Here is a 144,179-nt window from a genome sequence, read left to right as displayed (position 1 = left end):
AAACATAAAGAGACCAATAGGTACTCAATGAACTGATTTATTTTTTCTTGAAATGTAAGGAGGTTAATTTGAAGTGTTGCATTTTTTATTGATAGTTGGGATACTAATGACTTTGTTGAGCCCTCAATAGATTTACCTTCACAGGAGAGTCTTGGTAGAGGTTTATTTCTAAGCATTTCTTATGATTATCTAATGTAATTCTCTCCACTTCTTTTGAAATTATTATTTTTTCTTTTACTTCTATAAGGGACCCACCGACCACCATACATCCCATCGTGTGCCCCTTGCATACTCTCCTCCACATGCAAGTCACAATTGTGATCCTACTCTCTATTCATTTGGGGTCAATGATTATATATCTATGGGTAAGGATTTTGCATTTTCTATTAGAAACAAGGAACTTGGCAAGATTCTTAGATTCTTTTCAAGCATAGATAAGCTTGGCATTGAGTATAACAAGAGGAGAAGTGTGACGGCTTAGGCCGCTAACTTCATTCTCTTAGATCTTCCTATGGATGCATTATTAGACAAAGATGGTATTCCAACGTGGAATAAAGTGACTGAGGACTGCATCCATCATGGACTTAGGGTTGCTTCAACATGTTTGGTAGACTCAAGATGGGTCACTTGTCTTGCATCTATCTTAGATGGGGTTTTGGGAGGTTTGGAATGCTTGCATTACGTTCTGTTATTAGTTAGTACTCACCTTGTTATTTTGTACTAATTGTCATGGGTCTTCCTATTATGTGCATCCAAGGATCTTCACCTTCATGGATAGAAAGGCATGCAACCCACTCAAATATGGAGACTGTGCGTAGATTCATAGTGTAGGACATTGTTCACATAGGGATGATGGTGGTTGATGGCATATCCATTTAGATGATTTTCACATGTTTGATTTCTTTCTCAATTCATAATTTTCCCTTGCACTAGTATTGATGTTATTATTTTTGTATTGATGTGTAAAAAAAAATGGATGCATTCTTCCTATACATGCTTTGACATCAGGAGGTTTGGCTTCTCTTACATCTCTAGGCATTGGCACATAGGCAGGCTAAATAATTCACTTGGCATGTACTCTAGCACTACTTGCTAGATATGAGGAGAGTAGTGGAGGCCAGAGAGGAATGTCACCTTAGAGCTGGTGTGCAATGCAATGTTGGCTTCATGCAAAGTCTTTATGATGAATTGTGTCCTCCTTGGTACAGCTCCATTGATGCATGCATGCATGGCTCCTGGGCATCCATGTTACTCATTTGATAGTGACCTTGATATCACTGACCACACATGGCCTTTGGTGGAGAGACCTCTTGCACCTCTTAGGGTTGATAGTGAGAATGATCCTATGGAGAGAGACCAAGAGGATAAGCCTTATGGGTGCCCTTTTGATTACTATGTCCCTACTCTTTATAGTGCTTAACTTGCTAATACAATATTTTATGCCTTGTGCTAGGACTTCAATGCATACAATAGATGTCTCATATATGAATTATTTCTATTGCTTGACTTGCATAATTTTGTATATGTATGGAAATGCATAATCATGGTTACTACATTTACAACAATCAATTTTCTTGCAACTCTTCAAAAGGTTTATAGCTTTTGCATTGCCAATATCCCTGTAGTGCATTGCATCATTATGCGGAGACAATGATGACTATCATGAGCATGGATACACGTTATGATGTAGTGCAATCAAGGGCTAGAAGCCAACCAATTTGGGATGGCTAATGCAAAAGAAAAAGCAAGGTCAATAAAACCAAAACATGGAAGACAAATAAGCCCTTGAACATTTTTCCAAAGACGAGCCACCGATGTTGATTACAAAAAATGCAAGAAAATTAGTTAGTTTGTAGAGTGTTAGAAGTCACAAAATGTATCATACTAGTACTATGGAATGTATATGGCTACATAAAATGTATTAAAACCCCTCCCCCATTCTTTTACTTTTTCAATTGGAGGGGGGAGTTAATGAGGACCTACCCCTAATGTATATGCTTCTGTACTTTCTAGAAAAAACCCCTTCCCTGCACTTATGTGATTCCCTACATTGACTACGATGACCCCTCGATTGAGATGTAAGGTATCAAGAGAAAGTTGACTACTCCTTAGAACCTTGCTAAGAATAGGTTTGCAAAAAAGATCAATAGGTCCATACAAGAAAGGTTTAGTAGTAGTGAGCTATCTAATGCATGTGTTACTCATGGATATTTGAATGAAGATATTAAGATAGTTGTTTGCTTGATCAATTAATCACCTAACAAGACATTTGATTTAAAAAATCTTGAGGAGGTGTGTTTTGGCAAGAAAACCTCTTATGATCACTTATATTGTGATATTCTATTAAGGGAAATGCCACCAAGTATACAAACATAGTGAGAAGTATGTAAAATGGTGCAAGTATTGTCTATACATAGAATCATAAAAAAGAAAGTGAATCTATTGTAGCTCAAGGAGAAGATGAGAACATCACAAATTTATTATCCACAACTCATTAGACACATTGTATATGGGTATGTCTACTCTTACAAGTCATTTTTAAAAGAATTTGACATAGACCACGCCATACGTGTCTCTTAAAGGGGTGGACATGACACTCAGGATTGAAAATACAAATATAGTCTTGCATGTACCTCTTCATATTCATAACCCAAGGTCCACATATTTAAAAAATTAATATCATTTTAGTATAGAGAAAATCAATCAAGGACACACATGGAATCCATGAGCATCTACTCAAGGGAGACCCACCAAGACCACACATAGAATCCACAAGCATCTACTTATCAAAGGACACAATCAAGGGGGAATCCATAGACTACACTCCTACAATTACCATTAAGCCTTCTAAACTTATATTCTACTTGCAAGTAGAGTCTTTAATCTTTGAATACATACTTTAACTCTTGGACAACAACACCTTGTCCTCTTGATCACTAGGAACTCTTCTTCTTCTCATCACTGAGAATTGGCTTTGTGTACTTTGGTGTTGATTAGCTCACATAACCTTGCAATAGGTATGTCAGTGTCTTATTTTTTTCCTCTTCACATTATCATCTCCCTTTCTTTCTCCTCTTAGCTGTCAAAATGGCTCTTTATTGGTGCCAAGATAACACCTTCACAAGGCTACTCTCTCCCCCCATATCTCCTCTATATCTTCCCCACCAACTATCATCTAATCCTCCTAATAAATGAGATATTCTCACTAGTGGTCAAGATGACCACTCTTGTATGGTGCTTGCATTTGATGACATCTTCTCACGAGTACTCAAGATGAGGACATGGAGATTGTCCAAATGGACATTGTTAAGACAACTATGTTATATGGAGATTTTCATAAGGATATTTATATGCAATAATCAAAGAGTTTTGTTGTCTAAGGCAAGGATCAATTATGCTTATTTTTGGGAAGTCGCAATGGGATATGGTGCATTGAAGGAAATGTCGTATGAAATGTATGACATCAAGGACTTGGGTAACTAAATTATATTCTTGACATGCAAACTATAAGAAATAAATATGAGGTGTTTCTCTATCTATCTCAAAATGAGTACATGGGGAAGATAACTGAACATTTCAATGTGGAAAGAGGGAAGGCTATTAGTATTTGGCTGCCTCCATATTTGTAACCTAGCCAAGAGGATAGCCCAAAGTTAGATTAACACAAGACTAATATGGCCAAGTTACCCTATACATCGACGGTTGGTAGCTTGATGTACACTATGGTAACTATACCTCTAGACATTGCTTATGTAGTGGAATTTGTTAACAAGTTTATGGCAAATCCTAGCAACAAGAGCCATTGGAAAGTAGTGAAGAATATCATGAGATACTTGAATTGAAATAGAACTATGTGCATTTTCTTTGGAAGGAGGATTCTTCTTTCCTTTACAATGTAGATATTGATGTTGTAGTAAATGTAGACATTAGGAAGTCTATGATAGGCTTTGTCTTCACATTCATAGGAGGTGCAATTTCAAGGTCTCTTCATTGCAGCCATATACGGCTTCATCTTCCACTAAGTTCAAATGTATTATAGCCATTGAGACATGCAAGGAAGCTATGTGGACCATTCATCTAGTGCGAGATCGAGACATTACTAGAGAGGCATCCATCTTGCATTATGGTAATCAAAGTATCATTTAGTTGGTATGAAATCCTATCTTTCATGTAGAGACAAAGCATATTGAGGTGAAGTATCAATTCATCATAGAGGTGGTTGAGGATAAACGGATTAAGCTTGTCAAGATTCACAAAGATGTCAATCTTATATGTTCTTCTACAAGGAGTTTTCCTTTCAAGCACTTTGTGCATTGCAAAAATCATTAATGGGCATTAGATAATATCTTCACGATTTATTCTCCCTTAAAGGTATATTGACCTTTGAGTGCTGTAATGGATATAGACAAAATAAAAAATTACCTTATACTACTGCATTATACTCGACCCAAGATAAAGAAGATCAAAACATAATGAACAAATTGTTATATCATACATCTAACTTAATGAACAGAAAGCATTGGAAGTAGGAACAAGAATAGTGAACATCATTGCTATTGAGAACATTCGGTATATTGCCAATTAGGAATCACATATATATCAAAGAATACATATTGACAGTTAAAATTGCATTGCCTATCTAATGTGACTACAAGACATGATTGTTCATTGTGACCATGGCATTCTTTTGCATGGTGGCTTCGAACATAGTGGCACATTGGGCATTATCCACGTAACATGAATAATTGAGCTCATAAGCTATCTTAAATTTTTGAATATGCACTCAAACAAAGGATGAAAACAATTGATGGGAAAGAATTAACAATGCAGAAGGAGTGATTAGCTATTTTGGAACTGCCCCACAAATGGGAGGTTGTGAGCATAGACAAAGGGGCTACAACTTCCCAAAAGTTGGGGCATCAAACCTTGAGATCATGTACACATGCATACCCACACGTGAGGGAAATATTGTTATGGTTATCAAGTGTAAATAGTTATAAATGGAACCAAAAATCGTTTTATAGTACTACATCATACCTGACATAGGGTAAAGAAGATCGGATATAACAAACAAACTATTATATCACATACCTAACTTAATGAACAAAAAGAATTGGAAATGTGAATACAAAATAGTGAGCAACAATTCTATTGAGAATATTAAATATGTTACTATTGAAAACATTGTTATTGAGAATATTCAATATATTTCCCATCAAGAATGATCAATATATCAAAGAATAAATCTTGACAATTAGAGACACATTGCCGATTAGCAAATCCATAAAGACATGCCTATTCATTTTGTAACCTTTTCTCAGACCATCAAACCATCCAAGTATCCAACAAGTGGGATGTTGTTGGGATAAAGGACAATGGTGAAAGGTAAGGGAGTACCACTTATACTTTTACACAATCTATAGTCATATGTAAGTGAAGATAATAGAGAATAAAGATATCTTAGTATCCATAAAACTTCTAACGTGCTTTGTTCACACACACACACACATCTTGCTCTTTGAATCCATTGACTCTACATTCCACTACCACTCTCTCATATTTTAGATATGAGATGTTGTGTGTGTGTGTGTGTGTGTGCGTGTGTGTGCGCGCGCGCGCATGCGCACGCATGTGCGTACGTGCGTGCGTCCGTGCATGCGCACGTGCGTGCGTGCGTGTGTGCATGCGCACATGCGTGCGTGCGTGTGTGCACGCGCACGCACACGCGTACGTGCGCACATGTACTGTGCACACATGCATGTACACCATCTTGTGCATTTGTGTATACATGCATGCATGCACATGTATGCATGCTAGTAAGCTCAAAAACTTTAATGTTTGTGAAGTGATATATTTATGCAAAGATAGCTTGTATGCATGACCGATGTCACATAACATATTTCGAGCATCAACAGGTGAATCCTCAAGTGAACTAATTTTCTCTCATATTTTTAACGAAAGTAACCAGTAGAAAATGTTAAGGTTTTAAGATTGTTCTTATGACATGATTATAATTGTTATCTTCTTGAACACTAATATGAGCGATAATTACCTATAAACATGATTTTTCATATGGGAATAAGAACGTAAAATTAAACACTAGAACTGTCCAAATCCACCCAACCAAGAGGGACGACAAACTAGTCCTTTGCTTTTTGTTTCTTTTCCATGTGTCATAATCTCATCTTCAATCCAATTTAGGCTCTCAAGAAAAAGCCTCATAATGTAGCTAGAGGATACACGCTCTATAATCTCAAATCTAGCAAAGTGGTGATGAGCTGAGATATTGCCTTTCATGAGGTCCCTACATCTTCTTCAAAAAAAACACACATCCCGCTCCCCTTCACACTCCCACTCCCCCCACCCCAACAATGGTACATGGACATGTGGATCCTTTAGCAATTTCCCTCCCCCCCATCCTCAATACCACCCCTTCCTTTAGGGTATCTCTTAGCACCCCTTTCCCACATCTCCATCCCTTCTCCCCTTTGCCTCTTTGAATTCTTTTGCCCTTTAATCTTCTTCAAAGGCCACTAAGCCTATAGAGGCAAGTTTCATTTCCATGATTAGGAGGAGTCAATTTCAAATTCAAGTAATCAAGGATATTGTGTACTTTATCACACATTAGTAACTTCAAGAGTGACAATGTTTGGAAGTATTAAATGCCTTACTTTTATTGAATTTTTTGAAATAAATATTGGTAGGAAGCCATGATGGAAAAGCATGGAGACTAAATTTTAGCTTTTTAAAAATTTCTCAAACACATAAGGTAAAGTGATAAAATATAGAGCTCATCGTGATGATCGCAAACTACTGAAACAAATTCAAATTCTAAGTTCTCGATCAAAAGTTATTGCTGTTTTAAGTTTTATCCACCGTATAAAAGAATTTTTTCACACAAGTTGTATGTGAGTATGAAAAGGCCACATTTTTTGTTTTTTGAACTCTTAACTTTGTAAAAATGTGGGCACCCACTAATTTGAGCTAAACTATTAAAAATAGCTTACTTCAAGCTTAAGAAAACCCACTCTCTCTATATATATAAAACTCAAGGGTAGTCTAAGGGGGAGAAAACCTTTTTGGAGGAGGCACCACTCTATGGGCATACGTGAAGCTAGAGAGAAACTCATTCTCTTAGTTTTCCCCCTCTTTTCTATACATGCATGAAGCTTTGCTAAAATTCATCAAGGTTTTTCTTACTTCTTCTCAATTGAGTAGAAGCTATTCTGATATCCAACAATCTTTTCCTCTCTTCTCCTCAATCACACAAAAGCTCTACTAAAATCCACTAAGCTTTTCCTATTTTATCTACACATGCACAAAAGCTCTATCAAAATCCATCAAGCTTCTCCACATGTGTGGAAGCTCTACCAAAATTTAACGAGCTTATCTCCTCTTCTTCTCATGTGTGCTGAAGCTCTATTGAAGTCCACTAAGCTTTTTCTCTCTTCTCCTTCATTGTATGGAAGCTCTACCAAAATCTACTAAGCTTTTTCTCTCTTCTCTAAAATCACATAGAAACTCTACTGAAATTCACCTAGCTTTTTTTTCTATTTTTTCACAAATGTGTGTGAAATCTTTATCAAATTTACTCTAAACAATGGCCCCTAAGAGGCATCCTGAAGGAAAGGAGAGAAGGCACTTCTCAAGAACTCAAGGAAGATGCTCAAGTGAAAAACTTAGAAGATGGCATGGACAATGTAGACCATATCATATTGAGTCGCAATAATTGGGTTTGAGTTATTTATTTCATATTTACTTAACTTTTTAAAGCTATAAGTGTTTCTCTAGTTCATCTTGTTTACTAATTGAAAAAGATTTGATTCCTTTCTTCTATAAATCTATTTTATGATTATGCTTATGAATTAATAAGAAGATTTAAGAGAATATATTATTGTTGTATCTATAAATCAATAGGAAGAGAATATGTGGATGTTGGATGCATAGGACCAATGAAGCCATTGGAGTTATTTATTTCATATTTGCTTATTCTTTTTTTGAGTCGAAAGTGTTTCTTTAGTTCATCTTGTTTACTGATTGAAAAATATTTTATTCATTTCTTCTATAAATCTATTTTATGATTTTTCTTGTGAATTAATTACAAGATTTAAGAGAATATATGATTGTTGTATCTATTAAATCAATAGGAAGAGGATATGTGGATGTTGGATCCATAGGACCAATGAAGCCATTGGCACTTGGACTCACCCCAAGGTCTAATGGGAATGTCGAAGAGACTAAGATAAACCTAGAAGGGCACTTCCTGGTATCCAAGGTTGGGAGCTAAGCAATGAAAAAGTCCAAGCATTTTATTGCTATATCACCTTAAGTAGAGGATCTTGGAGGGGCATTGAGCTAGTAGATCCCTCGGTGACCTACAATAGGGATGTAGAGCTTCATGATCCCCATTACAGGTTAGAGATAGGTTATCTCAAATATTAGTTAAGAGGTGGAACAACCTTGAATGTTCAAGAGTCCTTGCAAGGACATGGATAGCTTTGTAGAAGTCAAGTTCATTGTGAGGATCATAATGAAGGAATTGAACCCTAATTAAAAGGAACTACTTTTCTTATTGATTTCTATTGTACCTCCCCATCCCTTGCCTACTCCTCTCTCTTTGACTTGTTTTTTAATACCTCAATCTTCTTCAAGGGCCACTAAGCCTATAGAAGGGGGGTTTCATTCCCATAATAAGGAGGAGCCGATTTCAAATTCAAATGCACGTCAGGTATTAGAGACATTGAACCTACAGTCTTCTTTAAGGGAAATTTAGCCTACAGAGGGGGGGTTTCTTACCATGATTAGCAAGAGCCAATTTCAAATTCAAGTGCATCTCAAGTATTAAAGACCCTCAACCTCCCCTACAAGATGCATAACAACATGTTATCCCGTGTTGGTTTTTAGCATTTAATGGAGAAGTATAGGGTTATTTCTTTACTAGAGACATCACAGAGACCCCACAGATAATGTAGGATATAATAAAGGGGTGGGAATTCACTATGAGTGAACTATGTTGAGAAATGACAAATGATGTATGCTCTAGGAAGAGATGTCCTAAATCCCATATGCACAGTGAAGAGAGTGGAACAACCCAACTACTATAAAGCATTGTACTTGCAAGATGAGTAACGCAATATGATGGTACTTTTGTTCTTTCAATTGAGAGTCTGTGAGTCATTGTCCAACCAAACAAGACTGTGTTTATGAGTCCAAGTCTCAATCTTGGAACCTAATTCACTTATGTGACATTCTACCTTCAACTCTATGTCTTCATGAGTTCACTCTATCTCTTTAAACCACCATAGCCATGCTCTAGATCCACTCTTTTGACATAGTATTAGAGCTCAGTTGAGCATGGTCCAGATTAATCTATCTCTTCTCTCTACTCTCTCAAGCCTTCTCAACTTCATTTCACCAACTCAATGCTAGCTTATGACCTCATTTTTCATCTCTATCTTCAATGGAGAAGGCTTTCATGCACGGAAGGAGAAGACCATGTACCACCTTATGCAAAAGGACTTGTGGAACCTATTTGAGGATGATGCAGATAGCAAGAAGAAAGCTAATGAAGACGGATTTGTTGAAGAAGACCACAGCTCAAGACAAAGGAGTGGAAAAAGATGAATGATAAGGCTCTATGCATCATTGCCTGGGGACTAAGTGATGATGTGCTACATCATATCTCTAATATCAGAGATGCTGCAACTTCTTGGGAGGAACTTGACAAGATGTTTGGTACCCAGCTTAAAAGCCTAAAAACCCAGCTTGCAACCCTTAAGAAGAATATTGATGAAGATGAAGTAATAGTCATACTGCTTGCAAGTGTAAATAAAGATCCATATGAGAATCTTGTGTCAACCCTAAGTAGTGTTCCAAGTCTCTCACTTAAAGATATTGAGCACTCTCTTCTTGATGAAGAGAATAAACAGAAGAACAAAAATGCAAAAGATAGTGTTCCATCATCTAGGAAAAATCTCTTATACACCAAAGGAGCTACTGGAGCAAAAGGCCAAGACCGAGGATTCAACACCGACAACAAAGATTAGATGGCATGTCATTATTGTGGTAAGATTGGCCATATAGCCAGTGAATGTTTTCACTGTAAAAGAGCACAGTAGATGCAGAATGGTAACCACCAGAATCATTTCATGAATGAAAGAGAAGAAGAACAAGAAGATACTTTTGCAATCAACAACTCTGACAGCTTATTTTGAAGAAATTATCTCTCCCATAGTGGATTTTTTGTTTCCCTTAGTGAATTTGCTTTGTAAAAAAAAACCCTTACCAAAGATGTATAGTTTCAAGATTTAACTTGACTAGGTTGCCTATGAGTTGGTCTCCTGAACCATGTTATCGTGTAGGGGGAGCAAAAGCTAGCAAGTGTAGGAACTCATCATTTGAAGGGGGTGTTGAGAAATGACAAATGATGTATGCTCTAGGAAGAGATGTCTTGAATCCCATATGCACAGTAAGGAGAGTGGAACAACCCAACTTCTATAAAGCATTGTACTTGTAAGATGAGTAATGCAATATGATGGTACTTTTGTTCTTTCAGTTGAGAATCCGAGTCATTGTCCAACCACACAAGACTCTGTTTATGAGTCCAAGTCTCAATCTTGGAACCTAATTCACTTGTGTGACATTCTATCTTCAACTCTATGTCTTCATGAGTTCACTCTATCTCTTCAAACCACCATAGCCATACTCTAGATCCAATTTCTTGACAAACTATACCCTTACCAAGATAATGTAGGATATAGCAAAGGGCTAGGCATTCGATGTGAGTGAACTATGCCCTTGCCATAGATAATGTAGGATATAACAAAGGGTTGGGCATTTAGTGTGAATGAGCTATGCCCCTACTAAGATAATGAAGAACCATGAGCCTAACACTCTTGAGAAGGATTTGCATAGAAGGCCTAGCATCATGCTATTCAAGAAGAGCTTAATGCTATCAGGAAAATGAGACATGGGAGTCACTACAACAAAATCAAAGTAGAGAAGCATAAGTTAGATATGTCATTACAAATGCATTTATTTAACTATGTACTAGAGCATGTAAAGGTGCAAAATTTTAGAATACTAAAATGTTCATATAAATGCATAGTTAAATGCTCACTAAGAATGGATCTTTCATGAATATAAATGCACTTTACATGCACAACTATTATCAAATTGCACCAATGCTATTTTCAGCTTTTTGAACCTACTAAAAGAAAATATGTAAGATAACTAAAGAGAGGCACACACACACACACACACACACACACACACTTCTGTAACCCCTTCAATAGAAGCACTTAGAGAAGAAGAAGGAACCAATTGCTTCAAGCATAGACCTATGTAGCTTCTTATTTTCTCTAGTATCGATTTCTATTTATTTTTGTCTTTGAATGTTGGAAATGGCTTCTTTGTCACTTGAGTTCACGGGGGCAAGTACAAAGCAAACACAATTGCGCTCGTGTAGGTTAATGCACTAGTAAACATGAATTTTCCCATGATTGTAAATGTAGCTCATCTAGCACGTTTTTCCATGTTGTTGAAAAGCTTCTAGGCACATGATTTCACATGCTAGTACACGTGCTAAGTCTTTGATTTTGCCTACACATATATATTGCCTATGTATATCCTTATATATATATATATATATATATATATATATATATATATATATATATATATATATATGTATGTATGTATGTATGTATGTATGTATGTATGTATGTATGTATGTATGTATGTATGTATGTATATATATATGTATATATATATATATATATATATATATATGTATGTATATATATATATGTATACATATATATATATATATATCTATATATGTATGTATATATATATATATGTATATATATATATGTATATATATATATATGTATATGTATATATATATATACGTGGGTAATCTATGTGGATTCAGCTGTGTACGCTATACATATATGTGTGCTTGTGTTTCTATGCATATACATAGCCTATAGATATGTGTATGTGTGTGCATACTTGATGCATATGCTTAACCCATGCACATGTGTGTACAAAGCATGTTCATATGTGTGTATGTATGCATATGTGTATACATGTGCACATAGGCTACCCACACATATATGCATACACATGGGCTATACATACACATGTACCTATACATGTTTACACGATATGCATATGCATGTGCATAAACTATATGTATATATATGCATATGCGTAGCCAATGCATGTACATATGTGTGTGCTTGTATGTATGCATGTGCATAGCTTATGCATGTGTGTAGGCTATGCATATACATAACCTATGTGTATGTGTGTGTAGCATATGCATACATGTGTGCCCATAGACTTTCCATGCGGATACAGGCACACATAAGCATAGGCTATGTGTACACCTATATGTATATGTGTGTGTAGTCTCTTCATATATGTAAGTATATGTGGATACATATACCTATGCATGCATATATGTATGCCTATATGTATATGTGTATGTATAAATATATGTATTTGTACATATATATATGCCCATACATACACTTAAACTTATGGATATACATATGCATATGCATATCATGTGCATAAGCTTATGCATATGAACACATCATGTCATGCCATTGATCCTATTATATTGTGTTTTTCTCGATATACATGTTCATCTTAATGCAAATATTGATGTGGTGGTGGTCATCATCTCAAAATCCCAACACCAAGAATGAAAGGGATAAGATCATGGTCGAGCAGCCAATTGCTTTAATACCATAAAGCCCAACAGTACTAGCATTGCATGTTTAAGGTGAAACAACTACATCATCTTCATTGTCGGGTCCCCCCAAGAGAGTATTAATAGTAATAGCCATGGATATAAGGATAAGGGGAGAGGTCAAGGTGGATTATGTATGGAAAGTTGTTTTGCTTGTGACTAGAGCCCCTCTCCATAGCTAGCCCAACAACATGAAGATAGACTAGCTAGCCACATATTTACTACCAAATTAATGCTATAAGTAAGATCCTTCAAAACAATGAGGCAAAGGAGGTCTTCAGCCAAATGTGTGGTGCAGTGAATGCAAACTATAGAGATTACTTAAAATTCTTTGAAGATCAAGATCCAAGTACACTCTAGGAAACCATAGCTACAATGCATGAGAAGTTTCCAAATCCCATGTATTTGAGGTTCACATACCACTAGGCACACAAGAGGATTAGAAATATAATTGTTAACAAGAGGTCGGTGGTTAAATTGAGAGTAGTAGAAGGTGAGAGGAGATTAACACAAGCCTTAGATCCTAAGCCAATTCTACTTACTAAACATGGGACAGAGTGGGCTGAAGCTCAAATCAAGGTGGAGCATGGTGCCTTCAATCCACAATAGAGGGACATATACCAAATCCAAATGGAGCAATAATTGTCCCATTTTGATTCAAAAGCCCCAATAGATGGAAGATTGATTTTGTAAGTAACTAAAACTTTTATTAAGTCTTTATTTGCAACTATTTGTGATTGATTGTATCTTATACATGTGTCATACATGTGATGTCTTCATTGTGGAATTGAGCATTGTGGGCCAAATGCCCACTAGGCAAGAGATGACTTTTAAGCATTTTCATAACAAGTTTGATACATGGACACACTTACACCACCATGAGGGCTTCATCACAACGTAGCACTAGTGTGAAATCATTTGCAAGAAGAATTTGTTAAGTCATTTCTTTTGTCAAATGCATTGGAAGTTCTTAGTCGTTCTAGTTCTAAAATTTCCACATCTATAGGGGCCGTTTCACAATGAGGTGGCCAAAGATGGAGGGAGAGAAATGAGACGACTGAAGGGTGTGCATGGTGATATGGAGGGCGATGATGATAAGGATGATGAAGAGATTGATTAGAAGGGAATGATGATGATAGCTCTTTGAAAAGGAGATATGATTAGTTATGTATATAGTATACTACATAGCATGTTAGGCACTACAAGCACAACATGCGACTTCAAAGTCCTGTAAATATCTTTCTTATACTTTTTATATATTTCTAGTAATACAAACTACACTTGGTTATTCTTGTTTCGAACATTTTGTTGTCTCAAACTATGTTATTGTTGTATTTTTTTAATAGTATGTGGATTTGATTCATAAAAATAATCCCCAATGAGCACACAAGAAGGCATTTAAAAAACTAGGGAACTATTGGTTGTAAAATTGTTCCTAAAGGCATAGTTCTATGGGTTTTTTAAAATGAATAGAGTACATTAATAATTGCATGAAATGGCATGTAAAAGTTGTAGATGGAATGCTTGTGGAATAGCATTTAAGGCACAATGAAAATCATCAATATTACATGTTTAGAAGCCCATTAAAACACACTTGGCTTTTGAGAACATGCAAGATTATTTGTAGGTCAATTGGCACAAGACTAAGCTCGACTACATATGTACTTGTAAGTTTCTTTCTCAAATTACAAAATGTGTCGATCTACAACCTAATTCCTTATAGTGCTAGTGCAAAGACTATGATTGGAGTAGAGGTTTGAGATCTTATATCATAACAATCGAAGTAGAGATATCATTATAGAGCTATATATAGTAGCATGGAAGACCAAAATCATGCCTATTTGGTATTAGTGTTCCTCTTCATTGTGGAATCATATGAATCCTCTTCTATTTGATAGAAAAGGGTATATGTATTTGGACCCATATGAGGGATGTAATTATGCCCACGTGATCCATGTATGAGGCATCAGTTTGACCAATGCAAGCATGATATCATTGATGATATAAATAAAAGAACTTATATATGGTGATATAAGAGGCACCTTTCTCACAATGTAACAATCTTATAAAGAAGAAGATGAATCTCTTTTGAGTCTATTTTGTGTCCATCTTACTCTCTCTCTCTCTCTCTCTCTCTCTCTCTCTCTCTCTCTCTCTCTCTCTCTCTCTCTCTCTCTCTCTCTCTCTCTGTGTGTGTGTGTGTGTGTGTGTGTGTGTGTGTGTGTGTGTGTGTGTGTGTTAACCCCAACATGAAGAAAGCAAAATGAAATAAAAAAGACGCAAGGCAAATGCGGAAAAAAGGTAGCCCGACTGAAGAAAGAAGAGGAGAAAAGGCCAAAAGCGAACGTGCAACCTTAAAAAGTCCAGGGCAAACGCAAAAGGGGAAAGGTGCATTTTAAAATACAAAGGCACACCCTGGAATCTTGTAAAAGAGTGCCAGGCAGTGGAAAATCCGGAAAGCTAAAACAGAAGACAAGGACAAAGGCCAAGGCAAAGAGAAACGGAAGACAAAGGCGCACAAGGAAAAGCGCAAGTCAAAACTTTTGTAAAAGAGCGCAAGTGCATCATGGTTTAAGTCAAGGAGCGCCGGCTCTCACCTATGCAATTTGTAAATGTAGACGGGTAGTGGAAAGGAAGCTAGGAAGATAGAAGGACAATGGGAAAAAGGGCCTAGGCTACGGCTGACCATGTAAAAAAGGGAAAAAGGGGATAACCGCCCAAAAGGGATTTAGGGTTTTGTATATAAAGTTGAAAAGTGAATGAGAAGCTCATTCTTGTGTGTGGCAAAAAGTGGCTCTCTTCTTCTTCTTCTTCTTCTTATTCTTGCTTGCTTGAGCTTATGCTTGTGAGAGGGAGTGTGAGAGTGTGAGGGAGTGTGTGTGTGAAAGTGAGGGACCGTGGGGTGGAGAAGCACTCCATCTTTTCCTCTCTTCTTCTCTTCTTTTCCCTTCTCTTCTCTTGCTCGCGGTGATGGAGCTTGAGGATGGAGCTTGCTTGAAGCTTACAGTTGGATCGTGGAGCTACCGGAGTACGTGGGAGAGGAGGTAACTCGAACGGCATGGAGATAAGCTCACTATACCCATAGATATGGATGGCGCGTCGGCTATGTGAGAGCTAGCCATTAGTGCTCGGCTTGGAACGCTTGAAACAATAAGCGGTCCGTGGGTCTTGGCGGTTGAGCGAAAGCTCCCACATTTTGGTTCCATTGCCGAGACCTACGGATTCAAGCCTTGCGCGCTTGCACACTTCGAATCGAGCATCGAAGTAAGGGCTTTCCCCGAACCGGTGCTTGAGATAGGTAGGAAGTGAGGGGGGTTGAAGATGGTATTCGATCTCCTTGGCAAGTAGGTTTTTTGCTTTTTTGAGATTTATGTTGTGAGATAGAGTGGTGTATGTATTTTTCTTATAATTTTTTCTGCATTTAGGAAGGATAGAAGCAAAACTTGGAGCAAACAATAGGGTTTTCAGTTGCTATATAACTGGCTGAAACAGGGAAAAGAAGAGCAAAAAATGAAATTTTGGGTTAAATGTTAGTGAGGGAGGCAATGTTGAGGTGAGTGCAGGCCTGGACGGGGTGATAAGGGGCCAAGAGTGGCAAGAAAGGCCATATTGTGCATTGCAAGGTTTCAGGAGAGTAGGAGAGAAGAAGAAAGCTTCATGAGTGGATCTGCTTCAATCTTGTCATCCGAGAGATATTTGCCCAGCCCAGCTAATTCTACACCTTCCCCTACATGAGTAGGTTGGATCTGGAGTTGCTTGACAAGGGGAAAGGCCTCCAACGCTCGGCACGGTGAATTTTGTAACGTCCGACGAAAAAACGCGCCCCGCTCGGCATCTCCAAGTGACGGCGATTCTGGGCCGAGTCCCAGAATCGGCCCTCGGTTCACTCGACTTGGCCCTTGACCACTTGGTCCTTAGACCATTCGGCCCACTACCGCTCGAACACCCACCGCTCGGCCCGTCCGAATTGAGCATTCAAACTAACTTTGGAATTCGTTCCTCGGACTACTCGACTCGGCCCTCGAACATCTAGGTTCGAACTGGCCGAATTTGACATTCAGACCAGTTACATACGGCCCCTTCTACTCGGCCCTCGAACGGTCCAAATCGGCCATTCGACCCCTGTAATTCGGACCTGTGGGCCGAACTTAGATTTCCTCAAATTTTAACCTGAAGACAGTGAGATTGACCAAGAGACCACATGGAGCCGAAACCATATCAGAGATCAAGCACTGGGTTGAATCTGAGAGCAAGTACTCCAAAATTTGGCTGCAAACGGTCTCTCAAATCACGTATGACATTTACCGTAACAGCCTTGCGGGCCAGGGAGGGGACTGCCCCCGGACCCGCACCTTCCCCAGGTAGGTTGGAGAGAAAACACGCACCGTGACAGGTCCTCCAAATTAGACCCTAATGTAGTAATGGCCCTACACGAATATGGATTATCACTAACAAAAGGGCGACCAAAAGCCCTTGACAGAACCAAGAGAAACAGAGACCCTAGAACCTCAATGGGCCAAACCAACCAACAAGGGCAAGAAGGCCACACTGCAAAAACACATACGTGTTGCATTCGAACTGCATCTAGTCAAAGCGGAAAGCAACAACATCAAGCTACAATGGCGAGAGTGACTAGATATGACAGTCCTGACAATAGATGCTCCTTGAGCAGCCTTGCACAGACGGCCCAAGACCTCAGTAGAGAATCCACATCTGACTGTGCAGTTAGAGACTCAAGGGCATTTGTCAGAAGGCTTAAATTTACAAGCCAAGACCCGGAAGGTGAAAACATGGTACCACTTGCTTATCTTAGGGTCAAGCTCACCGCGAAAAGAGAGCATACTATCGATGCTTTAATTGATGAAGGAGCAGATTTTAATGTCTTGACCTATGAGGCATGGACCCTACTAGACCAACCAGAGCTGACACCGACTAATGCAACTCTTAGCCCTTATGGGGGGGACCTCCACAAGCACTCATAGGGAAGTGCAATATCCTTACAACAATTGAAACTGAAAGCTTTCCCATCTTATTTCATGTTACTCCGAATAGTGCTAAATACGGTAAGGAAACCCTCCTGGGAAGACCCTTCAAAAGGGCGACCAAATGTGAGGCTGACTATGTAGCACATAGGATACACCTAACACTACTAGGTGTGAGGATAGTCACAGCCTTTAGCAAGGGTGACCTCATCAAACCTCGAAGGAAAGGGCAAGGAGCATTCTGACATACCAAGCAAGCCTAGTAATGAGAGCAAGGAGTTGTTGAAAGAGTTGATACAAGCACAGGATGAATAGAGAGAACCAGTGAGTGAGGCCATACTTGAAACAAAAAGGTTAGGAGATAAGGCCAAGGATAGAGTTTAGACTTACAAATATCATAGAAAACCACGAAAGAAGCCCAAGCCTTATAGACGAAGGCATCAATGAAAAGCTAGCACAATGCCACGATGGATATCCAAGGCATTGCTTCGTGCTCAAGGGTATTATGCAGGCAACCGATGGATTTGGATACCAAAACCCCCTGCTAAACCACCTCTACCAGAAGCCCAAATTATGTCAAAAGCAAAGAGGTGTAAGAGGAAACCTAACCGAAAATCCAAGTCTCGAACCGAAAATATTGGATCGATTGAGCCCCTCACGATTGAAATCAAGAAACCAAACATGACCTATCAAAAATTAGATCCTCAGCCTAGCGTGCTTAGCAAGCAGATATCAGAGGCAACTGTCGAGAGTGCACAAGGTCCACTAGTGCCCAAGGAGCCTTTGACTTCCCAAGAGGATGATGAGCACCACAGGCACAACATCGCTCATGATAAGGCTGATTGCTCAACAAAGCTAATGACAGAATCGTCTAACAATCACAAGTAAATTCTCCTGTCAGTGCCAAGCCCACGTAGGAGTCCCAAATCTCCTACATCCTCTTCACCTAAATGGACACGTGAAGCACGGCAGCAGTAGCCTCGTGCCATTGCTCAACCTGCACAAGTGAATGTGCAAAGAGCAACAAAAGACACGACCACTTTTGATCTGCCTAGAGACCTGACACAGTAATCCACCGAGAGTAGCTAGCCCACTGGACTAGCCGCTACTACTTCCAATCAGGGATCACAGCAATCACAGCCCTTGGCTATGACAATGCCCCTTATGGAACGTGTCCTTAGCAGTTTACCTGTGAAGGAGGTGACACAACCAACCTTCCTGACAACTCCAACACTTCCAAAGTGCCTAAAGCCTAGGCTGGAGGAGTTAAACATGTGGGAATTGGCTGAAGAGCTAGACTCTCCCAAAAGAGAGACAGTTGTACCCTCACAACTTGGAGAGGCTAATCAACAAGCCACGGCTATGTCCCATGTGAACACACTAGAGAAAGAAAATGCTAAGGCCCAACCAAGCACAACAACGGTTGACCTAGTCCAGGGTCTTGAGTCGTTGAGAGATGCACCTTCACTGACCAAGAAAAAGAGGAGAAAACAACGAAAATAACAACAGTTGCAAGTGGTTGTGGATCCCAAGAACATTGAGACAAAGAGTGTTGGAGAGCTGATGAATAAAGCATCGAGTCCACCCACCAATGAACCCATTGATGCCTCTCCTAATAGCAGTGAAACCTCAGACACATCTGTGTGCTCTGAGAAATCAAAGCAGTCGTTACCATCAATGACTGCTTGCAACGCTCAATCCACCGACAATGGAACTTACATTGACCAATCAAGAGTGGACATAATGCTGTCACAACAGGGTGACAAGCCTATACCAGTCACACCCAAGGAGAACCATGACGCAATAACGAAGCCTCAGGGGACACATGGAGACCCCAAGAGCATGAGAAATCCTAGCATTGGCCAAACTCGCGCATCTAGGCCGGAGCCCCCAGCTACGCTAAAACCCGGGCAGACTCCTAGAACCTTGCATGAGATCGCAACCGAGCAAGCCCTCGTTGAACATAGAAGTGTCATCGAATGCTTAACTGAGTTGGATGCTAAGCTCAAAGTGTTCGCACGTGCCTATCTCCTGGCAGACATGCGCGCATTCCCTAAAGAGCAGCTCGAAGAATACTTGCCATTTGCCTTATCTTGGGAAGAGCAAGAACATCTCGACGAGCACTATAACAGGCTCCTGTATGAACGCATGCGACTCATCTCTGGCAAGGAAGCCGACGAACTGCACCTAACTATTGCATTCAATGATACGCTCTGCCAACCAAATCTCTTAGAGTTGGAGCAATTAAAGCAACTAACAGAGGACCAAAGTCAATTTGAACAGCGTTGATGTGAGAACCGCGTTGCAATGGCCGAACTAGGAGCCCAGATCATGACAGTCTCAAAGGACCGATTGGCCAAATGGCGGTCTCAAAGAGACCCAACCTATGTGGCACCAACTTCCCTTCGAGTGTTGACTGCCATTCGGGGTACGGACTAAGCTGAACCTAGCCATGAGAACTTGTTGTTTGATAAGGTTCTCAATCACTAAAGAGGAGTTACATGTCGCCAGTAGACTCGGACAAGGTTCCATGCTACTCAATGTTGCAAAATATCTATTAGTATTGAGTAAGCTGCCACGAGTACTGGATGTGTGTGCCACACTCTAGTACAATCCGAAGTTCTATAGTTGGTTTTTATCCTCATGAAGTGACATGGATTCATGGATATGTATATAAATAAACAATGACTTTTGTGACCCTGTATAGACACTATCAACACACACAAGCAATAATAGTCAAGCGCAGACAGAAGAGTTGGGATCAACAGGCTAGGCTCGTCCGATCCCCCTCTCACCGCATATTTAGAAGTGGCATGACCATTTCTACCTCCGGGTGGAGGGTATGCACCCCTCATTGCCACCATGGGGAGCCCTGACCAACATCTCTAATGATGTAGGCAGGGTGCAGTCCCTTTCTATACAGCTTTCCCTTTCCGGTCTATCCTTCCGAGGATGAGCCCTACCCAAATCCATGACCACCGGCCGACGTAACTCGGCGTGAGCCAAGATCTGCTAATGGCTGGAGGCTAAATGAACATCATCACGGGGGCCATCCCTCTACAACAAGCACTGCACGTCCCACCCCTCCTCTTCTAGTCATATGCGTTTGATAACCCACACTATAATCCCTCCCATGCGAACGGTCTTATTCCGTATCAAGGCCTAACCCTTGGTTTGCATCTTACAGGTCTCTCTATGAGAAAAACATGGAGACCCTAGGGCAGCTGGCTTGCAGAGATGCTCTCCACGGACGAGGGGAACATGCAGCACACGCCCCTCCGCTAGTGCGCTACGTGCCCACTCTCAAAAGGTATGCAAAGAAACGAGGTCCTAAGCGACACTGCCCCGAACAAAGGTCGAAGAATCCTCAGGCCAGGAAAGTAGAAGTTCAAAGAAGCACGCAAGATGTGGCAACACCAGTTGCACAAACCCCCAACGTACGCTCGGGTACCAAGTGCTCAAGGGCAGAAAGGGCAGCTTGGGACAAGGAAGAATTTAATGAATTGTTCAAAGGCATTTTGGAAATGGTGGCGGCCCGAGACTACACCATTCATGTCCCGGTCGACATGTTCCGTGCCGAACCTCATGCGAGCCATGCACCAGGAGAGCCCCAGTCGCCTGACCACTCGGACTTACCCCGCCTTGTGCAAATCAACTAAGCCCCTATGATGCACAAGCATCTTGACAACGTCATCATGCCATAACTTTTTGTCTCTTGATGATTAAAGGGGCAAACTCCCCACTTGTACACACTTCCCTTACCTATCGTTAATGTATGCCACGTCTTTAACAAGCAATGGAATAGGCATTGTAATTAGCATCATAGCATTTTGAAAAGTTATGTCTTAACATGATTGCATTTGTTCGATGTACTTGACGCAAGCAAGCGTATACTCTCATGAAGCGACAAGTAGATGCAGGATGACACAGGTCTTCGTGCAAACGTGTTCAACACCTAGGTCATCGCAAACCACCAACCGCACAAAGAACCGCAACAAAGCCACGCTGTCGAACGCGAAAAATCACCCTTGTGAGTGCCCACATCGCATGAACCAAAGCATAGTCATGGGCTAGACTCTCTTCTTGGGTCAAGCTCTATAGTGAGCTCACGATGGTTGTTACCTCAATCGTACCAACATCGCAACCACGGCTTCTCTAACAACGGGGCTAGGGCACAATCATCACTGTCATGTCCATTTCCTGAGCCCTCGAAGCTTGGCATTTCCCATAACCTCAACATATTGCAATCGTTGTACTCAGGCAAAAAAAAAAAGGGAAAAGAAAAGAAAAGAGAGAAAAGAAAAGAACGAAAAGATAAGAGGCACCCACGATCACATCACCGCACCTAGGGGTCCTCAAATTATTCTCATCGCCAACATCTAGATCCAACCATTGAGGCTTCATTATGGGCAGCAATAGCCCATTTTTGCATTGATTTGGGTAGCCATTAGTGATGAAGCAAAACAAGTTTTCTTTGGATACTTAGGGAGATCTTAGTATATGGTTTTAATGTATGCAAGGACAAGACTTGCTTAAGCAGGGGAGCAGCTTGTGATTTGGAAGTAGGGGCTCTACATATTGTTAGGAACATAGGGCTTAAGCAAGGGGTTTGAGCACAAGGCATGCTTGTGAACCCAATAGGGGTTCTACTTACATTGGTTAGGAACACAGAAGACAAGAAATTGATTTTTCTATGATCTATGTCTTAATCAACAAAGCTTGTGGACTTTCAAAATGAAGTCACCTAATGTCTAATGTCTTTTTGGAGAGAAACAACCTCGATAAAGATTGTTGCCATTTTTTGACACCTTGTGGGCTTCCATAAGCTCCAAAAGGTCCCCCCTATACCCCTTGTCCTCTACTTCTAAGCAGTTGTGTTATTCATTCACACTTGGTGACTTCACTATCACTTTTGGCTCTTGGTTGCATATACTTTTTAAAATCCATCAATTTGGAGGAATTTTCATAAGTATATTATACTAATATGTTGGCTAGGTTGGATTTGTAAAGGTAGCTATATGCATTTGGTCTCTGTTGGCTATTTTATGCTCAAAAAATAATCGAAACACTTGGGAAAGATTGTAGAAAATTCATATGCCTTTGGGAGTGCTGAAACATCGATTTTACATTAGTTTTATGCTGGTTTGATATTTAGATAGCCATTATTTGGCTTTGAGGGCACTCATATTGTAATTGATTGGTCTCTTTTGAGCTTGGAGTTGGGCATATGTTACTATCTTTGGTGTGCATGATAGATTATTATCATTATGGCTTCTTCATCGAGTTTAGTGAATAAATTGTTCAAATTTAAGAAGCTTGATTAAATGAGATTTTCATACTGGCAAGTGCAAATTTACAATGTATTGGCCCAAAAGAAGCAAGTGAAGCTAATCAAATATATTGGTCTCGAATACATTTACAATGTATTGGTTGAAGCAAGTAAAGCCAATCAAATGTAGTGAGATTAAGCTTGAGATTATGGATCAAGATGTATAAGAGGAATTGGATGAGCTCGCATGCTCTACTATCATATTGACACTTTCAGAGTCCTTGTATTTTAATGTGAAAGACACACGAAAGGTAAATATGGTGTATGGAAAAAACCTATTAACCTATAAGAGAGAGAAAGTATAGCCTCATAGGTTTATTGATGAAAATTTTTTATGATCTCTCCATGGAGGAGGGGGCTTTGATGTCTAACTGTGGAGCACTATTTCAAGAGGATGGAAAACCAACACATAAGCATAATGTATAGCCTATTCCAATAATCTAGGGCTTCGATAGCTAGCAAATGAAAAGTTGGGAGTTTTATGTAGGTCATTAAGGGTTTCTAGACTACCAGATAGATACATTCATATGTAAACTATATCACATTTATGGATCGCAATGGACCTTCTTGTTATATTGATGCTATGTGTAGGGATAATAGTCATAAGCGGAAGAGGGCTATACAATCGAAGATGTATTATTTGAAAAAGAATGTTACCTCAGAGTTAGTTCCTTTACCTAAGGGCAAACATGCACTGCCATCATGTAACTAGGTCTACAAGCTAAAGATATATCTATCTAATGCATTGTCTATGTACAAGGCACGATTAGTAGCCAAAGGATTTACATGAAGATATGGAATTGGTTCAAATGGATGTAAAGAACACTCTCTTACATGGGACTTACATGTGGATATTTACATGTACTAGCTTGAGGGCTTTGTTGTGGAAGGCAAGGAGCCATTGGTGTGTAAGCTACATAAAGAGCTTATGAGGTTTGAAACATGCTCCTAGGAAATGGTAACATATAAGGTCAATGCCTTTATTAGTCTTAGGGCTACACTAGGAGTGAGACTAATTATTGCCTATATACTAGGAAGGCTAGAGATGATAGCCTTATAGCTTGATTTTTTATGTGGATGATATGTCAATTTAATGGGAAGTCCATTATGGATGTGGATCCTTTAAGAAAAGGTTGCATGAAACCTTTGGCATGGATGACTTGGGGAATGCTATTCACATTGTTAGTATAAGCATAGTGCAAGATCAAGACAAAAAGATGCTCCATTTGTCTCACAAGGACTAAATTGGAAGGTGTTGGAGCATTTCAATATGGAGAGGGGGAAGACTATTAGTATTCCATTCCCTCCACACTTGAAACTTAGTCATTAAGATAGAAGTAGGATGAGAAGAAAGCTAAAATGGCCAAGGTTCCTCATGCATTTGTAGTTGGTAGCTTGATATATTCCATGGTCACTATATGTCCAAACATTTTCTATGTAGTGAAAGTAGTTAGCACGTGTATGGCAAACTCCTAGCAACAAGCATTGGGAGACGCTAAAGAGTATCATGTGCTACTTAAGTGACAATAGATCTATGTGCATGTGCTTCAAAAGGAATGATGCATCTATTCTTGGATATGTAGATGTTGATACTGGAAGGAGTGTTTACACAACCTAGTTGTGCATATTCAACTCACAAGACAAAACAAAAATATTTGCAACAAGGATTGTAGACTCTATGAGATCTAGTACAAGTTTTGTCTTCACTTTCATAGGTGGTGTAGTCTCTTCGGTCAATTTCCATATATGGCTCTATCTACCATTGAGATAGAGTACAGTGCAGCCATTAAGGCCTACACGAAAGCAATATATCTTACTTGATTAGTGAGACTTGGGCATTGTAGAACACGTGTCTACATTACATTGTTATAGTCAATGTGCCATCTAATTCATTGAGAACCTTCTCTTTCATGCAAAGACAAATAATATTCAGATGAAGTATTAGTTTCTCAAGGAGGTGTTTGAGGACAAGTACACTAAACTTGTTAAGGCCCATATGAATTATAACCATGTAAATGTTATAATTCATATGGAAGAGTTTGCCTTCTGAGCTTTTTGCACACTACAGAGTGCGGGTGGGCATCATATAATATATTCACTTTTTTCTTATAATCCAATAAAAGTGCATTATCCTTTAAGCAAGAAAAGAATAAAGGTACCATTCATTAGATCCACAAAACTCTCTTGTGTGCTTCTCTTTCTCAATCCTCTTACACTCCATAGCTTCTAATTTGTACCCTACCATTGCTTCCCTTTGACTACATTCTCACACACATATACACATCATGAGCACCTTGAGGTATCATCCTCCATAGCCAAGCTTTGAGCTCATGTGTCATGTTGGGAAAAAATTGAATATGGTATCATAGCGAGCTACATCCTTGCATCTAGATCTTATATAATTAGCATAACATTATGGTGATATTAGGTATTAATCACTCTTTTAGTGCAAAGTTAGTATTATTCCACTATTCATAGCATTTAATCTTATCCTTATCTCATCTTGTCTTCTTCACCTATTGACACATCATAATTAGCAAGCTTTTCTTTTCACCTAAGTGTCATCTATTTTTAACATCTCCATCTACCTCCCTTGTAGCTTCCCAATTTCCTATTTTTCTCTTCTTTCTTACCTACCAATAATCCATTACTCCATTGATATTCAACAAATAGGTGGGTTGTAAAGAAACAAATACGCAAGTTGTTCTTGTCATTTGCTATCCCCATACCATACAATTATCAACTATAGATTAGTGCACTTCACAATAAGCAACTTGTTTCGGGTCTCTATGCACCTCCACATAAGTAGTAGATCAAGCAACCATATCAAAGGTGGAATCCTTGACACCATGCCATAATTCACACTTTTGAATGTTGCACATCAACATTCACACAAAGAGTCAATAGCAATGAGCTCCATGTCATCATCCATACAATTCGTCAATGTGTAAGTGGCACCATTATTATCAACCATACAATATGGCATCTCAACAAATATCAATGTTCCATGACTACAAGAAGATAATATTCTTAAAATGGGCTTGTATAGTAACTTTAAGATTATTACCCTTATTATTATGAAGCCATTTTTCACTCTAAGGTCCAAAGCCTAGTTCACTAACAACCAGTGGGTCAAGTCTTTGATGATGTGGCAAGATGATGATGTGGTAGCATGGTGCTAACTCAAGCCAAAATCATGTATATGGATGGGGTGGTGAAAAAGCATCTATGTGCCTTGCTCTTCAAGGTAAGAAAGCAAAGTTGATGATACAAATCCTAACAATGATGGTAGTAATATCAACAATGCAAAAAGTAGTGATGGAAGTGTGAATACTAACTATGCTTGGCGATGCTAGATTTGGTAGAGAAAAAACAAAGGATATAATAGGCCATGACTAGATGACGTGCTATTTTGATAAGGTTGTGATAGTCTTATGATTTTAAAAGAACTGAAAAGAAGATTTACAAGCTTTAACATGGAGAAGGAAATGCACTTTTATGCCACCTCGAAGGTATTTAAAGAAGGTAGAGTGTGGTTATAAAGGGAGGAGTGTAGGGAGTGCAATAATGAGAGGACAATGCTTCAATCATATCAAAGTAGCATTAGTGTGTATGTGAGAAATGTGAATATAGTTGTGAAGGTGCTAAGTATAATGGCTACCCAAGCTTGGGAAAGAAGCCTATGGAGTTAAAGTTGAGATGGTTGTGAAGGTGCTAAGTATAATAGCTAGCCAAGCATCACAACTTTTGTTGCCCCTACCCAAGGATCTCTCTACAAGATTCAAGCAATAAGATAGCTACAAAGTTCAAGACATTTGGGAATAAGGAAGAGGATGTTTTGTAGTTTGTGGGATTTTGAGTGGTGGATGGGATAAGGAGTAATGGTTGAATATCTTTAGCAACAAGATCCCTAGAGCATCTAGAGAATGGCTAGCCATGGAGCAGCTAGAGAATGACTAGCCATGTATATTGGCTTAAGAAGTTTCCCAAACATCACCACTTGAGGTGGATTGTGTGGCTATACTAGGATGGCTTTGATTCAAAGAGTTTCCAAGATATAGGATGCAAGTGTGGTATGGAGGGACATATTGCTCTATGACTTTACTCGAGGATGCAAAGCTCTACGGAACTAATGGATGAAGAATTTGGAGAAATAGCATCCCCCTTCTACTAAAGAATGATTCATTCATATTAAGCAATTTGAGGGATCCACTTCATCTCAAAGTAGTGTTGAAGAATCAGGAGATATAAATGGAAGCTATAAAGATTGCCATTGAGAAAGAATGGAAGATGGTAAGATTACAATAGCTCAATGTGGAACAACACCCTAGGATAGAGAGAACTAAAAGGAGAAGAGCAAGATAGAGACCATGGGATCATACTGGATATGGTGAGGATATGAGGCAAGAAAGAATAAGAGGAGAACAAAGATTATGCTACAACTAAAATGAAGTGGGTCCAACCATCCATAGTTTCCTAGAAGAAAAGACATGTGCCTGTGGTCCCTAAATCTTCCAAATCAAAGGGATGGTTATACTATAACCACTAATCATAAAGAAAATCCTAGTGGAGTAAAGCCAAAATATAAACACAAGAGTTCAGTCAATTGAATAGGTATGGAGGAGGTTACAACAGCACTAGTGAAGAGAGATAAGATGGAGAAAAAAGAGGAAGAGGAGAATTTTCAAAATTATTAGGACAAAAATATCCTACTCTATGCTAAGTCAAGCATCACAGAAGGATAGGTGTCTCATTAGAGGAGATTAAGGACATTGCCTTGTAGGAAGTGGTTGCCCCACTTGAACAATATGAACAACCAGTGTGAATGCACTGAGTTGGATAAGTGGAAGCGCTAATGTAAACACAAAATTTGACTGAAAAAGGAATACACTAAAAACGCATGCTCTAGAAAGAGTTGTACCCTCTATCAAAACACATGAAATGACAAATGAAAAAAACGTCAAAGCTCCTAATGTCCCCATTTGAATCAAACTAATGCTCACAAGAATGAGATGACTTTGCATGACACAAATGACCGTGAACACCCCCTCTCACATCTTGGATGTGGTTGAAGTCCAAAGATGACAAAGTGGGTCTGAAGGTAGCAACAATGCCCCATTCCTTAGTGAAGAAACTCTTCATGATCTTGGGAAATCCCCTATGAAATACAAGGGGCTAGGGAATCCACAACCACATGACCAATATCATCCCCCTATGAAAGGGATAGGTTAGCAAGGAAACCACCAAAAGAGATGGTTGGGGATGGGATGGAACCTATGGGATTGGTGTGCACAAACAGGAATAGTTGTGACAGAAGAGGAATGGACCCTCCTACCAACCTCTCACAAGAATGGCTCCTATAAAAGAATCATCAAAAGGATCCTCCATCTCATGCATGTGAAGGAACACGGAGTCATAAGTAATAGTTAGGGTAGAGATAGAGGAAGGCTCAAATGATGGATGGGTGCCCTTCCTACACTATGGACATTGAGGTTTCCCCCTGAATATGTGTCAAAGCTCGAAGAAGTTTCAGAGTGCTTAATCTTCTCTCTCTTCTTGTCCTTGGTCTTATTGTTATCCTTCTTGTTTCCCCCTCCCAAACATGCAGTAAAAGATGTAGTAGAGCCGCATCTGTTGGTTCCAATCTCCTTGAGTAGCTCTTTGTGGTCCAAAACAAGTCGAGCTAAATCCTACCACAAAATGGTGCCCTCAACTATGGAGATGAGGAGGCTAATGTAGAAGATATTAAACTTTGGAGATGGGAGATCACTATTGAGAATCATTGCCCTATATTTGGATGATATTGTCCTACAAAGGGATGCAAGTTCATCCCATAACTCCTCCATCTTGTTGATGTGATCCTTCATGGAAGGAGAATCAGCAATTCAAACATTCTTTTCAATAGTAATTCAACATGTAAAGGTCTTATGTTGATAGAAAGAAGATAGATTTGTCCAAAACTCCCCTACAATGGAAGTTCTACACATATGCACAAGGACAAAATCTTACAAACTCATAAAGAGAAAAGATCATGCTCTAGAGTTGAGTCGATACCAAAGAGAAGTTTGATCCATAGTAGAACCAATATGGGAATCCTCCACTGGACAAGGACTTGGGGTAGTAACAAATGCCCATATATCAAAGATATCTAATATGCACTCCACTTTCAAGCGAAAAGGGAGTGGTTGGTGCTATCAAGTTAATCTTCATTGGGTGATGATGGACGAATAGGCACCTCTATTTGTGCAAGAATGGGCATGCATGGCCCTATAGTTGGTCCCTCTTAGAAACACATTAACAAGTCAAGGGGAACAAGACTGTCCAATCTTCTAAACATGTTACAGTGACAATCTCTAGATGATCGCAGCTCTAATCATCAATCTTCACATCACCCTTTGCAACATTCTAACTAGCGGGATTGTCTATATCTTCAAAAGAATGGATTGACTCTTCATAAGTGTCATCAAACCAATGAATTGATACTCCATAACTCTTCAAGAAAAGTAGCAAACATACATTGTGTTTCCATGTTGAGCTACCCAAATATAAGGACTATGGCTTAAATCAAGTGGAACCTATGCTTGTAAGCTAACGGCCTAGATGAGCACTCATGCACAAATAACTTTCGTTGTGGATTATAAGTATTAATTTACCCAATACAAGTTGAATTCTTGCATCCATGCACTAGACCTCCCCGCTAGGTTACCACTTTGGATTGCTAGGACTATTAGTGAGCGAAAGAGGTCTCTAGATAGGAATTTGTATGCTAGGAGGTGCCAAGGAGGAAGGGGGTATATGCCAGTGATGTAGGAGTAGCTATTACATGTCCAACATGAATAATACAAGGTGGGTATCAATCCTTATGCAAACAATTAGTGTGGAGCAACTAAGAATGAGACATCAGTCAAATGGGTGTTCGATCTCGCTCCTTCCACTTTTTGAGTTGTGCAGATTCTATGGCCATGCATGTAATACACATTTGGACCACATAAGAAGTTCGGAAGAGATTGGCATTTGTCTACCAAGCCAAGACATTAGGCATCACATATTCCTCGAGCACTTTGATAACTATTTATTGTAGATTCCCTTATAATAAACAATCACATAAATAAGATGGAGGAGATTGAGATGAGCTTGTATCGCATGGTAAGATCATTTCTTCAAAGGAATTAGATGTGAAACTTCTCTCACATCTTCTGCCATTGAAGTATGATGTGTTCTACATTGGTCTTTTCATGTCTCGTACGAGGGACACTATCACTTCGGATGAGCTAGTTCTGTTGGTGCTTGAGCAAGATGTACATCACACGGAGATAGATTCTAGAAAAGCAAGTGCACATAGTCATGCTTGTAAGGCATCCTCTATAGGTAAAGGAAAAGCCAAGCAAAAGAAAGGGAAGAATAATAAATCTAAGAAATTTGAGTGATCTTTAGACTTTGATATAGATTTAGATGTGAAGCATAAATGCTACCCCAAGTATCCTCACTATGCAAAGACCTCACACCTTCAGGAGGAGTGCTAGAAGAAATACCCTCACCTTCAATTCAAGACTCAAGGATGGAGCTACATCAATGGAGCCGCCCTCTACATCTAGTTCTCAATCTACACCTACCATTACATATGAGTCAATGTTCCTTCACACCATGAGATGGAAGAGCCTTCTTCAACTATCTTGTCTTTTGCAAGGCCTTGGCTCATTGACAATGGTCCTTCAAGTCATATGACCCCTTGTGAAGATTGTTCCAAGATCTCCATTCATCTGAGGGTATAGTCATTGTTGGTCACATTCATTTAGTGCCTATTTGTGGTGTTGGCACCTTGCCTTTACTGCTAGAATTAGCAGTCCTTTGTGTCATGCATAGTCATCTCTTGCTTGTGGGACTCAATTTGAGTTAGGTAGGGACATTAGAAACTCTAGTGATTTGTTTGTATGTCATCTCATGTGTTTTAACTACGGAGGAAGCTCTTTTAGAGCATGCATTTTCAATGCTTTCTTTAGTTCTAGTCTTTTCATATTGGCCATTCAAGTTATCCACATCACTACATTTCCTTCTTAGTGGCTAGAGGCCATGTTCATGCCCTTCAAGTCAATGACTAGTTCCTACACGGCAATCAATATGTCCTCATGCTATTTTTTGCTAGGATTAGGTTGGTCAACAATTTGGGCCCCATCTGCAAATTTTTGCACACACTGACTTTTGACGGCATTTCTCCATCATATGGTACTTCCTTCTATCATTAACTTGATTCAATGCCCTCGTTGATGCTTTGGGCTATGTGTAGGGATTGATAGATCCACATTATATTCACCATTCTCTTGGATTTTGATATAGATTTCCCTCTTGCATTCTCTTCTTTCATTAAAATCTTTATCGTCCCGTGTGTGTGTGTGTGTGTGTGTGTGTGTGTGTGTGTGTGTGTGGAGACACATACACATGGTCTTGTTCTTCTTGTGTTGCGCACTCACATGGTCACCAAAAGAATGGACTCTAAGGTTCTCTAAAGATGAGACCACTCTGGTTGTTTGGTAAACATATGTTGCAAAGAACATAGATCTTCTACATTTGTTTGAGCCTTCTATGAAGTGCGTGGGATGTGGGTGCGTGGAAGTGGGAAGGGGGGTTGGGGGGAGGGAGGGTGTGCGGTTGGGGGGAAACTATAGCTTCCTTTTATAATCACCCCAATCATGCTTGTGCCATAGATATCCCTTAAGAAAACCTACAAAAAAACACAAGAGACGGCAAGTGATCTAGATGTTCCATGTCTATTTGGGGTACATTAATATATTGGGTAGCACATTATTTATCTGCGAGCAGTATAAGGGGAGTATTTGACGCGAAAAGGGTGACGTAAGGCTGGTGTACAAGGGTACTAGACTAAAAATGCAAGCTAAACAAGGGCTACCAACATAGGATTTGATGATATCAATGCATGCAAACTGCTACCCAATTGAATATGGTGATTATTTGGGTTGCAACATCAACCCACCAAATATGAAACACAATAGTGGGAAGTGTGAGATGCACAAAATGCAACCTATAAATGATTATTAAGCTCCAAACATACACAAAGAGAGGTAGAAACAAGCTACCCTACCCAAGTGGAAAGAACGTACAAGGATTGCGACACCTATAAATGGCACTTGGTTGGTCAACACCTGAACACCAACTCACCATGTAAGAGTGTAGAGCATAAAGGACAATGAACATGGAGAGAATAGAGGAGATTGAATGAAGCACAAGGGGAAAGAAGAAACAAACTCACCGATGGCTAAAAGATACAAGGCTATAACCCCACAAAACATTGAGTGGTAGTGTGGGTGCCACACGAGATGAGAGAAAATTTGAGGGGTGCCTGATTACCTAGATAAATAGTGGATGAATGAATGAGGGGCAAGCTACCTGTAAATAGGAAAAATTAGATCACAACTGATTAAAAAGTGACTAGGTCGAATATGTCCAATTGATCAAAATGGACAAAGTGTCTAAAACAAAATGCACTCATATACCCTCCATCTAAACTATCATAAACACATAAAGTGAGACTATCAAAATATCAAAGCTCCTAATATCCTTGCATTCGACTCAATCTAAGGCTCACATATAAGAAATGATTATACATGACATGCATTAGACACCAACAACTTTATGGATTTTTGTAAAGCATTTGATGCACGGTCATGAGCAAGTCTCATGAAAAGATTACAAGAGTTGGGTATCCTTGCTAAGGTGCATGGGGTATTTGACATTGAGTCAATTATTGAACAAGTCTAAGCTCCATAAGGAATGTCAAAGAAGATCACCAATATCACGTTATACATCACTATAATATTATTGATAGATTGGAATGGACTTGATTAGTCTAGGATTCAACCCAATCACTGTCAAATATTGATACCTACATTGTTGCATGTAATTGATATTGTTATCTCAAATATCCCAAAGGGGTTGTAGCCCCACCTAAAAGAATCACGAAGGCTATGTGGCACAAGGAGTAATGGAGAACCAATGCATGTACATATAATCCCAAGAACCTTGGATGGAACTCTAATTCTCTAATACATTGGTTACACCAAAAACTCTTTTATGGAGCTTCTATTTGGAGATTGAGCCTCGACCATAAAAGAAATCTACAACATAGCACTCACTATTAGAAGAGAGGAGGCTTCAGATGGATAGCAATAGATAGAGGCATCTAGTGATGATGAACTCTAAGATGATCAAGAGTACATCTTTAGTGCTCACAAGATAATCGCAACAAAGATAAAGCACTACCTACAATGGTTGGAGCCCTTTTCTAGATAGTAATTTTTATGCATAAGTTTTGGAGCATTCCAAGACAACAATTCTCTAGGCATGCTCTACAAATAGCTAGCATTGTAGAGTGGCGCAACACAGGTATGCTTAGTTGACCACATGGCTAGAACTACATGGGCTACATATTAATCATTTTCCTCCTCTATAATAGAGCTTATGACTCCCTTTCTTTGGTCTCAATTGAGAAGAGCTTAAGAAATTCATCAAGCGCTAACCAAACATGGCTAAGATTTGAGTAACATATACAATGGATCTAGAACAAAGATGACCATCTACCAAAAGCATCTTACAACATCTATCTCATGATGTTTTCTAATTCAATCAAGTTGCATGGACACACACCAATCCCATTAAGTATAATGTTTAATTACGTACATCTTCACATCTATTACGAATATAGACCGGTTTGTATGGAGCAAACTCCCTTCCCCAGAGGATCAAACCTAGAAATTTTGCAATCTTCAACCAAAGATTCAACAGTACATTTCCAAGTGCACTATGCACTAAAATTAGGGGGTGCTTGCAATGTCTATTCTAGAAGGGATTCAAACCATCCAACACAAGAAAACACACATCCACACTTCATTAGACTCTTCCTATTATGGTTGCACCAACATAAAGAGCACCTCCTATGATTTGGAGACAAGGAACTCAAGCATCATTGGTCAACACAATCTTACTTTTTCAAAGCTACAGTTGCATCTTAGAGAACACTCCAAATCGAACTCTAGTTCCACCACAAAAAGCTACCTTAGAGCCACCAAGAGAAGCAAAGCACATTGCCATCAATGTCTATCTATATCCTTCCTTGAGGCACCACCAAAGGATACAAATGATACTAGTATGCCATCAAGTAGCCATGCCACAAAGCTCTAGCTTATCCATGTTGGGTAGGACCCACAGGAGGTAGTATGAGACAATACTAATCCTCTATCTTCTCCATATGTTATATCAATTTAACATTGTATTAGACCTCTAGTACTTTTTAGTCTTAGTTATCTCTTGTTTCCTAGCTAAATATTTCATTTTTTTTCTACTTGGGAAACATGATAGTTTGTTGAATTCCAAGTGTGCATTCTTGCCTCGCAAGTTCATGTTGACCTTTTTTAGGCATTAATACCTCTCTCTCTCTCTCTCTCTCTCTCTCTCTCTCTCTCTCTCTCTCTCTCTCTCTCTCTCTCTCTCTCTCTCTCTCTCTCTCTCTCTCTCTCTCATGTACACACACAGCATTATCTTTCCAATGGGAGCAAAGTTAAAATAAGTAAACATTAAGAGCATGATCTCTAATGTGTAGGTAAGGACACATTTGACATTATGGTTCCAATATGGATTGTGAAGATGCTTGCATTTAATGCCAATGAGGAGATCCTAAAAGGTGCTAAGTGACCAAGTGAACAAATACAAACGGTCAAATGGATTTTTGTTTTACATTTTTCAAATTTATGCACTAGGGAGAAATGTCACGCAAACTCTTCACTGTGGCCTAAGGCAAGCCAACAAAGACAATCAAGATCTTATACAAGTAATACATAGCGTGTTATGCCATCATCTTCCCCTGATTAGGGCCACTTAGCTTTTGCCTTTCGAAAAGGCTTGGCGTAGGAACACTAAACACTAGATTAGTAATAAGAGTTTATGTTTGCCGCACGTGGAAGTGCAGGTGGAGATGTTAAAACGATAGAAATGTATTTATGATTGAAGTTGTGTAATTCTATTGCATTGCTGTTTGTGAGCAAGGGAGCCTGCCATGAGAATCGTGATGGTTTACGGAACTATATTTTGATGAATGAACAAGGATGCATAGAAGAGCATGCACCAATGCATGTCTGCATGTGTGAGGACTAGGACACATTTCGAACAGGAGAATATAAAAGTTCTACTCCTCACAGCCACATTTCTAGTCTACCAATAGAGCATTGCCACGTCTTCCAATCAAAGCAATAGAGTAGAGGCAGTGAACCACACCTTTGATATAATGCTAAAGATTGTTTTAGCTGAGTCACAATAATGGCCTCAAGAGGGCTCACTTTCAGAATTACCCATCATTCATGTTGATTCACCTTCAAACTTGCTCACAATAGCATCCCCTTCGACAACGAAAGCAAGCAGATAAACCTACAAAATCTGGACCAGAATACTGGCTAACTTTGATCCACTATATCCCCCAACCAACCATAAAATCTGGACCAAGTACTGGCTAGCTTTGATCCACCATATTCAATCCACAACCAACAGTTTCCATTGCTTGGGAAGTGCAGGAACCATCTATGATTGACTATGTTATTGGACATCAGGTTTGCATGGTTCTACAATGTGACTACATCGTCAATCAACCTGCACTACAAACCTCCCCAAACAGTTCGCTGATTGTATAGGAATGATTATATGGAAATTTACCGAAGTCCATGCTACCATCCAGAGACTTAAATTACAGGGCTTTCTTAATGCACCTGATCGAGTAATGCATACCCAGCTCCAGTCAATCCTCATCCGAGCCAAAAGTTATGGAAATTTACCGAAATACATGCTACCATAGAGAGACTTAAATTACAGGGCTTTCTTAATGCACCTGGTTGAGTAAGGCACACCCAGCTCCAATCAATCCTCATCCGAGTCAAAAGTTATTTTTGTTGCCTTGGGAGCATCTGCTGCAACCTCTTTGAAATGAGCCCCATAAAGCTTGGATTCCTTTAAAAAAAATTGCATATGTTAGTCTCATAGCAGATTTTTTCTTGCAACCAATTAAGAGATTCAAAGCACAAATACTCACAGAACTTACATAAGTATTCTTCAAATCACACTCGATGGAACTGTATTTGAATTCTCAAGGTGAAGATACGACATTATGTTTTATACCCTATGCAAACTTCCTCCCAATAAAGAATTGGACTAGTCTACGTGTCCTAAAGAGGTATGATAATTTCCATGTCGATATTGATGTTTTTGCAGAAAAGGAGTGCAGATGTTAGGGAATGTGAATGAAACACACACTTTGCATTTAGAAACTAAGGATGCGTGCAAATTTGTCTCAAATCCATGGGCATCATCTATATGAAGCAGTTTTTAATACACCTTCAAGCTATACAGATACTTTCTTCTACCGTTGCAAAGCACTCCCAAGTGCACAACAACATTGTCTGTTGTACAAGCAATGCACCACATAAACAGATCAGAATGACAAAATTAGCATCATCTGTATGAAGCAGTTTTCTGTGAACCCTAAAGCTATGTTAATAGTTTCTTATAGGAAAGCAATGCACTTCAAACTGTGCCACAATATTTTCTATTCTACAAACAAACAATCGCAAAACCAGATCAAAATGACAATATTGGCATCATTATTCACTTGTAAGACTTTATACAACAGCGGTCTGCCCAATCAAAATACCTTCTTTTTAACTGAGGTACCAAACTTCAAAAGCTCATTTGGCACTGATTGTCCCGCTTCTTTCAGTACATTGATAAGTTCACCAGCACGAGCCTGCAACTGAATTGTGTTACACCAAGTACAATTATGTTCTCAAAAGCCTCCCAAATATCGTGCCCACAAGAAATAAAATGATTATAAAAATACCTTATCCCCATGTGTGAAGAAAGTGTGTGCAATCCCTTTTTTCCCTGCTCGACCTGTTCGCCCTATACGATGCACATAATCTTCTGTTGTCAAAGGAAAGCTGTAATTGATCACATATTCCACATCCGGTATATCCAAGCCTCTTGCTGCTACATCTGTCGCAATCTGCCCACAAAGTTAAAATCTTCGTAAACTCTCGCAACATACATAGAAACTTGTGTCATAGGTTGCTGAAGACTACCAGGTTTCTAACTCATACCAGTAAAGGACAGGTCCCATCTTTAAATGACATTACTGCTTTGTTGCGATCTGCTTGGCCTTTGTCTCCATGAACTGCAGAAACCCTCCAGCCCCTACATAAAATCATTACAATTAGGTGAACATGAGCTGTGTCACACCAATGTTGTATCTGACTTCCATAGCATTGGCAAAAACATTTGCGGAATTAAGAAGCTTCACGTAAGGCCATAACATGCTAATCATGGGGTTAGGATCTAAAGAATCATTTGATACATTTGCAAACTCGTGTAGCACTCTGCTAGCATGTCTATGCCAGTGTGAATAGACCACATAGCCTTTTCTGTATCAAACAGCTGTTATCTGCTACAAGAAATTTGCAGTTCTGGTCTCAGTGAATGTACTCCTGCCAGCTAATGAGGGGAATGGTTTGAAAAAAGATAGTAAGAACAAACTTATGGCCCTCTTCACCACACAAAGCAAAAATGCTGAGAACAAATGAAACCGAAAGAAAGCCTACTACGGGCCAGACGTGGGCCAGACGATTATCAGTGAGACCAACTGCATGGTGCAACTGACATGTAGTGTAACCAGCCTTCCTCCTCGGATAGGGTGGTAAATAACCTAACCAAAGAGAGCCTCTTTCAGCACTGCGTGATCGCACCATCAGTTCCTCTTTGTTCACTACAGTTTATGATTTCTTTGGTCGCCATATCAATCTACATGGCACAAGTAAAAGAGGAGTTTGGTAAGATTTAGGGTAAAGATGAAGTAGAAGAGGTAGAGATTTATGAATAAAGAAGAGATGTTTGGGGTAGGTGAATCATAATTCATGAATGAGGAGATAAGAGATAAAAAGTTAAAACATAAAATGAATAATGAATTCTAAACTAAAAGATAAATCTTATTGTATAAGATTATCTCAATTATAGCTTATTGTATGTGTGTGTGTATAAAAGCTCTTGCTGTTCTTCATCCCTCTTTGCCTTGCATCCATGGCTCAAAAGAAAAATGTGTCAAGAGGTGAAGAAACAAGTATATTGATACAACCTTACATCCATTGAAAAGTATGGTACAACCATACTTTGCCCATCCGGTATGCGCGGGCTTGAGAGATTCAGTGATTCTTTGCCTCTCCTCATTTAGCTTTTGGTAAGCATGTCGTTATAGGTCATGTCGTAGCACCTCTTATATGGACCAACTATGGCAATAGCGTTGACCATTCTTTTTTATCTATCCACTTGAAGCACTATTTACAGCAATTAACAAATTCACAAAACCGAAATGCACACTTTACCATATAATCTTGGACACTGGACACCCTGTTGGCCCCAAAACTGGCACCCCTTTCGGTATCTATTTAACTTAATTGAAGAACAAATTGATATACAATGGAATTCTCTCAATCCCTTTAGGTATTTCAACTCCCCTTGCTGTCTAAAATGACTAGTAAGTCTTCAATCTAATTTGCTCATTGATTCGGACAATCAATTGGCCTTCACCCACTTTGATGGAGATAGAAAAAGCCCCAAATTCAATAATTTGCTGGTCCCTCCACTTGAATAGGCTAAAAACAACTTCAGCCCTATTGAATCGAAGTCTTGGAGCTTCCCATTTCTGGCACGCTTCTTGAGGCTATTGTTAAATCCTAATGTCTACTGCAGATTAGGGTTTACAGCAGAGAAACCTGAAATTTCTCACCCTCTAGTGATCTCAATGCTGTAATCTTCGAAGCAAGGCTATACAAAGGCTGGAAGATGAGAGAGAAAATTCACACTTTCTTCGCGAAGAATTGAAGAAAATCTCTCTTTTACTGTTGCTACCTTATTTCAACAGCTTGTAGAGACAAAGAACTAACGAAAATCAGCAATTTACTCCTGTTTCCCTGTCTCAACAGCCTATAGGTGCTGTCACCTGCTATTGATTGGTCTTGCAAATGAGACCAGTAGCACCTCCTCCCTCTCTCTTGCAAGTTGAATACACTAAAAATGCCTCTCTCCAGGCTCTAATGACGTTTTTCAGTCTTGCATGTGCATTTTTTACAAGTGACAGCCTTCCCAAATGGTTTTTCCAGCATTATCCATATTTAAATATTAATTTTCAATCTTTAAATACTGAAAATCAATCTGACAATTATTTAGGTGCCCTGAAAAGTAATCTGACTGGCCAATAATTAAATTAGCTAGGCAACTTCCATTCTCGAGTGTCTCCGCACCATCTTTGACCCCATCAAATTGGCGTTAGGTACCATTAAATGCCACTTCCCTAGTGTCACCAACTCACATTTAGTCATAAGAGATGGAGACAAGATAAAAACAAGTTCATATGACATGAAGCCTTGAAGGCTTGGAGTTTTACATAAAATTTCAGTATGTGGTGTTATATGCATTAATATATTAAGAACCAAATTCTGAAGTCCAAAACTCCTCCCCCTGTTTCCAAAACTGGCTGAGACTCCGAAATTCTGTTTTTTGTTGTTTCTGTTTCCCACATTTCCAAAACTCCCCTGTACTATGCTAGATATGCTATAGAGTCTAAACTCTTACTCAAACTCATCACCATCATCATGTAGCAATCTCTTGACTAGGAAAGGCAAATTTTTATTTGTCATGAAAGAAATCCTTGAGGAACAAGGATCGGATTGAGAATAAGGCAGCTGGAGGATGGTCAGATGGTATCAGCTCAGTCTTCTAGCACTACCACCTGCAATACATGATTGATTATGAGGATGAGGTTGTGATTTTTTGTAAGTATATATTCATTGAACATTCAGTTTTCCAATTCTGCTCTGTTTGATTTTCCCTTTACACACAATCCACCAGTACATAAAACCAATGAGCACCCTACTCACCTAAACTCTAAACCCTAAACACTAAATCATTCCTGATCAGAACTCAGTCAAGAATTGAAAAGTCGAAGATCAGTCCCATTTATAAACTGTTCTTCGTGATCCAAAATGTCATCTCACATGTAAGTGCCTAAATCAAACATTCTAAAACTAGCAGCAGCCATCAGAAAGAAAGTTGACTATTCTATGTTTCAAAACAGAAATCCTTGTGCTCTGTAACCATGCCATGCGCTTTATCTAATTCCATACAATAAATCAAAAGAGTAATCAAAACTCAAAGAGAGATGCACAACATATGCATCACCTGTGTTAATGTTTCTATGATATGCAGAAGCCAGAAACTCCAAAATACACACATCAATCAACAACTTTCTATGACGAAGCCTCACCTTCTTTGTAACATACACTCCACACGTACAGCTTCTTTTTTGTAGAGCACAAACACAAGAACTCGATTTCTGCAGACACCAATTGCATTATCCCATAAGATCCGATTTAAAAGCAAGTACTAAATTTCATAATATTAAACATATCATACACTCAGACCATGTCCACTCAACCAGAAATTTAAATATTTTTCCTTACACATTAACAAAAAAATTTCTGAACGTCTTGACTTTTGATCAAATGTGGACAAGTCAGAAAAGTCATTAACTTTTGATATTCTAAATGCACAACTTTAGAAATGCAATAGTGGAAGCCAAGAAACACTAACATGAATCTATGTACTAAGTTGTCACAGCAAGGACCTGGTAGACCACTAGGGCCATCCTCACCATGAAACATTGAGTGATGGTCTAGTAGGTTAATGTACATTTGATGGCATCCAAAGCCAAAGCAAATAAAATATTCAAGTAAACTTGAAACACAAAACGATGGACAATCCTTGTCCTCGACTAAACTCACATCTACATCTTTGGGAACCAAATAACTTGCGTCACTTATCTTCACTCTCAATACAAATCATAACCAAATGATATGGGGAGATGTTTGGTTATCCTTTAGGCCAGAATGTTTCAAAAATGTTGCCCACAATTAGTTGGTGGATAGAATTCATGGCAAATGACAATATTAGAGACTCCCTACTTGCCCATTAATGGAGGCTCAGAATACTTCAGTCCACCTTGGCTTACATACAGTTTTTCTTATTTTTTCTTGACACTGTTAATTTAGCTTAAATCACAAGATTACTCTCTTATGTTAACAAAAATGTTTGAAAGACCTCAATGTAAATGGGCACTCACTTTAGTCTTTGATGCATAGAAGCAGGAATCGTCCCTTGGGAGGAGTCAAAACACCAAAATGTACAAAGCCAGGCCCAAAACGCGTTTCTCAAGCCAAAACATTTCCCCTTTGTGGAAATGGCTGCCACATGGCGTTTCGAATTAGGAATTGTTTTGGACTGATGCATTTCCCCACGTAACCGAAACGTTTTTGGTTAATTGGCTTGTTTTTTGAAATGCGATAATGATTGTTACTTACATCTTTTTTTAAACGTTTCATCCAAACGTTTTCTTTTAATTTCTCACTTTCGCTATGGTTTGTTTTAATCATGTCGCCCAAACCTTTTTAATAATAAATGTTTTAATTTAAAGTTTCATTTTTAACTATTTGTTTTAATCCTGTCATCCATTTTTCAAACATTTTTTATAGGAAACGTTTTAATGTTTCATTTTTAAGCTTGAACGTTATTAATAATAAAATTTAAATGTTTAATAGTCAATGTTTCTGGTTTTTTTTTAGACCGGGCTGCATGGCATGACCCATCTCTAGAGGTATTCAAAGACATTGAGATCAGTTCACTTCTTTCATGAATCAGTCATGTTGTAATGCCTTGTTGGGAATAAAGGCCCTCCTGCCTTTTAATGTGCTCGGGTGTGAACACACCCTTAGCACTTGTACTTTCATATATATATATATATATATATATATATATATATATATATATATATATATATATATATATATATATATATATATATGTGTGTGTGTAACCTAAAGTGGTACACTCGTCATTGTACCTACACAAATCGTGCACACTCTCTACTCTGCTCTCTCTCACTCTCTGTCTCACTACTACTAACGAACACTGACTGTCTCGATCTTCGTGCCTCCCGGTCACTACAAACTAGTATCAGAGCACAGAGTGCACGCTTCCCGAGGTCAAAGGCAGCTTGCGTACAGCTACCGAGTGTATAAATCAACAGACGGGAGACGAGTAGTAGTCGTGCAAAACCACGCGACAATTCCAAGGCTGCACTCAAGTCAAAACGTCAGGCATAGGTCATGCGAGAAGGCGACAGTTGCTGTAGGTCCACGGGGATCACGAGGGAACTGCATGCGACCAGGACCAGACAGCGGGCAGTGGATGGGACAAGCTACGACGTGCTCGACAGGGCTTCAACGGGCACCAACGAGCGTGCAACCAAAGTCAAACGAGAAGCTGTCGACAAGGGGTCATGCGTCCTGCGTGACTAACGGGCCGAAGGACAGGTCGTGGCAGGTTACCAGACATCGTCACCTCATCTTTTTTGGGCCACAAATTCGTTTTTTTTTTCTTCCTCAAAATTCTCTTGGAATTTCCCCTTGGCTCAACAGGGGTTCGGGCGCGCAAGCACAGTGCGCAGATTTGTGTAGATTCAACCCCAGAAGCTTGGGGCTTTTCCCGAATTTGGGGACCTTAACACAGAACTGGACAATCTGTATCAAAAATTGCAAAACTAGTGCACATTTGCCTGGTAATTTGTGCACACCGGACTTGAGAAATTTGGGGATTTGTCCAGATTTGGTGCAAGCAAGACACAATTGTGATATCTATCTCAAAAATTGCAAGAATTTGTGACATTTTGCCTCCAACATTTGGGGCTTTTCATGTACATCCAAGAATTGGGCTAAAACTTACCCAATTTCTCGACATTGATGCACATTGGACCCTGTGCAATTTAGGGCCTTTGCTGTTTGGGTGAAATTTGTGCACCATTTGGTCATTTTATGTACATGCAAGCCTAATTCCATGCAATTAGAACATCTAGCACTTGGAAAATTTGGGGTGTTTTTGCCGAAATTGCTCTATTTTGGCAAAATTGGCGTATTCTATGCATGTCAAAGACAGTGGAAATATATGGTTGATGCTTTGAACGCAAAAATTTTGGGCCTTTTGACCGTGCATGTCAAATTCTATGCCCAAGGGTACATGTAGAACAAAAATTGCAACTAAAATTTGGAATTTCCCATGTAATGTGATGCATTTGCCCTTGGAACAACTGTAATCAGTTGTGGAATGTTGTAGCACATGGTTTGGTGTTCTGAAAATTTCCTTACAAATCTGAAATTTCTACTTCTACATGGTCATTTATTGCTAGTTGATACTTGTTTGTACCCTAGTCACTTGTGAGACAATTTGGGCCTGCATTTGCTGAATTTTTTTGTAACATTTCGGCTCAAAATCATGGCTAGCAGTAGTGGCAGCACTAATCTCATGCACATAAAGAAGCTTGAAGGAGCACATAACTTTGCAGTTTGGCAAAAACACTACTACAATATCTTGTTGCAAAAGAAGCAGGCAAAGCCAATTAAGACAAAAGGAACAAAACCCGCAGATATGGAACACGACGATTGGGATGATTTAAATGAGCTTGCACGCTCAACCATTCAGCTATCAATTTCTAATGCCTTGCTGTTTAATATTGAATGTTTGGATTGTACATATGCTATTTGGACTCGACTAGAAGAACTGTATACACAAAAGAGTGCCGCAAGCAAAGTGTATTGGCTGAAAAAGCTTATGGATTTGCGTATGAAAGAGGGTACAGCAATGTCTACTCACTTGAGTGAGTTTAACTCCATTTTCAGCTAGCTCGTTGCCTTGAAGTTCTTGATTGATGAAGAATTTAAGGCTACATTCTTGCTTTGCACTCTACCAGAGAGTTCGAATACATTCACGACTGCTATGAGCAATTCTAATGCGATACTTTTGTATGCTGATGTAGAGAGTGCTCTACTCATGGAAGAAACGAATCGACAGAACAATGCATCGAGTAAGTCTTCCAGTGCTTTGCATACTAGGGGCAGATCACAGCAGAAAGGCAAATCTGATTGCAAGGGACGTAGTAAATCACGTGGTAAGGATGTTGAATGCCATCATTTTGATCCAAAGGCAGAAAAATGTGTTTTTATTGGATACTCTTTAGAGTGGAAAGGGCATCGTTGTTATAACCTTGTCAGAGGTGAGTTCAGGGTGAGCAGGGATGTTATCTTTGATGAGATGGGAAGTTGGTATACACCTGCTGGTGATGTTTTGGATGATGATAATGATCAGGAAAACTATGTGCAAAAAGATAAACAAGAATCACAGAGTCTTAATGGACCAGAAACATCATCTGGTACTACACCTACAGTGAGCCCTTGGTCTGGGAGACTAAGGAGTAGCCCCACATCTTCAGGTGGATCTATAAGTGTTGCAGGGAAGGACAAAGGAAAGAAGAAAGTACTAGATGGTAATGATGCATCTACTAGTCATTTGGGATTGGATGGAGATTCTAGTGGTTTGAAAAGCTTGGATGATGAGCTTGGTATTCCTTCTCTCAGGACAGGTGTACAGAGAGCTCATGGTAATGTAAAGGCTTCATTGAGTGATCCGGTGGTATGCAGATCTAGCAAGGTTAGATACCCTTTTAAAAGATTTGGTTTTGAAGGTTATCCAGCTTACCATTATGCTTATATGGTGAAACTAGTTGAGAATGTTGAGCCCACTTGTTTTGAGGATTATGACAGTGACAGTGGGAATGACGTGCTCTTTGTCTCTTCACACTTTGGTGCACATCCTTTACTTGCAGATACAGATGATGACATGCATACTTGGATTCTTGATTCAAGTGCTTCCTTCCATGTCACCCCTCATCGTGAGTGGTTCTCTCACTATACAGGGGATCGACATGGTGTCATCCATCTTGGGGACAACAATACATGTGACGTTGCAGGTATTGGCAGTGTGCAGTTGCAGTTTCAGCATGGTTCTGTCTTCACACTTCAGCATGTATTGCATGTACCTCAGCTCAGGAAGAGCTTGATTAGCACGGGGCAGCTAGATGATGATGGATTTCATACCACCTTTGGTGATGGGGAGTGGAAAATCTATAAGGAATCTAGAGTGATTGCAAAAGGTTCTAAAAGTGATACCTAGAATAACTTTTGGACAGCAAAATCTGTAAGGAATCTAGAGTGATTGCGAAAGGAATCTAGAATAACTTTTGGACAGCAAAATGTGCCTGCTGTACAGCAGCGAATGCCTGTTGTAAATGAACCTGTAAATGCAGAAAACCATGCTAGAAATGATCAGCCAGCTATTGCCCATGATAATGAGCCACTACATATGCAAGAACAGCCAGGACAGCAAGCTGTTAATGCTGATTTGCAAGCTAAAATGCCGGGACAACATGCTGAAAATGGAAATTTGCACGAACAGTCAACAAACAATGATCATTGGGTTAAGAGATCGTCTAGGGCTACTAGAAAACCTGACAGATTTGTTCCTGGTGCAAACAATGTGACTGATTATGTCATGTTGATAGACTGTGGTGAACCATTTTGCTTCAAGGAAGCAATGGACAGACAGGACAGCAAGAGATGGTATAAAGCCATGCTGTCAGAGATGGAATCTCTTGAAAAAAATGGCACTTGGGACTTGGTGCGGTTGCCTAAAGGGATAAAACCCTTCCATGCAAATGGATTTACAAGATGAAGGTCACTTCTGGTTCCTCACCAAAGTACAAAGCAAGATTGGTTGCAAAGGGGTACAAGCAGGAGCATGGAATTGACTTTGATGAGATTTTCTCTCCTGTAGTCAAGATGACTATATTGAGAACCAATTTGGGCTTGGTTGCAGTTGAGGATATGGAGCTCATACAGATGGATGTAAAGACTGCATTTTTACATGGTGATATGCATGAAGACATATATATGCAGCAGCCTAAAGGGTTTGTTGAACAAGGGAAGGAAAACATGGTATGTAAACTCAAAAGGAGTTTGTATGGGCTGAAACAAGCACCAAGAGAATGGTATCATAAGTTTGATACATTCATGCAATCCCAAGGCTTTCATAGAAGTCACATGGATCACTGCTTGTACACTAAGAAGGCAGCACATGGCAACCTGATTATCTTGGTTTTGTATGTTGATGGCATGCTGATTGCTGGCAAGGATACTCATGCCTTGGATTCATTGAAGCAAAGTCTTCATGGCAGCTTGACATACATGATCTTAATGATGCAAATCACATTCTTGGCATGCGAATACTCAGAGATAGATCGAAAGGCTTACTCTATCTATCTCAGTAGGAGTATATCTCCAAAGTTTTGCAGCGTTTCAATATGGAGGGGGAAAAAACAATTGTGGTTCCATTGTCTCCATTTGTGAAACTTAGTGCAGAGGACAGTCCTACATCTGATTAAGAGAAGGCTGAAATGGCCAAGATACCATATGCTTCAGCTGTTGGCAGTTTGATGTATGCTATGGTTGCTACACGTCCTGACATTGCCTTTGCAGTGGGAGTGATTAGCACATACATGGCAACCCCTGGCAAGAAGCATTGGGATGCATTGAAAGGTATTATGAGATACCTCAAAGGCACAAAGGAGTTGTGAATGTGCTTTGGAAAGCAGAAGGCATCTGTCGTTGGCTTTACGGATGCAGATTATGCTGGTCATGCAGATTGCAGAAAGTCTACTTCTGGGTATGTATTTACCTTCACAGGAGGAGCAATCTCTTGGATCTCCACGCTACAAGTGTGTTGCATTGTCTACTACAGAGGCAGAGTATGTGGCTGCCACTAAGCATGCAAGGAGGCTTTATGGCTTTCACGTCTGGAGGGAGAGCTTGGCATCATAGAGTTACCTGTTCTCCATTGTGATAGTCAGAGTGCTATCATGCTAGCACAGAATTCTCCCTCATGCAAAGACAAAGCACATATAGGTGAACTACCACTTCATTAGAGATGTACTTGACAGCAAAAGCATTGAGCTTGTCAAAGTACATATAGATGATAACCCTGCAGACCTTCTCACCAAGGGTCTTCCAACAGAGCGGTTTGCTCATTGTCGACAGATGATGGGAGTTGGATAGATATATGTATTTCAGCTTTGTACCTACCTAAACTTAGCTGATTCTTTTCTTCTCTAAAGGCACATTGCCTTTAGGTGGGAGGTTGTTGGAAATAAAGGCCTCGTGCCTTTTAAATATAGTCGCGTGTGAACACACCCTTAGTACTTGTACTTACACATATATATCTATATAAAAACCTAAAGGTACACACTTGTTATTATACCTAAAAACGTGCTCACTCTCTACTCTGCTCCCTCTCTCTCGCTCTCATTGCGTATAGGACAGTCTTCCTCGATCTGCGTGTCTAATCGGCCCCTACACCCTGCACCAAGCTATGGCTCTTCGATACACTAGTCACATCCACACTACTTTATGGAGTACACATATGGCGGCCCAGTCTTGCCCACCATAGCAGATCAAGGCGCACTTATGACGGATGGAGGTCGATGGAGAAACCCCTAGTGTCCATGATATCCAGGATAATCAGATGTAAGGCCTCAGTGCCACATGAGATCATCAAAGCCGAGCCAGCAACTACACCGATTGTGATAGAGGCCCTCACCCCATCGATCGCATAAATACATAGCCTATGGGACTTACCCAAACACAGATATGCATGGTTGGCCCTTGAGTCCTCCACGCAGCTTGCCAAAAAGGCTGATACTTCATGTTGGTATGCATAGATGTCGACCTAGTTTGAGCTGCATGGCTTTAGCATGGACAAGTTACCCCCCTTCCAGTACTCCCTTGATGCACCGTCTCTTGATCTGAGTAGATTAGAGATTCGCAAGATCATCACGATGGATCTTACCCAATTGGATATCAGGCGGACATGGTTGATGCCAAGGTAGGAGCTAGGGACAAAGATGGCTTTCTACCGTGTGCATTTCCTTCATACTACAGATGATGGATTTATTGTTCACTCGAGATACATGGACACCCACCTTTCCCATGGTATCAGATGTACTATTGGCCAGTTGCGCACCTCCTCGCATCAACTAGAGATTGAGACTCACAGATATAGATCCATCCCATCAGAGCAGCGCATATGCCAGATATGCCAATTAGAGCCACAAACAAAGGAGCATTGTATTTGCCGCTGCCCAGCGTATTATGAGGTCCGTGGTCGTTTCCACTGTCTCTTTAGAGACGGATTTGGACCACTATCCGGAGTCATGGATTTTACCCATCAGCGATGCCTTGGTCTCTTTCTTCTTGAGATGCGACGGCTTCATGACATGCGCCTCAGGAATACAACTGCTCCAAAACATCGAGGCCCTTCACAGAGGCAACTCACAGACTTCTTTGCAAAGGAGACTCAAAAGAACAATGCAGTTACAGCCACAGTCCACACGAGAGCCTCTCTCACTGCCACAATCCACACACAGACAAGGAGTACTGATTGATCGAGCCATTCAGCTTAGCCGATCCAGACGTCCTAGGCCTCGACACAGACACCGACGACACCTTCACAGGCAGATACAAGGGATTATTGCTCGGGCTAGAGCTAGGTCCTCCATACCCACATGAGATTGTACCATTTGAAGCTCATTGTTACTAGATAGAGCTCTATGTTTTACACATAGTCATAGTTAGTTTCCTTTCTCATTTTGCTTTGTGCTACATACATATTTTGCCCAAACAGTTGTACCATCATACACATGATTGTAACTCATGGTCTCAGAGGTCATTTTGGCCCTTAGTAGACGTTAATATATCATTTCATTTCATTCATCTCTCTCTCTCTCTCTCTCTCTCTCTCTCTCTCTCTCTCTCTCTCTCTCTCTCTCTCTCTCTCTCTCTCTCTCTCTCTCTCTCTCTCTCTCTCTCTCTCTCTCTCTCTCTCTCTCTCTCTCTCTCTCTCTCTCTCTCTCTCTCTCTCTCTCTCTCGTAATGGATATTATATTTATAAAGTACTAAACAACAAAAGAGTTACAAAAGTCATGGCAAAGACACAAAGAAAATGGATATCTCACCGAGCCCACAAGTCCAGGTTTTCTTCCTATTTTTGATTTACGTAGAAGTATTGCAATTATGCATGGTTATTTCATGGAACTAGGATGCACTTACGCTTGTCAAATCCACCTAGCTAAATGCGATATAAATAAATTGGCTATTTGAAATTTACTTGAAGTAACTCACGATACGAAGTTGGTCATTTGTACTTCCGAATGGTCCAATTGTGCCAACAGCCCAAGTATCGAAGAAAGTGAAGCAAGATCTTCATATGCGACTATGCCGGTGTAGGGTATTTGGGCCGCACAAAAACCCAATCAAAAGGGCTTAGCAAGAAGCCAACCACTGCTCGCCAAACCGCTGACAAGAGTGACCAGATTTTCTTAGCGAGAGGGCAAGAAATAAATTGATGACGGGCCGATTCCACACTAATGGTGCAAAAGAAACAATTGTCGTGGGAGATTCGACGCTTGGAAAGGGGTGAAGCAAGAGGAAGACCACCAATCATCATCCTCCAAAGAAAGACCTTGCATTTGAACGGTGTCTTGTTCAACCAGCCCTCCATCACACTTAGCTTCCACCATGACTGAGATTTACGCAATCGCCATACTATATTAGCTTTAGTAGCCAGCCATTGATGATCTTTAATCAGAAGATGATACACCTGGTTAGGTGAGGCCTTTTCCAAATTCAGCCGGCCTGCAAGGTCCCAGTCCTGCCAAGGACGATCCAAAGAAAGGGCAAGAAAGGGTTGTCTACTCTGGAGAACCATCAAAAGCTGTCCCCATAAATCACGGTATCCACGAGGGATCTTGAAAAGCCTCCTGGCTGTACGAAACGATATGAACACATTGTGACTAGCAAGGATGGCATCTGCAACTGAAGTCAAGCCGAAGGGTGCCATGTGGTTAAATTTTGGTCTCAGCTCATGTTTGCCTTCCCAAGAAAGTAATCGCGAGGCTGCCAACAATTCCAGTTGAAAAGAGTTAGTAGCTAAGCGGTCCTCCGAAGGATGCCACTGAGCCTTCTGGAGAACCAATTTCCAAGAACATACCAGATGAGCAAGCAGGGATGATGAAGGACTAGAAAACCGAGAGTCTGCATTAAGAACATGCCAGCAGGAGCTCCGAATGTGGGTATTACCATGCAAAAACCCGTGATCCTCAAGAAAATAACGGGCTATAAAGACCCACGGGTGATGGTCCAAGCACATGGCACGAAAAAGAAACCAACGGAGTACCAGCATATGAGTTTCGGCATCTAAAATAGCCCCACCACCCATGCGTTTGGGGGTACATGCATGCGACCAAGAAATCCATGTAATGCCTGCATGCAAGGAATCCTTTTTCCATAACATGAAACGAATGTACTAAGTAAGAGCATTCAATGTAGTAGTACTCCAAGGTAACAACGGCAAGAAATATGTGAGCATTGGCAACAAAATTGTCTGAGCCACTTTGAGGCAAACAAGGGCCACGCCTGTGACTTCCAATACACAAACTTAGCTGCCCGTTTCTGCGAAGTCCACTCTAGTAGTTGCTTTGGCCGAACATCAACACCCAAAGGGTACCCAAGATACCTAACAATGGAACCACGAGGAACAACCATTCCCTGCCAGTCCAATGACTACAAATCTAACTCCGTGCAACTGAGAATGGCTGATTTCAAAGCATTGATATGAAGACCAGAAGCCTGACCAAAGAGAGTCCAAACATCTAATGCTTTGCGAAGATTATCCTTGTCCGCACGCAAAATCATAAAGCTGTCATCAGCCAATGATTGACTAATAAAGTGATGTCCAAAAGGAAGAGACAATCCAGCCAACTGATTAGAAGCTGCCATATGGGATAACATCGAAAGAACCGGATGAGTCGCAATGGCAAAAAAGAGAGGACTCAAAGGGCAACCCTGTCTCATAGAGCGTGCAAGGACAAATGGCTAGGTAACACCACCATTCAGCATAACTCTCAAAGAAGCCGCAGCACTAATGGTGTAGATCAAACGAGACATCCGAGTACCAAAGCCCATAGTAGACATAAGTTCTGCAAAGAAAGACCAATCTAAATAATCAAAAGCCTTTTCCAGGTCCAATTGGATCAATACCACCTCCTGATTAGATTGCCTTGCATAGTCAATAGCCATTTGCACATTTAAGACATTATGCAGAATGTTTCGACCCTTCATGAAACCATATTGAAGAGGATGCACAATGGCAGGAAGATGCTTATGGAGCCGATTCGCCATCACTTTGAAAAAGATTTTATACATAGAACCCATCAAAGAAATTGGATGCCAATGTTTCAACATAGACGGCGAAGGAACTTTTGGAAGCAGTTTGGTAAGTCCTTTCCATGAGGAGGGCATGAACCCCGTTTCCCACACCTGCTGAAACATAGCAGTCATAGGTTTCACCAGTCGAGTAGCAAAAACCTCAAAGAATTCATTGGTGAGACCATCCCAACCGGGACTTTTATCCTTGGGCAAGTGTAACAAAACATCCATAACCTCCTCCTCACAAATATCAGTCTCCAATGTAGTTTGCATGTCATGCGGAACCTGATTGTGGACCAAATCATAGAAAACAGAGCGGGCATGAGTAATTTGGTCAGAAGGTGAAGCAGTAGAACCAAGAAGGTCTAGAAAATAATTCCTGCACATATTCACAATAGTCCAAGGATCAATGACCATTTGACCGTCTGCATCCTGGAGTCTAGTCATATTCTCTCGAGCAGGGGATGCATGGAGAGCTCGAAAGAACTTATGAGTCTAACAAGCACTATCCTGCAAATTCTCAGTCAAATTTTTGCAATTTGGCCTACTGATAAGATTTTAACTGAAACTCTTTAATAAGATCAGCCAAACGCATAGCCAATGGCAGCAGAAATACATCATCTGGAGTCTCCACCAATAAACGAACCAAAGCCAGTAATTCCTCCGCTACTTGTCGACGCCGCCGACAAAGAGAGGCATGATGGATCCCATGCTGCCGAACAACCCGCTGCACATTAGAGAGCAAGCGTTCAAAAGAAGCATTGCCCTCAGAGCAGAAGTCCAATAGAAATCTATCAATCAATTGCTGCATATAATCCTGAAAGATTGAACGCTTCAAATAAGACGAGTTGAAACGCAAAGGGAGTCTATCCAAAAATTGCTTAAAAGGTGCAATGGGTTGTGCAAGCATCTCAAGCTGTAGAGGAAAATAGTCCGACAAAGCGTATTGCTGCAACACTTTCATTTCGAGCATCTCAGGAAGAAAAGCATCATCTTGCATGATGTACATGCGGTCCTACCGCGACCATGTAGTTGTATACTGCGCAGAATGAAAAGTAAACCATGTAGAAGAAGTGTGTAGCCATGACCAGAGATCTTGCTTAAGTACCGCAAGAGCAAACGCATTCCACACACGGCTTTCCGGAGCGTCCATCAATGCTCTGATGTGGACTGTGAAGAATCAACACACACATTAAAATCCCCCATCAAAAAACCCGTCTGCCAAGTGACAAGGAGGTCAACAAAGAATTCCAAAGATCCCGGCGGAATAGTGGGTCATTTGGAGCATAGAGCCCAAGTAACCATAAGATCTCTCCTTCAAATAAAACTTCAATCACCACAAAACGACCATATACATCATTTTTAATAAGAACAGGCTGATATTTCTCATGTACAATTATAAGCACACCCGAATAATGCATGGCATGTGTCCGTGGATAAAACAAGCGAAACCCATGGCAATCCACAACTTTTCCTGCTTCACCGTGACTCTTGTGCTCAACAGCGCACAAGACATCCCACTGATTCTCATGCAATAAGCTCCACATGGCATGTTGCTTATTGCGAGAACAAATGCCTCGCACATTCCACGTAGCTATCTTCATGTGTATTCAAAAAAGAAAATCTGGAACGAGACAAAGCTTGCCTCGATTTAACCTTTTCTATGAAAATGTCAAGGACTCCCTCATCCAGAAAATCAGCTAACACGGCAAAAGAGTTACGACGAGCAAATTCAGAGGTAGACGGTGTATCCACTGTCTTGGGAATGGAACGGGGATAACGACGATCCCATGGGGTAATTACGTTACCTCTAGCATCAAAAGCCAACTTAGCAGGTGACCCCTTCGGACCATCCGTATATACTTTCCTTGTGGGCTGAGGGTGAGGAACAGAAGAGACCATAGCATGAGCAGTGTGCTCTGAAGACAACATGTCTTTCCTGCGCATATAAGTATGCAAGGAATCTTGTGAAGCATTAGGCACAGTATCCGCCATACCAGCATCAAACCTTTTACCTTTCGTGGCACGTACATCTACCCAATCATTGTCACGAGAATCCAAACCGGAAACATGTTGTTTGCCTTTATCCAAAACTTTGGGTGGCTGGGTCGCATCCTGTGACGGAGCATCAAGCACCATATCTTCCATGGGAGGCAAAACATGCTCAGCATCTGAAGCCGGTTGTTTCACTGGACATTCGGCCATAAAATGCCCCAATTTTCCACACGAGAAACAATGCCCCACAAAGTTACCCCATTTCAAACGAAAGTGCAAAGGATGCATGCCAGAGCAATTAAGACGTAACCAAGCAGGCCTTTTCCGAGCAGTGTCCCATCACATACACAAACGGTTATGATTCGTGGCCCGTAGGCTCGGAGGAACCAAAACAGTGTCCACAACGGCCATGGCATCCTTTAACAGTAGTGGCCAGTAGACAGCCGGACAGCTTTCCACTTCAACCCACACCGAGCATTCGCATTGAAGCAAACGCTAAAAATCTGCCATTGGCCCTGGCAAAACATGAACCAAACGGCGATCAAAAAACAATGGCAGTTTAGTCAGCACATTGGCACGATGCTGCTCGGATTTCAACACACTCCCCTTGTAGTAGACTTTGGACCCACTGGCGAATATAGGAAAGCACTGGGATCCTACCAGTGAAGAAGAGTATAACCGCACGTTCATAAAACACTAAGAATGAGCGCAACACATTTTTAGAATCCACCGTGGCTTCCAGAACATCTTCAGTTTCAGAGCCAAAAAACGCTTCGTGATTATGTTGAACATAATCACAAAGCAGAGTGTTGGCAAACTCCAACAAACGCTCCCAATCAACATCCTGAGAATCCACAGAATCAGAAGCAACTTGAGCATAAGAACATTCCTGATGATCAATTTTGTCTTCCGAAGTATGCTTGGTGCGTTTGCCCACAGGCTGGAAGTCAGGACCAAGTGGCATCTCCTCTGAGCCAGGAACCATATCCTCTAGTTCCTCTGTTTCTGAATCCTGATCCAGGGCTGCCACTGTTTGGTCGATAAAGGCCAAATCCAGACCAGCCATATTGTATCACCACTTTAACCCGAGATCTGAAGCTATTTACAGGGTGCTCTCTCTCTCTCTCTCTCTGCAAGTCGTTGTACCTTAGGTCCTCTCCACAAATCTATATTCTGCACAACTATTTGTACAAACTTTAACACAATCTGTCTCCTTTGGGATTAGAGCAGGCTGTCACAGACAGATCCTTGAAGTCAGACACAGGGCAGTGTGCTAGAGGAATGTCAGGATGCAGATCAGGTCGATGATGATACCCGGGGGTGCTGGGACAGAGTGCACGCAGGGCGGAAAAAGGACGTCTGGAAGGCAAGGGCAAGATTCGACGGGTCGGGCAGGAAAGACGGCTCTCTCACGCTCTCTCTCTCTCACGTTCCTTCTGTACACAAGGCCAGGTTGTCGGGCAGGGAAGACAACTCTCTCTCGCTCGCGTTCCTTCTGTACGCAGGGCCAAGTCGAACCTACGCGGCACTAAGGGAAGGACTCAGACTACGCACAGGGCAAGGAGGTGCACCCGCAGAACAGGGCTAATCTGATCCGCCATCGCCATCGCTTCGTTCTCTCTCTCTCTCTCTCCCCACCCCTCCCTCCCTCCCTCCCTCTCCCCCTCCCTTCCTCCCTCCCTCCCTCCCTCCCTCCCTCCCTGTCAAAGGACTGTCAAAGGACTCTCCCTCTCCCTCTCCCTCTCCCTCTCCCTCCCTCCCTACCATGCTCATGTATAGACTACAAGAACTGGAGGTCCTGCCCGAAATGCGTTGGGGGATACCAACACTATACGAATCGGCCGAGTCTGAATACCATGGGGATTGTCAAAGAAGATAACCAGCACCATTGGAGTTAAACAGGGATGCCCACTCTCACCTACTTTATTTGATCTCTACATTGATGAGATATCAGAGTACCTGGATAGATTGGGAGGGGAGGGATCTAGCCTAGGAGGGATACTGATACCCATCTTACTATATGCGGACGACATAGTTCTCATCTCGAGCACGCCCGAAGGGTGGATGACATAGATCTCATCTCAAGCACGCCCGAAGGGCTACAAAATCAAGTGCCAAAGGAGGGGGAGAGCCATATGTGTCTTCAGCATTGACAGTCACAAAATGCTGTTGTCACAAAGGAGGGGGAGGGCTGCCCTATGTTCTTCCAAATCTGAACTATCTTTGTGATGACTGAGCTGAAATGTAGCTCCAGACCGAGCTCAAGAGAGCTCACTAAAGTGCGGGAGTAAAGGACAAAGGGCAGGGAGGAGGGGAACAAGAGTACATACCATTCGAAGCTTGAGCTATAGCTGCCATCCCTAGCCATCCCTCAAGTTATTTCAACATTTTTCAACTATTTGAGCCATCTGAGGTATGCTCAAAATTAAGGCCTGGGACTTAAATTCCAACAACTGAAATTGAGGAATTTCAAAGAGATTCAAAAGACTAGCCAACCAATATCAAATTTGGGGCTGAATTTGTCTATCTAGGAGCAAGGTAAAGGCCAATCCCCAAGGAAACCAAGGGGCAAATTGGTTTGGATGCTTGCTGGTCAATTTTGACAGCAAGATACACTTGGATTAGCAGAGATCAAAGGATCTTAGTTGTATTCCATCCATTTGCAATACAAGTTATAGAAATACCGAAAGAGGTGTCAATTTTAAAGCCAACAAGGTGTCCAATGTCCAAGATTAAAGTGGTAAAGTGTGTGTTTTCAGTTTTGTGAATTTATTAATTGCTGTAATTAAGTGCTTAATCAGGTTATTTACCACCCTATCCAAAGAGGAATGCTCATTACATCCAGAAACCTTATAAATATGCACTTCAGCTTTGCCCCATGCCATCCAAGGCTAGAGTATCCAAATCAACCATCAAGCTAAGCATCCACCTCTCTCTCTCTCTCTCAGCATCATGATTGCTCATTATTACAGAGGCAGATTGGCACGGTGACTCAATCAGAGGTAGCTTGCAGAGTCTTGGTGGATTCCATAGACTGAAGGGGAGATACCCTACACTCTTCATCGTTTTAAACTTAGTTTTTTTCCAACTTTTTCAGTTTCCATACTTCTCATTCCAATATACCATGTAAACTTACACATAAATTTTATCTCTTCTTATCTGATGAGAGATGATGATACCAGTTGTATTGGTTATGGTCTCATAGGCCACTCTAGCCTTTTAGAGACGTTAAGAGCACACTCTCTCTCTCTCTCTCTCTCTCTCTCTCTCTCTCTCTCTCTCTCTCTCTCTCTCTTTTTTCCGTAAAAGGTAATTGTATTAATTACGAAAAAAATACAAGATTACTGGATTACAAGATACATGATGACACAAAGCCGTCATGTGAAGAGGTTATCTCTTTCTCTCTCTCTCTCTTTTTTCTGATTACAAGATACACGAGGGCCCTAGGGCCAACGTGTGGGGAAGCCGCGTAGTAATGCACTGAAAAGGTTACACCAATCATGGCAACAACCCAGAGGCAATTGCCATATGCCACGGATGCAAATCCTCCCGAGGGAGCAAGTCGGAGTGTCGGATGATATCTAGCTGCCAATGCAAGAGCCCTTTAAGCCTGGCAATATGTCGCGGTACATTAGAGGCCGAATCAAAGAGAAAAGCATTGCGCGTGGTCCAAATGTGCCAGCATCCCCAATATCTGAAAAAGTGAAATAAGATCTTCTCATGCAACTGTGGCGGTGCGGGATACTTCGGGCGCACAAAAACCCAGTCGAAAGGAGTTAGCGAGGACCCCACCACCGCGCGCCAAATGTGCGACAAGAGTGACCAGATATTCTTGGCGAGCGGGCAAGAGAGAAAATGATGTCGAGCCGATTCTGCCAGTGTAGTACAGAAGAAACAATTGCCATTCGAGATGCGACGCTTGGCAAGAGCCGAGGCCAGAGGAAGACCACCAATCATGACCCGCCAAAGAAAAACCTTGCATTTGAAAGGTGTCTTATTTAGCCAGCCCTCCATCAGCGTTTTCTGCCACCATGACAGCGATTTCCGCAGTCCCCAAACAGTATTAGCTTTCTCTCCCAGCCATTGGTGATCTTGAACAAGAAGATGATATACCTGGTTAGTAGAGGCCTTTTCCAGACTCAGGCGGCCTGCAAGGTCCCAATCCTGCCAAGGGCGATCCACAGCCAAGGCAGGAAAGGGTTGCCTACCCCGAAGCTCCGACGATAGCTGCTCCCATAAATCACGGTATCCACGCGGGATCTTGAAGAGTCGCCGAGCAGTCCGAAACGACACAAGGACATTGCGAGTGGCAAGGGTAGCATCCGCAACCGACGTCACACCTAAACGGGCCATGCGATTAAATCTTGGTCTGAGTTGATGTTTATCTTCCCATGAAAGGAGTCTGGATACTACCAACAATTCCAGCTGAAAGGAGTTAGTCTGCAAGCGGTCCCCTACTGGGTGCCAACGGGCCTTTTGGAGCACCACTTTCCAAGAGCCGACCAAGTGCAGTAACAAAGAGGAAGAGGGACTGGAAACACGAGAGTCAGCATTAAGGACATGCCACCAGGAGGCCCGAAGCCGTGTGTTGCCATGGCGGAGCCCGCTGTCCTCAAGAAAATAACGGGCTATGATGGTCCATGGGTGATGATCCACACACATGGCACGAAAAAGGGACCAACGGAGAGCTAACATATGAGTGTGCGCATCCAAAATAGCTCCTCCACCCATGCGCTTAGGGGTACATGCGTGTGACCATGAAATCCAGGAAATGCCGGCCTGCAGTGAATCCTTCTTCCACAGCATGAAACGGATGGGATGAGTGAGGGCCTTCAAAGTAGTAGGCGTCCATGGCAACAAAGGCAGGAAATACGTTAGCATTGGAAGCATGATTGTCTGGGCCACTTTGAGGCGGACATGGAATGGCCACGCTTGCGACTTCCAATACATAAACTTCGCTGCCAGTTTTTGTGAAATCCACTCCAGCAGGTCTTTTGGCCGTACATTCACCCCCAATGGGTATCCAAGATGCCTGACAATGGAGCCACGGGAAACCACCTGGCCTTGCCAGCCTAAGGACTGTAAATCAGGCTCCGTACAACTGAGAATGGCTGACTTAAGGGCACTGATGCGAAGCCCAGAGGCCTGACCAAAGAGTGTCCAAACATCTAATGCCCTTCGAATGTTGTCCCTGTCTGCCTGCAAAATCATAAAGGTGTCATCCGCCAAGGATTGGCTAACGAAGTGCTGACCCAACGGAAGAGACAGCCCGGCCAGCTGAGCAGAGGCTGCCATGGAGGATAACATTGAAAGGACCGGGTGAGTCGCCAGGGCAAAGAAGAGAGGGCTCAAAGGACAACCCTGTCTGACCGAGCGTGCAAGGACAAAGGGCTCTGTAACTCCACCATTAAGCATAACTCTGGAGGAAGCCTCAGCACTAATGGTGTAGATCAATCGGGACATTCGGGTACCAAAGCCCATAGCCGACATGAGGTCTGCAATGAAAGACCAGTCCACATAATCAAACGCCTTTTCCAAGTCCAATTGGATCAATACCACTTCCTGACCGGAGTGCCGCGCATAGTCAATAGCCATTTGCACATTTAAGATATTATGCAGAATGTTGCGGCCCTTAATGAAACCATATTGGAGAGGATGCACAATAGCTGGAAGGTGCTTGTGAAGCCGATTCCCCAGCACTTTGGAGTAGATTTTATACATGGAGCCCATCAAAGAGATTGGTCTCCAGTGTCGCAACTTTGACGGCGAAGGGACCTTTGGAATTAGTTTGATAAGGCCTTCTTTCCATGAGGAGGGCATGACCCCCGTTTCCCACACCTGCTGAAACATGGCCACCAATGGCTTCACCAACTGCGTGGCCGAGGTCTGAAAGAATTCATTAGTGAGACCATCCCAGCCAGGACTTTTATCATTCGGCAGGTGCAACAAAACGTCCATAACCTCTTCCTCGCAAATATCCGTCTCCAAAGCGGCTTGCATATCAACTGGAACCTGCTGGTGGACCAGATGATAGAAGACCGAGCGGGCATGCGTAACCTGGCTAGAAGGCGAGGAAGAGGAACCAAGAAGTTCCATAAAATAGTTTCTGCACATGGTGACAATGGTCTGCGGATCCGTGACCAAGCGACCTTCCGAATCCTAGAGTCTGGTCATATTTTCGCGAGCCGGAGACGCATGCAAGGCGCGAAAGAACTTATGAGACTGGCAGGCGCTATCTTGCAATGTGTCCGTCAAGTTGTGCAGCTTGGCCTGTTGATAAGATTTCAACTGAAACACTTGAATAAGATGGGCCAATCGCCTCTCCAGAGACAGCAGAAAATCATCATCAGGGGAATCCAGGAGCAAGGAACGGACCAAAGCCAGTAAGTCTTCTGCTGCATGTCGACGTCGGCGGCAAAGCGAGGCATGATGGATCCCATACTGGCGAGCAACCCGCTGCACATTAGAGAGCAGCCGTGCAAATGAAGGCAAGCCCTCAGAGGCGAAGTCCAATAAGAACCTCTCAATCAGCTGCTGCATATAGCCCTGGAAAATTGAATGCTTCAAATAAGAGGAGTTGAAACGTAAAGGGAGCCTATCCAGGAATTGCACAAAAGGTGCAATAGAGTGTGCCCGCATCTCAAGCTGGAGGGGGAAATGGTCCGACAACGCATATTGCCGCAAGACCTTCATTTCCAGCATCTCGGGAAGAAAATCATCCCCCTACATGATATACATTCTGTCCAGTCGCAACCATGTAGTTGGATATTGTGCAGAATGAAAAGTAAATCCTGAAAAAGAAGGGTGAAGCCACGACCAAAGATCTTGCTTGAGTACATGCAAAGCAAAGGAACTCCACACCCGGCTTTCCGGCGTATCCATTACCGAATGCCCTGAAGTGGATTGAGAAGAGTCAACACACATATTGAAATCTCCCATCAAAAACCCCCTTCGGCCGAGTGACATGGAGCCCTGCAAAGTGGACCAAAGATCCCGTCGGGATGCGGGATCATTCGGAGCATAGAGGCCCAACAGCCATAAAATCTCTCCTTCAAATAAGACTTCGATCACCAGCAAGCGGCCCTGCACATCATTTTTAACAAGGACAGGCTGATATTTCTCATGGACAATCATCAGCACGCCCGAATAGTGCGTAGCATGGGTCCCTGCATAAAACAGACGGAATCCATGACAATCCATCACTTTTCCTGCTTCACCGTGACTTTTGTGCTCAACTGCACACAATACATCCCACTGGTTCTCATGCAAGACGGTCCACATGGCATGTTGCTTATGGCGAGAGCAAATGCCTCGCACATTCCACGTGGCTATCTTCATGTATCCTCAAAGAAGGAAGTCAGGAACGAGGCGCCTGCTGCCTCAATTTCACCTTTTCCGCTAGAGCATCCAGGACACCCTCATCCAGAAAATCAGCCAATATTGCAAAAGAATTCTGGCGACCTGCTTTGGAGGTAGAAGGGAAATCCACTGCCTTGGGAGAGGGACGGGGATAACGCCGATCCCAGGGTGTAATAACATTTCCTTTGGCATCGAATTCCAGCTTGGCAGGTGGGCCTTTGGGGCCATCGGTATAGGCTCTCCTTGGAGACTGATTACGGGGGGCAGACGGGGCCGTAGGACGCGCAGCCTGCTGTGAAGTGGCCATTTCTTTCCGGCGCGTATACGTGCGCACGGAATCCTGGGGCGCGGTAGGCCCAGGATCCGCCAGGCCTGCATCCAACTTTTTCCCTTTTTTGGGACGTGCCTCAATCCAGTCAGTGCGACGGGAATCCACACTCAGGACCTGTTGTTTGCCTTTATCCATGACATGAGGAGACTGAAGGGCTTCCTGGGGCGTGGCATCAAGCACCATGTCGTCCTTGGGCAGCACAAGCTGCGCATCCTCCGAAGACGATTGCTTTTCAGGGCATTCGGCCATGAAATGCCCCAATTTACCACATGAAAAGCAGTGGCCCGCAAAATTGCCCCATTTTAAGCGAAAATACAAAGGATGCATGCCCGAACAATTGAGGCGAAGCCACGCGGGCCTTTTCCTGGCCGTGTCCCATAGCATGCATAAACGGTTGCGGTTCATCGCCCTGAGGCTTGGGGGAACCAGCACTGTTCCCACAACTGCCATCGCATCCTTCAACATGGGCCAATAGACCGCCAGACAATTTTCCACCTCCACCCACACCGGACATTCGCGTTGAAGCAGACGCTGGAAGTCGGCCATGGGGCGCCATGGCACAACATGGACCAGGCGGCGATCAAAGAATAGCGGAAACTTGGACAGGAGCTCAACGCGATGCGTTTCCGATTTCAGCAGGACCTCATAAAAGCCGCGAGGTCCAAGGAAGATCTCCTCAACAGACTCCCCTTGCAATAGATGGTGCAACCACTGGCGAATATGCGAAAGCACTGGGATCCTGCCAGTGAAGAAAAGTATAACTGCACGATCATAAAACGCCGAGAAGGATCGCAAGACTGACTTGGGGTCCACCGTGGCGTCCAGCACATCATCCGTTCCCGCAACAGAAAAAGATTCGGTATTATGCTGGACATAATCGCCGAGCAGAGTATTGGCGAAGTCCAGCAAATGCTCCCAGTCAATTTCCTGCGAATCCACAGGATCAGAGGCCACTTGCGCATAGGAGCGTTCCGGAGGACTCATTGGCTCATCAGGCGTATGCTTGGAGCGTTTGCCGACAGGCGGCAGTTCAGAACTCGGTGGCAACTCCTCCGTGCATGGCACCATATCTTCCGGCTCCTCTGCATCAGAATCAGGGCCAAGGGCTGCCACCGTCCGGTCAAGAAAATCCAAGTCCAGGCCAGCCATACTGCTGTCTTCACACGCGGTGTGAAGGGGTCAGGCACAGGCGGTGCCGAGTTGCAGGGCGCTGCAGGTACCGGTGATGGGCAGCGTTGGACCGGCGGGGCAGACGTCAGGCGTGAGGCGGGCAGACGTCAGGCATCAGATGTCAGACGTCAGGTGCAGCAGGTAGAGGCGACGGGGAGCGTTCGACAGGCGTGGCGGACGTCAGCGTCTGACGCAGGCGGGCAGACGCTAGGTGTGGACGAAAGCGAGCGCAGGTACAGACGACGTGGCAAGCGTGACAGGCGCAGGTACAGGCGGGCGACGGCTGCTGCGATAGGCGTACGAAGGACAGGTGCAGACGGGCGCAGCGACGAGCGACGGGTTCAGCGGCTGGCAGCTGGCGTGGGGGAAGACGATCCATAGACGACACGATCGACGCCGCTCTTTTCCGCTCTCTCTCTCTCTCTCTCTCTCTCTCTCTCTCTCTCTCTCTCTCTCTCTCTCTCTCTCTCTCTCTCTCTCTCTCTCTCTCTCTCTCTCTCTCTCTCTCTCTCTCTCTCTCTCTCTCTCTCTCTCTCTCTCTCTCTCTCTCTCTCTCTCTCTCTCTCTCTCTCTCTCTCTCTCTCTCTCTCTCTCTCTCTCTCTCTCTCTCTCTCTCTCTCTCTCTCTCTCTCTCTCTCTCTCTCTCTCTCTCTCTCTCTCTCTCTCTCTCTCTCTCTCTCTCTCTCTCTCTCTCTCTCTCTCTCTCTCTCTCTCTCTCTCTCTCTCTCTCTCTCTCTCTCTCTCTCTCTCTCTCTCTCTCTCTCTCTCTCTCTCTCTCTCTCTCTCTCTCTCTCTCTCTCTCTCTCTCTCTCTCTCTCTCTCTCTCTCTCTCTCTCTCTCTCTCTCTCTCTCTCTCTCTCTCTCTCTCTCTCTCTCTCTCTCTCTCTCTCTCTCTCTCTCTCTCTCTCTCTCTCTCTCTCTCTCTCTCTCTCTCTCTCTCTCTCTCTCTCTCTCTCTCTCTCTCTCTCTCTCTCTCTCACACAGCCAGCCTAAAGCTTTCTTATCCTCTCAGAATATGAATCCCGAAGCTGCTTAAGCCTCTCTCAATGAGACTAGCACAAAGAAGAGAACCCAAGCCAAATATTGGTGGCATCAAGTGAAGATCTTACACAAGTACAATAGTAAAAAAGGTAGTGCTAGGTGGTGGATGTCCCATTACTATGCCATTGAAAAAGAGGGATCAGTAGAAAGGGTAAAAGCCCATCTACTTGGTCTTAGTGGAACTGGGATTAAGGCTTGCGTCAAGATCCCTATGGAGGAGCATGTTCGAATGAACAAAGAGCACAAAATGTTTCAAGAATCAAGGACTCCTTGAAATCCCTTTGCTATTCCAACATCAAGGCAACCCACTAACGCAACCTGTGAACCTCATGCACATTGAGACGGAGAAAGCCAATCTTCTTTCTCTAGTGGAGGTGATTCTAATTGCGACATCTTCTCGACCAACCTCTTAAGGCAATTCTTGTGGAATGCAATAGTAGCCCGTTTTTTTAATTCTTGTGGGATACCTTTCAATGTTGTGTGATCTTCTTTCTTAAAGGAGATGGTCGGAGATCTTGCTCAATTTGGCCCCACCTACATACCACCCATATATGATGCCTTGCAGGAAAAGCTTCGAGGATGAGGTCTCGAGCATTAAAGAGACCATACAACCAATAAAGCAAAGGTGGAGCTCATATGGTGTATCACTACTAGGTGATGGATGGACAAATGTATGCAATCATTATTTGCAGGGAGTGCTTGTAGCTTGTCGTAGCAAAGTACTGTCCACAAAGTGTGGTCCACGACAGAAGACAGCTCTTGTCTTATGCGAGCTTTGAAGGTTGTGGAATATGTGAAACCACAGAATGTTATGCAATTTGTATCAGATGTAGAGGCTACCAATAGAACAGCAAGTGGCTTATTAAAGAGCAAGTATCCTACTATCACATGGAATCCATGCATGGCCATTGGTGCTTTGCCTTGGGTAAAAACCATTATCACTATAGGTAAGGAAATAGTCACATTCATCGCTCATCACAATTTCTCATTTGCATTATACACGAAGTTTGCAAAGAAAGAGTTCTTGAAGTATTCAGAGACCAGATTTGCATATAACTTTATAATGCTTTGTCATTTGTGCAACATGCGACTAGCATTGAAGAAAATGGTGGCTGGTCCAAAATGGGAGGGTTGGCCTACTTCTCGCACAATTATGGCACAATTGTTCTATACCACCATCACCCAAGAGGATTATTGGTGAGACCTGAAACATTTACTTCTTCTGTGCTTGCCCATTGTGAAGTTATTGCATCATGTGGATAGTGATGTTCCCTATATTGGGAAGATTTATGAGGCAAAGGATCAGATGATAGCAAACACCTGATCCATTAAGATAGATAATGCTAGATTACAAGAGATTGAAGAACTTGCGGTAAGTAGGTGGAATCTGTATTACTCTCCATTACATTGTGCAGCTTATGCATTGGATCCTGAGTTCCAACACAAGGGAAAAGTTCTTCAAGCAAATGCAGAGGTGGTGCAAGGTTGGAATTCAACTCCTCAGAAGTTGATTCCTACTCCTAAGGAATGCAGGTTGGTGAAAGATCAAAGATCAACTTGCAAACTTTCGTAATGAGGAGGGAATTTTTGGGTGGCCTAATGCTCAACATGATAGGTAATCCCATCTACATTTTTAAAATATTTATGCAACTTTTCTTTAGTATTATAATTTGAATCAATAAGGAATTATTTTCTCAATGTTGTATTTATCTTGCAAATTCCATGTTGGTGTTGTGCCTTGGTGGGAGGACTATGGAGCAGACTCCAATGAGCTACAAAACTTGGCTATCAAGATTCTTGGCCAAGCTCGCTCATCATTAGCACTAGAGGGGCTTTGGAGTACCTTTAGTCACATCCATATAAGGAAAAGAAATAACATTGGGCTTCACAGAACAGGTGACCTTGTTCTTATCAATGCAAATCTACATTTGTTTACAAAAATGAAGTCAGAGTATTCTTGAGACGTGTAAATAGGCTTTCATAAAAGTGAGTAGGATTCTAGGTTTGTGCAAGATGTCGATGATGAGGAGGAGGATGAAGAGGATCTGCCTACCCCAATCGAAGACCATGAAATGGAAGAGGAAGAGGGAGATGGAGAGGAGAAGGAACCATGAGATGATAATTAGGCATCAATCACTTTTCTTTTTGCATTATGCACTTATTTAGAATTGTTCCTTCTTTGCAATTAGCATATGAATTATGTTTCAAAATCCTTATACGCATCAAAAAGCTTCTTTCAGCTTATGCCTTCTATAGAGCTCTTTCAAAACTTGAAAATTAGAAAGCTTCGATTTTGAGTATGAAACTTGTGATCTATATAGTAACTTCTAAGCACCTAGGCTCTCTCTCTCTCTCTCTCTCTCCCCCCGTAAAGAGAATTGAATTTAGTGAATATTTACATCAAACCATCAGGTCAACATTCTCTCTGTATCTCTTACTTTCTATTACATCAGACCATCAGGTCAACATACTCTGTCTCTCACATTCTCTCTTTGTCTAATATTTACATGAGGTCTGCAAGCTCTCAAAACAACTAGAACAACCTATTACATGAACAACACTAATAAATCACACGAAAGGAACAGCTAGAGTAGAGTGAACAATCACCAAGCAAGGAGCAGCAATATCCCAAAGAACCAAGTCAGGTGATATCATAGAAGAGATTTGACATAACGCTAATCCACGCACACGGGCCACATGCCCATGGATGCCCGATGCTGAATCAAAAATAAAGGCATAGCAAGTATGCCATATATGCCACAGGGCTGTCCATCTAAGGAAATGGAATAGGAAGAAACAGTCTGAACGCAAAGAGGGCATAGAGGACATGTTTCCCATAATCCACGAACAAACAGGTATGCGGTGCTGAGTTACCGAGGATGACACACGGGAAATGAAATTCCAAATCTGTCGCGCAATAGGGCAAGAGACAAAGAGGTGAAGCAATGTCTCATCACATGTAGTACAGAAAACACAACGACCTGGAGAGATCTTTCGGGCACGAAGCATCTCTCCTGTTGGAAGACCCCCAATGAGCAGCCTCCACATGAACACTTTACCCTGATACGGAACCTTAGACTTCCAAAGCTGGATAAATCGTTCCCGCCACTTCTTTTTACTATCCCTAAGATGCCATAACTTATTAACTTTCCCCGTGACCCATCTCTTAGTTTCCACCATCTGATGATATATCTGATTAACTGACCTTTTCTCAAAATCATCAAGAAGTATAAACATCCAATCACGCCATGGATCCACTGGCTGTAACGCAAGCAAAGGAGAGAACCTCTGAAGATTGTCCTATATGGACGACCAAATGTCCCTGTATCCAGGAGGCACCCTAAAGTACTGACGAATACACCTAAAAGACTAAAGACGGGGCTCCCTAGGAATAACACCATCACGGACAGTCTTCAACCCTAACCTAGCCATCCAATTGAACTTGTCTCGCTGCAAATCCTTTTGTGGCCAATACAACCACCTTGAAGAAGCCACTATTTCTCCTTGCAGTGAATTTTCCTCCTTACGAGTATCCGGAGGACGCCAAACTACAAAACGAAGCATCTCCTACCAAGAAGTAATCAAATGAGAAAGGAGAGAAGATTGGGAGACCTTTATATGCCTCGTAGAATTAAGAGCATGTCACCAGGAAGCATGAATAACCGTGCTACCATGAGAGATGCCAGTCTTTTCTATGAAGAATTCGACAACATTTGACCAGGGGTGAAACTGAATGCAAAGACTCTGCAAAAGGAATAGCCTCAAAGCGGCCATATGCAAGTTAACATCCAACAAAGCTGCACCCCCCATCCTCTTCGGAGTGGTCACATGCTACCACGAGATCCATACGTGCCCCAAGCAATTGCCTTTCTTTTTCCACAACATAAATCTGATACGCTGGACAAAATCCAAAAGGGACTTCTTAGTCCAAGGAAGCAATGGCAGAAAGAACGAAATCATACTGATCATAATACATTGAGCCACTTTTAGTCTAACATGTAGAGGCCAACTCTGAGATCTCCAGTACATGAACCTGTCATGAATTCAGGATCCAATCTAGCAAGGCACAAGAAGCAACCTCCACACCAATAGGATATCCCAAGTGTCTGGTTATATTGCCCCTTGGGATCACAATTCCATTCCGGCCCAAGGCCTGCAGATCATTCTCCGTACAGGAGAGAGGGGTGGATTTCTGAGTATTAATCTGCATGCCCGATGCCAAAGCAAAAAGATTCCAAGCCACCATTGCCCGATTAACATTAATACGATCCGCCTTAAGGAACATAAAAGAATCATCTACCAAAGATTGGCCCACAAGCTAGTCACTATCGGGAAGAGTTAAGCCAGCAATCTCTCCTTGAGCTGCCAACTTATCCAATAATGAGAGCATCGGGTGAGTTACAAAAGCAAACAGCAAAGGGCTGAGAGGACAGCCTTGCTGAAGAAACCGAGACAAGGCAATTTCCTCCATAATCCCTCCATTAAGAGCAATACGAGCCACAGCACCTTGACTGATGGTATCAACTAGAGAAATCATGTAGGACCCAAAACCCATTGTAGACATTAATTGCCGCAAAAATGACCAGCTAACATGATCAAATGCCTTCTCAATATCTAGCTGAAGCATAACAACATGCTGGCTAGAAGCTTTGGCATAATCAATTCCTAGTTGACCATTCAAAATGTTGTGCATTATATTCCAACCTTTAATGAAACCGTATTGACATGGATGAATGAGGTGCAGAAATAATTTCTACAATCTGTTGGCAATAATTTTGGAGAAGATTTTATATAACGATCCCGTAATTCAAATGGATCTCCAGTGTTTCAAAGAGGTCGAAGAGGGAACCTTGGGCAACAACCTGATGACAGCAATCTTCCAATCTGAAGGCATCATACCAGAGTTCCACACCTGCTGACACAAAGCGAGTTAATGGGTCCTTTAGCAGTTGCACATTGGATGAAAACAGCTCATTAGGAAGCCAAGCTCGGACTTTTCCTTCCAGGAAAGTGGGACAGCACTTCTTCCACTTCATCTTCAGAAATATCAACCTCCATTAAAGGCACCCATTCTGGTTTGACCTGATTACTAACCAGGTTACAAATATATGTTCAAGCAGAGAGAACAACTTCGGAAAGAATCTCTTGTTGACCCAACAAGGCCCTATAAAAGTCAACAGTCATCCGAATAATGGAGGCAAAATCAATTACCATATCACCTTGCCCATCCTTTAAGCATACAATATTTTCCCAAGCATATTTTTGATGCAGACGAGCAAAAAATTGATGAGTTTGATAGTTGTTATCATGTAAAGCTTCCGCTTTGGACAACAATTTGTATTTTGCAAATTCCTCTTCTTGAAGAGATTGCACCCTGCATTTCAACCATTCAATGCATGTGAGGAAGTCATCGTTGGAATCCCCAATCTAACACAGAGACAAAGAATGAGCTAATAAAGACTGAGCATGCTACAATTCTGCTCGAAACGAGGAAACATGCCGAATACCATATTGTCGGGATAATGGCACATTATCCCTATGACCCCATGCTTCCATCCTTGTAGATAAGACCTTCGAGCTAAAAGAAGCTATCAGTTGCTAAACACCTTCCAAAAACTGATTTTGCTGCAAAAAAGATTGATTAAAGCGAAGAGGCAACTGGGCAAGGAGAGCCTTAAATGCATGAACAGGTCTTTGACTCATTTCCAAGACCAAAGGGTAATGATCTGACAAAACATGTTGTCTTTCCACCCGCATATCAATGACTGAAGGAAGAAAAGAATCACTTTGGCATATGTAAATCCTATCCAATCTGGCCCAAGTATTCGGATGCTGAAAAGAACAATAAGTATATCCGACTTGTGAAGAATACATCCAGGACCACATGTCCTGTTTCAAAGATGCCGCTGCAAGAGCATCCCAAGCCTGTCGCTCACAGGACCATCCATAATCGAATGCAGAGAGGTCATCTAATCCGCAAAAACACAAGCATTAAAATCACCCATGACAAAGCCTTGACGAGTCATGGCAAGGCAGTGAAGATCAAAGCTAACGACGTTCCCTTGCATTAAAAGGAGCATACACACCTACAATCCACAAAACCTCTCCCTCAAATTATTTCAAGAATCAAAAAGTGGCCATGAGGTTCCTGAGAGACCAACGATGGTTGTAGGGAGGATTTGACAGCCAACATAACTCTCAATCTATGCAAAGATCGACCACTAAAGAAAACTACATAATCCTTATATACATAAGAAGTTCTAGCCAAAGCGTGTTGTTTATGCTCCACAGCACAAAAAACATTTGAAACCAGTCTTCCTTTTTGGAATGGGTGGTGATAACCTGATTTAAGAGTAAATTACAGCAATAAATAAATGCACATAAAATGAAATACACACTTTAGCATAACATTCTTGGACAGTAGACACCCTGTTGGCCCCAAAACTGACGCCCCTCGTGGTATTTCTTTAGCTTTCATTCAATTGGAAGGAGTACAACTTGAGATTCTTCAATCTCCTCATGCTAACCAATTGCTCTTGCTGTCATAAATGACCAGCAAGCCTTTTGGGTCATTTGCCCCTTGATTCACCCAGGACTTCTTCTCCAATTTGACCTTTGGCTGGCCAAATGCTGCCCCAAATCAATTCGGGATGGGTTGGCTCCTGAAATCCCTTGATAATCTTCAATTATCAACTGCTGATTTCAGTCCCTTGAGCCTTCAATCTCTTGCACAGATCCCAAGGTGACTGCTAAACCCTAATTTCTGCTGTAAATTAGGGTTTACTGCAGAAATTACAGATCGGCCCACCAAAAATGGCTGAGATCTCCTCCGAATGGTTGAGAATTGCTAAGAATGGCTGAGCATAGGCTGGAGGAGATGAGAGAATGCTGTAGAGAGAGAAAATTTTGAGATTTGTCGCAAAGAACTGATCAAAATCAGCTGCTGCCCTGCTGTACCAGCCCCAAACGGATGCACCAACAACAATAGGAGCATCAAAGGGAGAAACTGCATCAGCAGCAATTGCCAGCTTCCCAAGGTCAAGAATATGCAATCTCCATCACCAAAATGGTCTCCAATGGTTGGGAATTGGCTCCAAAAGCTGGCAGCAACAGTCCAACACCTCTTTCCAACAGCTCCAAAATGAAAAAACGAGATTTCCCTCTCCCTTCAGCCCTATTTATCCTTTCCCCCACTTGCATGGGAAAGTTTTGCCAAGTGGCAGCTTTCTTAACCCATTTTCAGTAATTTCCAGCCATTTAATTAATTTTCGAAATTAATTAATTCTAAAAATTAATTAAGCCCTTAATCCATGCCTAGAAAATTAACCTTGCCTATCCAAAAATTAATTGGCTAGGCCATTTGCAATCCAAAGTGGTCCCATGCATTAATTAACCCTTGGATAAGAAAAAACCCATTAATTAATGCCTAGTCCCTAGTGTCACCACTGACACTTAATGGCCAATTAATGGTCCTAGGGGCAAACTGACACCAAAATTCACCTAGAATCTAACAAATGTAACTTGTTACAACTTTTTACCTTTGACACCCATCTTTTTCACAGGGTCCTTCGGCCTTCAATTGTGAAAAAGTAGCTTGCACCTCACATGTGCAACACATGTGCATCTTTTAATTGCACATTTGATTAATCCTTTAATCAAATGTCAATTAAACATAAACAAAGCATCAAATTTTCACGTCCTCATGACTCTGTGTGTGTGTGTGTGTGTGTGTGCGCGCGCGCGCAAGGGTGGGTCTGCTCTCTTTATCAGTGCACAGGGCTAGATTGCACATGGGATAGAAGCATGTCTGGACCACAAGCTCTGTATAGGGGCGCTCAGAGGGAGCGCTGAAGAAGGCTCAGACAGCAGGCCTGATTCTGCCTAGGGCAGAGCTGTCCCTTCTCCCAACGCAGTGTCTGTGTCTTAGGAACAAATCAGGGCGCCACACGAACAGGTTGCAGGCGTGCAAGGGCAGAGCTCGCGGACGACAGGTTGCAGGCGTGCAGGGGCAGAGCTCGTGGACGACAGGTTGCAAGCGTGCAGGTGCAAAGCTCACGGAAGACAGAAACCGAGCAAACGAACACACAAAAGCAGGGACTCGCAGTACCTTGATCCGTCTGCGCCCAGGAAGAATAGGCCAGAGTGCAACAGCAGTATGGGAGGCAAAACAAGACGGGCCGCCGTCAAGCGTGGCGCAATCCACAGATAGTAGCGGAACAGGAACAGGGGTGAGGCGGCTTCAGATCAAGCTCCATCTCTTTTTCGTAAAAGGTAGATCAAGCTCCATCTCTCTCTCTCTCTCTCTCTCTCTCTCCTTGAAATTGCCATTTTCGTTTTCCATTTCCCCATTTCCCTCAACTAGGCTTTGATGATAATTTTAAAGATATATTCCCCAAAAAGTGATTGTTGGTTGAATATTGGTGTGCTTTGTCAAGAGAATTTCCAAGAAGTTTTCTCAACATGTAGTACCATGTTCTTGCAAAAAAGGATACAATGTTGCCCAGTTTCTTGGAGCAAGAACAGTCCTTGACCCTTATGAGATTTCACACATCTTGACATCGTGATTGACTCATTGGCAATTGGTGACTTTCTTCCTAAGAGTTTTATTTATGCATATGACTCCTAAATTACCTAAAGCAATTGGAGAGAGGTCCTCCAAATATTCAATTTCTCTAAAGATTTATTTAAGGAGTGCTCCAGTTGGGTTAACATTGGCAACAAACAGAACAACATCGACCAAGTCAGATTGCCTAGACACATACACCTAGGATTTTGGCAACTATCACAAACTTCTAGCTAGCTTTTCAGTACAATTTGTATGCACCAGATATTGGTCTTTGTTAACACTCTTGTTAACTGAAATCATAAGATTTTTGCAACTTGGATTTACAATTACTGTTTGATCGGTCTTTGTATCAATGTTTGCATAATTGTTTTGGACTACAACAGATACATCAATCCCATCAAGATTTTTCTTTTATTCTCTATATTTTCCTTTCTTCAATGGATCTATCACATTGAAAGCTCTTTACCTTGTACATTGCAAGGAAGAATGTGTGGGTTTTCACCTCTTTCAATTTTCCCATCCATAACATGCAGTATTCAGAGAAAAATATATGCACTAAGGGGTAAATGCTCATCTTATTTTTCTTATGCAGCCTGTGTTATATAATCTTGTAATTGTTTTTGGATGAAAATTGCATATCCAAAGTCTCGCAAGGTAAACATCCCAGGCTTGATGGATCGAAGAATGCCAGGAACAGAAGCAGGAGAATCTGGAAGAACTCGTATCAAATTCACTTGGTGTCAGTGAACATATTGTCGAGTCAGACTCTTCCGCTCAAATCATTTTCTGCAGACAATTATAATAATTTTCTGGATATCCAAAGGACCAGCAAAATTGCAATGTGGTTAACATAGTGTGTCATAACAAAATTCCAGTCATCAAAAGTCAATGTGCAGTCACGTGGTCACCTGAAATTCCAGTCAACAAAAGTCAAGGTGCAGTCACATGCTCCTCTGAAAGGGCCACTACAGAGGTCAGAATAAGTGTGAGACCCCTCATATTAACTGCACAGAGATGTTCCTCTCCATATCCTTGAGTCCACAAACCTATGCCCCTCATATCTTTGAGTTCACAAACCTGTGCCCCTCTAATCAATTGAGAAACTGTTTGACAAGTCATGCTTTGGTGCTCTCCAGCCTTGCAGAAAGATTTGTCTGCTACTCTGAACAGTCATCCATCCTCTATTCTCACTATTACTTTGAAAAAAGCAATGTTGCTCGCTTAAAAGTGCAAAAAATCAGTTACAAGAATATAAAGAAAATGGGGAACATCTTCTTATACCTTTCACTTTTGTGATAATCCTTCAACAGATCTACAAGGCGAGCATCACGTGCAGTATGTTCAATCACCTGTAAGTGTTGCAAGTTTGAGTGGAGGAGGTGAAAAATGCCAAAAGTAAAGATTGAGAACACAAAAACACCAAAAGACAAAGACAACCGTTCTTGTTCCAAATATCTAATATTTTCAAAATATCCATTAATATGTTCCAGGGACTGACCTCTACAATTTGCATAACGGCATGATTTGCAGCAAGGTCTTGTGATCCCACAATTACCTGTCAAATCATATTTGTGAGCAATAAATCATCATCTCAACTTAACTGGTCATACAGCACTTCCAACCTTATGAAAAACAGCAATGTCTACAACAACATGCACACAAAAGACTGTAGCACAAATACACTATATTGCAATAAGCATGATAGATGACAAGTTTCCAGCAATGCAGTAGTAATCAAGGCAAATACTCAAACACGCCTATAAAGTGATATTTGAATGTGACACTAAAATAAAAAAAGCAAACTTTTTAAGTCCAGAAGGCACTACAGGTTCCAGGGGTTCTAATATGGGTTTCATGGCATTGAAGACTTGTACAAGGCTTATCTTACATGTTCACCTCATGGGGATTTTTCCGAGGTTTATTTTCTTTGCTGAATTGAATAGAAGGAGTGATGTAAGTTTATGTTAACTGCCTGTAGATCAGATCTACAAGCCTGTTTTGGCAGCAAGAAGAAAATGTGGGTTGAGAGCAAAGAGTGGGTCCCTCTAGGCCACAAGATGTTGATGACCAGCAAGGAGATGAAGAATATGACGACCAGTTTAAGGCTCGGTTGAGGACAATAGCTGACATCTTTATTCAGTTGGCCAAGGATACTCAGTTCGCAAGATTCTTGAACTCTCCAAAGGACAACAAGGACAGAAAAAGATGTCATCGTCTAAAACCCTGACCCTTGGGACAACGAGAAGCTCCCAAAGAAGAGCCATTGCAACATCAAGATGCACCAAAAGTTGATGATGAGCAAAAGCAACTAGTGTCAGTGGGGCAAGACACACAAATGCAAGGGCATCTTGATAGTCCCAATCCAATGGATTTTGGACAGCAAGGCATGCATGCAAATATGGGGCACCCGGGGTACCTTGGTGGTGGTACGGTATTCCCTGCTATGGCCAGTCAAGAACTGCATATAGGGATGTATGGTACACATCCTTATAGTATGCAGCAACTAATACATGGAATGCAAGGCCCAATGTATCAGGGTATGGTAGTATGGTCATGATGTCTAGGACACAAAGTGACACATATGGTAATACATTTGCACCCCGCGGTCTATATAGGACTCAAGGAATGAATGTTGATCAAGAGGGCCAACAAAAGACGATGACGAGGGTGGTAAAGGGATGGAGTTTGAGGCCTTCAATGGTGTGCAAGATAGACTGAAGCCTTGACTTGCATTCAATAGTTTGATGTGGCCTACTAGAGAGGCATCTGCAATGAATTTTCTAAGATTCAAAAGGCAATCAAATTTTTGAAGGGGAATGCATTGCAGTGGTGGTCCATGCTTCTATTGCAAGATAGAGCACCATCCACATGAGTAGAATTTAAGCAAATGCTTGATTCTACTTGGTTGACGAGCACCTTTTGAAGTATATATGACAACTGCTTGGAATAAATTGAATGCATCACAACATAAAAAATCTACAGCACTATAATAACAAGTTTTGGGAGGTATTGTTATTCGTTACTTCTTATCATGTTGTCTATTGAGAAACCAAGTCATTCAATACATTTCTTCTCCTTCATTCCTATTTTGATTTCCATTTATAGCCCAAAAAGACTTTATTCGGATCATTATTTGGTGTCAAGGCACCACCCAAGAGAGCCGAGGCGCCGCCCGAGAGACTTCAATGGGTGCCACTCAAGAGAGTTGGAGCGCCACTCGAGACAATCAATGACTATAAATACGGCCCTAACTTGTTAGCCTACCTATATCAGACTATCATCTCCTAGTTGTGAGCTAGTGTCAAAGTCGAATAGAGACATAGGAGCTCTTGCAGTTTAGGTGCATTTTCTTTCTTTCTCAGCTTCCTGTGTGCACTCCTAGGCCAGTTTTTGCTTTCCACAATCTGCCTATACCTACCGGACATTGTCATTGTCATCTAGGATTTTTCCAAGGTCTCCCCTATTTCTTTCTTCAATGACCAGCATTTATGGCCCCTACAAGAGCAGGTCGGCCAGTTTTTTGGTGATTGGGCTATTTATAGCCACACCCCCCACTTGGCAGACACACACTCTTCGATCTTCAGTCTTCCATTTGCAAGTGCACACTCCAACACTTCATGCTTGGTAGTGCCATCGTTATCAGCCTGATCCGGTGTCCCCCATTGACGCTTTGGACTGCATGCAAGGACTAACCAATCCATCCCCATTGTATCCACATTCTTCTTCACTCAGTGCAATATTCTTCCTTCATCTCTCTCTCTCTCTCTCTCTCTCTCTCTCTCCATAGGGCCCACCTTTTCTATGCGAGAGGCAGCAGACACTAGATTGACTCGCAGATATACAACACTAGGTGGTTTGGAGAAGATGTGCTCACATGTGCAATTCCAAGAACCCCGCACCAAGCTATGGCTCTTCAATGCACTGGTCACATCCACACCACTTTATGGAGTACAGATATGAGGACCTAGTCTTGACCACCGTAGCAAATCACGGCACACATATGACGGATGGAGGTCGATGGAGAAACCCCTAGTGTCCATGATATCCAAGATGATCAGATGTAAGGCCTCAGTGCCACATGAGATAATTAAAGCCGAGCCAGCAGCTACACCGATTGTGGTAGAGGCCCTCACCCCATCGATCGCATAAATACATAGCCTATGGGACTTACCCAAACACAGATATGCATGGTTGGCCCTTGAGTCCTCCAAGCAGCTTGCCAAAGAGGGTGATACTTCATGTTGGTATGCACAGATGTCGACCTAGTTTGAGTTGCATGGCTTTAGCATGGACAAGTTACCCCCCTTCCAGTACTCCCTTGATGCACCATCTCTTGATCTGAGTAGGTTAGAGATTCGCAAGATCATCACGATGGATCTTACCCAATTGGATATCAGGCGGACATGGTTGATGCCAGGGTAGGAGCTAGGGACAAAGATGGCTTTCTACCGCATGCATTTCCTTCATACTACAGATGATGGATTTATTGTTCACTCGAGATACATGGACACCCACCTTTCCCATGGGATTAGATGTACTATTGGCCACTTGTGCACCTCCTCATATCAACTAGAGATGGAGACTCACAGATATAGATCCATCCCACCAGAGCAACGCATATGCCAAATATGCCAATTAGACCCAGAGACAAACGAGCATTGTATTTGCCGCTGCCCAGCGTATTATGAGGTCCGTGGTCGTTTCCACTGTCTCTTTAGAGACGGATTTGGACCACTATCCAGAGTCGTGGATTTTACCCATCAACGATGCCTTGGCCTCTTTCTTCTTGAGATACGACGGCTTCATGACATGCGCCTCAGGAATACAGCTGCTCCAAGACATCGAGGCCCTTCACAGAGGCAGTTCACAGACTTCTTTGCAAAGGAGCCACAGTCCACATGAGAGCCTCTCTCACCGCCACAATCCACACACAGACAAGGAGTACTGATTGATCGAGCTGTTCAACTTAGCTGATCTAGACGTCCTAGGCCTCGACACAGACACCGACGACACCTTCATAGGCGGATACAGGGGATTATTGCTCGGGCTAGAGCTAGGTCCTCCATACCCACATGAGATTGTACCATTTGGAGCTCATTGTTACTAGATAGAGCTCTATGTTTTACACAGCCATAGTTAGTTTCCTTTCTTATTTTGCTTTGTGCTACATACATATTTTGCCCAGATAGTTGTACCATCATACACATGATTGTAACTCATGGTCTCAGAGGTCATTTTGGCCTTTTGTAGACGTTAATATATCATTTCATTTCATTTCATTTCTCTCTCCATCTTTCTCTTCCGTCACGCACTCTCACGTGGTATCATCACCTAAGTGAGGATAGAGTCTAGAGATTTCTTGCAAAAGAGCAATTTTTCATCGTGTAGGAGCAGCCCAAATCTTCAAAATGCAGATTTTTAACTTGCATTCAGTTTATAGCCCGTACTAATGGTCCACTACTCGTTTGACCATCCTAACAGCCAAGTGATAACATCCAGGACCCAATGATAGCATCCAAGGATTAGGTGGTCCCCCATTTTCTGCATTTTGCAACAAACTTAAATTTGTGTTTTGAAGGCGGTAGCTTTCTAGCATAAGCAACAATCTCCTGGTGTAAGCTACCCCCTTCTGGTGGCATGCAACAACCTTTCTATAACTACTGCAACTTTTTGGGTGATTGCAAGATCGAAGATGTCTTACCAATTCACGTGCTTTGATAACTTAGAGGAGGAGCTTATTTCCAAACACTCTTCTAAATGCAAACACGATTATCGCAATTACAGTCAACGAGTCGACAAGAGGAATCTCCCATTAGCACCCATCCCCCTTCTATTCATCTACCATAGAAGGCTCCATCCTCGGTGCAAATCTCGTCCTTGATACCCTCGATGTAGGTGCCTATCTTACCTTCATTACCCAGAGAAGACAAACTCAATAGTTCCAACTACTCGTTGTGGTCGCATAAGGTGAAGTGCATTTTCGACACCTTTGATCTTTGGGCTCTTGTTTCAAATTCCATCCCCCGTCCTAAGGAGAATCCAATAGATGGGACTTCTATGGACTAAGCAACCTTGTGGAATCTCGGCTCAACTCTTGAGCCCGATCCTTTCTCTTTATGAGTTTGCAAGATTTTGTCCTTGTGCATGTTCACAAGTTGAAGATCGTGGCAGAAGTGTGGACAAAGCTTGCATCTTTGTATCAACACAAGATGTTTGCCCACAAGATTTCCCTTGAGAAGAAGTTGCGGTTGCTCTGTCTCGACGATTCCTCCTCTATGAAGAAGCACATCATGAAGATGGAGGACATAAGAGGAGAGCTTGCCTCTCTTAGTGAGATGGTATCCTTTTAAAACATGGCTATGATTCTTTGACTCAACTACCATCTCCTCGGTTTAATATCTTCTACACTACCTTATCACATCGAGGACCTGTGAGATACTCTTATGGGTGGATTTTTTACCGCTTGTCTTGGAGCATGATGAGCAACTCAAAGAGGTTGGGGCCAGTGGTTCTAGCTCCACCAATGCCTTTACTGTGGGTAGAGGTGGAGGAAATAAGAAGAAGGCGCATGCCAAGGATAAGAAACAAGAGGACAAGAAGGAGAAGAAGCCCAAGCGCCCACATTGTGGGAAGGGCACTCATCCTGAAGAGAAGTGTTGGAAAAAGTGGCCGCATTTGAGGCCAAAAGATAAGGATTCGAAGGATACGAAGGCTGCCCTGGCGAGGACAAGTCTATCTTTGTGCATGTATTTGCTAAGAAGGATACAACTCTTACTTCATCTGCTCAAGAGAAACCTTGGCTCATTGATAGCCAAGCCTCTTCTCACATGACCTACAGACAGGATTGGCTTCAAACTCTAAGTGCCAGATGGGGCACAATCACCATTGGTGACAACTCTACCATTCCCATTCAAGTAGGGACTATTCCTTTATTGCCAGCCAAATAGTCTTCTTTGGCCAAAGTTCTCTATGTACCGGATTTAGGTTTTAACCTATTGTTGTTCATGGTCCCACATGGCTTGGTAGTCGTGTGGTATTTGCACAGGATGCAGCAACAATGGAGGATGCTTCTACAAGTGCCATTCTTTGGATAGGATCCCTGAAGGATGGGCTTTACATGCTCACAACCTTAGCCACGAGGTCTTCCCACAAGCCTGGGCTGCTTTGGCATGCTTGTTATGGTCATCTAGATCTTAACGCTATACGACGGGCTTCTCGAAAGAAGATGTTGGAGCAACTTCCTGATTTCCCTTCTATTCACACTTTGTGCCCTAGCTATTTGAGGGGCAAGCAACATATGCAACCTCATCACAGGTGCCACTCGGAGGCTTCTACTCTTCTTGAGTTGGTTTATACCCATCTTTGCGGACCTATGAACACGGCCTTCCTTGGAAAACCAAGTATTTAATGTTGATTATGTTAGCAGTCGTATGTGCCTTGTGTGGTCATCTCCTATCTGTGAGCCTCAATCTGAGTCAAACGAGGATATTAGGAGCTCTGGCATTATCTTTGTTTGGCATTTTATGTGTTTTAGACACTTTAGATGGAGGGCACATTAGTGCATTTCTTTTTGTGCACTTTGGGCTATGTTTCACGAATTTAACCACGTTCACGATTTTCCCTCTTTTTCGCCTATATATAGGCAGCCTATCCTCCCACTTTCATTATCCATTTATCCATCAGTGATCCTTCGTAATCAGCCAGCCCTCCTCATTCTCTCATCCCCCTACTACTATCCGGCGCCCACACTGACACATAGAGCTGTGTGTTGGGGCTAACCATTGCAACCTTGTACCTTCAGCCATTGCAATCACATTGTTTTCTCTCTTGCGCTCTCTCTTTGATGACTCCTCTCCGTGTTCACTTTTCTCTTTCCATTGTGCACTCTCACATGGTATTAGAGCCACACATGGGAATGAGAGATCTTGAAGAAGAGTGTGCTATCCATGACAAAACTTGCCAAGCGTCATCCCCACGAGCTGTAAATCTTGTGTTTAGAGTCAAACAAGGCATAGCAGCCTGTTTCCAGCCCTTTACTGCTGCATTTATCGGAGAGCAGATTTTCGTTTTTGGCCTCGAGAACTTCTGGCAGATTGGGCGGCTTCAATCTGCACCATTTCCAGGCAGTCTTGGTCCTTTACCAGCCCTTGGATTTTCTGTGTTTCCACATTGAAACCATGTTTTCCTCTGCATTTACTACTCCCTTTCTCTACCCAACATTGTGTGTTCCCTTCGGCATCGAATACCCCCATCTACCTTGCCCCAATCAATCTTCTTCTATACCATGGCCTGACAATCCCCAATTATCCTGAGGATAGCTCTTATTGGTCACCTTTATTCCAGTGGCAGCAGCATCTTCTTTGATTTCTTGCATGTATTTCTTAAAGGACAGATATGGTTGACGTGTATGCTATGGAGAATCATGTGGTTCGGGATCCTTTTGACCAACCACCATCTCCTTACTCTTTCCTGTTATATTCTTCCAAGGCTTCTTGTCCCCAACTGGCATTAATGGCATCTCCTTAGCATGTGCCAATCCTACCCTCTCTCTCCCCATCCGACAAGCTAGATTGGACAAACTATCCTCTATGGTCATGCCACATGGAGTGTCTCCTCAATGATTGTGACCTTTGGGATTTTGTTATAGTCCCTATACCCAAACCTACCATGTATGCTCATGATGGTGTGACCATGGATTTGGCCACTTTATGGGAACGGCTAAATGCCAAAGCCCGCTTCTCTCGTTCTAAGTTGTGCTGATTCTGTGCTCATGCATGTTCAATGTATCTGCACCGTTGTACAGATTTGGAGGAGATTGGCATCTCTCTCTCAGCTCCAAACATTTGGATATTGCTTATCTCTTGAATTGAAGCTACAACAACTCTCTGTTGCAAATTTCCCTATGATGAGGAATCACATCCACAAGATGGAGGAGATTCGGGATGAGCTTTCATTCTTTGATATAGACATTTCTTTGGAGGACCTAGCTATGACACTTCTCTCACATCTTCCGTCACCAACATATGATGTGTTCTACGCCAATCTTCTCAGTTTTCACAGCCAAGAGACTAGGACCTAGCTATGACACTTCTCTCACATCTTCCGTCACCAACATATGATGTGTTCTACGCCAATCTTCTCAGTTTTCACAGCCAAGAGACTCTCACTTGGGAGGAGCTAGCTCCATTGGTGCTTAAGCAAGATGTGCATCACAGTGAGACAATTTCTTGCAAAGCCCGTGCACATGGCCATGCTTATGCATTTTTATCTACAAGTACAAGACAAGCCAAGTAGAAGAAAGGGAAGAGAAAGAAGTTGGAGTCATCTTAAAAGGTAGAGCCCAAGTGGAAGCACACAAGCGAAAGCAAAAGCAAAGCAAGAACTATGGTAAATAGAGCAAGAGAGCAAGGCAAACAGACACCGTATGTGGAAACTCCAATAGTCACAATGTGTGACCAACCTTTCCTTGTTCAAATGTCACTAAAAGAATAAAGAATGAAGTAATAGTAATGGCTGCCTGCCACTTGCAATGTACAAGTGTGCAGATATTATCAATGTAATGAATACACAAACGGTTAGGCAGTGGGCGCCCGCCACCTATAGTGTACAAGTGTGCGGGTATTATCAATGTAATGAATACACAGGCAGTTAGGCACAAGCGCCTTTACCCCCCAACAACCTCCCACTTAAAGGTAAATGTGTCCCTAGTGAGGAGAGAACAAGAAAAAAGTGACAAACTACAAATGTACATAAAGTATATCAAGATGAGAAATAGGCATCATCTCATCCTATGCCCATCATCTTCCTAAAGAACTCTATCCTCTTGTCTTCTCTTCTTCTCCTCTCCAAATGGCTCCTCCGTGCACTTCTACAAATGATAAGTTACATGGACCTGACTATATTACATGGAGTGCTATGATGAAAGCATGGTTTGTGCACAAGCAAATTTGGTACATTGTATGTGAAGCTATTCCTCGATCTCAGCATCATTTTCCTCTCCCCGACAATTTTGATGAGGACAACCATGAGGAAGCTGTGCTTACGTGGGATTTGAACAATGCACGTGCGTATTCTACACTGCTTCAGTGTATTTCTACAAAATTTCTACCCATGCATGCTGTGACCCTTTATGGACAGCTTCAGCAGATGAAGTTTAAGTCCAAGGATACCAAAAAATATAGTTGAAGCTTCAGATGTTGTACGAGGCACCTTCCCCCATGCGCGTTGTGACCCTTGATGGACAGCTTCAACAAATGAAGTTTAAGTCCAAGGACACCTTTCAATCATTTTTGCTCCGTGTTACACAAGTACATGACCAGCTTCGGCACATGCGGTCTGCCCTTCCAAAGGCACATCTTGTGGGTGCGATACTCTACAAGCTCCCTCCGAAAGAAGTTTGGAGTGGCGAATGCTTTGAGGGCGCAGACATCCTCTACACCTGTAAGCTTTACACATGTGTCCTCAATGTTTCATGAGTATGAGACATCTTTGCATTAACAAGGAAGGCTCTCATCTCATTATGGCGGATCCAATGAGGCCTTTACAGCTTCAGAGAGGGGTGATAGAAAGAAGTCGTCGAAGGCGAAGTGTTATCACTGTGGTAAGAAGGGCCACTTGCTCAAGGATTGCAAGGAGTTAGCAACCTCACGGAAAAATAACGAGAAGAAGAAGAAGCGGGATGCGGACTACTCCGACGCATCATCCTCTTCCTCAAACTTCAACTCCGATCCTCCAGCCAAGGAGAAGTCCATAGCACAAGGAGTCTACTTCTTCAAATCGTGAAAAGGGCTTGTTTGCCTCTTCCTCAGCTGCTTTCTAGTCCAAGTGACGTGGTCATCCCTCACAACTCTTCGGTGCCAAAGAGGGAGTGTGAGAGGATGGTGAGATGGGATAGCTGTGCCTCATCTATATAGGTTTACAAGTGCACACGTTCCAAAGAGGGACGTCCCTGACATATCGACTAAAGACGAGCAAGTTCAAATCCTGGAGCTGGGATTGACATCCAATTCATGATGATTGTTTTCTTCGACAGAGAGCAAGCTTGGCTCCTAGTCTTCAGCTCACATGAGGGGACACTTTGGTGATCTTGGCCAAAGGCAGGGAATCCATGGTCACATATGTTTAGAAGCATTTTTGACAGGATAGTCTTGTATCCTACTGTGAGACATTGTTGACAGATACGGAGATCTATTATGACTCTTCTCTATTTTCAATACCTAGTACGATTGACATTGACCTAAAGTCCTCTCCGAGGCACCTTGGTGATGGCTTGATCGCCCATTACTTGGATATTCATGGTTCTACTCCAGTGGTTCTTTGTTGTATATGATTATCATTGTATCATTGTGTTGTATTAGATCACCCATGATCTGAGAGAGAGTATTAGCAATCTACTCAGCTCATGTGTGAGTCTGGGCTATGCCTAATATTACTAGGTAATTTAGGCATTTTATAATGGTCATATGAGTGATTATTTAGGCATTATTGCAAGCCGACTAGCATTAAATGTTGACCGACAAACTACCATATCTATGAGCCTCAATCTGAGTGTTACCAGTCATGTGTGTCTTGTGTCGTCATCTCCTATCTGTGAGCCTCAATCTGAGTCAGATGAGGACATTAGGAGCTCTGACATTGTATTTGTCAATCATTTTATGTTTTTTGGACGCTTTAGATGGAGGGCACATTAGTCCATTTCTTTTTGTACACTTTTTGCTATTTTTATGCAAGGTTAAGAGAGGTCATTTGCAAGGGCTGTGTGGAGGACTACACACAAACCTACAAGCATGCTATGTAAAGAGAAAACGCAATAAAAAAGATCATGGTTGAGGTGAAGACATTTGTGGGCAGCAATGCCATGAGAGACTCCCATACTACCTTTGTATAATGTTAGCCAATCACAACTAGTGCTCTCCAATACAAAGCTCAAGCCTTATGATGGCATTTCATACACCTTGTTGGAAAAATGTTTGCCAATCACAACTAGTGCCCTCCCAAACAAAACTCAAGCCTAATGATGGCATTTCATACACCTTGTTGGAAAAATGAAGTTGATTGTAATCGTGAAAATCGAGAGCATTCCCTTACTCTTCTATGTCCACTTGAATTAAGATATAGAAAAAGAGAACTTCTTGGGACACTTACGTAAGCATTAGATAAAGTGCAATGCAATTGCACCAAAAAGCATATTTACTTGACATCTTCATGAACCAAAGTGATCACTACCTTTACTTCAAGGGGACTAATTGAAGGGAAAATTCAAAAGATAAATATAATGCCCAAACCCACCTCCTCTTATTTTGAGTAGCACAAGGGTAAAAACTTGCTTAAATAGTTACTTGATATGCTAATGAAACAAGTATAATCAATTAGTGAGTCAAAACCAACGATGAAGAAAGCTAGCCGAGCAAGAACCCCTTCCATAGAAAAATCTGATCAAGCAGAAGCCCACCAAAGGGCAAAGGAAACGGAGAGGCCTCGATGGATTACTCCTAAAGACTCCAATCAGGGATCGTTGAGTTGGGCCTCAAACTCAACTATGAAACAATAGCAAGAAACTATCAAAGGCACCATACACTGCATAGAAACACCACGGACCAAGGGCCAAGCGATAGGGCATGGTGGTTCGATAATGAAGAAAAGGAGTAGCCGCATAAAAGAAAGGCCCAAAGTAGACTGGAAACCATGAAGCAACTCCTCACAATCTTAGGAAGCCCGCTCTAAAACATAAACGGCCAAGAAATCCACAACATCACCAATAGCATTCCCCTCTAAAAGGGATGGGAAGTGTAACAGAACCACCAGAGGAGATGGTGGGGGATGGAATGGAACCTGTGGGATAAATGGTGCAACAATCGGGAACGTGTGCAGCATTAAAAAACCACCTCGGAGGGCCTTGCACAATGGAAGGGGAAGGGAGCATAGATAGCCCCCTCTCCTGCCAACATGTAACAAAAGGGGCTCCTGTAGAAGAATACCCAACAAAGACAGCCAGCTTGGTAAAGACAACAAGGGCCCTGAGTCGAGAAAGGCCATGAATTGAGAGGAGAGAGAAGCCCAAGTCTAAATCAAGTAGGGCCTCAAAAATGGACCTCAATTGATGGTCAGACAATAGAGACAAGGTGCCAACAGCACTAATTAGCACCGAAGAAATGTCACCAGCAATGACGATACCCTCTAACGGACAAAGAACCCATAACAAGTCACCTCGGGGAGTCACAAGACTCGATGCACCACTACCAAAGAGCCAAGACTGGTCAACAAACAAGACAAGCGTGAAAGGCTCCCCCATCTCACAAATGTATAGAAATACAAATGTGGGGGTAATAGCGGGTGACAAAGTAGAGGTAGATAAAGGCTTCGATGTAGATCCACCCTTCACTCTTGGACAAAGTTGAGGCCATATCCTCCAACACTTCTCCTCGGGGTGCGAGGTTTGCCCACAATGAGGACACCTGGGCTATCCTCTACGCCTCCCACAAAAGTTGTATCAAAGATGAAAGATGACTCCAACTTCTTCCTCTTCCCTTTCTTCTACTTGTCTTGTCCTATACTTGTAGATATAGTCGCATATGCATGGCAATGTGCACAAGCTCTGCAAGAATCTCTCACTATAATGTGTATCTTGCTCAAGCACCAATAGGACTAGCTCCTCCCGAGTAAGAGTCTCTCGGCTACGAGAAGTGACAAAACTCGTGTAGAAAACATCATATGTTTGGTGACGGAAGATGTGAGAGAAGTGTCACAAGTAGATCCTCTAAAGAAATGTCTATGCCAACATATGAAAGCTCATCCCAAATCTCCTCCATCCTATGGATGTGACCCCTCATCGTAGGAGAATTTGCAACAAAAAGCTGTCAGAGCTTCAACTCAAGAGATAATCGATGCCCAAATGTCTAGATCCAAAAGAGAGATGTCAACCTCCTCCAAATCTCCACACAAATAAGAGGTGTCATCAAGTTAATCGGGGCACGTCAGGCCACGATACAAAAGAAGGCTGAATGGGGAAAGATAGATGGGGAGTATCCGATACCGAAGGGAACACACAATGCTGGGTAGAGAAATGGAGCAATAAATGCAAAGGAAAACAAGTCTTCAGTTTTGTAATCATAGCCAATCCAGGGGCTGGCAATGTACCAAGAGTACCCGAAAATGGCATACCTACAATAAACGCAAAATCTGCCCTGCTGCTGGCCTAAAAATGAGACCACCCAACACCAAAAAGAAGTCACCCTGCACAAAAGGCAGAGATACAGGGATTGCCTAAACAAAAACGCGGGTAATGCAGGGCCAGGTTTTGCAACACATGTCAGGGGCTGCTTGCAAAAAACACAAGTCTATTTTGGTGTTGCCTAGCCTATTTGATGCCGCTCGGGTGCAATAATGGTGCCGCCCAGCCTGATAGAGGCCACCCAAGAGCAGAGCGCAAATCTGCCCTAGTAAACGCATCCTTCAAAAAAGGGCTGAAACAGGCAGCCCTGCCCTGTTGACTCCAAGGACGAGGTCTACAACACGTGGGGTGATGCTTGGAAGTTTTGTCGCATGCGACGACATAACAAGGGTTTGCGGGGAGAAACACAAAGTGAGCTTCGTAAACACTGAGAAGAGAAGAGAAGAGAGAAGAAACTCTGATGAATGGAATGATGAAGATCTAAATCATGGAGTGAATGCAATACAAGGGAACAAGGGTGTCATAGCACAGGCAAGATGATGAAAACAACCACAAACCACGAACCGCAATGTCCTCTTGAAGGGGTGTGAGGGTAGTGCAAAGGCTGGAGAGAAGAGGTGACGGACTGAATGAATCAATCGTAAAGAATGAGTGACAAAGGCATCCTATAAATAGGCAAGAGACTATCCAATTTTGGGTGTCCCCCCCACGGAACGGAAGAAACGCCCAAAATTAGGGAACGGGAACGAAGGGAACGGCACACGCACACACGCACACACACACACACACGCATATATAGAGAGAGAGAGAATCAACACTTAAGTCTTAGAAGCTAGAGAGAGATATCATATCAACCATAATTCGTGAAATTATAGATTCTTGCTCAACCTAGAATACCCCGAGAGAGGCGCCAGGCAAGCGAGAGAGGTGAGAGTCGGGAGGTGGGCCTCCTGGCAGTCGGGCCAGGTAGTCGAGAGAGGTACGAGGCAGGTTAGGCAAGCGAGAGAGACAGGAGAGGCTGGAGTCGCGGGCCAACTCGCGCGAGGCGGCAGAGGACAAGATCGACGCAATTTTTTTTAAATGCCCCGTGCTGGAACGGCCATTCCAAATAGGGACCGGCCTGAAATGGCCGGGAACGGGCTGGAATGTTCCGCAAATGTTTCCTGGGCTCGGACCTCCCGGAACGCGTTAATCTGTTCCTAAGTGCCGAAATGGGCGTCCCCTGTTTCTATGCGGAAAGCACCCAGAAGTGGCCTCTCGAACTTGAGTGGAAGAGGGTGGGGAAGAAGGAGGCTCAGAATGAGCTAAGGGTGGGGAACAATCACAGGCTCTCAGGAGAGTGGACTGTGGAGGAGATGTGGGTCGTGGAAGCCATTGTACTCAAAAGTGGGTAGGGGAAATCTCCGCGCACTGGGATGGTCTCCAGGAGGGCTTATCACCTCATAAGGTCTTAGAGCTTTCGTGTGCTCGAATGGACTTAGTGTGCGTCGGTTGCGGCTTATTGCCTTAAGCATAATACTCCAATAGCCGATGCAGAATGATCTATGTGGCCCAGAAAGGAAAGGTGGTACAGGAAGTGCCAGGTGGGAGACGCATATACTCCGAGGGGGTGGGAGGTAAAGGTCGAAATCGGCAAGCATCAATGGAATGACCGTTCTTGCCGCAGTAGCAACACCCAGTAGACTAGTCATCTATTGGGAAAGAAGGCATGGGTACCAGTGTGCCTTGCACAATGTGTGCCAAAAGGGATATGAGAGCACTAGAAGGACTGATGGTGAGCTACCTGAGCTGCTAGCTGCAGGAGGGTGTTGCCAACAATATGAGGGTGCTGCTAACAATATGAGATCAACCGCCAGGTGCATAAAGTGTTGCTAATTGTCAGGGAACAGCCACTAGGTGCAAGGAGGGCCCGCCAGCTGCCAAGGAGGAGCCGCCAGCTACCGTCAATGGTGGGCAGAGCCAAAACGCAGGGCAGACTAATGGACAGAGGGTGGAAGGTTGTTGCTAGCTGTTGTCACTCGCTTGGCTGAAACACAGGCTGAGAAGGAAGGTGAAGGTGTTGACAGTGGCCGGGAAAGCCAAACGCAGCAAAGGGTAGGTGCTGGAATGCTGCTAGGTGCAGCAAAAGAGCTGCCGGCAATAAAGGCAGCAAAGGGGAGGTGGAGGCGGCAACAGCAACCCTGAACGCAAGTTGGAAAACAACAAACGCACGAGGGAGCAGCCGCCAATTAGGGTGTTGATGCAACAGAAGAAGAAGAGAAGTGGATGCCGAACCTGCCACCGGTCTTTGCCTTCACTAGAGTGGAGGATCTTTGCCACTCTTTGAGCAAATCCAACTCTAATACCATGTCAAGAGACGACGTACCAACGAGACAATAGGGTTTGCAGGAAGAAACACAAAGTGAGCTCGGTAAATACTAAGAAGAGAAGAGAGAAGAAACTCTAATGAATGGAATGATGAAGATCTGAATCATGGAGTGAATGTGATACAAGGGAACAAGGGTGTTATAGCACAAGGAAGATGAAGAAGACAGCCATGAACCATGAACCGCAATGTCCTCTTGAAGGGGTGTGAGGGTAGTGGAGAGCCTGGAGAGAAAAAGTGACGGACTGAATGAATTAGCCATAAAGAATGAGTGATAGAGGCAGCCCATAAATAGGCAAGAGACTATCTAGGGTGGCACCTGGAGGGAGGGCGTCAACTGTCTAGGGGTGGCCCCACACTGCAAGCCCTCAGTCCCTTTTTGGGGTTGTCCACTATGAAACCCTGAACACAAAACACGGAACGCAAAACTGTCAACGAAAGGTTTCCCAACATGGCTCTGATACCATGTGAGAGTGCACAGCAAAAAGAGAGAATGCAAGAGAGAGAACAAACAATGTGACTGCAATGGATGAAGGTACAAGGCTGCAATGGTCAACCCCAACATGCAACTCTACATGCTAGTGTGGGTGCCAGACGATAGCAAGGGGATGAGAGAATGAGGAGGGCTAGTTGATCACAAAGGATCAACGATGGATAATGGATAATGAAAGTGGAACAATACGATGTCTATGTATGGGCGAAAAAGAGAAAAATCCCTAAATATAGTAAAACCCCTTAAAAATAGCCAAAAGTGCACAAAAAGAAATGCACTAATGGGCCCTCCATTTAAAGTGTCTAAAACACATAAAAGGACAAACAAATACAATGTTAGAGCTCCTAATGTCTTTATTTGACTCGGACTGAAGCTCACAAACAAGAGATGACCACACAAGACACACGAGTGCTAACATCTTTTTGGCCCGTTACACATTCAAACTTGTAAACGCCCCGAACAACGTAGTATGCTTAACAATTATGATATTCGCTTGTTTTCGAGATTTAATATAAAAGAGAATGAACACTTAAAGCTGAAAATGAAAATTACTCACAAAATTACAGCCATGAAAATGTGAAAGTAATGGAGACAAGATTGAGGGTTGAAGATGGGCAACCCCCCCCCGAAGGAATGCATTTCTGCTCAACCCAAGTCCCTTAGGGAAGAGCTCAGTTACAATCAACCTGAGAGTGAGAAGAAGTAATTCTCACTCTCACAAGATCATGCAAAGATATACAAACACACATGCATTATCTATTATGCAATGATAAGAACTGATTTCTTTACAGTATGAGAGAAGAAAAAGGGAAATTCAGCCTTTCTCCATCGTTGATCAGCAGTACATGGATAGGGCTTGCTTCTTGTAGCTAAAATGGAAGAAAGAGCTCGAGGAGGAGGTGTTGTAATGAATTTACAGGCTTGCTGTCCTGTAAAACAACAGTGATAGAAGAGGGAATATGGAGGAATTTGATAATGGAGAAGTGGGGGATGATGATGGGGATGGATGGGGCCAGTTTCTAGCTATCTGTGGGTGTTGTACATGAGTTTACAACAAAGAAAAATGATGATGAATGAAGAAAAACGAGCTCTTATTTATAGGAGAGGGGAGAGCTAGTACAAAAGGGGAAAGTGGAGTAGCACAAGACAAGTGCCCAGCCACATGTCATGAGATGTGACAAGTGGTGGGACACTTGGAAACTTGTGTGACAAGTGTCTTGACACTTGTCTCTTCTCTATGGCCTTCCTTCTTGGGTTGAATACTGTCAAGAATAGAAACAACCAAATTTAGTAAGCATAGTCAGAGTACAGAACTTACTATTTTTAGAATGACATCCCTATTTTTTAGGACTAGCATTTTTAGGCTAATTCGAGGCTCCTAAATTTTAGGGACCTCCTAAAATTTAGGGATCTCCTAAAATTTAGGGACCCCCCCAATATGGGTGTCATATGAAAGCTTTTTCCGTGTACATCGCAAAAATGGTATCCGAATCTTCATGTGACTTTCCTATGCAAAGAAATGTGCATTTCAAGCTTTCAGCCCACACATGCACATTATACAAGCATTTCATGATCATCCCATCTTGTTGATTGTAACTGTTTGTTCTGGTGGATCTAGCCCACACTTCAAGGCATCAATCCTTTCTGTGTGCGAGTCTAACCCTGATATGCGTGAGTTCTAGTCACAGGCGCCCAATCGGGTCATATAGGTGGAAGTGTGAACTATCTTTTCTCTAACCCCCCGCGTGGGTCCACCATAACCTGTGACCACTCATCAGTGGCCAGCTCCAATGCACTTTTCTTTATATCTAATTAGTGCAAAGGAAATAAATTTAATAAATCATTATATAGACAAATTAATGAAAAAGGATACAAATTCTGTTTCTATAGAGTTGTGACAAAACTTCACTTCTTTCATACTCCTTCCTCTTTCATACTCCTTCCTCTTCTCTTCTCCCTCAACTCAGCCCTTATAAAAGGACACTCCCCCTCCCCCCATCTCACCACACAAATCAGCCTCCATCTTCATCAATCTCCCTCTCTTGAGCTCAGCTTTCAAGCCACTGTCTTCTTCCAATCACCTACTCTCTCTCCCTCTCCCTTTCCCTCGCCCTCTCTTCCTCCTATCCCTATCCCTATCCCTCTCCCTCTCCCTATCCCTTTCTCACCTTCTCTTCCTCTCCTCTCCCTCTTCCTCTCTATCTCTCTCCCTCTCTCTCACTTTCAAGTTTCATTCATACGTAAATCCCTCTTCCACTCCCTCTCCTCCTTTCTTCTCATTCTTCTCCACAATGCCTAGGCCTCTTCATGATGCATCTTTAAGTTGCACATTTTATGTGTAGGCTGATTTTATTTATTTTTAGATGTATTTTTTTAATGAACGTATGAAACAACGTATTTTATTCTTAAAAATTTGTGTGTATGTTCCATATCGTACATATTCGCATAATGAGCATGTCGTACTGAACGTATGAAACCACCCTACGTCACACTTAGGTGGTTGGCTTGAAGGCCAAATCAAACGTATTCTCATACTTTCAACATTTTATTGCCATGATTGAAAACTCTAGTGCCTGCAAATTGGAAACTCTCCGCACTGACAGAGAAGGGGAGAACATGTCAACGAAATTTGCAACATTTCTTTTTTCAAGGGGCATTATTCATTGGTGCACAATGCCTTATACACCGCAACAGAATGGTCTTCTTGAGCGCAAGAATAGATCTCTTATGAAGATGGCTAGATGTATGCTTAAAGGACAAGTCTTTGCCAAATAAGTTTTGGTTGGATACGATTCATACAGGTTGCTACATGCTGAATCGTTCATCTACTTGGCCATTAAAGATTGTCTCAAAAGAGAGAAGTTGTAGGACAAAGCGATTAATGATGGCAAAAATCAGCCAATTGTTGGCCCCAAAGATGTGTTTGATCCACTTATGCCATTTTTCAGATCATTGCCAAAGATTGTTGAGCATGCACTTGCTCAATCTCATGCGTCATCGCAGAAAATTCAGCAACCTGCCCACGTTGATTTTCAACCTGATTTTCCCTCCATTGAGGTAGAAAACCATGATGATGTAGAGATCCCACAGAGGGCTGCCTTTCAGAGAGCAAAGATAGTCCCTAGATGGCTCTTAGAAACCTTATTAGACAGCAAACAGGCTGCCCCTCTTCCTGGATGTACTAAAGCATCTTCTCGTCAATGATCAAGAAACTTTACAAATTGTGCTTTACTAGGCATTGCTTGTGGTGAAGAGCCCCTTTGTGTACAAGATGTTTTGGAGGACACACATTGGTTGGATGCTATGTGGTCACAGTTGCAAAACATTGAAGATAGTAGTACTTGGGAGTTATGTGACTTGCCTAAAGACAAGCATGTAGTGACCGGGAGGCACAAAGATTGAGACAGTCGGTGTTCGTTACGTGTGGAGAGATAGAGAGAGCAGAGTAGAGAGAGTGCACAATTTCAGGGTACAATAATGAGTGTACCACTTTTGGTTTTTAGATAGATATATATATATGTGTAAGTACAAGTGCTAAGGGTGTGTTCACACCCGACTACATTAAAAGGCACGAGGGCCTTTATTCCCAACAACCTCCCACCTAAAGGCAATGTGCCTTAAGAGGAGAAAAGAATCAGCTAAGTCTAAGTATGTACAAAGCTGAAATACATATATCTATCCAATTCCCATCATCTATCGGCAATGAGCAAACCTCTCTGCTGGAAGACCCTTCGTGAGAAGTTCTACAGGATTATCATCTGTATGCTCATTGCCGATAATCCTGTAGAACTTCACCTGTATGTGCTTCGTCTTTGCATAGAAGCCAACTACATCTCTAATGAAGTGGTACTTCACCTGTATGTGCTTCGTCTTTGCATAAAAGAGGGGATTCCATACCAGCATGATAGCACTCTGACTATCACAATGGAGAACAGGTAACTCTGTGATGCTAAGCTCTCCTACCAAACGTGAAAGCCATAAAGCCTCCTTGCATGCCTCAGTGGCAACCACCTACTCTGCCTATGTAGTAGACAATGCAACACACTTTTGTAGCTTGGAGATCCAAGAGAATGCTCCTCTTGTGAAAGTAAACACATACCCAAAATTGGACTTTCCGCAATCCCCATGACCAGCATAGTCTGCATCCGTAAAGTAAACCACATATGCCTTCTGCTTTCCAAAACAAATGCACAGCTCCTTTGTGCCTTTAAGGTATCTCGTAATACCATTCACTGCATCTCGATGCTTTTTGCCACGGTTTGACATGTATCTGCTAACCACTCCCACTGCAAAGGCAATGTCAAGACGTGTAGCAACCGTAGTATACATCAAACTGCCAACAGCTGAAGCATATGGTATCTTGGCCATTTCAACCTTCTCATCATCAAATATAGGGTTGTTCTCTGCACTAAGTTTCACATATGGAGGCAATGTTTTCCCCCCCTCCATATTGAAAAGCTGCAAAACCTTGGAGATATAATCCTATTGAGATAGATAGAGTAATCCTTTTGACCTATCTCTGAGTATTTGCATGCCAAGGATGTGATTTGCATCACCAAAATCCTTCATGTCAAAGCTACCATGAAGACTTTGCTTCAGTGAGTCCAAGAAATGAGTATCCCTGCCAACAATCAACACGTCATCAACATCCAAAACCAAGATAATCAAGTTGTCATCTGCTGCCTTCTTGGTGTACAACCCATGATCCACTTGACTTTTATGAAAACCTTGAGACTGCATAAATGTATCAAACTTATGATACCATTCTCTTGGTGCTTGTTTCAGCCAATATAAACTCCTTTTGAGTTTACATACCATCTTCTCGTTCAATTTTTCCACAAACCGTTCAGGCTGCTGCATATATATGTCTTCATACAGACCACCATGTAAGAATGCAATCTTTACATCGATCTGTATGAGCTTCATATCTTCAGTTGTCACGAGAACGTGAAAATTTGATGCGTTGCTTATATTTAATTGACATTTGGTTAAAGGATTAATCAAATGTGCAATTAAAAGATGCACATGTGAGGTGCAAGCTACTTTTTCACAGTTGAAGGTCAAAGGACCTTGTGAAAAAGATGAGTGTCAAAGGCAAAAAGTTATAACAAGTTACACTTGTTAGATTCTAGGTGAATTTTGGTGTTAGTTTGCCCCTAGGACCATTAATTGGCCATTAAGAGTCAGTGGTAACACTAGGGACTAGGTATTAATTAATGGATTAATGCTTGTCCAAGGGTCAGTTAATGCATGGGACCACTTTGGGTTGCAAATGGCCTAGCCAATTAATTTTTGGATGGGCAAGGTCAATTTTCCGGGCATGGATTAAGGGCTGAATTAATTTTCAGAATTAATTATTTCTGAAAATTAATTAAATGGCTGAAAATTGCTGATAATGGATTAAGAAAGTTGCCACTTAGCAAAACTTTCCCATGCAAGTGGAGGAAAGGCTAAATAGGGCTGAAGGGAGAGGGAAATCTCGTTTTTTCATTTTGGAGCTGTTGGGAAGAGCTGTTGGACTGTTGCTGCCAGCTTTTGGGGCCATTTCCCAGCCATTGGGACCATTTTGGTAATGGAGATTGCATATTCTTGACCTTGGAAAGCTGGCAATTGCTGTTGATGCACTTTCTCCTGAAGATCACAGTCTCTGATGCTCCTATTGCTATTGGTGCATCCGTTTGGGACTAGTACAGCAGGGCAGCAGCTGATTTTGATCAGTTCTTCGCAACAAATCTCAGAATTTTCCCTCTCTACAGCATTCTCTCATCTCCTTCAGCCTATGCTCAGCCATTCTCAGCAATCCTTAGCCATTTGGAGAATATTTTCAGCCATTTTTTGTGGGCTGATCTGTAATTTCTGCAATAAACCCTAATTTACAGCAAAAATTAGGGTTTAGCAGCCACCTTGGGATCCGTGCCAGAGATTGAAGGCTCAAGGGACTGAAATCAGCAGCTGATAATTGAAGATTATCAAGGGATTTCAAAAGCCAGGCCATCCCAAATTGATTTAAGGCAGCATTTGGCCAGTCAAGGGTCAAATTGGAGAAGAAGTCCTAGGTGAATCAAGGGGCAAATGACCCAAAAGGCTTGCTAGTCATTTATGACAGCAAGAGCAATTGGTTAGCAAGAGGAGATTGAAGAATCTCGAGTTGTACTCCTTCCAATTAAATGAAAGCTAAAGGAATACTACAAGGGGTGCCAATTTTGGGGCCAACAGGGTGTCTACTGTCCAAGAATGTTATGGTAAAGTGTGTATTTCATTTTATGTGCATTTATTCATTGATGTAATTAACTCTTAAATCAGGTTATCACCACCCATTCCAAGAAGGAAGGCTGGTTTCATCAGCTGCAAGCCCAAAATGGTTCTGAAGGTAGTCATCCTGACTACAGGAGAGAAGATCTCATCAAAGTCAATTCCATGTTCTTGCTTGTACCCCTTCGCAACCAATCTTGCTTTGTACTTTGGTGAGAAACCAGAAGTGGCCTTCATCTTGTAAACCCATTTGCATGGAAGTGTTTTCTACCCTTTAAGCAACTGCACCAAGTCCCAAGTGCCATTTTTCTTAAGAGCTTCCATTTCTGACAACATGGCTTTATACCATTTCTTGCTGTCCTGTCTGTCCATTGTTTCCTTAAAGCAAGACGATTCACCACAGTCTGTCAACATGACATAATCAGCCACATTGTTTGCACCAGAAACAAATCTATCAAATTGTCTAGTAGCCCTAGACGATCTCTTAACCCAATGATCATTGTTTGCTGGCTGTTCTTGCAAATTTCCATTTTCAGCATACTGTCCCGACATTTCAGCTTGCAAATCAGCATTAACAGCTTGCTGTCCTGGCTGTTCTTACACATGCAGTGGCTCATTATCATGGGCAATAGCTGGCTGATCATTTCCAGCATTATTTTCTGCATTTACAAGTTCATTTACAACAAGTATTTGTTGCTGAACAGCGGGCACATTTTGTTGTTTAAAAGGTATTTCTTCCCGGAATACAACCCTACGGACCTCCTCAGTCTTTTTGGGTTGTTTATGCATCCAATCTTCCTGGAAGATGACATCATTGATGCGTACTATTTTCCTTTTCTCGGAATCCCACAACCTATACCCCATTTTACCCTCGTCACCATATCCTAGGAGAATACATTTACAGAACTTTGGCTCAAGTTTGCTACGTTTTTCTTTACGAATGTGCACAAAAGCCTCGCAGCCAAACACTCTCAGGTGAGCATCTGAAGGTGGCTTGCCCCCCCCCCCCCCCCAAAGACCTGTTTGGTGACCGATTAATTAAATGTACGACTGTCATAATAGCCTCTACCCAAAAACCATGGGGTAATGCAGCATGAGGTGCCATCGTACGAACCTTATCTTATATGGTCCGATTCATGCGCTCTGCAACTCCATTTTGGGGTGGATTATGAGGGGCAATAAGCTCCCTCTTTATCCCTTTGTTGTCACAAAATGCCCAAAAGGCCTTGGACACATATTCCCCACCATTATCAGAGCAAAGACACTTGAGTGTCTTATCAGATTGATTTTCAAGCAATGCCAAGAATTTTTTAAACTTGTCAAGCACTTTATCCTTGCTACCAATAGGATAAACCCATACCTCCAATGTAGCATCATCGACAAAGGTGACAAAATATTTATTTCCCCTTAAAGATAATCCTGGCATCTGACATACATCTAAATGTACTAACTCTAGAGGAGAAAATTTCAACGAAAGAGATTTTTTGTGAGACATCTATGCATGTTTACCATAAATAAAATGCTCAAAATCAACATAATGAAGACAAGGCAAATAACCCAAACGAGAAAGCACTTTCATTCTTGTTTGACTCATGTGTCCCAACCGACCATGCCACAAAGAAACGCTTGGCTGCTCGGTCACGGCAACAGCATGATCACTCACACTAGATCATGGAGAGGATACAAAGTATCACTTTTACAACCTCTTGCAATCACTCTAGATCTCTTACAGATGGTATGAAAACCATTACCATCTAGCTGCCCTGTGCTAATCAAGCTCTTCTTGAGCTGAGGTACATGCCATACATGCTGAAGTGTGAAGATAGAGCCATGCAAAAACTGCAACTACACACTACCAACACCTGAAATGTCACATACATAGTTATCCCCAAGATGGACAACACCATGTGCACCCCCTGTATAGGCAAAGAACCACTCTCGATGAGGGGTGACATGAAAGGAAGCACCTAACTCGAGAATCCAAGTATGCATGTCCTCATCTGTATCTACAAGTAAAGCATGTACACCAAAGTGTGAAGAGACAAAGAGCACGTCATTCCCATTGTCCTCACTGTCATGAGTGACTACATTCACCTCTTCAATTTTCACACTGCTCTTCTTGGGTTGGTCTTCTTTCTTCTCTTCGTTGCTGTCATCTGTCTTCTTGCCCTTTTCTTTCTCTTTCTTCCATTTGTAGCAATCACGTTTAAAGTGACTCTTCCTACCACAATGGTGGCATTCAACATCTTTGCCACGTGATTTACTACGTCCCTTGCTATCAGATTTGCCTTTCTACTGTGATCTGCCCCCTAGTATGCAAAGCACTAGAAGACTTACTAGATGCATTGTTCTGCCGATTCATTTCTTCCATGAGTAGAGCACTCTCTACATCAACATACAAAAGTATCGCATTAGAATTGCTCATAGCAGTCCTAAATATATCCCAACTCTCCGGTAGAGTGCAAAGCAAGAACGTAGCCTTAAATTCTTCATCAATCAAGAACTTCAAGGCAACCAGCTGGCTGAAAATGGAGTTAAACTCACTCAAGTGAGCAGACATTGTTGTACTCTCTTTCATGCGCGAATCCATAAGCTTTTTCAGCCAATACACTTTGCTTGCGGCACTCTTCTATGCATACAATTCTTCTAGTCGAGTCCAAATAGCATATGCAGAATCCAAATCTTCAATGTTAAACAGCAAGGCATCAGAAATCGATAGCTCAATGGTTAAGCGTGCAAGCTCATTTAACTCATCCCAATCGTCCTATTCCATATCTGCAAGCTTTGTCCCTTGTGTTTTGATCGGCTTTGCTTGCTTCTTTTGCAACAGGATGTAGCACTGCTTTTGCCAAACTGCAAAGTTATGTGCTCCTTCAAGCTTCTTTATGTGCATTAAATTACTGATGTCATTGCTGCCAGCCATGATTTTCAGCCCAAATGTGACCAAAAAATCAGCGAATGCAGGCCTAAACCATCACACAAGTGACCAAGGTACAAACAAGTACCAACCAGCAATAAATGACCACGTAGAAGCACAGATTTCAGATCTGTAATTAAATTTTCAGAAGCACCAAACCATGTGCTACAGCATTCCACAAATGATTACAGCTGTTCCAAGGGCATATACATCACATTACATGAGAAATCCCAAATTTTGGCTGCAATTTCTGTTGTACATGTACCCACGGGCATAAAATTTGACACGCACAGTCAAAATCCCCAAAATTTTTGTGCTCAAAGCATTAACCACACATCTGCATTTTCTCTGTTATGCATAAAGCAGGCCAATTTTGCCAAAATAGAGCAATTTCAGCAAAACCCCCAAATTTTCCAAATGTTGGATGTCCAAAATTTCATGGAATGGAGCTTGCACGTACATAAAATGACCAAATGGTGCACAAATTTTGCTCAAACTGCAAAAGCCACAAATTGCACGGGGTCCAATGTGCATCCATGTCGACAAAATGGGGAAATTTCAGCCCAATTTGTGCATGTACATGAAAAGCCCCAAATGTCAAAGGCAAGATATCACAAAATTCCTGCAATTTCTAAGACAAATTATCTTGTCCTGGATCACAATTCCCAAATCCGGGAAAAGCCCCAAATTTTCGGGCCAAGATTGCACAGATTTCAATGAAATTGACTCATCCAAGGAAAAAAATCTCACTTTGCATTTGAGAATCCCCAAAAAAAAATTTGAGGTCTGCACATTCAATGTCTGCAATTTTTAGTCCAGAGAACACTGCAATGTGTCGTGCACAAATTTGGGAAAACCCCCGAATTTCAAGACACAGATTTTAATTTGTGCTTGTAGGTGTGAACACCCGACAAAAGGGGTTTTTTTTTTAAGAGTAAATTAAAAAAATAGGCCGTTGACCTTAGCCAGGTGCCGATCATGCAGAAGATCCACAGTCACGTCGCATGTGTAGCTCTCACCTCCAATCCCGTCACGTGTGAAAGCCCGTCGCGTATGCAGCTCGTCACCAATCTCGTCCCGTGTGCAGTGTAGCCCTTTTGTTCACCACGCACTCCTGTTGCCCGCTGTATTCTGTTCGACTGGCAACACGTCAGTTGCCCTGTCACACACTCCTATTGACTGTCCACAATGCTGCAGCCTGACTTACACCACCTAGTCAGCTGCCCTGTCACACACTCCTATCGACTGTCCACAATGCTACGGCCTGACTCACGCCGCCTAGTCAACTTCCCTATCACAAACTCCCATCGACTATTGCCCGCCAGCGACTCCTGCTCGCACTTGACTGCCTACTGAGGACTAGTGCCAACTCCAGAAAGTGTGCATGACCTACAAGCTTGTGACAGCTCCTACTCGCCTGTGACAACTCCTGCTCGTCGAGTCCACCTTGGACTCTTGAACACCTGAGTTGTCTCTTGCCCGCTTTGATACCAGTTTGTAGTGACCGGGAGGCACGAAGATCGATACAGTCAGTGTTCATTACGCGCAAAGAGACAGAAAGCGTGAGCGAGAGCAGAGTAGAGAGTGTGCACAATTTCAGGGTACAATGACGAGGGTACCACTTTAGGTTTTTAGATAGATATATATATATGTAAGTACAAGTGCTAAGGGTGTGTTCATACTCGAGCACATTAAAAGGCACGAGGACCTTTATTCCCAACAAAGCATACCATTGGCACTAAGTGGGTCTTTAAGCTTTAACATCATTCAAATTCCATCAACTACATGTATCTACACCGATAGTAAGAGCACATTGACAATTACACGAAATCCAACACTTCATGTACGAACAAAGCACATTGAGATGCATTATCACTACACTATGTCAAAGAGAGACTCCATGCAAGGGATTGATTTGGTCTAAGTGCCTACACAGGATAACATAGCAAACATTCACTAAGGCTCTTCCAAAGAAAAGATTGAAGCTTTTCGCAAAGCTTTAGGCTTACTTCCATTTGGGGATTGATCTGTGTTATCCATGTTTCCTTCATATCATTCACTTTAGGGAGTTTTGTTAAATACACTTTTTTTTTTTAAAGTCAATCTAGTGTGAATACACCCTATCCACAGACCACAAGCACTTTTTACCCTCTTGCATAAGAGGGGGCTTTTCTTGCATGAACACACTTCAGTGTGTAGGTCTATATAACCTTAGGATCATATCTTGTATTCTCATTCTTGTGATTCATCTTAGTGAAAATACTCTTGCACACTTCTTTGTGTCTACTCTAACTCTCACTCTCTACTCCACTTCTTGTCTATCAAGTTGTCCATTCAATCCAACAGCAAAGAGTTTTTCATTACACCACTTGAAGGTTGCAGCGTATTGCTTAGTATACCTTGGTGTCACCGTGTGGTCGTAGTGATGAACTCCAGTAACAAAGTCATTAATATTCAACATAAGAGCAAGGCCCATACTTTGGATGTAAAACTAAAAGGGGAATTTGTTCCTATTGTATCAACTTTTGCCATTCCAAAAGCAATGAAAATTCATCTTTCAACATACTTGGTTTTTACTAAGAATAAAGATGATAATCAAAATGTTGGGAATGTGTCTAAGTTGGATGAGAGTTGGATGTTGATCACATTTCATTTCTGAAAATGTCGGTTGATTGCTTCTCTCGGTCACTTTTGGGGTAGCTACCACCTAAAAGGTCAAAAGATCATGGTATAGTTTTGATCCCCCGAAGTATCCCTCGTAATAAACCACCATATAGGATGAGTACAGCCCAATAGGAGGTGATTATCAGCTAGCTTAATGAGTTGTTGGAAAAGGGGCTGATTCAGCCCAGCTCATCTCCTTCCTGTTCACCAGTGCTTTTGGTCCAAAAGAAGGATGGCTTAGCCTACGTGCATTGACTTTTGTGCTTTGCTTTGAATAAGATCACAATCAAAAATCCGTTTCCAATTCCTAGAATTGATAATGTCATGGATAGATTGCAAGGATTAGCTATTTTCACCTGCATTGATTTGAAATTCCAGCCATATTCAGCCGTATGGATCAAATGTTCCATGAAAGGATAATTGACTTTTAGAATTTGAATTCTGAAAATTAATTAAATTAATACTAGAAATTAAGATTAGAAAGCTACCAAATGGCGAAACCCATGCAAACTCAGAGCGAGATGTTTAGGGGCTGATTGAGGGTCATTCCAACCATTCTGAGCTGTGTGGAGGCTGAGAGGGAGAGAGAGAGAGCATGTATGTGTGTATGTGCAGCTACAACAAGCACTAGTAGGAGAAGATCATTTCCAACCAGCCAAAAGATCAGCCACAAGAGGTGATTGCTGCCACGGTGTGCTCGGTACGAGCCGACAACCTTCTAAGGCTGGTGACAACCATTGGGGCTCTAGATCAGCAAGCAACAACATTAAATGTTGTCCCTGATTAGAATAGCAGCTAGTACAAGCACTTCTACGCAACAAAATTGAGAGATTTCTCTCTCTGCATATTTCTCTCTCATCCTCCAACAATCCCTCAATAGTTCTCAGCCATTTCTAACTTGGGGTGAAGAGCAATTGAAGAAATTGCTGGTGAAAACCTAACTTACAACACAAGTTAGGGTTTCCACAACCATCGTAAGAGCCATGCTCGATTACTAAAGACTCGGGTACTCAATAGAGCAGCTAAGGCATTAATTTGCAGCTGATCCAAGGGGTAAACCATTTCCAAGTTATTATGGCCCGCATGCAAGAGATTGAAGACCCAATCTGAGTATGGACTGTTGTACAATCAAGGGGCAATTTGTGCTTAAGAGGAGCCGGTCATTTATGGCAGCCATAGTATTGAAGATTGAAGGAGATCAGTCCATATTTCAGTGTACTTCAACCTTTTACCAATACAAGATAAAGAAAAGCTTGCTATAATTTGAGTTCAAACAGGTTAATACCACCCTTGCCAAGAAGGCCAATTTCAAGGTATGTCTCTCAGTGACCTAGCAGCAATGGTGCTTCTTAATATCTTCACGTCTACCAGGCATGCCAAGCTGTACACTCTTACTCCACTTCTATTTCATAGACTAGTAAACGTGTGCTCTCTCAAGAGTTGTATTATAACTAGAATTTCATTTTGTCACATGTGCAAGGTTTCTCCTTCCTTCTATGTGCTTGTTTTGCCCATACATACTTAAGGAAATGCCATTCTTTCAAGAAGTTTTGTCACATCTGCAAGGTTTCTCCTTCCTTCTATGTGCTTGTTTTTACCATACATAATTAAGGAAATGCCATTCTTTCAAAAAGTAATATGTAAACACCTTAAAAAACCTTGCTAGGGTTGTAGTTCCTAATTGTTGAATGATATTCCACAACCTAATAAAATAAAAGTTTCAATACAATTTGTATAGAATAAATGAAGCACCTTGATGGGATTCTCCTTCATGAATTCTTTTGACAGCTCGTTGACTGCTGAAGGCCACGTGGCACTGAACATGATCATTTGTCGACCTTGCGTTTTAAGTACAAACACAACATTTTAGAATGCAAATCAAATTTACACAAGAACTCTTTCAATCATAGAATAGAGTGTCCCAAAAACCACCGTTAAAGAAGAGGGAATTTGAGAATCTTTTCTAGACAAGTCAAGAAATTCAAACATCTCAACCACTTCAAGGCTTCTTGCACTCCCTTGTTACCTACTGGCCATTTCTAATCCAGGCACACATGATTATGAATTTTCTTTATTTATTTTACGGCTCCTATTGACCCAAACTAGACTGCCTGCCCGTAATGCTAAATGCACTAAATTCAGTGTCTACAATCACACTAGTATCTAGTCCACTGCAAAAACAGACATGTTTCTCCCTCCCCCTGCCCCGGCCCAGGAAAAAAACAGAATTAAAATGGGGACATGGTCTAACTCTACGTACTTCTTGCTGTTTGATTGATTAGTGCACGAACTACCTGCTCAAACCCAAGATCGAGCATCCGGTCTGCCTCGTCCAATACCTGTAATACAGTGCATTCACCAAACAAGCTTAAGCACGCATTGACTTAGACAGTTGAAAAGATCAATACAAGCTAACAATCTACATAGACTAAAATTCTTCTTGATAGCCAACAATTAGCTCATTGTATAAGTTCCCCCATCATGAACATGGGTGCAGTGTGAGCTTTCAGTTGGCATTTGTAACTCCAGTGTGCACAATCATAAACCTTTTTCAGACACAAGAATGGGGTACCTGCCCCCAAGCTTGCAAGTTTTCTTCAATGAGGAACAAGTCCAATCCATGAGAGCTACAAAACAGGAGCACTTGTTCTATAATCCTCCTGATCAAGCACTACTCCACCAGCAAGCTGAGGAAGTGAAAAGTAACCAATAACCTGCTTAAGATCAAATCCACAATGACACCACTATGCCTCAGGACCAGGTGAATATTACAATTCCCCCAATCTGCCAAGGTGAGTAACGACCAATTTATCGGCTGCTTTTGAAGATGTGAGCCTGACCCAAAAGATACATATCAAAGCTTCGAGCACTGTGAGACACCATATAAGCAAGGAACCCTGAGGCCAATCATGTAGGTTAAAGTAAGAGGTATCCCTAAAGCACGAGAGCTGGCAAGGAACCCTCATAATATCCTCGTCACCATAGAGACTGTTGCGACTCTCCTCTACCCACTACTAGAACTTAGTTATCGGGAAACTAAACCAATGCTTAGACACAGTCTACCAGTCAACACATCCCTCTTTGCAATTGCAGCTTGATTCTAAACTATTTAGTCCACCTGCTTTAAACCATGAAGACAAAAAAGATGCAATCATCCAAAACATGGCCATGAAATTAGAACACCATACATACTTGGACCAGCCACTCCCAGCCCCCGCTTCAAGGGCTCATAGTTGCACTCATATTTCATACAAAACTGAATGGATTTGTAACAAAAAAACAGCTTACCCCCTCCCCCCCAGATTCCCTGCAGTGAGTGAGGTGCAGTTAACCATTTTCTGACCATTTTTTAGTGTTTTATAACAGTTTTTTTCACTGCTTTTCATACTGGCTCTCTACATAAGAGCCTTAAGGCTCAAGCATCAAGCTCTCACTCTCTCCCCTCCAAGCATTAAGATCTCTCTTCCCCCCAGTCCCCCTCCAATCATGCACCCATGGCTCTCTCCTCCTCGTTTTATCCAATCCTCTCCTCTTCCTTCATCCTCTCTCTTTTCCAACATCATGACATTGTGATGCTGAAAAGAAGCAAGAACCAAAGCACAACCCCAATGCTTTAGCACATGCAAGAAATTCCAAATCCACAAAATTCAAATAAGCACCCTACATCACAACTCAAAAGATAACTGAAAAAGGGGCCACAATGTTTTTAAAACATAACCTCCTTGTAGCTCAAAGTTGGGTACAAGATCACACTCTTTAGGCCATGATTGATGGAATAGAGTGTGGAAGGGCATATTCATTCAATATGAACTTGAAGTTGATAACTCCAAGAGGAAACCTCCTAGACAAGGCCATCACCTCAAGTACAGTGAACACAGAGCAACTCTCTTTGTCAAACATGATAACTTCTTCATACTCAATCTTCGTCCAAGTAGATCACATTCTCCACCCAAGGCTCACACGCCAATAGCATCAGAATTACAATATTCCATCACCTCCAAGGCAATGGGTGAGTAGAAGCTCTCAAGCAATCCCTGAAGGATACCTCAAATCCAAAGTCTCATCAACCCACAAGAATAGCTCCCAATCCATGAGTGACCTCCACGAACACACTCTTGAAGTTGACAAGTCGTTGAAGTGAGGACACATATAGCGCACTTTCACCACCTCGTCCTCAACTCCACCACAACACCTCTACTTGCAGCTCTCCTTGGCCCCCTACTAATAGTCTTTTTCATTTCGCTCCTCTCTCAAGCTCCATGTGTGACATCCAGCTCCTCTACCTCTGCTCCCCCCTTTGTCTTCGCTCTAGCCTCCCTTTTATACTCCTTGAGGGCTAGAGGGAGGGCTCAAGGAGAAAAAGTACTTTGCTTTCCCTATTAAATATTTTTCTAAAGCTTTTCACTTTAATCCTCCTCCTAAGGCTAACGTAGCCTTATGAAAACACCATTCGGAAACCACAGATCTGCCACTTTGCTTGCCTCCAAAGCACACCTATTATGGTATTGATACTACTGTTATAAAAAAAGCACGTGCTTTCCTCTCCATCTCAGCTGATGGGTCACCCTCACTCCACATAGACATCTGTGTCATCAACTATATCAACCCGTCAATCGATAGCCGCCATGTCATCAAGGCTGGCTAGGCCCATTTCATATGGGTATAGAGGTCATCCCTACTCAAAATAGAGCAAGCTGCCCATCATTTGCAAGACATTGTCCACCTAAGAGTGTCAATAGCATTATTGCACGAGGGCATGTGTCCTCCAAGTTCCATATAACTCATGCATGCTTCGAAAGATAATCCCAATACACATGAAATCACAAGATGTACACATCCATGATCTACTCCTCCAAACCGAATGCATAGACTTGATCAATAGTTCATGTCATTGCATCCTAGTCGATGATGATAAACATGTTTTCAAGCTCAACTTATCAAAACTTCGAATCACAATTGACGTCATGCCAAGTAAAAGCTTCACTAGCTAATAGGGAAAACCCTGCCACACTATCCTAGAACACAACACTCCTAGCAGCTAAGTCCTTTTCATATCATGTCTCCCTCACGACACAAAACCTTTCCTTCCTTTCCTTGTCGTCGCTAGTCAGTGTCATTATCCCCTCCTTAGACCCACCTAGATCCTCAATAAAATGCCTCACTATGCAAGAAAAGCATGAATCCTTTGCATTACATGCCATACATGTGGAAAAAGATGCAAGTCCAACTCCCACCATTAGACATGCAAGTATTTTGCCAAACGCTAACAAGCAACGCACCTAGGTAGCCATGGCAACTTCATCACTGAGGATGAGCCCAAGAGTTTTTCATCATCTGCCTTCAAGGAGTCAACTTTGTATTCTCTTGAACAAGCACTCTGATCCAAAGGACATTGATGATGATAGCTCATCCTAAGCCTCTCTCTCCAACCATTATCCTAAAGCCTAGGTTCGGACTTCTAATTTATTGTATCTACTTCAAGCACATGTTGCCCTCATCTTGTACAATATTACCATTGTTATTTTGGCTCTCAACATGTGTTCTATCATCTGTTGTCCAAAATAATCGAGCTTAATTTTTCTAATGTACTTTTATCATACCATACCTCGTAAAATATTAAGATACCATTTAGTACTATACGGTATCATATCATACCTTTTGTACTTAGAGAATTACAAAGTGATGGCTGGCCTACCAGCATGATATCAAAGCTGAATTGAAACAACCTACTTTGAAGGGTGCAACCAAATAACCCAAGTAAAAGGATTGACCTGCCTATGTGCTACACTCAAGGTGACTAACCAACAGCACAACCACAAAGAGGAAAGGTGCAATTTTATCAAAGCTGATTACAAGTAGCAGGTACAACATTCCAAAGCCCACAAAGCATATGCTAAAAGACAGCCTAAATTACTTGTACATGTTTTAGAGTGATCCCCGGGGTTCCTTATAACAATCATCACATGCAATCATGCATGATCTCTTACATCTCTGTCCTCCTTAAGGCTACCTGGACCTTTAGATAAGTTTCTCCTAGCTCAGAACTGAAAATTTATACTTTCTTTTAGAAGTAACAAGATAGTTCATAAAAGAACATTTCATATGACAAATCAGAAATTTCCTAAACATGTAGAATGACACTTCCTAAATTTCCCAAATCAAAACTTGTTAAAAAATTGTGTGCAAGGAAGAGTTTGTATGTTTGGAATTATGAGGGCATCTGAATATCACATAGCCCTATTAATCATGGTGTTTTTATCTAGAAAAAGGCATGCGTGAAAGTGATGGCAATCTTTAGTACCTTGTCAAAATAGAAGTCAACTAAAGTAGAATATAATAATATACACTTTGCATGATGCTTAACCAGCATTGATATGTGCAAACCAACACACCAATCAGTGCAAGTAAATTCGTGTCCCTATGGCTATCACATGTCATGAATTCGTATGCCTATCACATGTCAAGCTTAAGATATTTGTCTACCCCACTTTTTCATTGGTCTAGGGCTTAGACTTGAATCCATTAAATGTGACATCGCCATTTAGTTTAAAAAAATTTACTGAACTGCCACCTTCCTGACTGCATATCATTCTTCAAAGAAACCACCACCTATTTTGTGGTTCACGTTTGGAAGGGTATGAGAAAACATGAGTGTCTTGGAAGTGGCAAGAAAACAGATGGACAAACTGAAAACGATGCAAATAATAGGAGAGTTGCCAAACAACTATGCCAGAACCATTGTCCAGTGCCAGACCAGAACTTTGTGCATATTACGTACGTATGAGTACCACACTTTTTCAAAATAATATATCTGAACAGCACTACTTAGTGGCATTTTGGAACCATGTAAAATATTCTTATTTTAGAGCATATATGAGCAAGTTTGTATTATCTTCCTAAGAGGAATTTCATAGACCTGATAAAACTCCCTATGTATCAGTTTGAGAAGAAAACACCACCTAAATTAACTTTTCTCATTCATATTTGGAACGTTAGGGGAAAAACATACCCAGAATGCTCTGCCCATACATGCATACATTTTAGAGCACATGGAATCTACTGTGAGACAGAGTAACAAATCTTACCACATACGAAACATCCTGAAGACAGCAACAGCCTTCCTCAACTAGGTCCATCAAACGCCCTGGTGTAGCCACAACTACTGCCTGTCCCAAACATCACAACCTCATTAATTAGATGGACAATAACCATTGCCTGTCTGAAACATCTCAACCTAATCAATAAGATAGACAACAACACTGCCTATCAAGCACACAGACCAAACTAGGCTCGCATAGATTTTAATATTGTTGGAAATGATTAAAAAAATCATTGTTTTTTAATTGTATACATCAACACACAACCTCAGGATCTAGGTATTGTCAGGAGGCAGCCCACTGGTGTGCATTTCCATGTTTGGAAATCATGCATCAATTGGTTAAGCAAAAAGCTCTCTGTGGTGGCAAAACCTTCTTGCTAAGTTATGTGCTGACCAGCATTCCCAGTAGCAGTTGAGTGTGGCTAGATCTGGAGACACAAATTGTCACCAAAGAGCACACTACTGGGACATGTGTTTTGTTCAGAATGGGTTGAACAAAAAGCTGCCTTTAAACCCTCTTGCAAGGTTGAATGCTGACCAGCATTCAGATGTGGAGAGTTTTATCACTGTACATGTTAGCCTGCTCTTCTTCAGTCTCAGTCTGTCATCTCCTGGTTGTGAGCTCCTGTCAGAGTCTGACAGGAGACAGAGGAGCTCTGTCAGGACATTTTTGTGGCTGCTCTAGTCAGCATGCAGCCCTGGGTTTGTTCCAGCCCAAACTGGGCTGTTTTTGTGCTGACTGCCCATTTTTCTGGGCAGTCGGCCAGATCTGGCCATAGTCTAGTCGGCCAGATCTGGCTGGTCGGCCAAATCTGGCCAGGTCGGCCAGTTTGGCTGGTCGGCCAGTTTGCTGGCCTGGGGGCTATTTATATCAGCCCCCCCAGTCAGTCCAGTATTGTTCTCTGCAGGTACAGCACTGCTCCCTCCGTCTCCGTCTCCGGCATTGGTGCTGCCACTGCTTCCAGTCTGTCCTGGTTCCCTCACTGGCGCTCCGGGCTGCATGCAGGGACTGTTCTGTCATTCCAGTGTATTCAGCATTCATCTCAGTCAATGCAGATTTTCTTCCTTCATTCTCTGCTTTCTCTCTCCTCTCCTCTGTGTTCGTATTTCCTCTTCCGTTGCGCACTCTCACAGTACACACTTCCTAATTTTGATTGGGGGAAAATTCATATCATGAGGCACAATAGTGGGACTTGTTTTACATTTGGCAGTCCATACATCAATAAGTTGATCAATAACCAGCATTCTCAGCACAGTTGTGTTTGGATGTGGAGAATTGTTACAGATCATTGCATAGGATGCAGCAGCCCACCATGCTTACCAGACCTGTATAGAGCAACAAGTGTCAAGGAAATGCGGCAAGCATATAAAGGACCAGTATCACTATGTTGAGCATTGATCAGATTGATCTCTTGCTTCAAACAAAAACTTACTAATGCAAACACCCATGATCCAAGCACTTCAGCACCAGGACTTTTACGCTCAGCCATGCTTTGAGTTCATTTGACTTTTGATACATCTTTGGCACTTTGTACATGATGTTCCTCTCTGAAGGACAGTTTTGCATTGTTCCACCGAACCATCAGGTTTACACATCACTCACCATTGTGCTTTTCTATTGATCAAGATTGTCTTTTGGGCAATTTGTAATGGATTGCTCCCTCACTCTAACTTGCACTGTCTCTATTCGACTCTAATCTATTGAGTTGAGTTCAGCTGAACTGAATTGAATTCAACACCATTCAACTCTTACGCTAGCTAGCAGTTTCAACAGCAAAGCATGTTCATTGTGACTATGCTCGTAACAAAGAATTTGGCTGGACAGTCTGTAACGATAGGTTCACTCTGCTAAATATCCTGCACACATACTGCCTCTCCTGCACAAGGTATGCCAAGCATTCTGACTGCCCTATACAACCGCCAGCTGCACAGCCTTTCAGAGAGTAGCATTTTACAAGTGAAGGCCTCATGAAATGTGTTTGAAGTTCTGTGAGGTTGAGATTCAGTTCAACCAAAGAAAACTTGTAATAGCACATCCAATGCACAGGACAAAAGCATTATCCCTTATCCATTTTCTGACTTTGAAATCCAAACCGTTTCATTAATACCCATGTTCTGCATTTGCTATCTTCTTTTAACTCAATGTGTGTAACTTTTAAAGGACTTCTCTCTAGCTGAAGTCTCTAGTGACAGGATGTGATTAATACATACGTGCAACTGTTAATTGACAGGACAAACTGATTTTAGAGGACCACATTTCAATCAAAGACTTCCACAGTCTTCCAGTCAAGTGTTGGAAAAAAAGCCTTTCATATGCTGCCCTCATAGAGCAGTTTAAAAAAACTGCATCACAATGTCACACTTTGAGTACGATGCAAGATAAGAGTAGCCGGCCAATGTATGGTACCTAACTTTGAATGGTCCTTCATAATACATTTAATCAAAGTTGATTTTCAAGAGGCGTGCAAAAAAAAAAGCCCCGATATGCTCATTTGCATGGCCCTTCACAGACCTATTGGGTTCATTAAGATGCTTAAAAGAGTTAGAAAACCTATGAGAGACTCCACATTTCAAGCAATCCACCTTTCAGCAAATAAAATAAACAAAGGAAACGTCAGTAGCAGGCCCTAGAACCATTGAAAACAAGCTTCAACTTGAAGATGACATGAAACTGAAGACAAAAGTATATCAAGAGCGAAACGTTGTGACTAAAGAAACTGACCACTCCAGCTTTCAAAGCTGTAACTTGCGGTTTTTTTGAAGATCCTCCATAAAGGCATACAGTGTTCACTCCACAAGGTTCTCCAGCCTCAACAAGAACCTCAGAGATCTGTCACACACAATAAACTAGTTAACTCTTTAAAAATGAATTATGAAGCTCAACAATCTTTCTCAGACAAAAGAACTGCATCATCCAACAACACCAAAATCGTATGGGGAAAAAACTGCAGCATACTTGTCACCTGAGAAATCAGCCATCCAACATTGACTTACAAGAATGAAAAGAGAAGTATACAATTCAAACATACTTGCTGTGCAAGCTCTCTTGTAGGGGAAAGAACCAGGCATACTGGGCTGGTTTGCTTGGGTTTCTTCCGGTTCCTTTTGAGAACATGGACCAGAGCAGGGAGACCAAATGCCAAAGTCTTCCCTGCATCAAGAGGAGGAGCAATTATTTTACCAGGAAATGAGCTTAACATAACCTGCTAGTTACAGTAGCCTACAACAATAAGCAAGCCACTAGAAAGATCTAAGAACAAGCACAAGACTTTCTAATCAGTAGGCCAATCACATACGAAGCTGAACCACTTCTATCAACCCTACTAAGTTTTTTGCAATCAATCCATTCTTGTGCATAAATGTGCGTGTGTGATTCATGCATTGAGATTCTTTCTTCATCAGTAAACCCAGCTACTTTCTAACGTAGAACCAAAGGTCCAATTTAACTTGGCAAAAGTTGTATGATGTGGGCAAAGGAGGAAAAGATTGGGACACTACAACAAGATGCTAAAGCCTTACTCCTGTAGGCAGATCACATCCTCAAAACATGGCCCATATTGCTTGCAAAGAGGCAACATCTTGTACACACCTCACTTATATTTGGAGTTCGAACTTAGTCCATGGCCAAATGGTCTCTCAACAGCTCATGATGACTTGAGTTCAAAGAGTCCTATGTTTAGGGCAACAAACATTCATCATCTCAGATCCCCTCTACTTTTCTTGGGGTTCCCTTGGAATCAAACATAGGTAGCCAATGTATACTCTGTGTAAGCAAATACTCACTAACTTGGGCACCCACCATGCTGCTTCTTGCCTCATCCCCAACCACAAGACCCAAATGAAACAATAGCCCCTTCAAACTCCAAAAAGGTAGAAGCAAATATCTACTTTTGAAGAACAACATGAAAAGTAAACAACTTTGGCAACTTCTTTTGAAAATTAGTTAAGAAATTCTTCCGACTTAGAAAGTGTGCCATATCACAACAAAAAAAATAATTATATCCTTTCTATTATTTTGCATATTTAATTGTTTATTAAATTTGTTTCCTTTGCACTCAATAGATATAAAGAAAACTACATTAGAGCCAGCCATTGATGAGTGGACACAGGTTATAGGGGGGAACCCATGCAATGGGCAAGAAGTGAACCATATCAATGTATTATTGTTCATTAATGAAAAATGCTCTCAGCTCTCTTTCTCTATCTGCTTCTGCTTCGCCTCTGCAAACTCAAAGCCAATGGCTCACGCAAGCCGTTGAGGAGTAGATGACCATGTATCAGGTCGACTGATTGGTCGGATGTAACGTGCAAGTGACAAGTCGGATGCAAGCATAACGTGCGTCAGACACCGACGAGCAACTGTTGCACGATGTGGCTAGAGGCAACTGCCGCGTGACGTGCGACAGGGTGTTCAGCTGTACAAACGACGGACAGAGGCAGAAGGTCAACGACATTTTTTCTCTTTAATTTACTTCATCTTATTTTTCCCTCTCTACCAGGTGTTCACACATACAAGCACAAAGTGCAAATCTGTCTCTTAAAATTTGGGGTCGCAATTTGGTGCCTGACACATATTGCACTGATCTCTAGACCATAAATTGCAGACATTGAGTGCACACGCCTCAAAAATTTATGGGGGTTCTCAAATGCAAGTGAAATTTTTGCTTGGATGAGACAATTTCCTGGAAATTGTGCACTGTTGGACCCCAAAATTTAAGGCTTTTGCAGAAATCATGAAATATTGCAACATTAGCCCACACTTGATGCTCAGGAAGATGTATTTATGCAATTGGAGCAGATTCACTGCAGAAATTTTAGAGCTTTTCACATTGGTGATGTATTTTTGAGTCGTTTTGAGACTGGACAGTGAAATTTGCAGCAGATTCACTGCTGTGAGTGGGAGTCTTTAGAGTTTTGGATGCTTCAAATGTTGAAAAAGGGCAGCTTCTCTTGGTACATGTATTGCTGAATACTCATTATGCAATGAAACAGTGGTAAATACAGCATTTGGATCATTGCATTTGGGAATTTTGGTGATGTATTACTTAAGTGGGAGCTATCCTTAATGTAAGTGTATCAAATTTGATTCGTGCATATGCTGTAATCAATACTTGAGATGAAAATTGCGGCTAAACATCTGGTTCTTGGACACTTTGGAAGTACAAGAGTGTGTACTTGCTGTTACAATTCAAAAACCTTGCTATTGGTTGAAAGCACTCAGCGCTTTATTGCAGTTGTGTATTGTTGAAGATGGCTGGCAGTGCATCTACGTCTAACACAAAGAATCTCTTTGAGATTCATAAATTTAACGGAAATGGTTTTGATCTTTGGAAAGATTGTATACAAGGTATACTCTTTCTAAAGGATTGTGATTATGCTTTAGAAGAACATAAGCCTATTGCTTTGTCAGATGAGGATTGGGCTAAAATTAATAAAAAGACCATTACTTACATTAAAATGGCCGTCACAAATGATATCTTGGTTGATATAAAGAGGCTTGACACTACCTATGTAGTTTGGGAGAAACTTAAGGCTACTTATGAGAATACAACTCATGTCAATCAGGTACATCTCATGCGGAAGTTGGTCAACTTGAAGCTTGATGAGTCCAAATCTGCCTCAAAGCATTTGAATGCTTTCATTGGTATTTCGAGTCAATTACAGGATGCAGGTTTGCCAGCTTTTGATCCTAAATTGAGGGCTATCTTCATGCTCATGACCTTGCCCAATTCATGGGAAGCATTGGTTGTGTCATTGAGCAATTAACCCCAACTTGACATTTGATGGTGTGTGTGGTTCTATTCTGAATGAAGAGATTAGACGCAAGGCAAGTGGGGAAAACATGAGTCAGCCTACAATGTAAGAGGAAGGCTTGAAAAAAAGTATAATGATGCAAATTTTTTTTAAAAATCGCAGAAAAAGCAAGGAAAAACAGCAAGATGTAACTTGTTTATCAATTTGGTCGCAAAGGCCATAAAAAGCCCGATTGCAGGTACTTTAAAAAGGAACAACAACGTAAAAAGCACGCTAATGCAAAAGGCAAGAAGAATAACAAGGATAGCAGCTCTATCCCTAAAGAGATAGAAAAAGTAAATGTGGTATCTAGTGTTGTTATTGAGGAAATAGAAGATGATAAAGATGCCGATTTGCTGGTTGCATTTTCAGATCCGCTTACTATGACAGTGGAGAACATATATATCACTAAAACAGATGTGATAGATGCCTTGTTGTCAACTCATGATGGTTTGTCACAATCGTGGATTGTTGACATCGGTGCTTCTTTTCATGTAATCCATCTATGGAGTGTTTTTCTACTTATGCAGAAGGTAATCTTGGAAAAGTCTACATTGGCAACAATCATGCATGTGATATTGAAGGAATGGGCCCCATACACCTGGCTCTAGAAAATGGTCAGGAATTGATTCTTCATGATGTTAGGTATGTTCCTGGCATCAAGAAAATCTTGCTTTCTGTTGGGCAACTAGACAGCAAAGGTTACTTCACTAGTTTTGGTGATGGTATGTGGAAAATACAGAAAGGATCTATGCTAGTCACTAGAGGTGGTAAAAAGGGGACTCTGTATTATCTCTACTGCAAGGCACTTCCTGGAAAGTTTGTTGCAGTTGCTGAAGTACAATCACACATGGAGTTATGGCACAAGCGTCTTGGACATATGAGCCAAAAGGGTTTACAGACACTCTCTTCACTTGAAAGAGTTGATGTGAAAAGCTCAAAGCTTGACTTTTGTGATGATTGTATTTTTGGTAAACATGTAAAGAGTTCCTACTCTCATGGAGCCTCTAGGAAGGCATGCATCTTGGATTTAGCCCATTCTGATGTTTGCACCATGCCAATAAAAACTCATAGTGGTTTCTGTTATTTTGTGTCTTTTATTGATGACCATTCTAGGAAGCTATGGATCTACTTGCTTGAGCAAAAAAGTGAGGCATTGGATGTTTTTAAAAGGTTTTATGCATTGATTAATACTCAAAAAGGCATAAGAATAGATAATGGCGGAGAGTATATATCTAAAGAATTCAATAAGTTTTGTGATGATAATGGGATTAAACGAGAGCTTACAGCTCCTTACAATCCATCTTCTGATGCTGTGGCTGAGCGAATGAATCGCACATTGCGTGAGAAGATTCGGTGCATGCTGTCCACAGCTAATCTCTCACAATCGTTTTAGGGGGAGGCACTTAAAACCACGGTGTATATTTGCAACCAATCTCCACATCGTGCACTTGAAAGTGGCATCCCTGAAGAGGTTTGGTCCAGCAAACCTGCTACATATGACCACTTAAGAGTTTTTGGATGCGAGTGCTATGTACATGTACCTATTGATAGCAGAACCAAACTTGGCATGAAATCTCATAGAGGCATCTTCATGGGTTATGGAGATGAAGGTGAAATGGGCTATCGAGTTTGGGTTCCAAGCATAAAAAAGGTGCTACGCAATCGGGATGTGATATTCAATGAGTCAAAGCTGCTAAAAAATGTCACATCTAATGACTCACACAAAAAGAAAGTTAAATTTCAGCATGATCAATTACTTGAGTAACCATCACCCACTGAAAATTCAACTCCTTTTGATGCTGATTATAACAATCAGCATATCATTATTGAGCCTGATGAAAATGGGCAGCAAGGGAAGGCTAAACATCAGCTTGAGCACCAAAATCAGCATGCTGAAAATGAATTACAGCAACTTAAAATTGTATTACAGCAACTTGAACATGCAGTTCAGCAACCAAATAATGAGGTCATTGACATTCCCTTGGATGTGGATCCATTACCTGATAACACAGATCATTGGGTAAGAAGGTCTACACGTGTCAAAAGACCTATAGAAAGATTTGATCCTTCTTTGGACTGCATTTTACTCACAGACGAAGGTAAGTTGCTTACGTATAAAGAGGCCTTCTCATGTGAGTTAAAGAAAAAGTGGGAGCTAGCTATGCAAGAAGAAATAAAGTCATTGTATCAGAATGATACTTGGGATTTGGTCACATTGCCCAAGGATAGAAAAGCCATTCCTAACAAATGGGTCTATAAAATCAAATGTGTGGATGGCAAACCCAAATACAAAGACAGACTTGTGGCTAAGGGCTATACACAAAAGGAGAGCATTGATTTTCAGGAAATGTTTTCTCCTGTTGTCAAAATGACCATCTTCGAGTGTTATTTGCCATTATAGCATCTATGGATCTTGAACTTTATCAGATGTATGTTAGAACTGCATTTCTACATGATGATCGGGAAGAAGAGCTGTACATGAAACAGCCCGAAGGCTTCATTATACATGGAAAGGAGCATTTGGTATGTAAGCTTAAGAGAAGCTTGTATGGTTTGAAACAGGGTCCTAGACAATGGTATAAAAAGTTTGATACCTTCATGCTCTCACATGGTTTTAAAAGGTGTAGTGCAGATCACTGCTTATATATTAAGAAGGCTGATGATGGAAGCCTTATTATACTTGTGTTTTATGTGGATGATACGCTTATTGCTGGTAAGCATAAAAGCCAGATTAATGCATTGAAAAGACAACTTCAACCTTTTCTATGAAGGATTTGGGTGCGGCTGATCATATTTTGGCCATGCGTGTAATATGAGATAGAGAGCAACAACTCTTATTTCTCTCACAAGAAAAGTACATCAACAAAGTACTTGATCATTTTTCTATGGCCGATGCTAAGCCTCTTGGTGTACCTTTCCCACCCTATCTTAAGCTTAGCAAAGAAGACTGCCTGAAAGATGATAAGGTAGCCAGTACCATGAAGGGTATCCCTTATGCTTCAACTTGTGGTTCACTCATGTATGCTATGGTTGCTACTAGACCTGACATTGCTTATGCAGTGGGAGTTGTAAGCAAGTTCATGTCAAATCCTGGCAAAGCACATTGGGAAGCAATGAAATGTATCTTACGGTACCTTAAGGGCACCAAAGAAAATGTATTTGCTATGGCAAGGGTATGTTGGATCTGTAAGGGTATTGTGATGTAGACATGGCAGGTAACTTGGATACTCGCAAGTCTACTAGCGGATATATCTTTACCTTGACAGGTGGGGCGGTTTCTTGGTAGTCTAGATTGCAAAAAATAGTAGCACTCTCTACCACTGAGGCTGAATATATTTCAGCCACTGAAGCTTCAAAAGAAGCAATTTGGCTTGGTCGTTTGGTCAAGGATTTTGGGCTGCCCACCAAAACACCTGTACTTAGATGTGATAGCCAAAGTGTTGTATGCCCAGCTAAGAATGCCATGTTTCATACACATACCAAACATATTGATGTTCAGTGTCACTTTATCAGACAAGTTCTGGAAGATGGTCTAGTCAACCTGACTAAGATCAAATCACAGAATAACCCTGCACATGTTCTCACTAAAAGTCTTGCAAAGGCTCAACATGAGCATTGCATTAGACTTATAGGAGTTGGTTAAAGGTTCGCTTAGGACCTTTAAGTGGGAGGTTGTTGGGTGTAAAGGCCCTTATGCACTCTCTCGTGTATCCTGTGTATCCCATGTATATATTACTTCACACATGTGAACACACCCTAACAAGTGTAAGTATACCGTACCCTAAGTATAAATACATTCTTTTATTCTTTGTGTGTACCACATTGATACACACCTATACGACGACTCACTCTCACTCTATCACTGTTAAACACTATTCAACTCTGAGTTATCGAGCTCCTCGATTACTGTGCCTGCTCTCAACTCTCTTTCTCTATCTGCTTCCGCTTCGCCTCTGCACTTATGATCAAAACTCAAGCATATCATAGTCAAGCTCGCACATAGAAAGGATAAATGCCTTGAAGTATAGGCTAGATCTGCCAAAACAAAAAATTACAATCAAAAACATGGCATGATTATGAAATGTATGTACTTCATGTGTAGATTGAAAGCTTAAAATGCACAAATCTTTACATGAAAAACTCAAATAAAGATTTCAGCACTATTTTTATATTGCACTCATAGTTTTCACATGACACCCATATTAAAGGGTTTCTAAATTTTGGGGGATCCCTAAATTTTAGAAGCCTTGCATTAGTCTAGAAATGCTAGTCCTGAAAAATAGAGATAATATCTTCAACCCTCGTTCTCCTCTCCATTACTTTTTCATTTCCATGGCTGTAAATTGTCATATTCAACTTTAAGTATTTCCTCCCTTCATTTCTTGAAATGTTAAATCTTGAAAATGAACAAACATTACAATTGTTGAGCATACTACATTATTCGGGGCATTTATATTGACATTAGAACTTTGACTTGATTCTCACCCCAATACTAGTAGTAGCGCTTACAATGATAAGTTTGTTGGTTTTTAGCCCTTGCATTGAGTGCTTCAGGATACTATGTTGTTCAAGCCGTTTAGAGTGATATCAAACATAAGAAAAAGAATTGGTATCTTTTCTATTCTTTTGCATACTTAATTGTTTATTAAATTTGATTTCTTTGCACTGATTAGATATAAAGAAAGTGCATTAGAGATGAACACTGATGAGTGGTCACAAGTTACAATAGACCCATGCAGTGGATTAAAGAAAAGAAAGTACACACTTCCACCTATATGAGCCAATTGGATGCCTATGATCAAAACTCAAGAATTTCAAAGTCAAAGCTCGCATGCAAGAAGGATTAATGCCTTAAATGTAGGCTAGATCTGCTGAAACAAACAATTGCAATCAGTAAGATGACATGAGCATGAAATGCTTATACTTCATACATGTATAGACTGAAAGCTTAAAATGCACATATCTTTACACAAAAGCTCATGTAAAGATTTCATTACTGTTTTTGTAACACATTCATAGTTTCACAAGACACCAATATTGGAGGGTCTCTTAATTTTAGGAGCCTTAAATTAGTCTAAAAATGATAGTCCTAAAAAATAGGGATGACATTCTAAAATTTGTTCTGTGTACTAGAATTGCTTACTAAATTTCATTACTTCTATTCTTAATTGTACTCAACCCAAAAAGAAATTGTGTGAAGAAAAAATAAGTGTCAAGACACTTATCACAGAAACTTCCGAGTGTCCTACCACTTGTCACATCTCATGACATGTAGCTGAGGACACTTGTCTTATACTGCTCCACTTTCTACTCCTCCCCTTCCCCTATAGAGAGACTTCATTTTTCACTCATTCTACATCAGTTTTCTTGGTTGTAAACTCTTATATAACAACTAAAGGTAAAGTGCTTTCCACTAAAGTTCAATTTTTTAATGCAACAAAGCATATACCGTTTGTTCATATAGCGGTGTACAATGTTTTATCATCTCATTTAGAAATGATTGTGCAATCATTTCTATGTTTGAACACAAGCTAAATGATAATAGTTCAAGATATTCCTTGGATTCAAACCATAGAGTTTCTTAAACAGTAAAAGAATGCTACAAATCTACTTAAAAGCCTAAAATTGATTGTTGGCCCCATCCATCTACATCATCATCCTCCAATCCTCCACCATGGAGTACCCCCATATTCCCTCTCCTATCGTTGTTGTTTCATAGGACAGCAAACCTGCAAATCCATTACAGCCCTTTGTTCTCCATCCCTTCTTTCATTTCAAAGACAAGAAGTGAGCCATATCAATGTATTGTTGTTCATCAATGGAGAAAGGTTGATTTTCCCTCTTTCTTTCTCATTTTGTAAAGAAACTATTTGTTTTTCTTGCATTGATGCATGTGTGCATGTACATCTTTACATAATCTTGTGAGAGTAAAAATTACTACTTCTCACTCTTTGGTTGATTATAACTAAGCTCTTTCATAAAGGACTAGGGATGAGCAAAAATAAATCCCTTCAACAGTGTTACCCATCTTTAACCCTCAATCTTGTCTCCATTACTTTTGCATTTCCATGGTTGTACATTGTCATATTTAGCTTTAAGTATTTGTTCTCTCCATTTCTTGAAATATTGAACCTTGAAAACAAATGAATATTACAATTGTTAAGCATACTATACTATTCGAGGAGTTTACAAAGTGTCATGGGGATATGTCTTTTTAATGCTTAGGTTTAGCACTATCAAATTGTGCACATGAGAAGTGCAAGTTACTTTTGGAGCACAATGATAGTCCAAAACCTAAGTTATGCATTGGAAGACATTGGCAAAAGTTGTGATAAGTTATCTTGCATAGATTTTTGTGGGTGCTTGGTGCCCGTTTTGGCCTTGAGTATTAAGTAGGCACTAGAAACAACTTGTGGCTTCATTTGGGCTAGGTTATAGTTGAATATTTAACACTAGACCTTATAAGGCCAAGTGAAAGAACAACTTTCATATCCAAAGGATCTAACACATTAAATGTGAATGGGCAGAGGCCCATTAAATGGCAAGGACAAGATGATTTTTAATTTCCACCATTAATTTTTTGTTGGGAATTAAAGCCTAGAGGTTGTGACCAAGGCTGAGCTGGGTAGTTGAGCTGAGACTCCATTAAAATGTATACTACTTGGCAAGAGAAGAAAACTTGGCATGTGAGCTAGTGGAGACTTGATCGGAGGCTAAGGCTGAGAAAGATCATTCCAATGAGGCTTACCATCACAAGGACGTGTATTTTTAGTTTTTAGCTTTGGCATTATAAGTTGTACACTTGTGAGGTATACATGTGAAGTGCAAGTCGGTCAAATCCATTATCAAAATTAATCTTCTCAAATATAATTTAATTCGGCCGAAAATTCCAATTAGAAGGTTGCTACTTTACAAAACCTTTCAATAGAAAAAGAGAAGAGGCTATTGGAGGTTAGTGGAACCTCATTCTAGCATTTTGAGGACTGAAGGGAGCAAGAGAGACCAAATTGCTGCAGGCACATGTTTTGGAGGCTTCCAACCATTTAAGAGGACATACGAGATAAGCAACACTTGACCAAGGAGTCTTAGGGATTAGCAACACCAAGATTAATCACACAGGTTAGTGGCTGCATTTTGGCCTCTAGTATGGGTTTAGCTATAGTCAATCAACCATTCACAACAGGGTAGTATTATATTTCGGCCAATTTTGGCAATGAAACTCTGAAAGTTTTCTCTCCAACTTCCTCTATATTCTCTCAACCAATTCACTACTTTCCTCAAGAGATCTCAGCCAAATTCAATTTGAAACAACCCTTTCTCTTCAGATAGGGTGGTGGAACTTGATTAAGCACTAATTACAGCAAGCATACAATTCACCTAAACTGAAAATGCACACTTTACCACTTTAATCTTGGACATTGGGCACTCACTTGGCCCTAAAATTGACGCCCCTTGCGGTATTTCTTTATCCTCAAGAGATCTCAACCAAATTCAATTTGAAACAAGCCTTTCTCTTTAGATAGAGTGGTGAAACCTGATTAACCACTAATTACAATTCACGTAAACTAAAAATGCATACCTTACCACTTTAATCTTGAACATTAGACACCTGATTGGCCCCAAAATTTGCGCCCCTTGCAGTATTTCTTTATCTTATATTGCAAATGGAAGGAGTACAACTAAGATCGTCTTATCTCCTTTGCTAATCCAAGTGCGTCTTGTTGTCAAAATTGACAGCAAGCATCCAAACCAATTTACCCCTTGGTTTGCTTAGGTATCACCTTTCACCCTGCTCCTTGAAAGACAAATTTAGCCCTAAATCTGATATTGGTTGGCTGCTCTCTTAAATCTCCCTAAAAATTTCTCAATTCCAAGTGTTGAAATTCAAGTTGTATGCCCTCAATTTCAAGCACGTATCCCAATGTATCTGTCAAAACCCTAATTTTTATTGTAAATTAGGGTTTACAACAGAGATTGACTAAAATCTCTTTCTCTAATGGCTCAAACTCCTAGAAAATGCTGAGATAACTAGAGAGAGGGCTAGCGGATAAGAAAGAATAGTGTAGAAAGAGAAATTTTAGAGTTTCATCGCGAGAAACACTGAAAAGTTACTACTGCCCTCCTCAAATAGCCATGGAAGTTGTTATCTACAGCTTAGAACCACCAAAAAGATTGTTGTCTGTATGCTGTCATCTACACCAGAAGGACCTTGGACTATTGTCAATTGCTTCTGAAGGGCTCCAAACTGTTGTTACATGCTGTAGGATTGATCCCTGGTGGCTACAAAACACATCAACAACCTCTCCTTGCTCTCTAACAACCTTCTTCTCTCTCATAATGGATGGAATAGACTTCCACCAACCCCTAAAAAAGTTTTTCCCACTTATATGGCCATGTTTTGCCAAGTGGCAGCCTTCTAATCCCATTTTTATCATTATTCAGCTTATTAAATTAATTTTTAGAATATTAATTCTAAAAACTAATTATTCTAGTACTCAAATAACCAATTCCACCAAACCAATAATTAAGTTGGCTAGGCTAATTTATCTTCCAAGTATCCTTGAGTACTTACTAGCCCTTAGACCAACCTAGTCTCTAATATCACCACTAACATTAGTGATCTAGGCCCAAATCTAACACCAAGTACCACCTAGTACCGGTCAAGCATAACTTATTAAAACTTTTGCCTTTAGCACCAACTAATATCTCAGATCATACGTTCCACACTGTGAAATAATTGACTTGCACCTCACATGTGCTTGTCACATTAGCACATTTGATTAACTTTTAATCAAATGCTAAGCACAACAATAATATTTCATGTTTTTGTGATAGACCATCCCCTCAAAATCTCTACAATTGTCCTCGATTGCACTGCATTGTACCAAAGAAAAAGTATACTGTACTAGAATTTCCATAAGGCATCACAGTCACAACATTGGCAACTCTTGTCTGACCATGCCATATATCTCAAACCTACTAAAATTTTCCAACCACCATACACAAAACATAAAACTGAAAATCAGTCCAGAATTCTTGCTAGAAACCCATTGGATGCATCCATAACTCATGTTTCTCAACTGTTCTGACTATCAACCATAGAAAGCATTAATTCAATATAAACCATGGCTGAAACTATCAATGGCATACTAGCCATGGAGCCATCTATAAACCATTGAAAACTGAGCATAATCTGATCACAAACTAATCACTTGTTGATCTGAGAACTAATCACAAACTGCTGGAAATGTGAGCCCAACAATGTGACCATAGACAGTTCTCGAATTGATCAAAAAATAAATTGAAACTGATCAGAAATTAATCCCGCAACTAAGGCAAAAGCTCATACCCAACATATTATAAATTGATTCGAAACTAATGCACAAGTATAGTCTCAGAGCCACGGTAACAACCATACTCATCTGCATACATCTCACAGTGACTAGTACACTGAGTAGTGACCCCGTGGAAAACATATTGTCAGCACAATACCGTAGGACGAGTCTGGGGGCAGCCAAGCTCCTCCAACAATCTCCGAAGCCACATAACCTCACATGTGGTGAAAGATGCAGCCCGATACTCCATCTCAGTAGAAGAAAGGGCTACCGTGGGCTGCTTCTTGCTACTCCAAGAGATAACACCTATACTCAAGGTAAAACAGTAGCCTATAGTAGACCATCCATGGTCCACATCACCAGCCCACTCCCAGTCACTCCAGCCTGCAAGAACCAGATCTGAAGCATCTGTACCTGCGGGATAAGAAATCCCTAAGTCAGAGGTCCCCCTCAAATACCGAAGAATCCTCAGAGCAGCCTGCCAATGCACCTTTTTGGGTTCAGTCATGAACCCTGCCAAAAGGCCCACAGCAAAACAAAGATCAACACAAGTGTTGAGAAGCCAAATCAAGGATCCAATCAGCTGACGGTAGCGTGAAGCAACCATCACCGGAGAATCTGAATGTAAAGTGGCCTTCCAGTTCGGATCCATAGAAGTAGTAATGGGCCGGCAAGTCTCCATCTCAAAAGTCACCAAGAGCTCCTGAATGTACCTCTGCTGAGAGATGAAAATCCCACTCTGAGACTGATAAATCTCAAGACCCAAGAAGAAATGAAGAAGCCCCAAATCCGTCATCTCGAATGTCTGATGTAAAGCTGTCTTGGTCTCTCGGACCTTTTGTGCATGATCCCCTGTCAGAATCAAATCATCAACATACAACACAAACAACACACGACCAACCTCGAAATTGTGCACATAAAGCTGCGGATCGGCTTGTGAGCGCTAATATCCCAACTTCCACTGAAGAAACGAGTCAATCTTCTCCTTCCATGCACGCGGAGCCTGCCTGAGACCATACAAGGCCTTCTTCAACCTGTAAACTTTCCCATCCAAGGATCCAAAGCCAGGAGGCTGCTCAACATAGATCTCCTCCTGCAAGTCACCATTCAGAAAGGCTGACTTCACATCCAACTGATAGACAAGCCATTTCCTATAGCCATCCAAGGCAAGAACAGCTCGAATAGTCACCATACGAGTAGTCGGGGCAAAAGTATCATGAAAATCAATGCCTGGGCGCTGAGTAAAACCTTGAGCAACAAGGCAAGCCTTGTGCTTGTCCAAAGAACCATCGCTAAGGTACTTGGTCTTGAAGACCCACTTGACACCAATCACCTTCTTGTGAGAGGGACGAGGCACAAGAGACCAAGTGTCATTCCTCTCAATAGCCTCCAACTTAGCTTCCATAGCCTTCCGCCAATGATCAGACTGCAAAGCCTCCTTCACTGAAGTGAGCTCACGATCCTGCATAACACAGATCAATAAACAATAGTTGGAGCAAACAAGCTCCGAAGAATGTGTCCGATTCCTCCATGACCTCCGCGGTCCATCCTGCGGTTCCCACTCCTCGGGGACCCCCTCAATCCCTGAATCTCAATGTGTGTCACAGGCCCAACGAGGAGGCCGGACCTCTCCCTGTTGCTCTCCATCTGCTGGAGACTCAGGAACATCCACTGGCAAAGCTCCTCGAGGGTGGCCAATGGAAGTGAAGACTTGGAATCAGAAGAAGAATCTCCATCAAAAGACTCTGGCTCCAAAGAAATTGTCTCGTGACCCCAACTCGCCCCTGGATCTCCAAGAATAAGGTGCTCCTTACCCCCCTCCGTGGCCGGAACTTCCATGAACCGCACATCTCAACTCGTGTAGACATCCCGCTTGACAGGATCAAACAGACAATAACCTTGGGACTGGGAGCTGTAACCAACAAAAACTTGTCATCAGAAAGCCGCCTCAAACTTGTCATGCTACGTCTTCGGAATGTGCACATAAGCGTCACACCCAAAGATCCTGAAATAAGAAACATCAAGCTTAGTCCCGAAGTAAGCCTCAAAAGGTGTCATCTTGTCAACGGCGGAAGTGGGAGATCGATTGAGGATGTGAATTGAAGTAGCCACTGCCTTGGCCTACAAAAACTGAGGTGTCTGTCGGTGCTCCATCATGGTGCGCACCATCTCGATCACACGTCGGTTCTTCCACTCCAAAATGCAATTCTCTTGGGAAGTGTTGGTGTTAGCAAACTCCAGGTGAATGCCCCTATCTGCACAAAAACAAGCAAACTCATTAGACATAAATTCACCTCCCTTGTCTGAACGCAAGGTCTTCAATCACCGACCAAAACGGTTCTCCTCAAAGAGAAGCCAATCCTTGAAGTGAGAGAAAGCCTCCGACTTCAAAGTCAAGAAATAGGCCCAAGTCATTCTACTGTAGTCATCTACGATCAACATGAAGTAAAAGCTCCCCTTCAGGGACTCGGTCCTCATTGGGCCACAAAGATCCGTAGATACAAGCTCCATGGGTGAAGTAGACCGCCTTTATTGGGAATCGCATCCCGATGCAATTTCCCACGAATGCAAGAGACACATGGCTAATGGCTCACCACTATATCCAGTAAACCTCGGACAAACGATCCTCGCGATGCCTTCTAAAGGTACTCATAGTTCAAGTGGCCAAACCAAGCATGTCAAAGCTTGGACTGTGTCTGAGAGGTAAGAAGAAGAGAGATAAGAGCTGGGGAAGACTTCAACTTGTAGATGCCATCCTCCTCATACCCTGCAGAGAGAGCCTTCCTCAATCCACGATCAAGGACGCGAACAGTATCACTGTCGAACTCCACCAAGAGACCAAGAGCATAGATCTTATGGACCGAAAGCAAATGATACCCCAAGCCTGGCACATGCAACACCTCGGAAGTATGGGTACCACCACATCCATTTGGAATAAGCTGCATCTCACCCCACGCAGCAATAGACACAGAAGAGTTGTCTCCAATGAGAATCTGCCCATGCGAAGATCACAAATGGGCAACACCATCGGAAGAAGGAGTTATGTGCCGTGAGGCACCACTGTCCACAATCCACTTTCGAGCCTAGGAAGCTATCATCGCAACATCACAAGTCTTCGATGTAGTGTCCTCAATGACTGCTAAGTGGAGAAAAGCAGCTGATGAGGGTGCAGCCACTACTCCAAAATCCTTCGTGTCCTTCTTGGTGTCCTTCTTGTCTTTGTCGGGGCAATCCTTCTTCCAATGACCGGTCTTACCAAAAATATGGCAAGTCAATTCCTTCTCCTTGTCCTTCTTGGATTTGTTGTCCTCCTTCTTCTTTTGGACCTTCCCCTTCTTCTGAGAGGTTGACCAACCAATGCCTCCGATTTGGAAGCATTCTGTCCCTTCAACTGTTCCTCTTGGTCCAAGACCATAGGAACCAACTCTTCCCACCGAAGAGTCGACTCCCGCCCTGAAGCAATAAGAGCGAAATAAAAGGTACTGAATCGTGGCGGCAACTGGGACAGTAATGTGATCGCCATGTCTTCGGAGGAAATAGACTTCCCCACATTTTGAACCTGCATCTCAAGCTGCCAAAGCTTGTTGATGTGTTTCCGAAGCGAAGAAGACTTATTCATGGACAAGGTCCGCGTCTGCACCTCCAAAGAAACCCTCTTCATTAGGGTCATCCAATTGTACATTTGGTCGAGCTCCAATCATATCTCACGAGTCACCATCAAGTGCTCGATGTGAGCTATCACAGCTATGGTGCAAGACAAAAACAGAAAAGATCGAATCCTGGCATTCAGTTTGTCCCAATGAGACTGGGCCTTGGTCAACTCCGCACGAGCATTGGAAGAGAGTTTAGACTCGTCCCTCACCGAGCACCTGTGAATCTCCTCCATCACCAATTCTGCCAAATCATAAGACTCCAAAATGGCCAACATCATCACCTGCCAGATGCGGTAATTGTCACCATCAAGCTTTTGATCTAATGGAAGAGCTGATAGGACACGCACCTTCCTGTCCATTATTGCCTGGAACTCCAAATCAATCTTTGTAGACATGTTAACTTGCAATACCTGCACAGACGCAAAATCAGTCCCCCCGTGTAAACGCAACCTTCCTCCCCTTCGAACAGCGATAACCTACAACAAATTCACCAATTAGACTCCTTTCCTGCACGCCCATGCTCGCTTCAGCCTTAATCCGATGCGCAACCCTCTCGCTCGCCCTCGAATCCTGGAAACGCAGCCTTGTGTCGCTCTGAAATCTCCTCTTCATATAGATTCAGCCCTTAGTCAGTCCATCTTCACTGCTCTGATACCATGTCAGAGTGCAACAATGTAGAAGCGTAGGACAAAGACAGAGAGAGTGAACACAGAGAGAGAAGAGAGAGAGAGAGAGAGAGAGAGAGAGAGAGAGAAAAGGAGACAGTGTAAACACAAAAAATCTGCAGTGTAGTATGCTGTATAAGAGTGCAGAAATATACACCGAGGCAAATGAAATATCTACGTATGTCTCCGACTTAATGACCTCGATCTCCATCAGCCCGAGCATAGAATGTCCCAACCAGCAGATCTCAAGACAAGAATATGAAGTCAATAGATAACAGTGTGTACCACAAACTGGCTATAAATAGCCAGAAAAATAGGCAATAACAACACCAGGTCGGCTGCATTAAATGCAGCCCACTGCAGTAAAACTGACCAACTATGTGGTCCGATTGGACAGAACTGCTGTCCAGCTGCACTAGTGCCACATGCAATCCTGCCGTACTGCTGACGTGTCCTCTGCGCTAATGTGGAGCCTGTTGTACTCTGCTGTCCACCAACTATCCAGGAAATGACTGTCTAACAAATACATCCAAGATCCACTACATACAAGAGTTGTCCACAACTGGAGAAGTGGAAGTGTCCCCCTTGAGCATCAAGCAATACTCTATACCCTTGCTCTACTAAACCTGACTTAGCTCAAACTGAATTTGGCTCTAATTGAAAGGCATCTTAGTAAAGCTACAACAACTGAAGATGGTCTGTCAAGTCATCCTCTTTCATCCACTTTGCATCTATTGGTAAAACAATGCTAAAGCTTCACCAAGAAGCATATAGAAACTTTACCTCTAACTTTACTTGACTCGAAACCTCCACTAGGTTGTCGGTCTTTCTTCCCCTTAAGCATTGCAATGCTTTATACTTCCATATTGCTACAATTCCAACTTAACTAATATGCAATATTGCACCCAGTTGACTCGCCCTCCTATGTATCTAACATGCTATGAGCACCATGTGCATTAGGCATCATTCTTATTTGCATAATTTGAACCATTGCAATGTAACTGTGCATGAGAATTTGCATGCTACTAGCCATACCAAGATACATTTTCCTATACATTGCATGCATTACTAGCAGCATTTTTTCTCATAACCAACACTACATGGAGCATTTGCATAACCAACATTAATACCATGAGTTTCAAAACAACCAAACTTGTCATTTTGTGCCCCAACATCGTGCCAATGTTGTTATACATTGTTATACATGGGGTTTACCAATCATATCTGAATACATTGGGCCTTGCACACCATGCACTGGTTGCTACATACCATAAGAAGTAGTGCCATACATCCCCATATGTGGTCCTTGATCCACCATAGCATGGAAACTAGTGCCACCACAAAGTATCATGGCTGCACTATCATTGCAGTGCCTTGCTATCCAAAAAGCATTGGTTTTGGCCCTTCCAAGTTGACCTTGCATATGCATTAATTGCCCCGCTGCCATCATGTGCTTATGCTCACTACCCACATTTAGAACATCATGTTGCTGTGTTGGCTCTTCCTTCAGTGTATCTTGCTGTCCTGAAGCTCTGAAAGACAATTTCCTCTTCTTGCCTTTGTTGCCCTTCTTTTAAGGATTCAAAAAGCGCATGAACTGAGGATCATTTACCAATTGCATAAACATTTCTTGTTCTTAGCTGATCTTTACGTTGGTCATCAAATTCCTCTTCCTTTTGCTGATCATCAACTTTTAAAGACCTAGAAGGACCCACATTTTAGTCTAAACCAACATGATCAATTTCTTGTCCATGCTATGTGTCTTGTCCAAGATCAAGCATTGATTTTTGCCCAACACTTTGTGAATTTTCAGATTGAGAGGCATCATCCCTACTTGATCCCATCTCTCTATCTGAAGACATTCTTATTCTAATGCTCAAATGAATAAAATTTCAACACTAAACCAAAGCTTCCGACCTTCAATTAGGTGTCTCACGCCCACCAATTCCAGGGAATTGATAGTATCCCAACGATGGAACGTTGAAACCGACCTTTCTCTTCGAATAGGATGGTGAAACCTAATCCAACGCTAATTACAACAAGCATAAAGTTCACATAAACTGAAAATACACACTTTACCACTTTAATCTTGGACATTGGACACCCGATTGGCCCCAAAATTGGTGCCCCTTGTGATATTTCTTTATCTTATAGTACAAATGGAGGGAGCACAACTAAGATTCTTTGATTTTCTCTACTAATCCAAGTGCATCTTGCTGTCAAAATTAACCAACAAGCATCCAAACCAATTTGCCCCTTGTTTTGCTTGGGAATAGGCCTTCCCCTTACTCCTTAAAAGACAAATTCAACCCCAAATCTGATATTGGTTGACTGACCTCTTGAATCTTCCTAAAATTTCTCAATTCCAAGTATTGGAATTCAAGTCCTAAGCCCTCAATTTTGAGCACGCATCCCCCCGAGGAGGCTATCAAAACCCAAAACCCTAATTTTTGCTATAAATTAGAATTTATTTATAGCAAAGATTGATTGAAACCTCTTCCTCTAATGGCTCAAACTCCTAAAAATTGCTGAGATAACTTAAGAGAGGGCTAGGGGATAAGAGAGAATAGTGTGGAAAGAGAAATTTCAGAGTTTGATCATGAGAAATACTAAATGGTTACTTCTATTATGCTCAAACAACCATGGAATCTGACATCTATAGCTTAGAACCACCAGAAAGATTGTTGCCCCCTTCTATACACTGTTATCTATATCCGAAGGACCTTGGGTTGCTGTCATCTACTCCTAGAGGGCTCTAAACTATTGTCATATGCTGTAGGATTAATCCCCGGTGGCTGTAAATCACATCAGCAACCTCTTCTTGCTCTCTAACAACCTCCTCTCTCACAATGGCTGGAATAGACTTTCACCAGCCCCTAAAAACATTATTTCCACTTGCATGGGCAAGTTATGCCAAGTGATAGCCTTCTAATCCCATTTTCCAGCATTATCATTATTCTAGTGCTCAAAAAATGAATTCCATCAACCAATAATTAATTGTCTAGACCAATTGGTCTTTCAAGTATCCCTAAGTAGTTATTAGCCCTTAGACCGGAATTAATTAATTAATTAATGCCTAGTCACCACTAGCATTAGTGGCCAATAAATTGGTTTAGGCTCAAATCGGACACTGAGTACCAGCTAATATGTCATGAGAATATGTATTTTTGAAACCTCACTTAACATGTGGATTAATTTTTAATCACATGGTTAAGTAAATGTTGCACATGTGAGGTGTCACTAGGTTTAGAGTAAATTTTAAAGCCCGGGACTGCAGGAAATCACGGGATGTCAAAGGCAAAAGTTTATATAAGTTATACCGCAAAGGTACGTGGTGGTATCTAGTGCCAATTGTTGGCCTAAGTCATTCATTTGGCCATAAGTGTCAATTGGTAACACTAGGAAAGTGGTCTTTAATGATACCTAATGTCAATCTGATGGTCAAAGATGACACAAAGACACTCGGGAATGAAAGTTGTCAATCCAATTTAATTATTGGCCAATCATATTATTTTTAAGGGCACCAAAATGATTATTAGATTAATTTTTTATATTTGAAAACTGAAAATTAATATTTAATTATGAATAATGTTGAAAAACCATTTGGAAAGGCTGCCATTTGTCAAAAATGTCTATGCAAGACTAAAAAACGTCTTTAGAGCATAGAGAGAGGCATTTTTAGTGCTCAACCTGCAAGAGAGAGAAAGGAGCTGCTGCTGGTCTGATTTGCAGCCATTGGAGAATCTTCTGAGGCAACTAGGGGCAAGAGAAGAACAATCAACAGCAAGTGACAACATCTATAGACTGTTGAGACAGGGCAGCAGTAATGAATGACTGATTTTCTTCAATTCTTTGCATGTACACACTATTGAGACAAGGCAACAGCAATAAATGATAGATTTTCTTCAATTCTTTGCGAAGAAAGTCTAAATTTTCACTCTCCTCAACATTCTCCCTCATTTCCCAATCTTTCTACAGCCTTGCTCTGAAGATTACAACATTGAGATTACCAAAGGCTGAGAAATTTCAGCTTTCTCTGTTGTAAACCCTAATTTGCAATAGAAATTAGAGTTTAGCAACTGCCTCGAGAAGCGTGCCAAAAATTGGAAGCTCCAAGACTTAGATTCGACAGGGCTGAAGCTGTTTTTAGCCTATTCAAGTGGAGGGACCAGCAAATCATTGAATTTGGGGCATCTTCCATCTTCATCAAAGCGGATGAACGCCAATTGATTGCCCGAATCAAGGGGCAAAATCAGATTGAAAACTTGTTGGTCATTTTGGACAGCAAGGGAAGTTGGAATACCGAAAGGGATTGGAAGAATCCCATGGTACATTAACTTGTTCTTCAATTAAGTTAAATAAATACCGAAAGGGGCGCCAATTTTGGGACCAACAAGGTATCCAAGGTCCAAGATTATATGGTAAAGTGTGCATTTCAGTTTTGTGAATTTGTTAATTGCTGTAAATAGTACTTAATCAAGTTATTTACCACTCTATCCGAGGAGGAAGGCTGGTTACATAGTACCTGTCAAGCATAACTTATTACAACTTTTGCCTTTGGCACCAACTAATATCTCAAGATCCTAGGTCCCACACTGTGAAATAATTGAGTTGCACCTCACATGTATAAGTCACATTGGCACATTTGATTAACTTTTAATCAAATGCTAAGCAAAGCAATAAAATTTCACGTCCTCGTAACACAATCCCATGAGGATGCAATTGAAGAATTTCTATTGCTAAAACTTAATTTACAACAAAAATTAAAGTTTTCCAACCACCCTAGAAAGAGTGCTTAAAAATTGGGGTCTAGTGCTTGAAATTCAGTTGCTGAAATTTGGGCAATTCAGTGAATTTCAAAAAGCCAACCAGTCAACATTAGATTCGGGGCACAGTTTGTCATCCAAAGAGCGAATTAAAGACCACTCCCCTATCAAACCAAAGGGTAAATTGGTTTGAAGGCTTACTATTCATTTTTTACAGTAAGAGCTATTGGAAATTGAAGGAGATTGGAGCCAAATCCCGATGTACTTCATCCAATATTAATAGAAGCTAAAAAAATACCACAAGGGGCACCAATTCTGAGCCAATGGGAGTCTACTATCCAAGATTAATTGTGCTTAATCAGGCCATTATCACCCTTTCGAAGAAGGAAGGCCAATTCACTATCTTATGCTTTAGCTCAAGGAATAAGCTATTCCCTTTAGGCTTTATTTTCCTAAGAATTACCTTTTCAAAGTGTAAGAGAATCCAACCACCCTCTACAAACTCTGAAGTTCTATGATGATGGTCCATTACTCTCTTATGCTTTCCTAGAGACTTTTGGAGAGCCTACTTTACTTTCTCATATGTTTCATCCATATTTCAACATACTCATCTACCTCAAAGATTTATCATTTGTATGCAAAATAAGCGAAACCTTCTTATTATCAGTAGTGTACATTACATGGGTATTACAATACTTATTAGGCTTGTTAATAGGCGCCTTTATGGGCAATTGGGCATCCCATTTAGGGCTAGCCCATTTATCTCAGATCTCTTGATAGTCTATATATATGCCACTCCACTCTTGTTGTATCGAATCATATCCATTGGGAGAGAGGGAGATTTGAGATACTACTTGTCGCATCGCATGTCATTCACCTATCTAGTTGGTACAATATATCTCATATATCATGGTATGGATTCCATTGCGCATTCAGCCATCATAGTTTGAGTTCTTATGTTCTCTTTTTCGCAGTTCATCCTTCTCAGTGTTTAACAATTGTGATTCTTCCACTTGGAACTTCCATTGCTCATTCTCACATGGTATCACATGTCCAGTTGCACATGGTATCAGACAACCAATGCTGCTGGTTTTGCTGCTTTGTGCTGCTGTTCACACTGATTACAGGTCTAAAATGATTTCTACTCGTGTTATATCTTGTGTTTGTTCTTCTGGCCCCTTGCCTAATATGGGGCAGCCTGCCAACCGCAATGGCTGTTTTACTGCTTGCAGGAGCTGCTGAATGTTGTGTTTTACTGCTCTATGCCCTTGTCTACTATGTGCAACCTATTCCTCAATGGGGCAACCTTGTTTAACCTAGGTAGCCGAAGAAAAGGAAGGAGTCGAGCAGCCACTGTCTCTCGATGGAGCGGACTGCAGATCCATAGGTCGTAGAAGCCATTGTACCTGAAAATAAGTGGGAAAAGACTGCCGCTAGCATTGCGACAATCTCCAGGAGGTCGTAGTGCCAATCGATCCTCCATGTGCTCGAAAGGACTTAGTGCGCATCGGATGCGTCTTATTGCCTTGAGCATAGTACTCTGATAGCCGATGCATAACAATCTCTATGACCTAGAAAGGAGAGGTGGCATAAGGAGTGCCTCGTGGAAGACGCATGTACTCCGGGGGGTGGGGAGCAAAGGTCGAAGTCGGCAAGCATTGGTGGTGTGTCTAGTGATGCCATAGTAGAAGCACCCAATAGTCTAGTCATCTATTGGTAAAGAAGCCATGGATACTAGTATGCCTTGCTAAAGAAGGAAGAGGTCAGCCACCATGAACCACGAACCATGAACCGCAATGTCCGCCTCAAGGGGTGTGAGGGCAGTGTGAAACACAAACCGCAATGTCTACCTCAAGGGGTGGAAGGGCGGTGAAAGGGCTGGAAGTGAGCTGCCTGTGGGAGGAGGATGCGACCAGCAGTAAGAGGTTGCAACCAGTAGAAAAACCCAGGTGAGGAGAGAGACTAAAAACGCAAGTAGGACAGCCTGCAAGAGAGAGAAAGACTAAAAACGCAGGCATCAAGAGAGTGATGATGTGGTAGGCTGTACGGCAGCACGTCTGCACAGGAATAGTAGTCGCCTGGTTGAAATCAACTCCAAATTGCATGAAGAGGGCTGGAAATCAAGCGCCAACTGATGGAGACAGCAATGGACAGCTTTAGCTGAAATGTCCTCCGCGAACGGGGTGTGGGCAGCAAGCTGAAACACTTGAAATCTGCAAAAACGAGATTTTGATGCAGCGGAAGAAGAAGAGAAGTGGAAGCCGAACCCGCCACTGGTCTTTGCCCTCACTGGAGTGGAGGATCTTTGCCGTTGTTTGAGCAGATCCAACTCTGATACCATGTGGACAGCTTTAGCTGAGATATCCTCCGCGAACAGGTGTGGGCAACAAGCTGAAACACCTAAAATCTGCAAAAACGAGATTTTGATGCAGCGGAAGAAGAAGAGAAGTGGAAGCCGAGCCCGCCACCGGTCTTTGCCTTCACTGGAGTGGAGGATCTTTGCCACTGTTTGAGCAGATCCAACTCTGATACCATGTCAAAAGATGACGTACCAGCAAGACCGTAGGGTTTGCAAGGAGGAATACGAAGTGAACTCCGCAAACATGGAGAAGAGAAGAGAAGAGAAAAAAACTCTGAGATGAATGAAATGATGAAGATCTGAATCACGTAGTGAATGTGATACAAGGAAACAAGGGTGTCGTAGCACAAGGAAGATGATGAAGATAGCCACGAACCACGAACTACAATGTCCTCTTGAAGGGGTGTGAGGGTAGTGGAGAGGCTCGAGAGAAGAGATGACTGACTGAATAAATCAGCCGTAAGTAATGAATGAGAGAGTGGCCTATAAATAGGCACACTCAGTCTAGGATGGCGCCCCTTTTTGGGGCTGCAAACCCTAAACGCAAAACGCAGAAACGCAAAAAATGCAAACTGCACGTGAAGGGTGAAGGGCTTCTCAACACATGTGGGGTCCTTTAGTAGAAGCCATTACGAACCTGGACATCTAGATGGGTGCTAGTAGTATTGGTCACAATGGTTACGAAGTGACTTAGTGCAAATGCATTAAGGACACTTCGCGGTTAGAGCAATTGAGTCCTATAAATGGGACTCAAGGCCCTATTGTCCCCACTCATTACCACTCTTGGACTCTTGGCCCATTGGTCGACGCATTTATACACTGAGATGGTGTGGACTGGTGGTACAAAACACCAACCCTTGGGATGTGGTTGTGACCCAAAGCGTTGCTAGCTCCCATGCTTGAGGGTAAGCCCGTTGTTGAGCTAAAAATGCATTAGCTCACTTAAACAACCCCAAAACATGCTTAATGAAGGAAGAAACCTTGTTTTTTTTTTTTTAATACGTTCCTAGAGAGTGTCTATATTCCATAAGCACAAACCCACTTCTGAGGGCCCAAACTTTCTATAAATAGGTATGTTGCCCTCCATTCAGCCCTTATCTCATTTTTGTAGGTTTTAGGTGTTTTCAACTTGCTGCCCACACCCCATTTGCAAAGAACATTGCAGTCCAAGCTGTCCATTGCAGTCTTCACTCATCTGGCGCCTGTTTCCAGTCCTCCATCATTATCCTATGTTTGCTATTTTCTCTCTCCTCACCTACGTTTTTAGTCTTTCTCTCTCCTGCACCGCTGTCTACATCAAATCCAACCTTACTTGGTTGTGTTTGCTGGTGTTTGACATCCGGAGGCTGCCTTGCTGTGATTCGGGATCCATTCGGAGTACAACATACTCTCCAACTCATTACCCTTGCCCTGATCCTTGAGATATAGGAGTTCGAGATACAATATTCATTCATTGCATAGTATGTTTGCTGCAAGAGCATTGTATATTCAATAGTTATATCACTTCACTCATTCTCTGTGTTCATTGTCTCTGAGTTACCCTAACCCTGACTATGTTCTTCATCGGTCTATTCTTTGTCGTACGATGTTATTTGTGTTTTGTGTTAGGGTATTTTCTTCACACCTGTTTGGCTCTATGGCTAGGAAGTGAGTCTAATGCCCAATGATCAATCCCTTTTATTGTAAATATGGCTTGTATCGAGTCTTGTGATCCTTGGGGGACATCTCAAGCCCTATTGGAAACATATAGAGAAATAGATCATGAGTGAGGCCACTCCATTGTTTAAGAGAAATTGGTGGTGAACAAGATCGCTCCATTCTTCTGGACCTATCACAATGACAATCGCTAGATGATCAAGGCTCTCATCTTCAATCTTTGCCATGTTGATCTTCGCGATCTTGAAGATTGGCACAAACTTCGCAATGTTATAATTGCCTAGAATATTGGTCTTCAAAATATTGGTCAATTTCTTGGTCGATGTCATCAAATCCATTAAATCGAAAATCAATCTTCAAACAATTTGCAAAACACACAAGAAACTGTTGCATTTTGATGTTGAGCTACCCAAACGGAGGAGAAATCGGCCAATGTTACAATACATTGGCACACATCGAAGAAGACCCAAACAATGCAAAAAACTATGGCACAAAAAATATACACAAACCACAAGTAGAGTGTGGTCCACTCTTCCTAGAACCTCCAATCCTCTCTTTGGCAATGATACCATGTGATAGTGTCCAACAAAAGAACATGGACACAATGAGAGACCAGAAGGGAAACAATCGATTGATACAAACACAAAATATATAAGAAAAGAACTACGCTGATCTAAATAGAATGTTAATTACAAAGTAGACTAATCAATCCCTACATACATCCTGAAGCATCAGTGAGGAAACCAGATAATGCTGATGATGGAGAATGAACCAAATGACAAAAAATGTCCACCGGATGACAGAGAGTGTGTTCAACCTACAAAGGCTGAAAGAAAGAATAATTTGACCCATGACCAGCCAAGTGAGGCCTTAAATAGGCAGTCCGGCCAAAACTTGCCAATCAGCAGTATAAACATACACTAAAACTGGCTGACCAGCATTTAATGCTGGTCGCCAGCAGATTGCTACAATAAGCGGGCAGCTTGAAAAGTGTAATGCACAACCTAAAATAATAGGCTGCTAGTGTGAACACACACATAAATAGTTGAATTGTAATGCAAGGGTGCCACCTCCGTCAGAACACATAAAATAACAGAAATATAAAATGTCAGAGCTCCGAATGTCCTTGTCTGACTCAAACTAAGGCTTGCAAGTAGAAGATGACCGTTCAAGACATAAATGTCCACTAACAACTACTAGTTTGTTTCTTTTTTATGTCAAGTGGACTACTATCAAGGTGGGCATACCTACGATGCTTTGTTAACATTGAAGCCATCTCACAAGATTGAGTATGGATACGTCCCAATTGCACAAATGGCTAACTCTTCCCCCACTCTTCCCCTTGGGAAATGTTAGGTCTTCCTTACTCATCCATTAGATCCATTTGCATGGTGGACTGCTATCTCAGCATTTTCTTGACTTCCATTGGAGCCGTCTCTCAAGGATAGCTATAGTTACACCGCTTGTTCAAGATAAGAGCCCTATCTCGAGGGCATGTTCCAAGAACCAAATGGCTAATTCTCCTTTGGCTCTTCCAACAAGTGTCAAGTCTACCTTCATTATTCTCAATACTACACAAAATCTACCTCCGCCCTCAGCAATGGCATCCATGGTTAAGAGATTTCTATCCTTCACTTGGTTTCTTCAAGTTGCAACATTGTCCTCAACATCAGGCATATCTTCCTTATTGTACCTATCCTCCTTATTACATGATCATCATCATGTTTGTAAAAGGGCCCTTTGGCAAGTGAATAATTTTTCCCATGAGCGACACTATCCAAATGGCACCTTGCTACATGCACATTCTCATCATGTAGCACTACTCTTTGCATCTTAATTAGCAAAGCACCCTTTAGCACCTTGCTCACACTAGATCCTAAGCTATTTCCCCTAGTGTTTGTCACCTACATGCCTATTCATCATTCCTTCATCATCGAGATTCAACACCGGTGCAAGTGACTTTGAACATGATCTTTATTTTGTTATTTATGAGCCGACCATCTCTTTTTTCCCTCATGGACATTACTACTTCAAAGTGAAAAAAACCAAAGTTTAAAGCGGTTAAAGCATCACCTTTGCACATCCTAGTAAGCCACTAGGCAACCAATGAGTACCCTTTGTCCAGTGCCTTGGCCTCTCTAAGGTGGCCCTTTAGACTCCAAAGGTAAGATAATTGTCACCTTTGTAGCCTTGGTAGGTTCTTGGGCAATCGATGCACACATATTGATCAATGCCCTAGTTGCTTTGGGTTGGGACTCCAAGTACACATAGGGTGAGCTACACTTACAATACCTTTCTTAGTCCCACATTTGGGCCTAAGAGGGGGTGTTAAGCTCAAAAAGATGCATTATACATGAAATCTTCATTAGCTCGGTAAACAGCCCCAAACATAGTACCTCAAAACAATGTTTCAAACCCTTAACGTCATTTCCGAAACGTCTCCAAGACTTCAAAACACATTTCAGGATCCTTTTTTCTTTTTGTGGGTAAAATTACGACCGTTTGATGAAAATGACTAGCAACAATAATTTTAGATGATTGAGAGAGTACAAAACCAAAATATAGCAATAGATGGGCCTCCAAAGGACATGGTGGCAGCCATTGATGGCTGGCAGCATCAATGGTGACAATATTGGTCGCATGGGTACAACCTTTAGATGATGAGAAATGATGAAGAAGGGCTTGGCACAATGTGGATATGATAATGGATGAGCAGGGATAAGAATGGGTGTCTATAGCACATCCTTTTACACATGATTTTTGTGCCTCTCTCCTACTACCAAAATAAAATGTCTATTTAACAAATATTGGGGGGGTTTTTTGGAGCCAAATTATGGCTTTTCAAGATAATTTTGTGTTAATGCAATCCTTTAATTTTAATGGCTCAACACCTCACTCTCTCTCTCTCTCTCTCTCTCTCTCTCTCTCTTCCAAAAAGGTGCCCAAAGATGATACTTCAAAAGCTACAAGAAATCCTAAGATCCTAAAATGAAATGTAGTCGTGTCCGTATGCATGAAATAATGTTTGCTCATCCTAGTCTCTCTTTCATTGGGTATTGCAACATCTGCTCCAAAATAGGGGGAGCTGAAGTCTCTTGTTGAAAGGTTGCTGGAAAATCCAAGAAGACTATGCAAAAATTAGGGTTTCAGCAGTAGCAAGTTTTAGGCTAGGAAAGAGAGATATAGTCAATGCAATGTAGAGAAGATTCGATGCGAACAAAAGCTAAAAACAAAGAGGGAGAGCTGCCACAATCACGGCCCAGCCAACACATATGCAAAGGTCCCACCCCAAAAAGACCAAGATGAACTGCCCAAGGGCTTACAGACATTGCAGAGGTGATAGGCATTGGTGAATGATTTTAGTTTTTTTTGGGCTCCCTACAGGCAGTAAATTTAACAATAGGAGCCCCCATTAAAGTCCTCTTATGGGCATAGGGGGCCTACACTTGTGTTTGAGTGCGAGACCAATGTTTGGCACTTTACCGATTCCTCTAGGCTTTTGTTTCATTTTTATTAAACTCTTTATTTCATTTTTTTAAAACTCTTGGTTGCTTGTTTCACCAGTTTTTTTGTCTACTCTCTAAAACCCTACCGGCCTCTCAAAACAATCACTCGATCCTGGCCCTTCTTTATATAAAAAGGGAGAAATAACATTGTTGAACACCTTACCTGAGCCAGTTGCGGCAATGCCAATAAGATCTCGTCCTTCGAGGAGGAAGGGCCATGCGTGACCTTGAATAGGTGATGGTTTTTGAAAATTTCTGCAGCAATCCAGCACATTCTCTGGCACCTGCAAGTCTTGGAATGACATCAAGGGCCTGAATTTCTTATCTTCTGAACCAGGACCAGACACGGTGACCTTTGTGCTGTCATCAACTCTTGCATTATTACCGATAGGTACATCACCGTCCCGGAGAACTCTACTATGTTCCTGAGTTTGGAAAGTCTCTTTGGTTTCTTTCTTATACGTGCCATTAGCCCGGTCTGCATTCCCTTCATGGTTCCCTTTTTTCTTCTTCTTGACCTTGTCCTCCTCGTGCTTTCCATTTGTCCCGTTTGGAAACTCCTCGATTATGACAGAATGCAAACCTGCATTTTCATCGTGGCTTCTCTTTTTCTTCTTCTCCGTGTCCTCACTATAACCAGAGGCCCCGTTGGGGACTTCGGAAGCCAGTATGTTGATCTTTTGAGCTGATTCCTCGTGTTTTTGTTGAGATCTCTTCTTGTTCTTCTTCCCGGCCACAAAAGAATCGTGCTGGAGCACTTCTATGTTGCCGACAGAGTGGCCATTGGCTATGCCGGCATCCTTGTACTTGCGCTTCTTCTCCTTCTTCGAAACCACAGTTTCAAAGGTTGCGAACTGCTCCATAACTAGGTCCTCGCTGAAGCTGAGGACCAAAAAGAAAGAAGTTTCAAAACCGCAGGAACCAGCTTTTAAAGCACTTGGGCTACCCCTGCGTGAGGAGGACCAAAAAGAAAGAAGTTTCAAAACCGCAGGAACCAGCTTTTAAAGCACTTCCCCCGCGTGACTGCCTGCCCATCCACGCGTTAGAAACACGGAGTCCACAACTCAATTTACCAATGGGTGTAGCCCAAGCGGTTTGCATGTGCGGTCGTGTACGTCGGTGTGTGAATTCAAACCTTGAATATAGCCTTGAAGCATCTTGTATCTTACAAATTTCAAGTTGTCTTAATTTTTTTTCAAAAGGCAATCTATAATTTCTTTGTGGATTTCTCCAAAGCCTTTGACATGTTACCAAGAGATCGATTGATCAAACCACGTGCTGTGGGAGTGCCTAAGGAGCTTAGTTGGGGGATTTTAGCATTATATGAGAGAGTTGTTGGCAGAGTATGGATACCCAAGGACCTTTCAACTCGTATTCACTCCACCATTGGGGTGAAGCAAGGATGCCTCCTCTCTCCAATACTATTTGGCCTATATATTGATGGGATTGTTGACTACATATCCTAAGGAGGGGATAGAGGAGCTCCACTAATTGGCACTTGGATACCTCTCCTATATACAAATGATATTGTTTTGATTGTTGATTCCCCACAGGGACTACTGAGACACATGGATGCACTACACTCTTATGCATTAAAGAGTGGGCTCTCGAAGTTAACCTTGGTAAAACCAAGATGGTGGTGTTCAACACCACACCACAGTGGGTTAGGAGACCAACACCTAAATTCACACATGGATAGGAGGAGTTAGAGTATGTGCATTCGTATACATACTTGGGAGTGTTATTCACGAGTCCCACTTTCTATATGAGGGAGCTAGCTAATTCCAGACTAACTAGACGATATGCAGCATTAGGTGGCTTGGAGAGGATGTGTTCACAAGGTGCAAATTCAAGAACCTTGCACCAAGATATGGCTCTTTAATACATTGGTCACATCCACACTTCTTTATGGAGTATAGGTACGGGGCCAATTTGGATCACTACAGCCGATTGGGTTGCATATATAATGGATGGAGATCAATGGAGAGGCCACTTGTACTCATGATTTCTATGATAATCGGATGTCTGATTTCAGTACCACATGAGCTGATCATAGTTGAGCTAGTGGTGGCCACACCAATTTTAGTAGAGGCCCTCACCTAATCGGTCGTATATGTGCGTAACCTATGGGAACTACTTAGACATAGATATGCGTGACTGGCCCTTGAGTCCTCTCAATAGCTTATCAACGAGGGTGACTCTTCGTATTGGTATGCATAGATGTTAGGTCGGTTTGAGTTACATGGCTTTAGTATGGATAGACTACCCTTCTTCCAATACTTCCTTAATGTATCATCACTTACCTTGAGCTACTTAGAGATTGGCTAGGTTATCAAGATGGATCTAACCTAGTTAGATGTTAGGAAGACATACTTGGCACTAGCACAAGAGTTAGGGACTAAGATGGCTTTCTACATAGAGCAACCTCTCCATACTACATATGACAGATTTATTGTCCACTTGAGATACATGGACACCCACCACTCACATGGGATTAGATGTGCTATTGGTTGACCACGTACCTCTTTATATCAGTTATAGAGATTGAGACTAATAAATACTAATCCATACTACCAAAAGAGTGCAAATGCCAAATATGTTGGCTAGAGCCAAAGACAAAGGAGCACTATATTTGTTGATGCCCAGCATACTATGAGATCAAGGCCATTTCCACTATCTATTTAGAGATGGGTTTGGGCCACCACTAGAGTTATGGATTTCACTGACCACCTTGGTCTCTTCCTTGTGGAGATACAAAAACTTTAGGACTCACTTCACAAGAATATACCAGCTTCAGGACACTAAGGCCCCACCTAGAGGTAGCTTACAGATTTCTTGCTAGAGACACCCAACAGGTTTCAACATAGCCATAGTCTAAGTCGTCCAAATGTAGCTTGCAAATGTCTTCACTAGAGACACTCAAGAGGTTTCAACATAGCCACAATCTAAGTCATCCACATAGACAAGGGGGATATTGATTGATGGATCCATCCAACTTGACCAATCCTGACGTCCCAAACCGCAACACATGCATTGGCGATGCTTTCATAGGTAGATATTGGAGATAATTGTCTTGGGGCTAGAACTAAGCCCTCTACATCACCATGCGATTGTATCAACTAGAGCTCTTTCATTTGTTAGATAGAGCTTCCCTTACTTATAGCTTTTAGTCTTCTTATATTGTTTATTAGATTTTCATTTACTATTCTCAAACAGTTATACCATCATACATATGATTGTAGCCCATGGTCTTAAAGGTCATTTTGACCTTTTACAAACAATATATCATTTCATTCTCTCTCTCTCTCTCTCTCTCTCTCTCTCTCTCTCTCTCTCTCTCTCTCTCTCTCTCTCTCTCTCTCTCTCTCTCCCCCCACTAATGCCACTTGGGCCAATTCCTAGTTGAGATTCAAAGACTTCACACATCAAAACTACGGGATGGCACTACACAGAGAGGAGGGCATCAGTCACAACTACTAATTTCTTCCAAATAGTGACCACACCCATGCAGATGGGTGATAGCCTAGAGAGTTGAGGAGATCAAAGCAGCATGTTGCTTATGAATACAATGGTACCAGACATAGATACTACACTAGAGAGAGATGAGGGAGATCCACCAATGACATGAGCAGTAACTAACAAAGGCATCTGAGATATATGACATACTCTACCCACTAATCATGATTGGGTGGAACTAGATATATGAGTATCATTCAACCACACAACTAGACATGTGCCATCTCATCCTTCTATCATATCACGATATGAGCACTATGTTGTCTTGTATACCACCTTGGCTTCTTTATAGTATATCACATCTAGCACATCATTTTGATGTCTAATGACAATCAAGATTGTTCATGTTTTTGTCTCATAGGCCAATCTTGGCCTCAGAAGACGTGTGTGTGTGTGTGTGTGTGTGTGTGTGTGTGTGTGTGTGTGTGTGTGTGTGGTGTCAGCCTATATGCCATCCATGTCCACAAACCTCCCACCCTTGATTAGTGTTTCATTGCTTTTCAACTTGTAGGCACATGCCCCTTGTCCATGTATGCAGACCCTCACCATTTCTGAGAGAGAGAGGAGGAAGATAGGCACATTCTCGCTTGTCCATCACCACCGAGGTCACACCAATTGGATGGAGAGATGTCTCAATAGTGGGTCCAATCCTAGCACCCATGTTGAAAACTAGTTCCTAGTGAGGAAACCTTGTGAGATGCTTGGGGATAGCCATCCTCTCAAAATCCAATACCATCTATATGAAAAATACAATTGATAGTTGTATGTAGGAATATCATAACCATAGCAACCCCGATGGCTAAGCTAATACAAACAATCATTTGAAAACGTTGTAGAAACTATAGCTTCACCTTAGCATGAATGTTTTTATACAATCACAAAGATTGACTACCCTTTTCTAATTTATTCAATCAAATATTGGGATCCTTATAATTAGAACCTTATATGTGTCAAGTAATAACTCCATGATTTATAAACATTTGGAAGGAACAAAACCAACTTCAAGGAAGTGGTGTAAGAACAACATGAAGACCAAAGAGGGGTATAATCCATAAATATCTAGCTTATGGTGAGAAGGAGATGATCTAAGTAGCTTTAGAGTCTAGAGATTGGCCATGGTGCACATAGTG

The 144,179-nt window shown here is 41.8% G+C and overlaps 2 protein-coding genes across 4 annotated transcripts; one reads left to right on the top strand and one right to left on the bottom strand.

Annotated features, from left to right (window-relative positions):
* Positions 1-35,337: 35,337 nt before the first annotated feature.
* STRS1 (DEA(D/H)-box RNA helicase family protein) lies at positions 35,338-140,483 on the bottom strand. 3 transcript variants are annotated; one of them, XM_087681381.1, is made up of 13 exons: positions 139,697-140,482; positions 110,827-110,948; positions 110,520-110,627; positions 107,784-107,864; positions 102,959-103,037; positions 102,451-102,536; positions 73,336-73,392; positions 73,119-73,186; positions 40,440-40,508; positions 37,225-37,318; positions 36,966-37,130; positions 36,780-36,878; positions 35,338-36,079 (listed from the first exon to the last, which is right to left on the bottom strand). In XM_087681381.1, the coding sequence occupies exons 1-13, from the start codon at positions 140,394-140,396 to the stop codon at positions 35,990-35,992; spliced, it is 1,818 nt and encodes a 605-aa protein (XP_087537507.1). In that variant the 5' UTR covers positions 140,397-140,482; the 3' UTR covers positions 35,338-35,989. The 3 variants fall into 3 exon arrangements, with proteins under 3 accessions (XP_087537507.1, XP_087537508.1, XP_087537509.1); XM_087681382.1 differs by having other exon boundaries at positions 36,780-36,872; positions 139,697-140,480; XM_087681383.1 differs by lacking the exons at positions 35,338-36,079; positions 36,780-36,878 and having other exon boundaries at positions 36,982-37,120; positions 139,697-140,483.
* Positions 48,015-48,678, top strand: LOC148033467 (uncharacterized). Its single transcript, XM_087682241.1, has 2 exons — positions 48,015-48,477; positions 48,518-48,678. Exons 1-2 carry the CDS (start codon positions 48,015-48,017, stop codon positions 48,676-48,678), a joined length of 624 nt encoding a protein of 207 aa, XP_087538367.1.
* Positions 140,484-144,179: the final 3,696 nt, after the last annotated feature.

Source organism: Lygodium microphyllum, chromosome 7 (genome assembly GCF_053477565.2).
Source record: "Lygodium microphyllum isolate KBCC chromosome 7, Lygodium_microphyllum_v1.1.10, whole genome shotgun sequence".
NCBI lineage: Eukaryota > Viridiplantae > Streptophyta > Polypodiopsida > Schizaeales > Lygodiaceae > Lygodium > Lygodium microphyllum.
This window is presented reverse-complemented; position numbering and strand designations above follow the sequence as displayed.

Excerpts from the sequence above, each read along its gene's own strand:
- LOC148033467 (XM_087682241.1), top strand. The coding sequence starts at position 48,015 with ATGGCTTTCTACCGTGTGCATTTCCTTCATACTACAGATGATGGATTT. Across the intron at positions 48,478-48,517 it reads AAAGGAGACTCAAAAGAACA|TGCCACAATCCACACACAGA; the intron begins ATGCAGTTACAG and ends AGCCTCTCTCAC.
- STRS1 (XM_087681381.1), bottom strand. The coding sequence starts at position 140,396 with ATGGAGCAGTTCGCAACCTTTGAAACTGTGGTTTCGAAGAAGGAGAAG. Across the intron at positions 73,187-73,335 it reads CCGTTATGCAAATTGTAGAG|GTGATTGAACATACTGCACG; the intron begins GTCAGTCCCTGG and ends CAACACTTACAG. Across the intron at positions 36,080-36,779 it reads GTACCTCAGTTAAAAAGAAG|GAATCCAAGCTTTATGGGGC; the intron begins GTATTTTGATTG and ends TTTTTTTTAAAG.